At 34.5% G+C, this 112,560-nt stretch overlaps 4 protein-coding genes across 4 annotated transcripts; 2 read left to right on the top strand and 2 right to left on the bottom strand.

Annotated features, from left to right (window-relative positions):
- The first annotated feature begins 45,827 nt into the window (after positions 1-45,827).
- Positions 45,828-76,918, top strand: LOC140742550 (uncharacterized). The gene is made up of 15 exons (XM_073073452.1): positions 45,828-45,841; positions 46,057-46,187; positions 47,587-47,699; positions 50,406-50,549; positions 66,816-66,998; positions 67,113-67,284; positions 67,355-67,590; positions 67,674-68,252; positions 68,339-68,572; positions 68,654-68,858; positions 68,949-69,116; positions 69,309-69,547; positions 69,635-69,754; positions 69,850-69,947; positions 70,974-76,918. The coding sequence occupies exons 1-15, from the start codon at positions 45,828-45,830 to the stop codon at positions 71,137-71,139; spliced, it is 2,802 nt and encodes a 933-aa protein (XP_072929553.1). The 3' UTR covers positions 71,140-76,918.
- Positions 76,919-78,746: 1,828 nt separating this feature from the next.
- On the bottom strand, positions 78,747-94,431 carry Stt3B (catalytic subunit 3B of the oligosaccharyltransferase complex). The gene is made up of 14 exons (XM_073073693.1): positions 94,109-94,431; positions 93,801-94,019; positions 93,277-93,520; positions 92,769-92,967; positions 91,775-91,946; positions 89,899-90,077; positions 88,600-88,787; positions 87,293-87,480; positions 85,647-85,749; positions 84,898-85,140; positions 84,567-84,664; positions 84,018-84,146; positions 83,452-83,536; positions 78,747-81,983 (listed from the first exon to the last, which is right to left on the bottom strand). The coding sequence occupies exons 1-14, from the start codon at positions 94,288-94,290 to the stop codon at positions 81,906-81,908; spliced, it is 2,307 nt and encodes a 768-aa protein (XP_072929794.1). The 5' UTR covers positions 94,291-94,431; the 3' UTR covers positions 78,747-81,905.
- Positions 94,432-94,563: 132 nt separating this feature from the next.
- LOC140742716 (BTB/POZ domain-containing protein KCTD3) lies at positions 94,564-103,162 on the top strand. The gene is made up of 13 exons (XM_073073692.1): positions 94,564-94,764; positions 94,921-95,234; positions 95,954-96,119; positions 96,537-96,613; positions 96,726-96,819; positions 97,111-97,328; positions 98,662-98,874; positions 99,357-99,473; positions 99,668-99,807; positions 100,237-100,411; positions 100,708-100,804; positions 101,378-101,580; positions 101,841-103,162. Exons 1-13 carry the CDS (start codon positions 94,718-94,720, stop codon positions 101,978-101,980), a joined length of 2,001 nt encoding a protein of 666 aa, XP_072929793.1. The 5' UTR covers positions 94,564-94,717; the 3' UTR covers positions 101,981-103,162.
- Positions 103,163-105,495: 2,333 nt separating this feature from the next.
- Positions 105,496-110,926, bottom strand: Sras (Ras converting CAAX endopeptidase Sras). The gene is made up of 6 exons (XM_073073690.1): positions 110,498-110,926; positions 109,890-110,134; positions 109,591-109,758; positions 109,398-109,466; positions 109,247-109,309; positions 105,496-108,752 (listed from the first exon to the last, which is right to left on the bottom strand). Exons 1-6 carry the CDS (start codon positions 110,611-110,613, stop codon positions 108,547-108,549), a joined length of 867 nt encoding a protein of 288 aa, XP_072929791.1. The 5' UTR covers positions 110,614-110,926; the 3' UTR covers positions 105,496-108,546.
- Between the last annotated feature and the right edge of the window lie 1,634 nt (positions 110,927-112,560).

Raw genomic sequence — 112,560 nt, 5'->3', positions numbered from 1 at the left:
TGCATCTACGATTCTTTATCAGTCCGTGCAACTTTTGAAAGGTAGAAACTCAACGTGTAACTATTAATGTGATTAAAATTTCTCAATTCGCTAACTGAGTTTGCAAACTCTCGCGTGATAGAAGCAAATGTTATTCTAAATGTGATTTGTTTCGAACCGCTAATGGATGTTCATGAATAACTTCTTAATTTGTGAAGTTGTGTAATAACTAGTTGGGCTAGTTTAGATTAAAAGTATAACGCTTGCAACGTTTCATGTTGGGAACATTTTTCAGGAAAATAGCGCTATGTTTGCAAAAAAATATTCTTGAAGTTAGTTTGTGTGGAATGAACTTAATATTATTATTACAAGTATTGTTTAGTAACTTATCGAAGTTTCTTTTTTGAACTTTCCCAAATTTTACGTTGAAATGACACTCTTAGTAGTCAAATGAAATATAATAACAAGAGCAGCCAGTAGAATCTCGTAACTAATATAAATAAACACATTGCAGTCAAATAAATCAAGCGAAACAAGACATTGGACGCTCGAATACGCAAATCACACAAAAACAACGAAAAAGTGACCACACGACAACTCCATGAAAGCGGCGCTGTTTTATTTTTCTACCACTTGTTTTCACAAGCGACCCCTCGCGAATGCAAATTTAATTTCACAACGAATAAAAATCCCAAAACACTTCCCTTCGAGAATATTCCGGGCGGCATTATTCCCGGCATTCCCGTTCGATTATTCGCGGAATACAATAACGAATTCGGAATGTAAATCAAAGGGCAGAAGTTGGTTATCGTAATATTATACAATACGACAAGTACGACATTCTAATTCTAAGCATTCGCAGAAATATCCATCAGTTTCAGGAGATATAAGTTTCCATGTCCCGGGCGATGGAGTGGGGCTCATGCTAGGGATGGTGCTGTGAGATCGATTAATCGAAGAATCGATCTCTCGGGCCAAAAAAAAACGATTATGTTAATCGATCCTCAGAAATGGATTCAGTGATCAAGTCGAGCTTTTTAAAGTTGATTGAATATGTTATAGACATTTTTTGCTGGCGGATTACGTATTTCAGTGCTTTTTTGGTCTTGATGACGTTTTTTCGCTATCTTCGCCCTTACTTAGATAAAAAGATCGCATATCGGTTTTTGGAGGCTCGATTCTTTGGGTCTCGATTCTATTGTGAATCGATTTACTTCGATTCAAGAAACGATCTTTTTCGGAAACAATCTCCATCCCTAGCTCACGCGACCGGGTCACGAATATGAATAATTTTCCAATCTCAACGTTTATTCACTCCTTTGTCTGCCGTTTTTGGCCCTGAGACAACTTTATGACGAATCGTAAACGCCATTTTTGTGCACCATTCTCTGCTCCTCGTAACCTACTGATAGAATCTTGTCATAACAAATCCAGGAATGTAACGGAAGATCTAATCTGTCAATTTTTACACAGTTTTTACTTATGTAAGCTGATTCTTCCTGATAGCTCCAGTCTTTTGTTTTCTCTGATAATCTATATAAGATATCATAGTATCTTATTCTCCAAAAAATACGAAATCCTTCTTCTTATATAGTGTCCCGCTAAATTGCTACTCACCAGCAAATAAATAAACTCTTATTAACATAAAATAATTTAAAAAGTAATGAAAATATACCCTTACATGTCTTACTCGTACATAAAAATAATTTGAATATTTCACGAAATATTATAAGGATAGTCGCCTGTATATACTAGGCCTCTTAAAGTGTCATGACTGCTCTACGATACTTAGATTTAGTTTCATCGCAATGAACCAATCTAAAATAGGCATGTTAACATTTTCAAAATCGGATTATCAACACAATTAAAATTTACTATATAATAACATTTGTTGAAGCCGTAAAGTGATATTAAGTGGTCATTTATTACCTAACAATCTAGCCTCTACCCTCTGTTACTCCAGACATAGATCACAGCTTAAGTGTTTGTTTATGGCCAAAACAGCTTGTTACAGTAATCTACAAACAATAACAAACTATGTACTCATTTCTGAAAACACGGAAGGGCGAAGGTTCCTTCGGGACACTTACTAATTTTATTTTTCCTGGCCAGGGATCGAACCTAAGACCCTGCTTGTCATGCACGTAGATCGTAATTTTCAATACTAAAATCAGACTATGCTAGACAAGCTGAAGTAGTGAAGGTGTTATCAGTATCATTAACATAATAACAAAGAGCATTATGTTGACAGTTATTAGAACAAGAACAATTCCAATTAACAATAATTTCAAGAGTAGGTACAGTCAGCTCCAAAAGCATATGCACGATTGTTTTAAATTAAATGTTTAAAAATTAAAAAAAAAACGCAAAGCGCAATAACTATGTCATTATTAGTCAAGACTTTATTAAAATACTGATGAACTGCTTTCGATAAATAAAATATAGTTAATTTAACTACGACATTTCACGATATTCATCTATTTTCTAGTTCTAGTTCTAGTCTTTTTCAGCTACATACGCATGCTACAGTGTATACGAATTAAAAAAACGATATGTTTATTTACTTTTGTCGCCGACTGTACTCCGTTTAATTATATCTGTAATGAATATTACTTTGTCGCTATTGCTCATAACATATCAAACAAGTCTAAACTCTGAACAATATCGATTTCCGATACCCATAGCTGTTATGTCGGGTTTAATAATTGTAATACAAACTTGTTGAAGGTGTTCGACATGTTCCATTCTCCATCATGAAATGTGAAATTACTTAGAGAACAATGGCGTTCGCTATGTACGTTATTGTGAGGGAACCTTAAGTAATTTTAGGGAGTAAAAACCAATTAGTATAATAACAAAGAGCATCATTTTGACAGTTATTATAACAAGAACAATTTCAATTAACAATAATTTCAAGAATAGGTACAGTCAGGTCCAAAAGCATATGAACGATTGTTTTAAAATTAAATGTTAAAAAATAAAAAAATAAAAAACAAAACGGAAATCGCACTACCTATTTCATTTTTAGACGAGACCTTATTAAAATACTGATGATGCGCTTTCGTTAAATATAATATAGCTAATTTAACTATGACATTTCACGATATTCATATATTTTCTAGTTCTAGATCTAATCTTTTTAGCGCATACATACTACATACGCGTTTCACAGTGTATACGAGTTAAAAAACCGATATGTTTATCAACTTTTGTCGCTGACTGTACTCCGTTTAATTATATCTGTAATGAATATTACTTTGTCGCTACTGCTCATAACATATCAAACAAGTCTAAACTCTGAACAATATCGATTTCCGATACCCATAGCTGTTATGTCGGGTTTAATAATTGTAATACAAACTTGTTGAAGGTGTTCGACATGTTCCATTCTCCATCATGAAATGTGAAATTACTTAGAGAACAATGGCGTTCGATATGTACGATATTGTGAGGGAAACTTAAATAATTTTAGGGAGTAAAACCAATTAGTATAAAGATGGTAGAACCCTTTGTGGTTCGACTCCAGCGACACCACAGCCATAACTATTTCTACTTCAAAACAGCAGTTTTTAACGCTGCTGTATTCTGGTTTGAAGGGTGTGGTAAGGGAGACATACTCTCCGAGGCGTTGCAGCTCAGTCCTCAGGAATAGCGGCGCATCTGTGCCGACCTCAAGGAGGAATATGTAATTCGATCTGGGGTTGATTACAGATGTCTATGGGCGGCAGTAGCCACTTACCATCAAGTGGACTGCATGCTCGTCTGCTACTCCTGTATTAAAAAAAAGTAACTGCTTTTCAATATTAAGGTGAGAGTAGACGAAAGTACTAAGTTAGGTTACGATTAAAGTCCTATATAGGGTCACCAGCAAATAAGTTACCGCCCTTAAGGACTAATTTAGGACGACTGGTATAAATTTTTCTCCTTTTCTACACCTTTCAAACCAGTACCCTTACCAGGAGTTTTTACGTTTCGACAAATATGACTGTTTTGGTATTTGTTTACGTATTTGCCCATACAAATTCCAATCAGCGCCCCTAGCGGATTGTGTCAGAACTAGGAAATCGTATTGGCCCATACGTAAACAAATACCAAAACAGTCATACTCACAGATCTATATCTTAATAGGTCTGTGGTCATACTTGTCAAAACTTAAAAACTCATGGTAAGGGTACAGAACACAGTAATACTTAACAGTTAGGTATTATAAGGCAGCAATAGGTGTGGAGGCAGTGAATTATAAAAATCAGAGGTTTAAAGTAATGATCACAAAGGTATTTACTATCCCTTCGTGAAAAATCTGAATGCCGAAAGCCTATGTTCCTTTACATAATATTCTACAGAATAACAACAAAGATGAACAAAGAGTAATTTTTATTATCTGTCCCTTCCTAACTGAATTCTGGAATTAAGGGAAATTTAATTTTATTCCTCGAAGTCTTTCCGTACGGTCGCCTGAACCAATAATTCAGTTTTTCTTTTTCGATACTCGAACAGTAAAAGTTCTAGTTACTAAGTTGTGAAGTTGTTTCCACTGAAATGATTATTGATAAAGACTTATAAAATATTCTAAACGATAAAATGTAAAACTTTGGTATACTTTGTATTTGTTCTTTGCGCCCGAATTATCTACTTCAACAGGCGCTTAAAAACTAAAGTATTTATACCAGGCTGTTACTATGATAATTCAGTTTTAATATAAACAGTCCACCGTACTTTTTTTTATAATATAGGAGTAGCAGACGAGCATATAGTCCACCTGATGGTAAGTGGCTACTGCTGCCCATGGACATCTGTAATCAAGCCCAAATAGGATTAGATATTCCTACCTGAGGTTGGCCACAGATGAGCCGCTACCCCTGAGGACTAAGCTAGAACGCCTCGGAAAAGTCTGTCTCCCTTACCACACCCTTCAAACCGGAACACAGCAGCGCCTAACACTGCTGTTATTAGGTGGAAATAGGTGTGGCGGTGGTGCCGCCGGAGTCGAACCACAAAGGGTTCTACCACCTTCACACGACAAGTAGTCAATGCCAGACATGGATATCTACTTATACTTACTTAACATATCAGGATCTACTTGAAACCGGCTACGCTTTATGATCAAGGATTAAAGTTGTAATTGGTCATTAACATTTTTTTACAAACCAAAAAAATCTAATAAGCTCGAAGATACAATTCACAAGTTACTTAGTTTTCGCTTCAATCGGCCTTTTTTTTGTAAAAACATGATTGATAGACAGGTAAATAATGGACAAATATGTACAAAGAATAATAAATAAGCCTCATCCTGTCGTAATTCATCAGGAACGTTGAAAAGTAGCCATGTCGCTACTCCAATAAATTTCGTTAAGTTCCGTCCTAAAAGAGATAGGACATCATTTTTCGTCGGTTCCATTAGTGGGCATCGGTCAGCTGAGACGGATGTGCGGTTCGCACAAACATAAACATACTAATGGCGTCCGACCAGTGACAAAGAACTTCCCATCCAATCCGGAGCCAAAATCAATGTTATGTTACCTCTACACTCTTGTTAACATGGTCAAAATGCATGGCAAGCACAGGCAAGCGTCCACATCGCTGATTTTTCCGAAGCATTCCAGAATTGCCGTTGAATTATATTCGCGTTATATATTTGTAATGTTTTTGAGCGCATGTGTGTCTCATTCTCTAACTGTCAGGTTTTTTGTTGTTTAATATTTTATAAATTCAAAATAATTAAATTTATTAAATAACGGTGAATGTATGAACGTCTCGTCTTGCAAATTAAAAATCCCTATCTACATTTTCAAATATGCGAACATTTTCCTTTGACCAAGCGTGTGGAGCCAGCATACACTGAGACTCATCCCTTCTTTGGCATCTGCCTCTGAATATCCCTTACATATCGGCACTATCAATTTTACTACACAACGTCCCATTCGTCTTTGAGCACGTACACATCTTCGAATATTCCGATGCATATTAAGTACATACACTGATTAAAGTCAGGATATGATACCTTTGTTTGTGCATTCATGTGTTGTAGCTTTGCGGCTTAAGCCTCTCCTGTAGACAGGCTTTGAGTTCGAGCACCAGCCATAATTACGGTCTAGGTGATAAATTATTATGAACACAATATTCTATACGTGACGTCTACTAGACGTGGTTGTATTCAGTTTGGTTGAAAACGGTTACGTAGTTGATATTATTGTTTTCATGTCGATAAGGAAAATTATTTTCTTATATCGATACCAGAAGCACAACTGTTGCTGATTTCGAATTTTAATTATTATTGTACTTAAACGTTTTAACACATTCAATTGTAGATTCGTTTGTTCACACTTCATCGAGTATTAAAAATCAAATAGCGACATATTGAATATGTTATTGAGCACGATTTTAGTTTCCCTTTAATTATTTGGTTTTATACGTTTGTCGATCCGCTATGTTTAATGGATATTGGATGATATATAAATAATAATTGCCCATGTACGATTGAAACGCGCACATAAAGGTTCTCGTACCACGAACTTTTCGTTATTGTTACAAGTATTATAGTTCAATAGATAGAGGGAAAATATTTGTATAGCTTTTAGTTTCAAGAGTTTTATTTTTAATTTTTAGTATTGATTGTTATAGAGGCCACCATTATACACATTATGCGAAAAATTCAAGCATCCATCTATTACGGTTCAGAAGATAGAGCCCTGTGACAGACAGACAGAGGGACAGACAGAAGCTTAGTAATAGGGTTCCGTTCACACCCTTTGGGTACGGAACCCTAAAAACGTTACGGAACGGTATATCGGATGGCCCTACAGTCTACATGTATAGTACAAACGAAACAAACAGCAAGACACGGACCAGCGGACGTTGCCGAAGGCGTTCAACGCTTTCACATCGTACTCGGAGCTATTAACTGAACGGTCCCACCCTGAGGGGTTGCTCCGACCAAAATAAAATGCTTTGAACACCGGTCATCTATTATGCAAATAGAATTTTGTTTGAAACGTATCTACGAGCGCTCCTTTACATTTGCGAGGCCATCCGAATTTCCAATTTATTAGTGAAATGTTACAGCTTTTCAAAAACGAATTATTTTTTCGTTTACATTGCTTTAGTTTGAATGTAAATTTGTCATTTTATTGACATTTGACTTCTTTAGCTATGGTTCCCACAAATTTTTAACCTCTCTCCTCGCAACAATTTCAACAATTGAATCAATAAAGCAACCATGTGTATATTAAACACGCACAGAGAAGAGTTCCGTAATTGGGGTGAATTTCATTGTTGCTAAATAAACGTCAGGTTTTTTTTTATATAATATAAGAGTGGGGGACGAGCATGCAGTCCACCTGATGGTAAGTGGCTACTGCCGCCCATGGACATCTGTAATCAACCCCAGATAGGATTAGATATTCCTACCTATAGGTCGGCCACAGATGCGCCGCTACCCCTGAGGACTAAGCTGGAACGCCTCGGAAAAGTCTGTCTCCCTTACCACATCAAACAGTCCCAGTACACTTAAAATTAAATCCATATTATGTCAATGTGACTTATGAAATATGAAATGGACCGACAGACAGACGAACTAAACATAATCATAATAGATAATATTTTGCTACGGAACCTAAAAACGTGTAACATCAATGGTAACTCGATACAGTTGTTTCCTCATTTTGTTCGACATGAGTATCGGTTTTCAAAATTAATAGGAACAAAATTATTTACCAATATCGCTGATATCGGAATATTAGTGACCGCATCCACGTACCGCATGATTAACCGTACGTGGTCACGTGCACAGTTGATTACTACTTGTATTTTATTGTTATCTTTGACGTGCCGTGTTTTGAGTATAGATAAATAATAATAAATAAACGCTTTGTAAACTCATAGCCCCACACTAGTGTACTTCCCTGAACCGTGGTTGCTATGGACACACACAAAGACGCAGACACAAACACAAAGACCCAAAACGGATATCTAAATCAATCATTCGATATCTTTCCGGCCGGGGATCGAACCCGGAACCCTTTGCGCGTCAGACTGGTATGGTGACCGCTCCGCCACGCGAGTATTTATGTGAAGTAAAGTAAATATTAGAATTATAAGCATTTACGCTTTGAGAATCACTCGACTATGAATTTAATTATAAGTCTAATTTTATTAAAAGGACAAGAATCGTAACCAATTAATTTTAAAAGTTATATATTCTTGGAACTGCTTATTAAAGGTATGAAATTAATGTAATAGAATTTTAGAAATGAACGTGGATTTCGGTCCGTAAATTGAGGTCTTATCATCGTTGAATTGGTCAAAGTGATTAAAATATTTAAAAATATTTATTTCTGCTGTATAGCCACGTGTTATAATATACTTGTTTAAAATCAAAAGGATTACTATCTCCATTAAAGAAAAAAATTGTGTTTGATTATTATTTGACCAAATATTTGATCAAACACAGCAAAACATTTGTAATGCCACCAAAAGCTTTTAGCTGTCCAAGTATTTTTATAAAGCCTTGCCAGGTCTACCATACTTGATACATCTGACAAATATAGGCAGAGATGAATGAGCGGGCATGTGTTCGCGTAACCGCGAAAATATCTCGTTGACAAATGCGAGCGATTTGTCCGAGGGGGTTTTGTAGATTTGTAACCGACCTGCGTAGTATGATAGCGACCCTAATGTCATTTTTTAGACGTTTGTGGCTATACCCTTAGGTCTTTGCCACTTTAGCCAAATTACTGTAAAAAGACTCGTTTTAAGCATGATTAATATTTGTTGTGGATGGTTTATAAAAGATCGCAAAATATTACAGTGACATAGTACATCATTTTACACAGATGCTGTATATACCTATACGTACTGTGCTATATATACGTAATATTATGACAACCCGCGTGGCAGAGCGGCCACCATACCGGTCTGACGCGCAAAGGGTCCCGGGTTCGATCCCCGACCAGACAGATATCTAAATGATGAAATTAGATTTCTGTTTCTAGGTCTGGGTGTTTGTGTATTTGTCTATGTGTGTGTCCATGGCACCCACGACACAGGGAATCCTAATGTGGGGCTGTGAGTGTGCAAAGTGTGTAGAAAACGTTTATTATAGTATAGTATTACCCAAATTTTTATTCATATATAGAGCATTTGCTCTACGTAGTAAATCCTAAGGATTAAGTTTTTTTACATATTGTACACCGTATAAGTAAAAAACAGTATTCCTATACTTCCCAGATTGCACCACGTCGTCAGGAGGGCTGGGCGTGGCCACGGTGTCCGTGGCGCTGGCAGGCCTGGACCCGCGTCCCGTGTTCGCTGCCAAGAAGGTCCCGCGCCCAAAACCCGCCTCACCAAACCGTCAAGGACCACAGCAGTGTCAAGTAAGTGTTACTTTGTAAGACCTTTTTTTTCGTGGGGGAAACCTTCAAAAGGTACCCGACGACGTGGGAGCGACGCCAGGTTATGTGGGATTTTTACCGCACTAAAACCCCCCCGGTGGCCGTCCTCAACGCTTGGTGAAGATCTCCGGGATCTCCGACGGAACACAACCGGAGTCCTCCAAGCGCGATGCCCCGATCGGGCTCTACCCTGGGGGAGCAGTTTACGCTCCTCCCGCACACCTGGTGTTTACGACGGCATGGGACTACACATGACGCCGTCCTTCCCGGGGTTGCTTGCTGGATGGTTCGAGCTCCCACTCTAGCCGCCCGCAACCCCGGAAGTCCCCTTTTAATCGCCTCCTACGACAGGCAGGGGATACCGTAGCCCTATTCTAGTCCCGGAACTACAGGGACTACTTTGTAAGACCTATCTTTCACTGAAATAGTAAGACATTTTTCACACTGACAAAGTATTACTTTTTCAGTGCAGGAAATAATTCCTACGTTACTACTACCTTTAGTTTATTATTTTCTTACTTTGAGAACACCTACTTGTAGGAAAGACCACGTGTAGCCTCAATTTGACTTAGTCAAAAAATAATCATGTCATATTAGTTCTAAAGTGTTCTATCCTCGCACTAAAATGCCATCAAAATCGATTACGCTGTTAACATACGCAGTCCAAACACATAAAAAGACACACATTTCAAATAGATTTTAAGTACCCTATCATTCAAAGCTTTAAGGATTAGTAAACGCAGAGTTGTCAAAATCAGACACTTAAATTATAGATACAAGAGATGCTCTTAATAAATGTTCAATTAATTATTACATAAGACCCGCCTGCTGCAATATTAACCGAAATATCTGTCCTAATATTACATTAGTTGATAAATTCGTAGCACCTAATAAATCAAGCTAATTAGGCATCAGGTGTTGGCTCACGACGCTCGAGATATGAATAATTTGTATCAAACCAAGTGATGACAAAATTAAACATTATTTATAATATGTGTGTCTGTGTCAGTGGTGGCACAGACTTGAGGTTAATAATGTAATTTTATTGTGTACAAAATATGTTATGGACGTTATTTGAAAGTTACTTTTTAACGGATAATTACGAGTATTCTGATGGACTTGAAAGATGTTATAACGATACCTATAGAATAATAACTTTATTATTAGAGCTTTTTTATCTCTTTTCGTGTATTCAATGTTTTTTTTCGCCATTATCAGTGCGTCTAAATATAAGAAATGAAAGCCAGTCTGTGTGTTCTCCTCTCCTACTTTATTCTATTATTTTTGTGTTTATAATCAACCCTTAATTACAGACACACGAATCAATAATATTTTTTTAAGGTTTTCAAAATAGTATAGAAGCTGTATTTACCCCAAAAAAAAGAGCATTTTCTCTTAGTTTCGAAAATATTCCACAGATATATGCGCATATAAAGTCGTTGGAAAGACCTTGTACTGTAATATACTTTTTTTCCATTCCTGACATTGTTCCACGAGCTAAACAAAAATAGAGCACATCGCACGACTCGTTCCGGTTAGTTTCCGGCCGCGTCGTCGATGGTCCGGATCGACTTCTTTTATTTGCGTTACGTTAAAAGGGACACGTTTATGTCATAGTTAGAATAGGATGAACCCCGAAAACATATTTGGAATAAATGAGATTTATAAAATAAAATATCAACGTTAACCCTACAAATATCTAGAATAATTGCTTTAATTTTCAAAAATTGTCTACAAATGTGTGCGCAGATATAGTCACTTGTATGGTAATATATTTCTTGCACAATTTCTGACACTGTTCCTTAAGCTCATTCTGCCTGATAACAGCAGTGCTAAGCACTCTAGCCGATCTCAGGTAAGAAGATCTAATCCTATTTGCGGTTGATTACAGATGTCCATGGACGGCAGTGGCTACTTACCATCAGGTTGACTGTATGTTCGCCTGCTACGCCTATATTACACAAAAAAAGCTAAACAAAAATAGAGCACATCGCACGACACGTTCCAGTTAGTTTCCGGCCGCGTCGTCGATGGTCCGGAACGACTTCTTATTTTTGCGTTACGTTAAAAGGGGCACGTATATGTCATAGTTAGGATGGACCCCAAAAACGTATTTGCAATAAATATCACGAATGGAAAGACGCTTATCTCATCATATTGTAAGATCATCTTGTTTTTTTGGGTTCCGTACGCAAAGGGTAAAAACGGAACCCTATTACTAAGACTCCGCTGTCTATCCGTCAGTCACAGGACTATCTTCTAAGCCGTAATATATAGACACTTGATTGTTTTAGTTTTAGAGTTTGTAGTGCAATGATGCTACTTCTTAACGATGCATTTGATGATGAGTGGTCAGTCCCAATTATATACGACTGGGACCAACCCCAAAAGGTTTGATGTCCTACCTGAGGTGGGACGCAGATGTTTTCATACCTATTAGATATTATACGACGATTATACTCTTTTAAAGAGTATGACGAAGCCTCGTACCGATATAACTTTCTTTAAACAGAACATGACAACACTTTAGATCGCTGGATAGAGAAAAACTTACACACACATTCACAGGATAATGAATCAAATATTAGGAGGATTATAACAAATATATACAAAAAATCCATTAGATACAATGAAATCATAATAAATACCAACATTTAGAAAGTCTGAACAAAGCTTCATAACGTCCTACTAAAGCCTAATACGATTCAATTTAGCACAAAGATAACCGCAAACACATTATCACTGGATTATAGTGGAACCACTTCTGCCGCATTTTTGCATCCAATTTCGTAACCTAATTTCTCTAATGCGTTTACCCAAGTGGCAAAAAATGCTTAGCTGAATTTCTGAAAATGGGTTTGCTCAGTACTTTTTGCATTCTAATGAAGTAATTGTGAAAAAATAAAGCAAGAGAAATAAGTTTGTACATGTGGTATTGTGAATTGGCTTACATAAATTTACTTTTGAAATTATAGTTTTTGGGTAGTTAAGGAAATAGGATGAGAGTGATATTCTATCATACACATACATTATATGCCGTACACACATACATTATATACACGAATACGACAGGTCCAATGGGCTTAAACCTATTTAGTACTTATTTAAAAACTACCAATTAGCTAACTTTGTAACAATATTTTTACCGTTCACTAAACATTTACAAATGATGAATACATTTTATTTTGGTCATGCCAAAAAAGGTTAAATTAATTACTTAAAATAATAAATAAATAATTGTGAGGATATCATCTTAAGTTTGTACTTTTGATATTGCATTGTTTCTTATAAGAACCAAACCTATACCTTTAATATAACAAACCAACTATGTAACTGTCCTACAAGAAAGGCAACTCAGTTAATTACAATAATCGGTAAAGGAATACGAAACCGAGTCAATTATACATTCCAATAGTATGCCTAGAATAATTTAAGATTTTCGCTATAAATTCCGAGGACATAGAACTCCCTCAGAGAGGTTTAGTTAGGTCGTTACAGAAACTATCTCACTAAATATTTGGCGATGGACGCTTATGTAAACACTCCTAATTGACGCCTACGGAACCTCCGAGGAACTAATCGAGAACTACACTTAACCCGGCCATATTTTAAAGTAGCGTAGTAACAAACGAACGGAGCTAACGCAAAATGACTTTATAACAATGAGGATGTTATTAAACTCTTGCTGTTTATTTTAAAGTTCGTTCGTGGACTTTACGCAGAAATCTTAAATATTTTGGGGTGAAAGAAAGAACATTTCGCACCTGCTATTTTTATATGTAAGTCTCATTTAAATCAGTTAGTTCCTAATAATATTTTCTACTTGAAATACAGTATTTTCTTTAGAGAGGTTTCTATTTTATGATATAGTGCAAATAAGCACATCATATTATAACCAACTAAAATTAAACAAATATTTAAAGTATTTGTAGAGGAAAGTTTTGTGATACATGGGTTTTTAATCAGGACACACCCACAATAGTGTTTTATCTAGATGAAATAAATTTGCCCACATTGTTTAAGGTCAAAACACAATAATACATACTCTAAAATTAAAATTAAAAATAAGTAAATATTTAAATAGAGCAATAGAAAAAAATAATGATGGTATAGACACAAAAAATAAACAAGATACTCCTTTACTTAATCAATTGTTAGACGCGATCATAATTTTTACGATAACGCCTCGGGATAAAATTTACGATACAATAAATAAATGTCTGGTGGTAGCAGGCAACAAAAGATAGTGTATGAGAAAAAATGTTCCCTCGATCGTAAAACACAGAAAGTAAAATTTGGCAGCGTTGCCATTGTTGCTACTTTGCCTGAATACAAAATTTTGCCTGAAAATATGGACATTTCACTTCTAACGCTTAATACTACGTAACGCATAAATGTAGATTTTTTATTGGAAATATTCAAAATTCCTAAACGTCTAGTTAAAATACGTTTTAATAATGTCTAGAAAAATTTTATTTCCTTTAAATTGTTAACTTGGTAATGAGCGGGATTGAAATTTTCAGTCAAAATTCCAAGTACTTTGTTACGAAACTCATATGATACGGACAAAGGGAATTAATAATATTTTGAAATTGTCAAGTAAAATTTGATGCTCTTGAATAGATACACATAATTTTTGATAAGTACATGTAAAAATCTAATGAAAGCGATACCGTTAAAATTATTTATTACAATGCATAATTAGGCTATTCTTAGCCTTATATTATTCTTACTTATTTCTATAATATACGTAAGAAATATTCTTATTTAATGTTAAGTACTATAAGATAACATAAAAAATAATTTCTTTGAGACTAATTCGCAATTTGTCAATGACATGTACTTTAACGCAGCCATAAAATGTAAATGATCACCAGAATCCATCGCTTTGAGCAATTATTTACGAAGACAAACAAATACGGGAACTTTTTCAATCATTCTCAATCAAATAATATCGAAAGGCTTCGAAGATGAGATGAATTCCGAAACTGTGTTTATAGGTCAACCGAATATCAACAAAGGGACGGGGCCACGGGAAAGGGCGTCACAGCCCATAACCCTTCAAACAAAGAGATCGTAGTCTTCTAAATATTTAGCATTGTTTTACTTCAGTTGGGGCCCTAGCAATAGAGTAGGCGGAGGTAAGGGCCTTTACATTGTTATTTGACAATTCAAATTATCTTTGTTATTGCGTTCCTATTTTACCGTTGTTTGATCATACGAAAGAATTTACGAAGATGTTTCATTCAGTTATTAGCCTCAGGGTCTATTTGATGTAGACATTATATTTCGTAAAGATATTACACAAGTTTTGAAAGTGGTAGAACCCTTTGTGGTTCGACTTCGGCAGCACCACCGCCACACCTATTTCTGCCTAATAGCAGCAGTGTTAGGTGCTGCTATGTTCAGTGTTGAAGGGTGTGGTAAGGGAGACATACTTTTCCGAGGCGTTCCAGCTTAGTCCTCAGGAGTAGCGGCGCATCTGTGGCCGACCTCAGGTAGAACATATATCTAACCTTATCTGGGGTTGATTACAGATGTCCTTGGGCGGCAGTAGCCACTTACCATCCGGTGGACTGCATGCTCCTCTGCAACTCCTTTATTATAAAATAAGGTAAGTTACCTATACAAAGAAAACCACAATCTTGAATGTGTGTGTGTGGTAGGTATTAAAACCCGAATATTAATGTTACTTTTTATCGATGCCTTTAGCCAAGACTGTCTTATTCTAAACTAACCTAAAATAATAAATAAACCCAAAGTTTCAATAGCAATAACAAGCGAAATGAACCAAATACTTTAAAATTCGTAATGGATGTTTGGTCTCACATACGATGTTATTCTTGCCGTAGAACATGTGTTAGGTTACACGTTTCACGATACAAAGAAGTGGACTACGAACGCGGAAATACCAAACAAATAAAACCAAAGACTTCACAATACAAAACAACATTAATTGTTATCCAAACAACTGAAACTGTACGAACAAGCCTAAGCCGTTAAGGGGCCATAGTATCCGAGCATCATAATTTAATCATTTATAGAGGAAAGTTGTTTTAATGCTCGCGTCGAATGAGATTTGTACCGATATCGCTAATTGGGCCGTCGGCCTAATGGTCTTGATGGTCCTTGCCAATTAAAGCTTATTGATGTCGCGCTGTAGATCTTCAGCCGACCCTCGTCTTGTTTTAACCCCATCTCGCTTCCGTCCTAATAATTAATCAAGCAATTACGAAGATCCGCAAAACGCCTCAGATATTTTCGTTCAAATTCCGACGAATCCACATTAGCTCAAATTAGGTACAGATGATAATCTCAAGAAATACGAGACTAAAAATCAGGGTAAGAAAATGTCTCTAAAAGGTTTTATAGGTACATATGTCTAGCACATTTTGTATGTAGGTAAGATGCAGTACCTACCAAAAAAGTTTCATAGACTTAAATTCTATATGTTATGTTACTGTTAGGTATAGATAATGTTATTACTTGTCATTCGTCTAGATAGTTTCAATACCCAAATATTTTCATTAATAGCTTGATACACCAATTTACCTTGTGAATCAACTAAAGTGGTAAAATGTAACTTTATATTGCGTTTGATTAGAAATTATAAATTCTGATCATTTCATATTCGTATTCACCTATTTCGTACAATTTTGTAATAAATCTATCCGTAATACTCCCTATCGTTCACCAACTATTAATGAAATCGCGCTCGCATCTACCGATTTTTATCGGCACAAATTATGACGGATTCTTATTTCATTTAAGAGTCCGTGACTCGGGAACCGAAAGCCCAAACGCGCCGCGAATGCCTAATGCCATTTAACTTCTTACAACTTTATTGTTTACGATGTACTTGAAACTGTTGTTTGTTCGCGATGCCGGGTCTCTGAAAACGACGCGAATAATAATTTTTAAGGGTCTCATTCATGTCTCGCTGCAACTTTGAAAGCGTTTAACATAAATTAAATATTGACTTTAATATTGAATTCGTCAAGCGATACTTTTGTCAGTTTGTAATTCCTTCCACATTTACACTTTCTTGTTATTTACAGATTTAACATGACATAAGCAATTAGAATTCGTTACAATAATTGAGATAAATAAACTAAAAATCTTAATAAAGGTTTCATTTCTTATATTTCTTTTTTATAAAGCCTACAAACAATGACACATGCCCGATAACATCTCTGTAGCGATTTATAAGCGTCGACTCTACTTATCCTAAAACTTTAATTCAATTTCCGACATCCTATAAACATTGTCTTATAAGTTGCCTTCATAACAATAACAATTAACCATACTCGATTAACATTGATATATTTCGTAACTTCTCTAATAGTCGCTAAAAGTAATAATATATAATTCCGCATGTAGCATAAACACTCAAGAAATATTGACCGAGATACAGAAATATTCGCACATCATTTCGCGGCCACAGCGGGGATAAAGATATAATGGACAAATCAGCCACTTCTCTTTCTATTTTCCTCAAACACTCGCAGAGGGAATCATTTTAGTTCCATCGTGTCTACGCGGCTACGCGTGTTGAGTACTGAACACCCTCCAATTTTGTACAATAGAAACTCATTGTGACGGACGTAAAAATCCGTTAGCGTAAAACTACGTACACGTTTATTCCTAACATTTATCATGGAAATGTCATAGATAAGTATAGATATCTCACCGCCTTGTAATTGAAGGAAGCCATTAAATGGCTTAAACGGCTGACAATGTGTCAACCATTTAATGGTTGTCATGGTGTAATTTACGCGGAACAATGCCGACATGTGCAGTAAAGTGGTGCAAAAACATGAAATCTAAGAAATATCGTTTCATTCGTAAATGATACAAAAACTACATTTTTTAAATATTTTTCAAACAAGAAAATAGATGACAGTGACAATTTCAATTGTCAAAACTGGTTACATTTTCTTGTTAGGAGTGAGTAATCTTTACTAATCTATGAGAAATGTAACCTAATGTCAATTAATGCTGCTACCTCTAGTATTTTGCGACGCACTCTCAGGGCATCTCATATTGCTTATATTTTGTAAGTGTGTGTATTTTTGCAATAAATAAATAACATTTTAATACTATCATTTAATATAAAATTTATTACACGTAACGATTAACATATGTGAGTGTCCACTTGTTTATTTAATTTCACAGCACAGCTTCCATACGCACTAGTACAACCACAACATAACCACAGAATTGTGGTTACACTATCGCAACTGTTATCTACTAAAGCTGCATTCAGTTACGGACTGCAACTGTTTTATGGGTCAAATTTCGAATACATTGTGACTGTTGACGTTTACCTAAAACTCACAATTTGAAAAGAGAGCTAAGTTGACCCTACCAATAAGTTGATGACAAAATGATTCGAGCGGGGAGGTACAACTGCTACACCTAATTCTGGAGTAACTGAGTTCTTACGTTTAGCGAAAGTGAGTAGACGTCAGGAAATTTATATTTGAGGTGACTATCTTAGTCTTCAGAAATGGTAACGCATCTATGGTTAGCTTTAAGTAAACCCCTGTTCTACATAAAGCTTAAGCATAATATTTATTTACCAGAGAAATCATGGAAAACTATTCTGATTTTTGTATCAGTTTAGGCTTAATTCATTACATTTCATCTAAAATCTGTGTATTACAGATTTGTAAACATTACATACGAGTGTTTCAAGATAAACACAAAAATATACGAAAAACAGAATCGATTACATTAGTACCAGTAAAACCTATTAATTAGATTAGGGCTAAGTTTTTAGTACAGTCAGGAAAGCGTCGAGATTTAAGCGATTTGGCCTCGAGCCGGCCGATGCGAAGCCAACGCTTGGCCACTTGCCACCAGCGATAAGCCTTCCTTCATTTGAAGTTACATTACATGCTGACGAACGATTGGCGTAGCCAAGGCACTCACATCCTCCGCGTAGGGATGGCGATTAACCGACAAATCGATTTTTTGGAGCAAATAATCGAATTTTATAATCGATCTCCAGTATGGATTCGATTCAGTTAATCGATATTTCATCTTAGGAAAACGAAATTCGGTTTTTTCGAAGTTGATTGAATATTAAGAAAGTGTTATACATGTTAATAGTCATTTTTTGCTGATGGATACGTATTTCAATGATTGTTCGTTCCTGACGACCTATTTTGGGGTTTAAGATCTTTATTAATATTTCTCTTAAGATTAAACAATCACTTAGATGATAAACTAATTGTATTTTAGGTAGTTACGCCTCTGACCTGATCGAAGATTTATTTTTCCTGACGACCTGTCTTCGCTATCTACGCCCCTAAATAGATCAAAGATCAATTTTTGGAGAATTGATTCTTTGGAACTCGATTGTTTTGTGAATCAATTTATCACACTTCGATTCGAATCGATTTAAGAATCGATCTTTTTCGGATAGAATCGCCATCCCTATTCCTTCGTTTGAAGTTACATTACATGCTGACGAACGATTGGCGTAGCCAAGGCACTCACGTACGTCCTCCAAGTAAGTAGGGCGTAGTGGCTGATATATGTGCCGGAAGCAAGTCGCCGCAACTTGGGGCTGGAGTACGCTCCACTACGTTCCGATGTAAATTGATGTTGAGTTGGGCATTCTTTATGCTAATACTTTAAGGTATTGCGAGTTTTGTGTTATTTTAACAAACGTATTTTACGTGTACCGTACTAATATACTGAGCAACTATTTCATCATGACTCTTTTTCATTATATATGAGCCTAACGAGAAAGCAGACGTGCTACCTGATGGAAAGTAGTCAACGCCGCCTATGGACATTTGCAACCGAGGAGTCGCCAATGCATCGCCGGCTTTGAATAAAGCTCTTTTTGCACCTTTTTTTTTAAAGGCCCCATATCATAGCGTCCCAATATCTATGGAGGAAGTTCATTCCACATCTTGCATGTTTGTGGCAAGAATGTCCGTGCAAACGTAACCGTGGCGTGGCTGATAAAACTTTTATTTTTATTAATTATAAAGCTGCTTAGTGATAAGTCACCCAGTTGTGTTTGTTATTGTTAAATTCGGCTATAAGTTAGCAATAAACAATATCGTATTTACCTACCTACTTAAAAAGCTTAGTGAGTCCAACTTTTAATAAAACGGGAAAATAGGTAACCTCCATGTCGCTAATTAAAGCTAGGCATATATTAATGTGTACTAAGTATGGGCTTGCCCAAAGCTAGCTCTGAGCTGGCAACGTTTGGCCGGCTGCCATCAGCGATAACCCGGTACACTTTGCAATATTACGTATGTCCCGCTGAAGAAAGTTTCAAGGAATGCAGACTAGATTACTTCTTATTACTCGTATCAGCTGTATTTGTGTATGTTGCATATGTATACAAAACGGCTTAGTGTACCATCTTGTGAACGAATAAGGTTTTGGTGACTATCAGGCAACTCCGGTTGTGTTCCGTTGGAGATCCCGGAGTTCTCCACGAAACGCTGAAGACGGCCACCGGGGGGGTTTTAGTGCGGTAAAAATCCCACATAACACGGCGTCACTCCCATGGCGTCGGGTACTTTTTGTAGGTTTCCCCCTCGTCAACAAAAAAAAAAAGACTATCAGGCAAGATTGTCACAATTTTATCATGTAGGTTGATACATAAATGAATGGTCACTTTTGTTCATAAAATCCTAGTGGATCCTATTTGCTACTGAACACACAATATTGCAGCCTACCTTGGTGAGCGGTCATTGTCACCTAAGGACTTCTGTGATCAACTTTATATATAACAAGTTCCTTCCTACATGAAGTCGATCATAGATATGTTGCCACATCTGAATATTAAAATATTTTCATAGAGATTAGCCGAAACGCAAGACTGCTTCGAACTAGAACTTGGTCTAGCCGTACGACCCCCGTCGAATCAGCCAACTAAGTGGCTATTTCAAATGACTTTTGATAAAATATTAAATAATTGGCACACTGCCAAACCACTCTAAAACACAAATGAAACCTAAATTCAAAATAAACCTTAATATTTCGTAAATAAATATCACATCTTAACAAAACTTGACCCGAGCAAGTCCACTCAACGATTTACATCTCTGCACAGTACGACGATTTCCGATAACTTTATTCTATGGAATCACAGGGCAGATCGCAAGCGAATCGGAATTAAGCGTCCAATAGAGACCGCTCGGCAACTCGCCAAACCGCTCTAGGTAATCCACGAACGCCTAGCACTGTACCGACCGGACCACAAATTTACTGTTATACTTAACGGCTACACGTGTAAGTTCGTTAGGGTCGGACCATAAAGTAAAATAAAATAGAAGAGGCTATACTGATACAAATTACTTTTGTACTTAATAGATATGGGAGACCGTCGTCTCGTAACTACTTTATCCTATGACTTGGGCCAAGCAATTATAGTAAAAGTGGAAAGAGATAACTGTACGGACAATATCACAAATCTTTCATTTATTGTACAGCCATACAGCTGAAGAAAAGAAAGTCGTCACAGATAATAAACTCAAATCAGCTTATGTTAAGAGGGTGATAAATCGACATAGAATATGGAGACATTTTTTAAATTTTAAAACCAAAATCTAAATAAAATACCAAACAAATAGAGATTTAACACGTTAGCTGCGGAACGCGGCTTAAAACACCTCGTCCATGTCTGGTCGTTATAGCGGTAAGAAAAAACTTTAACTTCTCTGTGGTGCGAGAGGCATAACTTCCGTCTGGTTCAGTGTAGGAGAGTGATAACTATATGTTTGTGATGTGCTACTGATTCCTAGTTCTATGGTACACCAACCTAATGTCGGGTTTGTTAGACCTCGTACCGCACTGAACAAATAATAATCCTAACACAGTGCGGAACGAGGTTGGGAACGCCTCGTTTCCCCACGCACCTCGTACCGCACCCCACGCTAGCTTCACGTGGTTAGTGTTGTGCAACGCAGTCGAGGCTGCGTAGCGACGAAGTAGGACCGCTGTCTTTATGTTGAAAATTATCATGTCGAAACGTTGCCGAAAAAAGTTGATCATGGAGGAAGATGAAGAAAAACCGGTTGAAAAATCTGAGCCAGAATCAGAATACAGGAAGATATTTCAAAAACAGGTAAGTCACAAATATACTCTGTCTAGGTGAAAGTCCAGTAGTGAGACTTGGCAGGCTAGGCGTATATCCGTATAGTAAGAAATTACAGTTAAGTAGCTACATTATTGATATAGGAAACGTAGGCAAAATCGTTACCGAGTATTCCGATTACTCTTTACCCTAATTTACTCGCTCCTACTTTTCAGAATCCACTGCAAAGAAAGCACATCATCTCGATAAGGGTCCAAAGAAGAAGAGATGTGTCGGATGCTACGAAAAACTCCGCACATTCTTGACATGTCGTGAGGCAGACAAAAAAACCAAAAAAAAAATCTCACGGAATGCACTGTTTGCAAAAAACCTTATTGTCTGAAATGTTTCAATGAAAAACATCCATAACTTTTCCCCTTTTTGTATTCATTCTGTCCATAACGTTGATAAATAAAAACAATAAAATAAAATCGATATTTATTTTCCCATCACTAAATTATATGGAAACCTGCCATTTTTCAGTGCGGTCCGAGGTGCATTAGACCCACATTTTATTTTACCCATAGAATCTAAAGTAACGAATTTAACCAAGGGCGGCGGCAGTTTTAGGTTAATCAACTCATTGTTAATAATAATCAAGACAAAAGCCGTCGATTTTGTCTAATTTGGCGCCAAAAAAAGGATTTTAGTCTCCTTCGGGCGGTGGGATTTAACACGCCTCGTGCCGCCACAATGTCGGATATAGGACGAGGTTTAAAACAACTCGTAACGCAGTAATGGAAAGTACAGAAAAATCTGTGCCGCAGGGAACGTGTTAACGGAAAATATATCCCCTGTCCAAGCAAAAGATGGATAGCATACAAACGGTATCATTTATAAAATGGATGGGAATCCGTTCCACTGCGCTCAACTTGAAATTAAGTCACCTGGCAACTGATCAGTTTAGGCGGCGCATGTGATTGATGAAGGTAAGAGAATAAACCCTCGAAAAATACAAACAAAGGATGTTGTTAGTAAACTCATAGTGGAGTGTCGTTTTATTGTTAAGCTTCACACGGATCGCTTTTATCCCACGTCGAAACTGTGGCGCACGCACGGAGCTAAACTGGGGCCTACCAGTAATCCCACCTCCCGAAACGCCGATGTTTTCCTAAAAAGGTAAACTTGATCCAATCTACAAGGTGTTGGATTTTCTTGACAAATTCACATTATATTTCTCCGATTGTCCGTGCGACCGTAAAAGAGAAAAAGGTCAGTTTTATGACAGGAGGACGGAAATGTGCTACGGTTAGTTAAACAAGGAGAATGGACGTCTCGTAATACAAATAATGATACTTTTTTGTGTGGCACCCCGCTTAACTGAATATTTCGGATCATGTGGACTTGGGTATTTTTATAAAAATAAATAAGATTCTACGATATCAGTATTTTTAGATAAAACTATTTCTTAACGATAATTATTTTATCATCAATGATCATCATATATGTCAGGCAGATATTTAAGTGATAAATTTATATTATCATAGATACTTGTCCGTGACACACAAATTATTTAAAAGTCTAAACTATAATAGAGTTTAAGAAACCTATAAGAAAGTCACGTAAGTTATATTTTCCTTTAATCATACCAATAGCATCGCACTTAAGACTTACCATACAGAAACAGATTATATTGAAGACAACCGAAAACACTTTATATTGAAGAAAATATCATAAAAAAACACTTCATTTCTATCTCTTCTGTATTGTTATATTTTTTTGTGTACAAAAACTTATTAAATAAATAAATAAAAATGTCTTTGACAGCATTGACAAATGTCCAACAGCCTCAAAGGGAAGTTAACAAAACACGACGTGACATAACTAGGACGCAATGGAAAAGATTTCTTGGTTGTGCTATTTTACGATATATCCTATTAACATTTTACGATATATTCTATTACTATAAAAAGTTACAAACTTTTGACATACCTATATTTTACCTACAATATTCTACTGAATTACCATAGTAGGTATTACCCCTCCATAATTTTATTTTTAATGTTATTTGTTATACTTACATAGAATTTAATTGTTAATTTTTCTAACTAAGTATTTTACTATGTCCATATATTCAATATATTCAATGCATGTTGTGATTACCTGTAATAGTAATAACAGTTACTGACTAAGATAATGGACATACTTGTACTGTATAATATAGTCACTGCTGCATCTTCCTGTCCTGTCAGTCCTGAATAAATAAATATAATTAAATTAAAATAAAAAAATTAAAATACACATTTTTCCGAATTATTACATTCAAATAACAAAAAATACTCTCAAAATAATGCTGTTTGTACTTCATGTCTATAGACAGTACTTATACTTTTACTTTACTATTTGTTTTCGTGTTTAGCTGTTGCCGCGCTAGAAAACAGATTTGGTTTCGATTAATGAACTTGTTTATCTGTCCTGTCGTAATAGGCAAGTCTGCAGATCTGACAGAACAACAAAAACATGGCCGTAACGAAAACATCAATACTGTCCACTAAGGGCTTTTACACGAGTGGAAAAATAAAAGTATTCCCTTCGCCCTTTCGACCAGAATCGATTATTGCGGACTCAGACTTCGTCATTTCTGCTCGATTATAGTTTCGTTTTTTCATGTAGCTAGTGAATAGTAGCTACATCTTGATAAAGTTCTTTTTTTCGCTTTCTAGATTCTTTTTACTTTTCATACAGAATCTTGTAGCCAATGAACTCTTTCATTTCCCAGCTAGGTCAATAGATTTTCCGAATCTTTTTATGCTGTTTTATTTTTTATCCAAGTCCGCCTCGTAACTTTAAGTATTTTCCATAGAAGAGAAGAAAATATTGCCAAAGCGATTATAAATAAACATTATAATATCCCAAACAATTTATTGGAAAGCATACCGTTTATATCGTAACCGGTGGGCCTTCCTTTCCTTCATTTTATGGCAACTGATACGATAGAGGCAATGCCTAAGAATTTCCTTCGTCCCGCAGATATTCCAAGGCTCTGTTATTCATTTCGCGAGATTTATCGATATTGACATTGCTGTTTTCTCATTGTCAAGTGTATTTTGATATATTGCTCTATACTTATTGTTGCACGCAGTGTGGCTTGCCTTTGCAACCACCAAAATACTTTACTGTAATTGTTCAACTGATTTTGGGTTCGATTCTCAATCAGGCAGTCATCGAAATGGTGGATTTAAATTTATTCTCTATTTGTTTTATACACCTGTCCTTATGTATTAATGACACCCGCGAGTAAAACTAGTGCAGTGGAGCTTGTGAGTATGATCTTGTTTTATTTTTATTCTATGATTTATTCAAAGACAGCCATCTTTATAAATCAAAAAGTAAAAAGATACAATAACAGTTATGGAAATAAAAAAATATTATCAAGTACCATAGTACATAAAACCTTTATCTAGTATAAGAAAAACGTTTTGTGTACATTTCAGTAAATCGCTGTATTATGGCCTCACGAAACCGTACACTATGAAGACGGTTCGCGCAAAAAGCTTACGTATTACATCGCATAAAATACGTGACTGTTTTATACGAACGCAAAGCGGCTTAGTCGTGCAATCGTCGAATGAATTACTTTTAATCATTGCCCCCTATTGAGGTTAGCGTCGCTATTGAGGGATCTCATTCATATTCTGAACGCGGGTACGATCGCGTCACCCCGAAGCCGACTGAAGCGTGGCGCAGCAAACGTATGTCATGCACATATTTTACTCTAAAAGCGCCAACGTTATTTTATCTGGGCTGAACGTGCCAGATTGACAAACCTGAGTTTATTACTACAAGCAAGGCAAATTAAAGTTGGAATTCTTTATGGGTTGGTAGTGGTAACTACTATCGTCAGATTTCGGTGTTCGAAAAAACATACAGGAGGAAGGAAAAGGAGGAAGGAATTCAACTGCTTTGTTACTTTACAAACTGAAGAGAAGGACAGTATCCTACCATTTTGAATGTTTATCTGTCAAAAACGAGGACCAGAGTTATTCTTAACAAAAACAAGGGATGAATAACAAAACAAAGACCCAGTTACTCCATGATTGTAGGTAATATTTACAGAATATCAAAATTGAATATCGAATGCAATATTATTCGAAATTGCTATTGTAGCGAGTTTTCTAGGAATAAAACAATTTATCGGTATTTTCCCAACTCTGCAGACAATAAGGCGGATGCGTTCGAACAACAAAAGAATTAGAGACTCCCGAGAGCATTCGGTTTCGTTTTATTACCCAACCCCAACCTCACCCGCGTCTGGGATCATAACCAATAAGCAAATAGACTGCTAATATACATATTTAAATTTTATGTCAAAAAATTATAGCATTTATTAAAAGAAAAAAGTAATAATGAATATGAAAAAAAAACCACTGACTTTCACTTCTCAGTTGAGGTCGCGTTCCGAGCTACCGAATAAGGAAAAATATTGTAATTGACAATTTAAGAGTATACAAAAATAAATACTCATAAAAAAATAATCATTTCATTTAATAATTTATTTCATTAATCACAAATGTATTATATATCACTATATGTGTTGAAAGTGGTTTAATCCTTTGTGGTTCGTCTCTGGAAGCAATACCACCTCACCTACTTGCGCCTTGGAACAGCAGTTTTAAGGGCTGCTTTTCTAGTTTGAAGGGTGTTTGAAACTTATTAGAGGCGTTCTAACTAAGTACTCAGCGATAGCAACGCAGAAGACGTCAGTGGCCATTTACGATCAGGTGCATGTTCATTTGCTAATTCTATGATACTAAAAATATAATAAGTGAGATATTATTTAATATAGCGAATAGTCACATTTTAATTGTGCACTACGCCAAACTAATCAACGTATTGTTTGAACCAATCAAAATGCAATTCTCCCAGCGCTCTAGAGCTTTCACAGTTCATTCCATACTTTCAATTAGAAGTCTATTTAATTAGTTCTCCGTAAAAAAATAAAACCTTTATAATTGCTTGTTGAGTGGAAGGCAAATTGGACAATAAACTGCATGTAGTCATAATAGCTGAAACAAAAATTGTTCAGGTTTCGATACCTTTAATTCGTCGGATCGGACGTCCAATTAGAGGTGCGTCGGGAGCACGGATACGTGAGTAGCAATGAGATGGAGTCGTGGATTAATGACTTGTTCCACTGCAACTGCTAAAATCGTATGAAATTAATGTTGTGATTATGTGAAAAAAAATTGTGAGTACCTTAAAAGAGTCATAGCAATGGAAACAAAGTAATAAAAATGCATATTAGACAGGACGACTATTCAGTTTAGTAATCAATTTCTCATCCGTCAACTGTCAAAATATTTTTGACATTTTTTTTAAGAACATAAGATATTTTATTTTATCGTCACATATAATTATTTATTTAGCCTGTATACGATTTAGACCTATAACGAATCTAGAATAGAAAACGGTTGAAACCTTCGTTCGTTCCGTTACGTGTCCAAAATTTCGGACTGTTCAACTCCTGACCTCATATAGATCATTTACAATCATGACACAAGGTACGAGAGTAACCTAGAGACATGGTTTATTATCAATTAATCGCCAGGGGAGAAACATGTAATCGCTTAGAATTATTAGCTGACGTACTTATTATACGACGATATTATGAGACGAGAATATCTGTCTATCGCAATAACGATTAGAGTAAATTGGTCGTGCACATATCTAATCCAGATAATTACCTATCCGTGTAGTTTTCCTCCCATTCAATGGGGTGTAGATCGGTATCTACGACAAGCGAATAAGTTTATTATATTTTTCATATTTAGTATTATTGCTCTTTATACCCACACCTGAGTGGAGTACACGTGAATATGTATTTGTATGTAGTAAAAGTATCTTGCAAGCATATAAACCACCTGATGGCAATTCTAAGAAAACGAAACGTTTTCAGTTTTGTAATATGCAGTTTTTTTTTTTGTTTTGACTCCGATCCTATAAAATATAGTTTAGGGGATTCCTGATTCCTGAAATTAAAGCAATTTTAATAAAATATTATACTCGGTTATTTAGGCTATATGAGTTCATAATTAATCCACATTTATAATCCACGTACTTGGCTAATGTCTTATTTATTTCTTATCCTTTGCGATGGTCAAGTTACAACTAACAAAACTTCAAGCAGTCAACAACAAGCAGTCGTCCCAATACCCAGCGGACTGGATGTGGCTTACATACATACAAAACACGTCTCGTTGCGACGTCGTGTGATGTTATGTCGTATCATGGACATCTACGACGACCATTTTTTAAATCGTTCGATAATTCTTCCCATAATTAGTAAAGCGATTAAGCCTTCACTTGTATACAAAAAAAACTACATACATACAAAACGACATTATCCATCCTCGTTTTACGCTAATTAAACTACAACTTAAAAGCATTCGATTTTTTATTATTCATCGTCAACCAATTTCTGTATCACAATAATGTATTACACGACTGTACATTTATTCTCTAAGAGCATACGATTCTCGTTTGTAGCAGTCGTCCCAATCCCCAGCGGACTGGATGTGGCCCGCCACAGAGCGTGTACTCAGACGCTGGAAACTTCGCAACCACCTCGGGACCTGTTCTTGGGACTGCATCGGGCGCGCCATAGTTATAACCTGTGCATAATTAAACTTTACACGATTTACTGGATCAAAGGAATTATGTAATTAATATAACACAAATAGGTCTAGCCCGCGAATTCATTCAAGTTTGTTCATTTGTTACTTTGTGAGCTTTTTTTATTTTACTTAAAAACGGCTAAAACATATAGGTACAAGTACATAAATACACTACGGGTCACCATGCGGCGTCGTGTATCGGTGCGATGTCGTATCGTGAAAATCTACGACGAGCATTATAAACAATCGTTGGGTAGCACCTCATTATTATTTGAAGCGGTTTAGGCTTCACGCATTCACTATTAAAATCTACAGACATGAAAAAACATTATCCTCCTTTTACTCTAGTCACGTTACAACTAAAAAACTTTCGATTCCTAACATTCATCATCAACCAATTTCTCTATCACAATAATTTATTACACTACTGTACATTTATTCTCTAAGAGCATACGATTCTCGTTAGTAGCAGTCGTCCCAATCCCCAGCGGACTGGATGTGGCCCGCCACAGAGCGTGTACTCAGACGCTGGAAACTTCGCAACCACCTCGGGACCTGTTCTTAGGACTGCATCGGGCTTGTCATAGTTATAACCTGTGCATAATTAAACTTTACACGATTTACTGGATCAAAGGGATAATTATTATAACTATACTCCAACACGCGAATGCATTGGAATGGGTTTGTTGGTGCGTTCTTTTAATAATTAAAATGAAAATGGATAAAACAAGTTACATACATACTCATAAGAACTTCGTGTAACAATGCGATGTCGTGTCATGAAAATGTACAAAGAACGTACTTTACTATGCTATACTAAGCTATACTATATACTAAGCATGCCACGTCATAGAATCGGTACCATGAAAACCATAAAATACGGTGATATTGGAAATGTACTTACATTACTTAAAAAAAGTCAAAAGCTTACCTGTACTTTCAATGTTAAAATAAAAAAACCCATTACACAATTTCCATTATTCTAACGTTCCTTTCTCTACCTACTTTACTTAATTATTGTTTAATGTAACAATATTACGTGTGTGTGGCGGTGTATGAACATAAATGTATATGTAAGGGTAAGTAATGATTTTCGTTGCGAGCTCGCGTTTCTCCCGGGGGTGAAACAGGAGATTAAAGGGTGAATAGAGTAGATGCGTGCGCGACGCGCGGGCCCCCGGCTTAGACGCGAATCATCGCTCGGATCACCTCTTCACTTTCATATTTTATTCCCAAAGGACTTAAGAAAATATTATTATAATACGTCAACCACTTATATCACGCTATTTAAGAGCCAATATTTACGATCGTACCGATATTCTGAGCATGGTGCATTGGTAAACATGAAAGGTACACTCAGTGGCTATTCCCATGTTCTACAATCACAACCACAAAATAACGGGAAGCAATGTTAACTTTGGTGTTCATGACTACGAAATGGTGTTTTTGCAGATTTCTAAGAGGTCATCTCACGCACGGTGACGCTTGCAGGGGTCAATATCGATATATGGTCAATATCGTCCCCACTGAACGTGAACGGTAAAATGGAGTCCGTAGGAACAGAATAACACCTTTTTTTACAAAACGTCCATCTGCGCACGAGGTGCGTACAACTGCGTCATGTACTATTATAGTACCTGTGAATAGGAACTTACGAGTACGTCGACTAATTTAAGAAATAATACGTAAATTGTAAATAGATTTTTCGAATCATGATAAAATTACTACAAAAATATAGCAGGTACCTATCATTTTTATAGCGGTCGACAACTAAAAGCTTTAAACGATATTGTTTACTTAAGTAGTTTGATGTAAATAACACTTATAGTTTTACCTTCAATCAATTTATCTTACGAGAAAACACCCCAGGGGTGAAGCGGCAAGAGTATGGAAGCCTATTAAAAACCACATGAAATTTTATTTATAGTAACGGGTCGAGCATACATATGAGTACAAATACATAGATATACCTATCTATGAATTTATGTTTATTGATTTTATGTTTAGTGCTTTTACTATTCAAGTAATCAATACTCTGTTATATACATTAATAACAAAGTAGTAGGTATCCAATAAATGTTCTTTAAATAATGCCAGAAAATATTTATTGTGAAATATATTGTGGTCAAAATATTTAAAAAAGAAAATAAGATAAAAACAACTCAAAAATATATCAATGGCAGAATCTTACAATTATATTACTTTATATTTCTGCAGTGGCAGTGTTCTCGTTGTTATTTACGTAGCAAAGTTGTGCAATTATCGAGACACAAACACCACAGTTACAGGAACGACGTGACGAACGACGAAATAACGACACAAAAACAATAAAAGAATAGAAGTATTAGAAGTTGTTTAGCGATAGCGATATATAATAATAATATAGGACTATGAAGCGCACATTATTAAGATTTTTATACAATAACTTTAATTTCGCTTCGCAATGCCACCATCTCGGATTGATTGACGTTTAAAATATATTTCAGAACAAGTTATTACTAATTGATAATAAGTCGTGGATGACACTTCCTCCACGCTCTACTGCTACTACACAGCTAAATATCATGCGATTGCGGACAATTTTCACCAATTAAGATGATAAAATTTATATAAGGAAAAAATATTTATAGTAATAACACAAACTATTTTCTTGATCCAATTTACAACTTTTATTAATCCCGCGTAAAAATACAAGTCTCACGTCAAGCGCGTTCTTTTTCTTTTTTTATGCTAATGCACACAATCGTATAATCCATACAGCCAGTGACTATATAAATGGGCATTTATTATTATAAAAATAGCACATCATGAAAATAATACAAAATAATACTATACATAATTAAATAATTTGAATATATTGCTAACAATAGAAAATATCTTTTATATATCGTAGCACACAAATTGAATAACTCGTCTTTAACATAATCTTCCAATGTTTTCTTTCCTTTTTCGATCGCGGCGGCTTTGCTTCCCCGTGAATTGAATTGAAAATGGGATGAGTGCCTTTTGTTTATAGATTCTGTTTCCTCGGGAGAAAATATTTCATTACCCATCTGCCAAACACAGGATCTTCAAATCCGTCATGTTGACAAATGGCATAAGCATTCGTCGTATCGACAGAAATAGTTTGGTATGAATGTGAAGCAAATATGGCTATACGTCGGGGCCAACTGATCTTTACGTGTTTAGATACAATATATCGTATTTTTTCTCAACGTTTCGGGTATCTTTACCAGACTGCGGAGGGTAATGTTTCTCAAGCACATATCCCATTTTTATCATGTTTTTAACTTATACAGCTTGAAGTATTCTTTTTTTTTATATAATATAGGTGTAGCAGACGAGCATGCAGTCCACCTGATGGTAAGTGGCTACTGCCGCTCATGGACATCTGTAATCAATCCCAGATAGGATTAGATATTCCTACCTGAGGTCGGTCACAGATGCGCCGCTACCCCTGAAGACTAAGTTGGAACGCCTCGGAAAAGTCTGTGTCCCTTACCACACCCTTTAAAACGGAACACAGCAGCGCCTAATACTGCTGTTATTAGATAGAAATAGGTGTGGCGGTGGTGCCACCGGAGTCGAACAACAAAGAGTTCTACCACCTTTAAAAATTTACATATGATGTATTGTTGGATTCCTCTTCGGAATTGAGGGAGTAACATAGGTTATATGTTTAAGCAGTCGAGTTTTTTGTTTTATTATAATTTTATGAACATAAATATGATCTATAATATAGCAAATGTGGTTGTTTTAAAAATGCTTCTTGATTACATTAACGCGAAAAATTGTAAATTATTAGTTTAACTTTATATATTAAATAACTATTCTTTAAAACTAAATAAAATATAAAATCGAAAATTATTTCACACAATTTGTATAAAAGTACTTAGTTACAAAATTTTCCTCCTCCCCTATAAATGAATCTACAAAGAACAGAATTTAGTAAATGAATAGCGAGGTTATTAGGAAACCTATACAGTCGGTATTACGGCACTGCAATAGACACAAATCCGCATTAGAACGACTTAAAGGACAAATACCACTTCAAATAAACACTTGAATGAGCTTTCGGACGACATTACTTGGACAGAGAGAAATATTTCCCAAATAAGATCTTACTAGATGGTTTTAAGCGGGTTCGCTTCTATACAGAACGAATACGTTTTGTTATGCATTTTTTATAATAAACACATAAGGGTTTCAGAAATATTTATGTTGAAAACCCTCAGAAAAAATATTAAAAATAATAATAATTAATTGTTCATAATTATATCATATAACAGTTATGTTATATTTTACGCTGACAAGCCTGTCAGTCAGTCATACAAAAGGACACACAATTGAGAGCTCTTTAAAAAATATAAAAGTGTGAAGTCTTTCAATTCGCGCTTAGCAAAGTGGATCCTTATCACTGTAAAAGAAGGCACTTACATAGAAAACGTGCGACATTAATGGCTTGACAGATACGCTGACAAATACAACAACAAGAAACTATTACACATCAATCTAAGCCTAGTCACAAGTCAGGTCCATCAAGCACTCTTTATTCGCCAATAAAACGATATTCCCCGCATAAACATCGATTTGCCGTCGAGATAAGTTAACGGCTACGCTACTTGGAAGCCGTTACATATTTTTATACGTCTATTACTTTTTGTATTCTTACGTTCGTGGTGTACCAAATCTTTTCGGGTACGCTCTTGTCCCATTGGATAACCATTGTGCTATGAAAGTTATTGTTTCCCTCAAGAGACTTAGTAAGTAGATATTATCTGTAGCAATATTTGTTTGTTACAATTTAATTCCTAAACAGCATTTACTGTCATGTGACTAGAAGATCTGGAGGCACGGCAGTGCCTCCGCCAAGTCGTATTATTTTTTTTGTAATGAAAACGTCTATTCGCTTGTTTTAGGGTGTTAAGTTATGGATATGTGTCAAATACACAAATAGGATTGTATGATTTCCATTGCTTTATTAGCTTAACTCTGGTAGATAAACCAAGTTTTTTTTAATGGAGGGATATGACCCTCTATTAAAAAAAACTTGAGTCCCTATACTGGGGCTACAAATTCGAGCCAAGGATTGCGACCGGTGTAGCATGGGCACAGTACATCTTACTCTTTTAGCTTAGCTTCGAGCTCGCACACTTCAAAGCTACCTCACAGATCTCTGGTAAAAAGACACTGGTAGAAGACATAATAGAGTGATAAACGGTCTAACGTTTCGTATCACAAAATATCGTCGGATTTTAATAATAAATCACTGCGAGACTAATCATGCGTTAACATTTGAATCCACAACAGGTATGTATGTAATCCACAACAGGTAGGCATATATGTAAGAGTTCCATATGTATGTGTAACGATTTGTAAAATGCAGTTGAACAATGAATTTTCAATTTATCAGTGGTTTTGCATTTAAAACTACTAACAATTGATACGGAATTTTTAAAATTTCATTCCCGTTATTTTTAACAAAATTGGTTTCAGATTCTGATTTTCCTTTCCTGGAACCATACTCAAGAATTTCAGTCGGTATCGCTCACGAGTGATCCGGCATGTAAAATTAATGAAATATTAATTGTAATTGGATGGTAATGTTTTTTTTGGATTTCCCGTAGTAATTACCTACTTATTATGAAACAGAAGAATATAATTTTATTGTGAATAAGTTGTGATAACTTATGGTTATAATGACGACGATATTAATATTACATTTTAATGATAATTTTTCAAGGCAATTAATTTTAGATGTCTTGTAAGGTCGTCACTTATTATTACAGTACAGAATCCTAATCTAAAGCGCCTAATATCGATCCGTCTCACGAGCATACAAACTAATCTTCTAGACTAGGCACCTTTGCCGAAACACTAAGCTTACTACCTATTTGTACACAAATCTGTTTGTTTATATAATATATTTTGGAATTGTGAGTTGTTTTTGCACATCTAAACAATAAAACTAACACACGCTTAAAAATGTAGCGATCTACCAAGCAACCTTTAAAAAAGCCATGGTCTCTTTTAAAAGATTTGAAATAGTAAACTGGATTTTTTTTCGAAAATAATACGTCTTCGTATCTTATCAAAGATCAAAGGTAAAATTTATAAATTTTACTAATTTTTCTTGTTAATAAATTATTTCGTACCTTCGCTTTTATAAATACTCCTTTTCGCCGAGTATGTGAAATCCGACCATAATCATTATAAGAAATTTCAGGAATTTGTTATTAGTTGCCGTTTATTTTGACGACTAACGTAAAGTGGTATAAACTTGACTTTTTTCATTTATTGTCACTGAAGCTCGTCAATAACTAATAAACAAAACAAACACTTGTAAAAAAAATAGTAGGGAAAGGAAAGAAAGAAAGTTATCTTTATATATCTACGAAATAAATATGATTAATTTAAATTGATTTATTTAAGGAGAATAGACCTTCATTTTCATTCCTTTGTACTTCCGCATGAAATAAATAGGCAAGCATTTCTGTTGTAGAACATTTTGCTAAATAAAACATTGGTATGGCTTCTTTCTTTAATATTCCTCGGGTGGCGTACATTTCGCTCAAATGCAAATACTCCAAATTAAAACGTGTTCCTCCGAGGAATTGCTTGTACGACAACAAGCAAGCAACGTATCTTTAATTAATACAACCTCAGCCTCCCGAAACAATCCTCCTGAGGGAAGATCCGGTGACAATGGAACTTGAAGGACGTCTTGGATTCGTTGGTTGTAATGTTATGTAATCTACTTTATGTAAAGCAACATGTACAAATAGATAATTCAAATATGAGGATTTGATTAAAAAAACGGCTTTTTAGTTTTTTTTTGTTTTTAAAGTTTTTTATATGCCGGCTGATCTTTGAAAATAAGATAGTTTCAAAAAAAGACGACGACAATTTATAGAAACTATCTGGCGGAATTCATGCATGAAACACATGTGAAGCTAAGCAACATCAAGATCCATTAGCCTTTTGTCAGTACCCCTACCAGGAGTTTTTACGTTTCGACAAATATGACTGCTTTGGTATTTATTTACGTATTTGCCCATACAAATTCCAATCAGCGCCCCTAGCGGATTATGTCAGAACTAGGAAATCGTAGGGGCCAATACGTAAATAAATACCAAAACAGTCACATTTGTCGAAACGTAAAAACTCCTGGTAAGGGTACAGGTGACTGGATAACTTTCATCTTAATGCTACAAAAAGTTAATGACGTCAACGTATTGTGCCATCATAATGCATCAATGTCCCATTTAAAGAACATATTAACTTGCCCTCTAGCCGCCCCACGTTATAGAAAATTAAAAATCCAACACGCACATAGTTTAAAAACAATTCAGAGTCACAATCCTTAAATACGATAACGTATCCCGACCTCCATCGTGACCGTGCACTTCACCAAGGTAAACACAGTTGGATGATTGTGTGTGACTTATTACAATATGTATTCCAGATGCCAAACGAGTAACGTGTAGCTTTTCATATACGTATAACTAAACACCACGTTCCTATAGCAAAACATTTACACAAACGAGTGCAAAAACACCTGCGCGCAACGTAAGCCGACAATTTATAAAGCGCTCGCTTCTCGCTACAAATGTGCTTATCGCCGCTACTAATGTGACGCGGTCATTTGTGACTCCTGTGACCTACTTTGTTGATTGTTGGTACTGTCACGTTTTAGACGAGATGTGAAATACCTTCGTAGCTTCGTGGCTTGACTGCAGTGTCGTCACATATGATGTTACGTTTTCAGCGTCAACCATGCTTAAAGCCAACGTGAAATATAATAATTTTAACTTGATGATATGGTGTCATTTTTAAAAACTAAGTTAGAACGTAAGTTTAAGAAAATCATTGAACCCGATAATAATCGCTAGTATAGCAGCAGTATAGAACAACAGTGATAACACAGCAGTTAAAAGACAAGATAATGTATTGTAACGGCTATGCCATCGCAAACAACACATAATACCTAAAAACGATAATACTAATGACGTCAGTCAATACAGACCCATCTCGAAATTATGCGTCCTTGGCAAGCTTCTTGAAAAAATTGTAACTAATCAATTATCCTATCATATTCGTAGTCATATAACACCCAACCAGCATGGTTTCTTTCGCGGCAGATCTGTTGATACTAACTTAGTTACATTCACAAACTTTTTATTAAAAGCAATGGACAATAAGCTACAAGTAGACGTCATTTATTCCGATTTCTCCAAGGCCTTCGACAAGATTAGTCATTTTGTCCTGTTAAACAAACTTTGGGGTGCCGGCATTCATGGGGATTTATTCCGTTGGATAAAATCATATATAAGTAATAGATCTCAGGCTGTTTCTATTAGGGGTTTTATGTCAGATTTTAAAACTGTGCCCTCTGGCGTGCCACATGGCTCTCATTTGGGACCATTACTCTTTAATCTATATATAAACGACATTCAAACCTTCATCAGTAGTAAATTACTTTTATATGCTGATGATGCTAAAATTTTTAGAGTAATCACGAATGAAGGTGACTGTGCGTCTCTTCAACACGATCTAAATTCTTTAGCTGACTATTGTTCTAAAAATCAATTATTCTTAAATCCTGAAAAGTGTTCTATTATATCTTACTCCCGTAAACACAATAATATTGATTATGCCTACACTTTAAATAATAAAATACTCTCTAGATCAAGTTCAATTCGGGATTTAGGTATTATTTTGGACTCTAAATTAACTTTCAAGAACCACTACGATAATATGATTCAGCGAGCGAATCGTCAACTGGGCTTTCTACTTAGAACATGCAAACCTTTTAAAAGCACACTTACCTATAAAACTTTATATTTTTCGCTGGTACGATCTATATTGGACTTCGGCTCTGTGATCTGGAGTCCTTACCATGCATGTCACATCAATAGAATTGAAAGAATTCAAAAAACATTTTTAAGAATTCTAGAGTACAGAGTCGGGTCCGATAATCTATCGTATGGTGGTTCATTAAAAAAACACGAAATTTTAACCCTGAACCTTCGACGGCAACAGCGAGACTATATGTTTTTGTATAAAATTTTAAATAACTTTATCGATTCCCCTGACCTTTTGGAAATGATCAGCTTAAAAGTACCGTCAAAAAGTATTCGCCGACCTAATAATTTATTTGCTGTTCCTATATCGAGTACTCAATTCACCTCTAACTCATTTTTCAATCGTTGCTTGGCTGCCTACAATGAACATATTGGTCATATTGATCCTTTTTGTCAATCTATCTCTAAATTTAAAGTAAAAGTTAATCAATCCTTATTTGAAAAAATGTATAATACCTTCTAATATGTAACTACTAAAACATAATAAAATGTACCTTGAGACACAATTCAGTATTTAAAAACTTGTAAATTTAAAGTAAAATCTAATCAATCACTTTTTGAAAAATGTAAGGTATTAATGTAAGGTATTAACCTTATAATATGTAACTACTAAAACACACTAAAATGTTCCTTGAGATACAATTCAATATTTTAAAACTAGTAAATTTAAAGTAAAAGTTAATTAATCCTTGTTTGAAAAAATGTATAATACCTTGTAATATGTAACTACTAAAACACACTAAAATGTACCTTGAGATACAATTCAATATCTTAAAAACTTGTCTAATGTATTTTTAATACACAAATTGTTGGCACTCAAAGTCTAGAATAACATATATTAAGTTAGCTTAAGATGCTGTAATGTAATACATGACTGTCTGTGTCCAAAATACAATAAAATAAAAAAATAAAATAAATAAAAATAATGTACCTACTTCTACTATTACATAAAGCGCTACCGTACTACTTGACAACTAAATTACAAGGTCCTCACATTAAACTTATACCGAAACCAACGACATATAGACGAAACCAATACACGACTTGCCATCTTTTGGGGAAATATTCATACGAATTACCTAAAACGTACTAAAACAGCGCCGCGTGAACATAAACCAGGCAATTTATAACGCACTGGAGCCCCGATAATTTGATGGCATTGTTATTTGTTCCGCTGTATACAATACTGATGTATGCAATTTGTACAGGAAAATCGACAAGACTGTACCGACCTCTTGGGTACCTCGTAAAATATTCAAATGTCGGGAATAAATACCGCCTCAAGACAATAGCTTTCGGTTCGAAGATCTATATGCAAACGTGAATATTGATATATTGTATATGTCATCATCTCGTATACGTTAAGGATTATTTATTTAATACAAGTTGCGGAACTAAATTTTCTTTGCAAAACTGTGTTTATTATGCAAAATAAAATGATTTACACGACTATTGCACGCAGCTTTTATCCTATACGTTTTTCCCAGCTGTTATCCTAAAAAGTATTTCCTTTCGATACGTGCAATGGGACGATGGTGAGAGTCGTTAGATTGAAAAGGTAATTTTCCCGTATAAAATGTGCGGGTGATATTGGTCAGATTTTGACAGCGGACGATCCTAATTATAATAATTACTAAAGAATACGAATGAAACTACATATTTTAAAAGTTTAAACAGCGTGATGATAATTATATCACATTTTCAACATCTACTCAACAATGCAAGCAAGCACAACAGTAATAGTTAATAAGTTCCCAAACCGCAAACCCGCAGCATTTAGGTACTTACACAATTCTACTGCAGGTGTTGCCATTATGTGAATTTAATTTTTCCCCACCGCATCACTGCACTGCACCAACTGAAACTGGTGGAATTAAAGTTAACCTGCCAATTTACCCTGTGAATGTTAGTAAAATATTATTAGAAATTTAAATTGTCTTTGTTATTATCAAAGTCTTTGTTATTATCAAAGATAATACAAAGATCACGCATTTCGTAAAAATATTGCTAAACATTTTACACCTATTTTTTTAACTGCTTTATGATTAATTTATTTTGCAGTCAATTATTTTTTTTCCAAATAACTTGTAGAGTAGATAAAGTAGTGTCAGGCTTAATCAAGACTTTCAGTCCTGGTATATTTAATACATAAATCCTGTATTAGAGAATCGAATATATTCTAACTATTGCATAATGGAAATGTACGATCGCTATATCAAACACCCGTTATACTCAGGCTTAAGCAAAAAGCATTTGCCCCACATAAGCACATAGGTTTTTTCATCGTAAGTAACACAACTCCCTCGGGCTACCTAAAATGATAAACAACGCGGCCGCGAGAGAATTACATAAAGACAAAATAAATAAAAGGAAACTTTTAGGTCTGCCGTTAAAATCACATTAGGCACCTCGAGTTTTAAAAGTGACTGCGAAGTATTGAGCACGGAAATGTTCGGATGAGTATGCCTTAGGGAAGACCGTCTGAGTCCTGAAATAAAAACAGGATAAGGAGACGAAGCTCCCTAATTAGATGGGGAATAAACACGGGATAAAGGTCAACACCCGTTACACGGTATTACTGTGTAACTCAAGGATACATATTACATTTTAATTATCGAGGTATCATTTCTGGCTTCGTAATTAAGCTTGAAGACTCATAAATACATTTCGGCATTATTGTACTTATTTTACGTCGCTTTTGGTATTTATCAGAGACCTATATGAGAATTATACAGTGTATTGACGTGGAAAAATAGAAATCAAATGAAATTTAATCTCTTCCGTACGTAAGTAGCGAATGGTACTGTTTATTTATTCTGACTGGACTAAAATGCACTCGGGGAAATGGATATTGGATAAAGACAAAGGGTAATCTTAATTAAGAATATGCCATTACAATTCGAAGTAAATGGAAATCTGACACTTATAGCAAAGATTTCCACTATAGTATCTTTTATGTGTACTTTATAATAATCAAACTACTAGGTGTTTTTATATTCCTTACTCGAAACTTGAAACTTTTTAAGTTTCATATAGTAGTTTATAAGTTTCAAGTTTAGTCTTTAAAATGTTCTCTTTATGACCTATTATTATGCTTTATTCAAAACAAATCTCACACAGAACTTTATTTAAAAGTTGTGTGTGAGATATTCTGAGATTGAGATTTTTGTGTGATGTAACGGATACGTCGCAGTAATTAAAACAATAATTTCTGTGTCGTTTGAAATCCCTCACAAATTTAAAGTCGTGTAGTTATACACAAAAGCAATAGAATAGAGAACAGTAATGCAATGTCTGTTCCTAAAGACGTGAATATTACTTCATATTGACCGCACATGTAAATTGTGTGGAATTGTAGATATACAATACATTTCTATTTGTAGGAATGTGCAAGAGGAAATTCGTATCAAATATTCATAGATTTCTCTGTTTCCAGGTTTGCAACAAGATATTCGGAAATGCCTCAGCGTTGGCCAAGCATAAACTTACTCACAGCGATGAACGAAAATATGTATGCATCACATGTGCTAAGGCGTTCAAGAGGCAAGATCATCTGTAAGTATACTTATAAGTATTGTATGTAAATTTTCAACATCATACATCTAATTAAGTTTGATTGTCAACTCTTTTTGCCTTATAATACCTAAGTTATAACATTAGTGATATCACAGACGCAGCAACCTAAACTTTTAAACTTAACCTACTGAAAATAAAACTAGTAAGATTTTAAATTAATCTTAAAAACTTAAGTTAATCTTATAAACTTAGGTTAATCTTAAAAACTCTGTACGTCAAAGAAGGTGAAATAAAATTTCCTCAGAATGCTGGCCATATTTGATTTTGAAAATGAAGATAGATAAATACTTTTCTTTAGGTTGCTTACCTATCTTATGCTACGTAAAATTGTAAAATAGCGTCCGATAATATCAAAAGAAAACCTTTTAGACCAAAGCAACGATGCATTAATAAATTTAGCCTTTTCGTTATGAGAAGAAACTCGTATCCAACAGTGAAGCTGCAAACGAATGATGATGACGATCAAATTAATATTCATGTGCTACGTGATCATTTAACAACTCCTTTTGACGTGACAACGTCTTATAATTCGATGGAGCCGGCTGCACGCACCAAAAAACATGACTCATGCGGCGTTACCTCGCTCTGAGGCGTTCCATTTAAGGCTTGAAGTGCAAGCGAGAACGCGGAACGAGCGACAAAGAGGCACAATCGGCCTCCGGGTATTTACCTCCTTCTCTATATCCATACAAAATTAGTATCAAACAAATAAAATTAAAATTTTCTTTTGAAAAATGCAACCATTCCATCAGTATTTTCTTATGACGTTGTCACGTTCAACTATCGTCTGTACCCCGACTCTATAGACAACAGATCTTTTTTTTATAATTGTTAATTCCTGTGTATGTATTTCTATATTGATACCCTGAATATTCTGTCACTACTACTCGAATTTTGCAAATAACATTTACATATGCGTATGGTTCAGTTTAATAGGTGCTTACATTCTGCATGAATATTGATAGCATCATCACTCCCATAATGTTTGTATCGTGTTGACCACTGTACATGCTATCTGGACTCTATCATCGAGTCTCTATCGTAGACTGTTTAGTCCGTCTACTGTGAACACACACATACTAGAAGCCGTGTCTCACGTCCGTAAATAAGCTAAGAAGAAAAGTGTTATATAAAGATCTCACATGCTTTTCAACTCAAGGTCACTCAAGGTCATTCAATATATTGTGAATATATTTATCATGACAGATTATATTATTAACGTGTACAAGCTTTTAAAATGTGCCCTGGCCGGATAGCGAACTAAATACACTACGCAGAAGGAGATAATTAATAATACCCATATACATATGAACCATAAAAAACTCTGTATTTAACAAACTTATTTCAGCAACAGTAACACGTAGACACATTTTTACACACTCTACCACTCGATCAATAATACATTTTTAAGCGACATTTGTCTATCAAAGTTGCATACAAAATTTGACAATCATTGCTTACAAAAACTAACAAATTTTGAACTTTAGTAGGCTAAGGTTGGTAAAGATAGTCACTAACGAGCGCATATGTTCCACAAGCTTAAAACTTAGTAACGTAGTGTGTACGCAAGGGTTCTAATCGTTGGTTGCACTCCGCATATTAATGGTGCCATCGCGGGCACACGCTGTATCGTTGATTGAAGTGCCCCAGTTATCTGGTGACCCACGAACACCGGTGATTCGACACGAGTCAACGAGACACGACTCAATGTACGCTATAATCCGATGAACGCAATACGCTACGTCAATTCAGTCAACCTCACGCAGCCGTGTGCTTTGAACGAGTTATGATGTATGTGTGTGTATAGTAGCTTTATTATTCGGAGTATTCCGAAAAATGTGTTAATTATTGTCTCGCAAGTTATACAGTTATTTTTATTTATTAAGATTTGAAGAATCGATCGATAAGAATATATTACACCGTTTGAACGTTGTCAACATAATTACAAGGACATTTTGTTATCTTAGAGTTACTGTTGTACTGAGTTACTATTGTAAATATGGACAAGAAGGTATATGTAGCTGAAGTAATATCTTCATCAGCATCTAGATATGTATAAATGATATGCACAATACATATGAAAAATAATACACTAGAATATATAATATAGAAGAAAAATAATTTGTTTTCGGTAATAATTATTTTGATCGGAAATAGATGACAAGGCGTAACAATAAATTTGGTCATAATTAGACCCGTAGGGTTCCTCATAATAATAAAGTCCCTCATACAAATGAACGAAATTATAGTCCTACACTAATAACAGATGACATACTTGTATATTACAACCCTATTTGTACGGACCTATAGTTTCTCGTAATAGTATGTTTAAAAGCAGACCGGTTCAAAGGGGTCTAATTGACGTTACACACCGCATATCAATGCCGTTTCGGCCGTAAGCACACAGTGTTAACTGTCGTGCTCCAGTTACGAGTGTATGCTTACCACACACTGTTGATGCAGTTCATATGAGCTATAGAAGCATAGAAGTATAGATGCCACGAAAGGTTGGTGTATTTATGGACGGTACTATATGTGCTTTTTCGTTCAGTAAAAATAAATATCTTATTGGGATAAAATGTGGAATATTTAAATCAGTTTTAATAGTAGTTGTTAATGGATCGAAATTATGGTACGTAATAACGTACGTAATATAAGTGACAGATGATGGATCGAAATTTCCTATTTTTGTTTTATAACACTCATGTTAGTTTGCTGTATTCTGGAATGTCGGGCAATACCCGAGGCATTCCAACTCCATCCTCCCAGTCCAATGACACATCTGCGATCAATCTTATCCTTCATTCAATCTTAATAGTCAAAAATGTATAAATTGGTTGTTATTAACAACACGTGTAACTAAACTTCATTATAAATAGTACCTTTTTATTTTTTGTCTGTCCGCCCTATTTTTTTTATTATTTGGTTAATTATTAATATTTTACAATTCGTTAATTTTGTTCAACAATAAATATCCTGAATTTTTCTACAATTGTGATTGTGATTGTGGTTAAATTTCGACCACTAGTCGAAATAGCACACAGAATTGTCCCAGTTCCGCTCACTCAGTATGTACAGCGGCCTGCACGGCGGTGATTCGATTGACACTAGTTAACGAGATATGGATGCATGGACGCTTTGTTCTGCAATAAATGCAGGACGAACACAAACACTAAATGCGGTTATATGGTACACGTTACGTGTTTGTGTTTACATTGTTTCACATGTGACTCTAGAAAAGTCGTCGTTGACTGTTTCCTGTCCCAAACTCAACTCAAAGCTCCTATAGTTTTGGATACAGTCCAGCTAACTGACCTATTGTAGGTAGATTTTTTTTTATAATATAGGAGTAGCAGACGAGCATGCAATCCACCTGATGGTAAGTGGCTACTGCCGCCCATGGACATGTGTAATCAACCCCAGACAGGATTAGATATTCCTACCTGAGGTCGGCCACAGATGCGCCGCTACCCCTGTGGGCTAAGCTGGAACGCCTCTGAAAAGTATGTCTCCCTTACCACACCCTTCAAAACGGAATACAGCAACGCCTAACACTGCTGTTATTAGGCAGAAATAGGTGTGGCGGTGATGCCGCCGGAGTCGAACCACAAAGGGTTCTACTACTTCAAATTGGTGAACTTCTTACAAATTTGAGATTTTTTAACAACTCTCAGGCTCGTAGATCTCCTCAGGAAGTTTTCCTTTACCGTTAAAGTAAAGAATAATTAATTTCTAATACGCACATGACTTCGATAAATCAGAAATTGTTCCTTCCAGATCCTTTTATTCGAACTTCGAACCCCCTGACTGAACGACCAAATTTCAAACCACTACACGATCACTACAGAAACGTATACACAATGGTTTAATCGACGGATGCTCTCCACAATAATAGCACCATTTTACCTAGGCACTTCATACTTGTAACATTGTGTTCTCCAGTTCTCCCAAACGTACTTTAACGTACCTACGTCTATGATCGACTAACACATTAAGATACGAATGCACAAACTATTTGTAATCCTACTATGCATATGTGATTGTTTGCTAAATAGAAACTACAACAAGATCAGATCTATGCAAAACTTGTATGTTTTTTTTTGTTTTTTCATAAATACTATAAAGTGTTTAACCTGTACAACAATATGCTTGAATAGAGACACAGCAGTTTGTCAGCCAAGTTCGTAAAAGAAAAGAGGCACATGAGCCAGTGTGTATATTTACAGTTGTTCAGATAATTAAATGAACATTTTTCCTAACATGCTCATTAAGTACATACATGCAAGTATAATCGTCCAGATTGTTGGACGATATTATTAAAGGAAAAAGTTTAATTCCAAATATTGAATGTGTCTTCTCTTATCTCATACCATCAATCATAGACACAACTATCTACTATTTTTTTGTAATCAAACCCATAGAAAGCAGACCGGTTACCTAATGGAAAGCAGCCATATACTAACGTTGTGGTGATTAGGTTGACATAAGTCAACCTGATGCGACTGTACAGACGTTTCATGACCCAATTAGCGCATCCATGGTGTACCAATACTGAACACGTAATGCTCGCGCAAATAGAATCGGTACAGGTAGGTATACGTGATTTCAGATGACATACAAAACCAGTATCCTTACCATGAGTTTTTACATTTCGACAAATATGACTATTTTGGTATTTGTTTACGTATTGGCCCATAAAATTTCCAAGTTCTGACACAATCCGCTAGGCGCTGATTGGAAATAGTATGGGCAAATACTTAAACAAATACCAAAACAGTCATATTTGTCAAAACGTAAAAACTCATGGTAAGGGTACAGAGCCGTAACGTTAGTGGTTAAGGTGGTAATTACATCTACAGACATACAGTAATAGTAATAATAAAATAATAATAAACGCTGTCTATACTCACAGCCCCACACTAGGATTCCCTGTATCGTGGGTGCTATGGACACACACATAGACAAATACACAAACACCCAGACCCAGAAACAGGAAACTAAATTCATCATTTAGAAATCTGTCTGACCGGGGATCGAACCCAGGACCCTCTGCACGTCAGTTCGGTTTGGTGATCGTTCTGCCATGCGGGTCGTCAGCGTGACAGACAATTAGTATTCTCGTGTACAACATGGTCCACGCCTATCAATTTTTTGTATACATAAATACAATGCCCTACCCTTATTCCTTCTACTATTTATATTTCAAGCAAGCGTGTCCTTTCAAGCAAAATATAACTGTTTTACCTAGTTTACGTTAATCTAACATGTGGTCATTCCTTATATATAAGAGAACAATATGTATGAAGATGGGTGATGGAGATCGCAAAACGGAAATCTAAGTTATCGTAGCTAAATTACAACCAAATAACTTTTTCTATTTCAACAATAATTCTAACCTGTGACTTTGACTTTTAACTTGTGTCGCATACTTTTAAACATTTTAGACTTTTTCTTTACAAACAAATTAACTTTACTACGGGATTAAATGTAAGCATGTGAAATTACTCATAAGTATTTATTTACAGCAACGGTCATATGCTAACGCACCGGAACAAGAAGCCATATGAGTGCAAAGCTGATGGATGCGGCAAGTCCTACTGCGACGCGCGCTCACTACGGCGACACACTGAAAACCATCACCAGCCGGCATCCGAAAGTAAGTATAGCAACAAGACTTGTATCTAAAAATATTGCTAATCTTATACATGCACGATAACAGCCGTTTAAATAAGCCGATAAAGTAAATATTTTTTACTAAGTCTGGTAAATTGAGATGAACAATGTAGAGGTAGAAATATTGCAACAAAGAAAAGTAAGACAATCTTTACTTTTATCACATATATATAAGCATGTTCCATATCCGTCCCATATTCAAATTATATTTCATCAATTGCAAAAACTAATAAAAAGTAGCTTTAAAAATAGTATAAGAATCTTCTATTGATTAAATTCCTTATTTTTTCTTATTAAGACTCTACATTGATTTAATAATAAAAAATATTTTTTGAACAGGACAGACACGTTGGTGCGCTCTTATAAAACATTATTTCAAATACAACATACTAAAATAGAGAAGAATGTTCTAAATAAAATGCTTAATACAATCAATTAAACACGGACTCCTGTTTTAAGAGATTAGGAATTCTCGTGCCGCATTTCTCTTTATCTCGAGCAACGAACGCCAACCACATTGTGACCGAGAATCGACGGAGTATGTAATTAGTATCAGTACAGAGTAGAGATTGAATTTAATTAGATATTTTTTTGCTAGACCAATCCGATTTTTCAAGCTATATACAGTTAACATACTAGGTAACTTTGTATTAAAGTAACTATACATTGCATACCACAGAAAATATCGAGAAGTGAAAAAAAAACTAAAATTCTAAATATTTCGTTAAAAATTGATACAAGTTTAGAAGACAACAGTTTAGTGCTGATGACTTTTAATAAGCAACCTATTTTCTCATATTTAATAATGTAGTAGATTCAATAACTCGGTCATTGTAATCGTTTAGTGGAACATTATGGCATTGTTGCTAAAAATTAAATTCATTTTCAACAACCAGAATTATTTAACATAATCACGAATATGCTCCCAAATATCATTTTAATGTTTTATCATAAGTACCGGTAACCTAATTGGTATACATTTAATACACATATTTTGTTATTCAGTGAAACTTCAAAGGAATATTATATGACATAGTTAATGATTCGCAAATATGACAATAATTTTGGCTTATAGTTTAGTTCAACGTTATACATCAGGTGATGTGAAAATATGACAATTTAATATTTAATTAATTTATACTGGCAAAAAGAATATTTTTTAAATTATACTTAAACTTAAAACACTAGGTATAATTAGTAAAGTTATGTTGAATCCAATATGGCGGACAATAATTTATTTATTTTATAAATTTATGCATATTCATGATATGAGTATCAAATGGAAGGGTTTTCTTATGAGAATACGATAAACAAAATGACGTTAATGAAAATCTTTGTTTTGAAAAACTTATTTAATATAAATTTATTTATTTTGTTTTTAGAAAATAAGGACAATAACAACAGTTCTAACACAAACTCCCGTGAGCAAGAATCGAAAGCTTCGCGCGTCCCATCGCCCATCTCACCAGCTCACACCAACCATCTGCATTCTGACGTAAGTATTTTTTTTATTTGAACCTACAAATTTACGTAGTTATGCACCATATCGCAGACACATTTATGACTCTACTCAAATATTAAGCATTATTTCGATAAAAAAATTCGTATCTTTTCTTTTTTCTTAAATCTTTATTTTCTTTTATATTCGTCACCTTATTCTATATGTAAAAGTCTATCCGTATTACTTATATCTTTAACTTTTTAAGTTAAAAGTTTAACTTATATTTAACTTAAAGCTCTGCGGTTATTTCTTATTTAAGAAAAAGTATTCCTTGGAACTTAACTAAATTACGTCGTCCTTACTTTCAACAATAATAAATTAACACAAAATATAGGGTCGCCAACAGTAAATTTAAAAATGCAGAGCGGACGCAACGCTGTCACAGCCCTGTCTAATTTGTATGCATGCGCGAAATCGCAGAGGATTTTGAACAAATGCAATGCACATTTCCACTTCAGTTAACATATTTTTCTTAAAGTAGATGCATGAATTATGCATCTGGATTTTCACTCTAACACTGTATTCGTGGAAAACAAAAATAGGTAGCGGTGACATGTACACTGTATGGTTTGTAAATGTGATGATAACTTTAGCCATATTTACTGTCAGTGAATCCCTGCTTTTATAAAATGTATACATATCATTATTATTAATGAATCATGCAAACAACTCACGACGGCAAGAAGATAGTTAAATTGTGTCTTTGATTTTTCAAAAAAAACACCAGATCAACTTTTTAATGTGGTAAAAAGTATAAATTTCAATATCAACTTCTGTTATGACATCGCCAAAATAAAAAAAAATGAAATAAATCCCTTTGATGCGTGTCCGAGTATAAAGTAACAAAGTAAAAATGCCTGTTTCGTATATCCAATACTACAATATTCGCTTCGTATAAAATTGTTTTTCCACATACAGGTACCCATACCAGATAAGTTTTTATTTTCCATTGTACGTTATCGTTACAAACTGACGCTGAAGTGCTATAAAAGCGGGTTCATCTAAGCTGAGCACTCGTATGAAGTGCACCGTACTGATTCTCGGCTGAAGAGCCACAACACAGCTAAAAAATTGGTCAAGCACAAGTCAAACTCGCCCACAGAGAGTTCCGTACCACCAACATTTTCATTATTTTTATTTTTAGTGTTTATTAATATTGAAGACATTGAAGTAAATGTAATGTAAATGCAGCCATTGAAATGTTGAATTGTCTACCTATTACTGTTCGATACATAATGCGAAAAACGTCGAACTATATCGCCTTCTTATATGGCGACGCGCACTTATTTTCATATTTTTTTTATTTTTAGTATTTGTTGTTATAGCGGCCGCCGTTATAATTAATTCGTAAAAAAAATCAGGAGATAGAGCCCAATAACAAACGGACAGAATATTCAGGTGCGCGTGCACGTTCTGTCCGTCATTATTTCTAAAAAAAGAGCTCCGTTTACCCTTTAGATACGGAACCCTAAAAATGCACTGTGCTTAGAACTTCACTACATAAAACAAACTTTAACCTACTTACCCTCGTAAATAACAAGCTAATTTTGAACGCCCAACATTGTCCAAGTCGGTCGGTGGAATTCTATTACGTCTCGTAACAACTCCCGGTCTAGGAGGTCCATGTCGCATTTTTAATACAAGTGCTGGCTTACTGCCAACTGGCCGTGTGTAAAATTCAAGAACCCCCACCCCTATTAATTAACCAATTAGCCCAAATCCGCGTTGTGTGCTCTTTTAATTTCGCGCACCCGTTAAAGGTAGCCGAAAAAAAATTAGGAATAATAGCGGTGTGTTTCCCAAACTCGTTTTGTTCGTCGCCGCGTACATTATTCAGTACCCTTACCATGAGTTTTTACGTTTTGACAAATATGACTGTTTTGGTATTTGTTTACGTATTTGCCCATATAAATTCCAATCAGTGCCCCTAGCGGATTGTATCAGAACTATAGTGTCAGTAACGTAATATCAAATGTCTAAATTGACAAAATGGCGCTTTATGTTTTGTCTCTCTTTTTTGCGAACATGTGAGGCAGACAAAAATACTTGAGCACTTATTGTTACGTTTACTCAATGTACTGAAGCAATCGGAACATAATAATGGATTGAGTAAACGTAACGTAAAATTGTGTGATGTTTTGAAAACTCATGGTAAGGGTACAGATGAATCAACGAAATGTTTACGAGCTGAGTTTTAATAAGGAAACGCGATTTGAGTTTATATGTTCCGCTTTTTTGATGTAGTACCCTCGAGTTTCTAGTTCAGTGGGTAAAGTGGCCGCATAATAAGGTTCTTCAGTTGATGCATACACGTGTACGTTAACTACGCGAATTCTCAATGTAAAATATTTTAGGTTGACATTGGCATAAACTTTTGGACATTTTTCGGATAGTTTTTATAACATTATTATTGTATTATTACGATTACTATGAAATAAAAGTATTAAAGAATTGCGTAGTCGTTTGTTCTTCTAGAATGTTCGAATCACAAGTTCAAATACAAGAGAACAGTACCACAGATAACATAAATATTATAGACAACTTATGCTTACATTTATCTTAACAATTATTAATTATAGGTACATTGATGCAATTAATAAAAACGAATGTTATTATTTTGATGTTTTTTTTTTTTATAAATGACAGAGGTACATTTTCGACGAGTGTTACTTGTATATGACGACTGTATGTTTGTTGCAGTCAAGTAATGGTTCAGAGAAGTCAAGCGCGAACTCAAGCAGCACGGCAAGTGGGGACAGCAGTCCGCCCAGCACGCCGCCCGCGCCACCGACACCGCCAGTGCGGCCGAGACCTAAAGCCACCAGACCGAAAGTCGCTATAGTGGTAAGTGCCTAATTTCATTTAAAATAAAGAAAAATAGTCCAACTCATAAAAATATGTAGTATATTTGCACCTGACATCGGATAGAAAATCCCAATTTAATCTTAGAAACGTGAAAAGTGTGAAAAGTAAATTAAAACGGCGCATGTAACTATTTATGGTTAGAACACACTTCATGCTAATAAATAACAACATGGACACTATGGGTATATGACACAAACAATCGAACCATGCAATTCAAACATTATTTTATCGCAAAACCAAACTATAAAACTTTTTTTTTTCAGTCATCTACTAATTTAACTAAAACGGTCACAGATAGGATAAGTTACACGAGACTCGAAGAAGAACTTGTACGTCTATTTGTGCATTATATAGAGGTACTATTGAAATACACGTGGACGTCAACGGAATGCAGCCTCCTTCGCTTATTTGCATTCCGCCCTTTGGAGTTACGCTGGCGTATACACGCATTCAGTCATACTCCACTTGTTGTCTATTTACTTTGACAAATTTTGCTTTTATTGCCTGACTGCGAGGTTGAATGTTTTAGACCATGTAGATGTATTAAGTCCCATTCTTTGGTAGGACCTTCCAAACGGAATGACGGATTTTAACAGATGAAGTGTCGTAGGATTCGTGTAATTGTGGGAGTGACAATAGCTATATTTTTCTGCAGTTTGGATTTATTGTTTTGATAATATTTCTGAAATATTTATTAATTTTTTCAAAGTTTAAAAATTTCAAATATGACTCTATAAAAATACTACAGTAATGAATACGTTAAGAAAATAGATATATAGTTGACTAGATAAAAAAATACCACAGTAGACAAAGATCAATAATGTTATACACATTTCCATCAATCAATTGACTATGACCTACAAGTTCATTAATTTTATTTTAGTGAGCTACTTATCACGCTGAATCAGCACAATCTATGTAAAACAAAACTAAGCTGAAACTTTTACCAATTTATTACGCCAACAAAAACCGTAGATTGATGCTACGAACTCGTAGCCGTATTGTACAAATCATCGAGCGAACCGTAGCTGTGCTACGTAAGCGTGGCTACGAAACTCCCACGTAACGTAGTTTCGTAGACATAAGAGTACTTGCGTGAGACTTAACAGATATCTTGTTTGAGCAACGTCGAATATTGTTGAGAGTTAAAGCTTAAACATCGTATCCAACTGAGTATCAAAACTATTTCCAACTAGTATTGTGAGATTCAATTTCGTATACAAAGTTTGTTTCACCTTTATCTTTCGTAGTTTTGTGGCTTTTTTATTTTTTTATTTTTAAACACACAATAACTTATTTACAAATAAACCGAAATATTTAAATTATTTATTTTATGTATTACGTTTCTATATTTTTTAATTAAAACTTGAAATATATACCATTAAGTATTTAAAAAGAAACATTCTGTCAACATTTTTTTCAATTTAAAGTTGCAGCCACATAATACTATGTAATAACTACAGCATTCATTTTTATATAAGATCGATGTAACAAACAGGCAAGTAGAAATAACAAAAGTTCTACCACCTCTCAAACACATTATATTGATAGTATTCATTCGCTAAGCGCTTAAGAAAACAAAAACTTTTTATATGTAAACAAGTCACGAAAGCGGATACAATACTTCACTCCAATCACGAAAGGCTAATTTAAAATCGCCCTGTTTGCGCTTTTTGTACGTTAGCTGGTTCGAGGCTATATTTCTAGACAAAACGGTGGAGGAAGCCAATAAAAACGGTCGATAGTCGATACAAATCACGTCGCTAGTACCGCCAAGCGATACATTTGCATCTCATTACGAGCTAAGCAAGTTTCTTGCCTTACACTCGCCCTGATACAGTATGAAACAACAGCGTTTAATCATTTTTGTAAAGACTACAAACAACTCATTAGAAAGTAAGAAAGAAGTGACTTTTTGACGTGAGTATCAAATGGTTAACCAATCATTTATAATGCATAAGGTTAACCTGTAATCTACACTAATATTATAAAGAGGAAAACTTTGTTTGTTTGTTTGTAATGAATAGGCTCAAAAACTACTGGACCGATTTAAAAAAAATCACCATTCGAAAGCTACATTATCTACGAGTAACATAGGCTACATTTTATATGAAATAAAGAAGAAGAAGAAGAAGACATTTGATAAATAGATTTTGAGTCGGTACAAAGTTTGCCGGATCAGCTAGTGTTAAATAAAAAGAATAAACGTTTAATGAACTCTGCTACTCGTAAGGACAGTTTGTTATTTAATAATATACTCCCTATTTGTTTCTTACAAATACAACATTAAAGAAAAATAAATCCGGTGTTTAAAACTAAACACAAACTAGATGAAAATAAAACTTAAAAGCTTAAAAGGATGCACATTAATTATACTCCCCATCCCAAGCTAACTAATCCTTTCGCTTTTAAGCGACACAAAAAGGAAGCATTTATAAGTTAAAGTTTTTATAGTAATGTGTGTTTGCTGGCTGCATACAACCTAAATAGGTAAACCATAGATAAATTATACTAGTAGGATAATATATCTATGAGGTAAACCGATTTCTACGCAGTTGTTTTACGTTCAAATCCTAATTGAATCAAAATACTTAATGATTTAATAATTGTTAAATAATGATATCATCCAATTGAATAATAACTGATAATAATAATAATTGTTCACACAAGATTTTCAGAAATTACAATTTTTAACCATTAGTTTAGATTAGTAAAGATTACTCACTCCTAACAAGAAAATGTAACCAGTTTTGAGAATTGAAATAATTGTGTAAAAAAGTTTTCGCCACGTCTCCGTGCTAAAATGTCCCTAAAATATTTGAAATAGTTATTTATTTATTATGTAAATTACGCAGTATTAGTTATTTATTCGTAAATTTTCTCTTAAAATGTTTTTATTTGTCAAGAATTCAAAAAAATAACTTAATAATAAGCCGAAGTATCTTTACTAATCTATGTTTTTAATTAAATATTAATCTTTGATTATTTATTAGGTATATGCAGCTAACTAATGTAATTTTGTGCTAAAATGCAATAAAATATATTGAATAGCACAAGTAAAAGTAATCTAAGTATGTATTTTAATGCTTTATGATATTTTTATAACACATAAGAAAATACTATAACACCAGTGCTAATACTTCACTTATACTCGTAAATTATAATTAACTATGAAACCTATTTTTTACCTAATCTTACACCGCTTTGCGAACAAATATGAAAGTAAAAATCCTAAAACATGCATGCGCATAAATTTTTACTTTTATTCGCTAACTTAAGTAGTTATGTTATTATTTTTTGCGGTTGCTGTTCAAGACGATACTCAAACCAAGTTTGAGACTAGAGAAATAAAACCAACGGCCTAATTACTTGTATAAGTCATTCCACTCTGATATTCATTTTTAATGGTTGCGAATCGCACAAAAATTTTAGGTCAGATTTTACAATCAACTATATTGTAAACATTGTCCTATTTGAATTACTTGCAAAATGCAAATACAAACAATATGCAAATAGTACAAAACTGGACATAACAATAGCACTCCGAATCCGAATCTAGCACCGATCTCATAAGAATCATCAAACATTAATAGTGAGATCCTTACTAAAGGTTTGAATTTACTATTATTACTTACATTAAAGTTGAGCATTCTAAAGCACGCAGAATTATTAATTCGGTCTAACTGCGAGCTACGAAACAATTGGACGGTACCGTGGGAAAGAGGGCCGCAAGGATTCATATGCTAATACCAATACATCGCGGATTGCGTCCAGTGCAAAACGTCCACTGTATTAAATCGGCCATTCATCAGCTTTTGTACCAGCTTAATAATTCAGACGGCATCCGACCCTCGTTCTGTATAACCGCACAACTAGCGCTACGAAATTTTCTAGTCTGATTCCACCGAACGAGAGGTCGATTTATTCAAACGCAGCTTTTTATCGCCTTAAATAAAGGGGTCCCGATTCGCAAAACTCGATCCCGTAATGTGGGAGCGTTCACCTGCTAGTTACCCCATAGATAAGTAGATTGGAATTCGAAGGGATTCCAGTTAATGCGAATTGTAATCAAACTAGAATTATTAAACGGGATTAATACAAGTAGCAAGTTGTGAAGGGGAGATTCTAACTGGTGTTTGATGTGTGGGAATTTTAAAGTTTTGCTAAGACACAATGTGTTGGTTTGTTTTGATGCACACTATTATCCAATTGGTGGAATTTTAGTATAAAATGCTTTATGACGAGGAGAATCATATTTTTCCTTATATATAGAGGCCAACAGTGAGGCAGGAATAATTTCAAGATAAAATATATTAAAGCACCCAGGGTCATTTGATTAACACAGGCTTAACTTATATATTGTTATGTTGGTTAATCGTTTTATCTTTAAGCTAAGCTCGAAAATTAATGCTAACATTATGTAATAACATTTTATAAAAGTAATTTAAAACAACAACATTCTGACAATTAGCTCGGAGCATTTCAAAATATTTATTATATATTTATTTTAAGCGTACTTTTATTAAACATTCACAAACGGGTATTTGTTTTCCCGTTTCCGAATGTAAATATGAGCTCTACAGACAAATTAGCAATGCAATATTAACAATATTACAACCAGACTATCGAGATTGATGTCCAATTTAGAGTGAACTATGATGGGTGTCGATACAAGTGAAATTTATGAAGGGTGTATAGATTGTGACGGATCAGCGTATCCTGGACAGACAGGTAACGACGGGTGGCTTTATTAAAAGCACTCACTTTGATCGGGCTGTGATTTGACGTCACCTGCAGGAAGCAATAAAGGCCGACAAACACGGGCTCATAATTACAAGCGGCCCAAACAGTTTTGCTCACAACATATTGACAGCGGAATGCCTTTGAACACGATAAATCCGCTTTGTGCTACTTCATTATAGTATTGCGATTGCAAAATTTGCGTACGTAATTACGATATAATTATATTTACAGAGCGGACTTGTTTTCAATACGTATTCGGTTTTAATTTGGAATTCGAAAGGGTCACACGTGTTATTAATATCGCATTCGATACTTGCGGGGCTTACGATTTACAATTTTCATGAGAATGCAGAGCTTTATGTTAATTTAATACTCGTAAAATTCTTTATCGACGATATGGTGCATATGATGATAACATGTGTACATCTGACCGCTTCTATCGTGGACACTACAAAACTAAACTACTTCTAATCATTTGTTACCTTTACATTGTATAAACAGCTTTAAAGGTATCAAATTTACTAAGTTTAGAAAACGACAATTGTATATTCTGGTTCTAATATAATTACTTCCTTTTTAGTAATGTAATTATATAATTATGTGATTATAGAGTCATAGATTAACCACAATTATCAGTTTGAAATACAATCTATCAATCGCTGACTGATTGCTAATATAACATGTATAACATATGCATATTGTCGAAGTAACATTAACATAATTATGCCCCGTATTACATGTATGTACATTATCTAATTTAGGCTCCGATTCACCGATCGAGACACATTAGGTGGGTCGTAATTATCGCCACAGTTCAATCGATTTGAGGCTTTACTCCACAATCAGTTGGAGATGTCTTGTATTACTGCTTACTGTTATACCATGATTTTCAGTGTCGGGTCTGATAAGGTGAAATAAGTGGTCGCGAGTCGTCGAAACCTTAGTATAAAATGATATTGCTTTTCTTAAACATTTTTGTTCACCGCAACTTAACAAATATACTAAGATAATGGTAAGAAAATTTTAACTACAGGCATTTGACTACTGCATTGATATAAAATACTAGCTGACCCGGCAAACTTTGTACCGCCTCAAAATCTATTTATCAAATATTTTTCATATAAAATATAGCCTATGTTACTCGTGGATAATGTAGCTTTCGAATGGTGAAAGAATTTTTAAAATCGGTCCAGTAGTTTTTGAGCCTATTCATTACAATCAAACAAAAACAAAGTTTTCCTCTTTATAATATTAGTATAGATGTCTGTTATTGATGTAAATATGTTTTTTTATGTATATACCTACTTATGAAAATGAACAAAAGTACATAACGGATGTCATGCCTTGCAAAAGATTCAAAACCACTGCTATTATACAATACGTGCTTCAATACGTATACTTTCTATTTCACTCCCCAACTTAAGTGTACATGTAACAGAAACCGCAGACAAGTGAAACTAGTTCGCCCTTGTTAAGTGAAACATAAACTGATTCGTTGCGTTACCAGAGTTTGCAGGTGGTTTCGATTGTACTGGATTTAGGGTTTAGGCATTTGGACTGAAATCTGTGATTAGGTCGTGAGAGAAGTACGTTATATTCATGTAGTAACTATTTATTAATCTGAGGTTATATGGAGTTATTTGGTTTTAAAATGGAACACAATAACTTTTCGAAAGTGTTAAAAGACACTAATAAGTCCGTGCTAAAATTTTCATGTCGTTTTTTTGTGACGGTAAATATCTTTTGCATGGGCATTAGTAATTTAGTAGCTATTTAAGAATTATTTAATTTTAAGAATATTTGTGTATAATATACCTATACATAATAGAAATAATAAAGTAATTGGAAGTCTCTTTGCCATTAAATGCTATTAAGTTTGTTACGGCAACTCACGGCTACTACATTCAAATGAGAAAAATTGAAATTGAAATAAATGTTTGGCTACCCTAGAGAACTATATTACCTACCATTGCCTTTTAACCCATTGCCCTACATTATTATTCTTAAAACACAAATAAATATAGCAACGGTACGTTTTCGAATTCTACCCATAGAACAATTCTAGCATTTCATTCTATTCATTTGAAACTACAGCTCACCAGTAGCACTACCATGAGTTTACAAAAGTATTACTCGCTAGCGACTGCGTAAAATAAATGTATGAAAAATTGTACAGCGCCTCTGGTGGTTACTCGTAGAAGTAAAATCCGTAGTGACGTAACTCGATACGTAAAAAACCTATCGAAATCAAATCGCTAGCGAATGTCATTATGATTTATTGCCATACAAATTCGGTCCCATGAGTCATTAATTTGACAGACGTTGTCAAGAAATACCGTAACGATAGTAGTGGCGTTTCTATGCCAACTCATGGTAGTGCTACTGTACAACAAAATTATATTTTCTATTTCCGAGGTAATTGTACAAACATTGCGGCGCACAACAGACAACAAAGATTCGTACTGCGTAAACGCAATTAATGCAGAGTTCATTTGACTGTAAAGACTCAATATAAAATTAAAACCACTTGTGTGTGATTCCAACGCGCTGTGCAAAGTACATTAGTTTGTACTGTGTAATAACCGAGAGATGCGTGCTATGGATGCATGCATAGTTTAATGGATTTAATGGTTTGCGATGTTAATAAATGTTGTGATCTGGAGCTGATTAGATGACTATTGGTGGCTGGAGACGTGCGTGTCATGTTCCTAGAGGCATAAAACCGTCGGTTTTTATCATGATGGCAGTAATTTTTAGATTCTTGGCACTTGGAAAACAAACGATATTTTTTCTATCTATCTATCTAAACCTTTAAACGAGCAATTCTTGTATATATGTCTACGATCTCGGAAACGGCTACAACGATTTTCTTGAAATTATGTAATTCAAATCAAATTAATTATGTATCCACACTCATGTGAATGAGTACGTATGTATTGGGGCAAAATCACTGAATCCAGGCCCCAATAATGAAAATACACCCGTGACAGCAGCAGTAGGACATAAAAATGTGCCCAATCCACTAAACGAGAGTAATTCGAATACTATCTTTATCCGCATCGGTAAATAAAACAGTGTGAATGTGTAAAATCTGCACCGCAATCAAAGCAGGTAATTGACAAGCGGACCGCGCTTCAATAAAACTAAACTCTTTGTCATTCGTGTAAATGATTTCATAATATAACAAGTGTTTTGGAGACAAGCAGCAGGACAAAAGCAGTGATAGCCTAGGGTTTAAGTAACTCGGCCTCTCGATTGAGGGGTCCGAGGTTCAAATCCCAGGCACGCACCTCTGATTTTTCAAAGATATGTGCGTATTAGAAATTAATGATCACTTGCTAAACGGTGAAGGAAAACATCGTGAGGAAACCTGCATACTTGAGATTTTTATAAAAAAAATAAATCTCAAAGGTATGTGAAGTCTACCAGTACGCACTTGGCCAGCGCAGTGGACTATGGCCTAATCCTTCTCATTATGAGAGGAGAACCGTGCCCAGCAGTGGGACAGTAATGGGTTGATGATGATTGGAGACATGTTTATAAACAGTTTTAATTTAAATGCGTCGTAAACACTGACTGCGTCTATTTCTAAGAGACGTCGATTTCGATTTTTTTTCATTAGAAATACTAGCTGACCCGGCAAACGTTGTGTTGCCATATAAATAAAAAAATGTTAATGGTAAACAACCCTTATCAATTACGGGTATGAAAAATAGATAGTAGCCGATTCTCAGACCTACTGAATATGCGTATAAAATTGAGTGAAAATCGGTAAAGCCGTTTCGGAGGAGTACGGTAACTAACATTGGGACACAAGAATTTTATATATAAGATAAAATCCGGTAGATTTATTATTAAGTCTTTCTTATTAATATTATAATAATATGTCGGAAGATATATTTTGATAGACAGTTGTGATACATACTTGAACGATATAAATCTTCGACTCAAATTGTATTTTGATGTAAGTTACATTTAATATGATCATGCAAATAATTTTGAAAAATATAAGTACCATCTTCCAACGGTAGCGGTTTTCACTAAGGGTATTTTATAAGAGTTACTTTACGTTGGTTAAGTTACGTTGGTAAGCAGTAACTTTTATTTAGTTGACCGTCTTACCAGACGCCGTAGCGGCAGGTGTAACGTTCAATAAGAGCAGATTGGGGTGAGGGGTAGGGTTGTCACAATGAAAAAATATAAAGTAGGGCATACTGCAATGAATAGTACAAGTTTATTTTTATGTTTTACTTGATATATTTTTAAAATAATGCACCATATACTTGAACACATTTCTTAGGTTATTCGAAGTACTTTTGTACAGTCGTATTTAGTCATATTAGTATGTATTTTTTTAAAGTTAACTAAATAAATAACAGCATTTTCGTACAGTCCTACTACGCTCGACGAAAATGAGACCATTCAGTAAAGAACTACGCCAATTAGTCAAAAAGGAGAACTAATTCTTTAAACATCATGGCAGCCCTATCACGGTGCAATTTCAGCTGTATGCCCACAAATTGCATTCACCGCCTTGACGCGCAGCGTAACACCTTCAGAATATTGGAATTTATCAGCCGCTACTCCAACTATGAATGAGACTTATTGCGAGTGTCGCTATAAGTCTTCACTAAGCCGGAAATTGCAGCACGTGTGCGGAACTTTAGCTGTTAGCTGTTTAGTGGCTTGGGCAACTAAAGTTCGAGAGTGAGCATAATGCGCTAAATGTAAACTGATTACTATAAACACAACGATACATTTTGAATTACTTATATAAATTAGGATTATTAATAAAATGTACCATCATTATAAAATGTATGAAACATTAAAAATAGTTTCTTTTTTATTTGATGGAAACAGGTAGGATAGAGCGAGGTAATGTAGCCAGCGTTTTAGGAACATACCCCAAGGACTATAATTCGGATCCTGCTGCTGATGCTGGTTGAAAAGATGAGTACTTTTTAATTTCTGTAAAACCGCATAACTTGAATAGGATAACTTGTGCTCTGTCCTGGTAGGCTGTGATTTTTTTTCTATTGATGACAATTTTTTCTGTAAACATTTATTACTTAAATAAAAAAAATACCTATACCCTACGTACCATACCCAAAAGTAACACAATTATGAAAAATGCATTTTTATATCTGAAAAATGCACAAATATTGCGTTGTTGGTAACAAACAATCTTATTTAAAAAAATATATACTTAAAATTAATTAGCTAATAAAGAATTTAGAATTAAAAAATCTATGTCTGACTTTCTTACAAACACCATGGAATATTAATAGAAGAAAACTTCAAAACACATTAGTAATTATAACTCAAAATGATGACATAAATATCGAAACAATAAAATTGAAACAACCTAACAATTGCGGTTTTTATCTCTATTTCAATGGCGTGTAATTTTAGTTTGGCTCTTTGTAGTTAATCTGTGAACGGGCCAGTCGAACTGGAAAATCCACACAAATTGGAAACCATGTTAGAACTAACAATCACCACAAGCTCTTGTTAAAACTTTGGACGTTTGGCCCATTTCCACGAGCGTACCAATATAATGTAGCATGTGTACTTGTAATGTGTGTAATAGTAACACTAACGATCTACAAGTACAAGGGCATTGTCTGAAGCTTATTCTATTTACATAAATAAGAAAACGAGGGTCCTTATGCGACCGCTATGCATGTTAGTATGTATGTATTTATGTATGTATGTATGTACTTATTTATGTACGTAAGTTTGTATGTTTGCGTTTTTTTTATGAAACTAAATGATTTTTACTTAATTGTATCGTGAAAAAATAACTACTTATTAGTTTTAAAAATCCAAGTGCTTGCGACTTAAAGCGATTTATGAAGCCTTAATCCTCACAAACTTACGCGTATTTGAAAACCCAAATTCGAACACAGAATATCCGAAGGATATTATGTCTTGAATTTTATAGGTAACGAAATATGAAAAATACAATCCCGAGTAAGAATATATTCATGAAAGAAACTTTTAAAAAGAAATGACACGTGTCAGATCTCACGTTCCAATATTTACACTCGAAAAACTGGGTTTCACTTTCTTCGCATTCGGTCTTCACCGTCGGCATATCTGTAAATATTCCTTCGATATTTTCCACTTTTTGCCCCCACAACGAGGAAATAACTTAAACTTTTTACGATGTTATCGCCTTACTGAAAATCAAGTGCCTACTTCGGCGACACATTTCGAATGTTCAAATCAAAAAAGTTGAAAAGTTATTACTGGTTTTACGGAATATTTTTGTATCAATAATAATGACATGTAATAAACATGTAACGAGCTTCTATTACGAATTCATATATCATACTCTAGAAGTCAAAAAATATTTTCAAATTGGGGACAGAAACATTAATTAAGAAAATATTATGAAACAAGTGTAGAATTTTAATAACTTTGGGATTGTACAAAAACCTTTACGTTAAACCCCACAAGAGAACTAAACATAATCATAACCGTATATTGAAATTTTAAGACAAATGCTTTATTTTAAATCAAATAATAACACGACTGCCAGAATTTTCACAAACTTTAATACAGGACTATCCAGAGACTTTAATAACACCCTACGTCAAACCCCACTGCCCTTAATCAAGAGAACTATATACTCATAAGCATACGTCATATTCCACGGCGACGTACCACGTTCCATTAATAATGTAGGGTGACAACGACGCAGGTGGCGCTGAGCCGCGCCACGATAAACGTCCTGATGCATAATTGAAGACGTGCTACCATCGCGCTTACGTGACTCCCGCTAAATCTCCTAAGCGTATCTACTTGTACGGCTAAGTGTGATGGATGATTTTCCGTTAGGCCTCCGCCAAAGGTTACATCGTATGATACTAATGCACTCACGTGTTATGAGTGGGTAAGCGTACGGCGGCAAGGTTACGTTCTAGTCGTAGTAATTTCGTTTATTCCATTAAATAAGTTACTTTTCTTGTTTTTGATCTACTGAGCAGGGTATTTTTTTTTGATATTTCTTTCTTTATCATGCCCTACAACCTCGATGGCTTGATAGATTTTCATATATGGAGTTTCTTTGGGATCACCTACATTAAATTTCAATTTCAAACTGAACTTCAACTTCATTCTGGAAGTTTATTTTTAAGCAGTGGAGTTTTTGTATTTATAAAATTGCTAATTATATTACGAATTCGTGGGAAAATGTTCCTCAAAGGTAGGTACAGCCATAAGGTAAGGCAGTAAAAAATAAATAAACAATTTAGTAGCAATAACACTTAAAACCAAATCACATAAGCGGCCAATGCAATAATGTTTAGGTTTTATCGTATGGCTAACGACCTAAAATAGTATCAATCCTGAAAAACATAACAAAATATTACGGCACGTAAAGTAAAATATGTTTAAAACAAGAACGTGCTTTATAATACTTACACATTAAATTAATCCATTAATACACGTCACGACCGAGAGCCATTGTACCCGGGAAAGACTCTTGACCTTTCTAACGTAACCTGTGACCTCTGCGCCACGTGGCCCTCACCCCAGCGAATGTCAAACGTCATGCGACCCCATTTGTTACGTCTAAAATATCTGAGCTCTAATGTAAATCTCGCTTTATTATGCCACACTTCTGTTTACCCTATTTGTAAAACTTGGTCACACGACTTGGTGCTATTTTCTTTTCTATGGAATGGATGTCGCTAAGTGGCATACAGGAATAATGTCATGTAAATAACATCGTAGAACAAAACAATATTTGGTGTTTACAATAAATAAATAGAAATTAATATTATTATGGTCCCAGACGAAAAGCGAAATAAAAATAGAAAAATTAAAGAAATTGAATATTACGGTTTAAATTTAGAACACGAATCTCAATCAAATTTACTATATACGTCTGTATCTACTACATATACCTACCTAATCATAAGTTTAACACAAGTGCGATATTACCTAGATCATAATAGACATTTCTCACTTGTCACAGATTTAAAGTAAAAAAGCACTTTATATTACTTAAATGAAATCCCAAATCAGCAAAATCCACAATCACAATTAGTTTGTAAGATACATTGTTAGTTTCGTTTATTGTTCACTAATTAAGTATATCAAAATTCAACCAAATTCTCACAGTACTCTACACTAATAATAGTTATGCAAATGATGCATCGTACTAATACCAAAACTGTAATTGGTTCTACTATTCACAATTACGCGTACTATATGCAAATTATGTAGTGACCCATGTCTTTCGGCGATGCCGTGTGACTGGTCACTTTATCTTACAATTCGCGAGGTCAGAAACACATTGAGGGGTCATCTCTTCGATATCTTTCCCATCCTTTGTACCATATCATTCGCAGTTTGAATATCGTGAGATAAACACCTTGAAACATTGATGGTGTTATATTAGTTATATGATGATATGTTCGTTTTTGTTTAGTCTTTGTTAACTGTGAATATGGACAACTGGATTACACAACTTTTTCAAACTAACACTTTCGTCAAACCAAAGGTGAGTTTTTACTTTATAAAAATCTCAGTTTGTTAAATCTGTAAATGTTTTTTGCGCATTTTATCTTCAATATCAATTAAAATATTAAGGCTTATTTAAATAAACTTATTAATGTCACTATCAAAGGTTACTTTTTTGTTAATTAACTCATTTCAAAACATGTACTTGGGACTATTTATTACGAAAACTATTGACTTAAATATATTTCAAAAATAGGCAATAATATGCTCAGATCTATTTAATTTGTAACGAAACTGACATCATGACTTTAATAACATTTCTAAATAATTCTATTCGGGTTAAATGAACCATATTTGCAGGAAATAACGTAGAGCAAACGTAACAATCAACTAGAAATAATGTAAGTCATTAATAACATCGCGCTCGGCGGGAAATATATAAAGTGAATTAAAACTGAACGGAGAAACAATGACGGATTTTTCTAGCTCTACTTATTAGAACTTTACTTGTTTGCTAGGAAAAGGGCAAACACAACAAGGGCAACAAATTTGTAGTTATTTTATTTTTAACGTTAGCAAAGTGAAACAAACTTTTTCTATTTTTTGAGAAACTATAAAGCAACCGATTTTTCGCGTTTTTATTGCCGAGATGTAAAACGTACCAACAACAAAACAATTTGTGTAATTTTAAAAATTGCATTTTTCCTCTTTTGTCCGAGTTTAATCATTGAATTTTAGAAGCAGTAGAAAATTAGGTTAACGGCGTTACAGAATGATGTATGGCACAAACGCTGCTCAACGCCCGCGCACATCTGCAGCTCCTGCCGCGTTACCCTAACGAGCTGCCATAATGGCTCCCAGAGGTTGCCGAAGAAAACTCCGAATCAAACAAATTACTGTTGGCCCAGTTTTAAGATGAACGAATTAGTCTTTTTTATCACTTTTTGTATCTCTAGGAACTAACTAGGAATTAGGAACTAAGTTACCATTTGATATTTGCTCACTACTACCCATATTTGGCGGTTCGTTCGTAACCAATCACTGGTAGAATTCTATCACTATTTTAATGTCATTAATCCTTTTATAATCCTGCCCCTTACGGGAGATAGTGTGACGTAGTCTTTTAATCTACTAAATGAAATATATTATGTAATGTTTATACAAGGAAGTGATATATAAGATAAGACAAAGAAGTGCAGTGTCAGAGGACGCCGCCTTCATTATATGATTATTTAGCAGTTTAAGTTAGCCTAAAGTTACTCATTAGTCTTATAGTAGGCTAGATTGTAATTAATATAAAGTACCTTATTACTCATTCGGTACTTTATACCTACGTGCAAAAAAATGTAATGTTTATTTACGACACATTCATGTATTTTTTTCTAATTTCCATAAAACAGATTTATGAATTCCATTTACTACATAAAATGTTTAAACCACTTCGCAAAGTTTTTATTAAATATAAAAGCTTTACCACTTTGCACTTAAATCTCATATATTATGCTGAAGTTACACTTCTGCAAACTCTTGCCAGTTTAGAAGTGAAAGTCTCTAAACTCTACGTATTAGGCAGTAAAGGCAGTTAAGGTTGTTACACCATCGACGAGAAACGAGTATAAGATTTAAAAGGCTAAGTTCTTTACTAAGTTAAAATAATTTCTAGATCAACTTGATTTACCGAATTAAAAAGTACTATATATTTATGTATTTTACATTGATTACCATACTACGTACCATTTCAAAAATTAATAGCCAGAGAAATCAACAGCGTCTTAATAAAGGAACTTGTTCATTTTCACGAATAGCACAAACACATAGGTACAATAAACAAGTAAGTGTCCCAGTGGTGTGGTGGATGTGAACCCAGTCCTTTGTTAATTGCTACGAATGAACAATAAGTGAGATGGCTGGTCGTTGGATGGCTTTAAATATATAAGCATTACCTACGTGATAGCCATATCTGCTACGTTAAACTGAAAGTAGCACTAAAGGTAATGCGTACTACTGTACTTTTGTGAAAAATTATTAGCTGTAATTATATTCTTATTTGCAACTTTTGTAGATTCTTAATAAATTAATATAATTTAACTCGCAAGTACTTCCTACTCACGATAGAACAAGTGTTTTACCCACCTTCTTAAACTGCGCCGGGGGCACCATTCAAATGTTATTGTTTGTTAAGACTATGACAAAAGATGTGGCTCACCAAAGTTTTCGTTAGCAACTCTGTAATTCCTTTATTCATTCCTCACTGTCTTGAATTATAATTGTTTCATGGTTAGGAATAATAAGTATTATATTTTATGAATTTATTGCAAGACCAAAGTTGTAAAGGTTATGACAACAGAGCTTATATTTTCGATTCGATGATGTTACGTATACCGTAATTTTTGTTTCGTTTTCGAGGACATAGTTTCTTAAGGGCCACAGCTAGCCCTAGCTTACGTGATCAAAAAGATTAGATACTAAATAGAAAGAATGGGAAAAACCTAAAAAGTTATATTATTTTTTCTCAGTGTTAAGGGGATTGCGATAGCATTAGTAGGTAACAAAGAAATTCCACAACAACTATATACCTAAATACATATAATTTACCTACATACTTACTGTAAAATAAAAAAGAATATTTAAATTACTATTTCCCCGAATATTTAAATGTTTACGGCACTGCCGGACCACAACGAGGGACGTCCCCAACTAATTAAAATTCTACGTGAATGAATAACTGCAGTGAGCCGTATCTCGCAAAAAACGTACAAAAATACACTTTCAAAGGATATATTTTATGGTACGCTGGTTACTAAACATCCAACTAAAAGTATGTAACAGTTTAGAGAGTGTAGGATTCACCTATAATTACAAGTTCTCTTCTTCGGCAGAGTTTCCGTTAGACCATCAAAATCCATTAATTAACTTGGAATATTAAGGAGTTACAGAAGATCGAAAGTTTATACTTACCTTAAAATTATAAAGTACGTAATACGGTTTTCAAGTCTTTGAACTTTTGTAAAGTTGTCGTAAATTTCACAGCCGCAGCAGGGAAGTCCAAAGTGCGGGAGTAGCGGCAGTGCGAGCGGCCCGACAAGCGCAGCGATCACCGGGACACGTATCAGCGACTTAAAGCCGGTAGAATGCAACCTTTGTCATCGGAAGTTCAAAAATATACCTGCGCTCAATGGCCATATGCGGTTACATGGTGGATATTTCAAAAAGGTAAAGTTTATAAATTTTGTTTCATATTACAATTATTGGTTTGTAAAAATGTCTTAGAAGATAACCAGATCAGACAAATGTGATTGCATGCTTTAATTGACATTTTTTATTCAGGACTCTGATAATAAGAAATTAGATAAGAAAGAATCTACCGGTCCGCCTCTTCAAACAGCGTCAGTATCAGTAAGAGCACTCATTGAAGAAAAAATCATCAGCCGAAGAGGAGCAACTGCATCTTCTACGTCCACTTCTATTCCATCCTCCACACTCACCGTATCTTGTAAAGGTAATAATAATACCAACACTTATTTTAATATACATAATATTACAACATTTGATTTAAATATTTGTTTCAGGTGCAAATATAGATACAGTAACCACTCGATCTGGGTTTGTTGCTCCAGCACCACCACCGTTATCAACAAATAGAACACCAATTACTTCACCAGCATCCCCTGCTTCAACTACAGCACAGTTTGTGTCACCTAAGATCCCACCTATAGCTACCGTTGCCTCGAATGCCCCTACCAACATTGCTACAACTCAAAGAGATTCTACTTTGATAGAATTGCTAAAGAAAGGCAACACAAAGGTAAATTATTAATATATGCTACCTATAATATTATTATTGTTTAAACAAAACAATATGTACCTAATTCATCTTACTTATTACAGGGTGTAAAAAGATCAGCGTCTGACCCAGGCGAATCATCACCGCAACAACAAGAATTTCCTTTTCGATCAGAAGTGTTTGGGGTATCGTTCAATTCTGACGATGGATACTTCTCACCGGCTCTTAATGAAGATACTTTTCAATTTACATCGACTCCAGATCACTTAGAAGAATTAGCTTCTTTGGAAGACTATGCAACTGTCGCTGCATCTATTCGTGAACGCTCACCCGTTACTTTCCCGTCCAGTCGGCGATTAGCTGCAGTTTTAAATTCTCCTTTGCCGGAATCTTTAGCCGATTTTGGGGCTTGTCATGGAGGATCGCCTGTGCCATCTCCGGGCATTGGTTATACGGAAAATTCTCCAGGTCTTTCTTATACAACTGGTGATTCTCCGGGTTTAACTTACACGGCAACGTCACCGGGTGGAAGTTATTCGGCACAACCTGAACCGTCGCCTGGATTAGCTTATCCGACTCCGCCAGCTTCCCACGATGCTCATTCACCAGCCCATACTGTACCGCGAGCTTCATCACCACTTTCAGCTGCCTTTTTTACTGCTACAATGTCTAGTCAAGAAGAGGTAATAAAAACATCAATAATATATTGTTATGAATCAATATAAAATATACAAAATGACGCATAACTAATCACTGATGTCGGTTATAGGTTGAAGAAGCTCTGGAAGAAGTACTGCCTGAAGAATGCCGATCATTAGATGCATATTCATTAGAACCCTCACCGACGCCACGTCGCATCATGCTTAATTCAGAAGATCCCCTTTTATCTAGCAGTCCTCGTGACTTTACAAACCAGAGGCCAATTCGCCGATATAGTCGTGTAGGAGGTCCTTCAATTTCTGCCCCAATACATCAATGGCAGCATGACACATCATCGCTTCAGGTATATAATTAATATTTTGTTAGAATATTTATTGAGTAATATTATTGTAAATAAATTGTACTTCATGAACCGTTTTTACAGGTATGTGTTGAGGGTCGTGATACTGTACCAGCAGTATTTTTAAGTCCAAACAGTGTACCAGCGTCACCACAACGACGCAAACGTCGGGCATCTCCTGCTGGTCCATGCAGGTCACGCATACGCCGCTCACTTCGCCACTACACACCGCAACCGATTTTACCTCCAGATAGAGAAGGATCAGGCTTACTTATTGACCTTATACATGGTTAGTTTCATAACAGTACTATTTTGAAAGCCTTTTTTATAATAAGATAATCGCAAAAAATCTAACAACAACTCATTAACTCTGTTTTAGGTGATATGCCGGTCCAAACAGAAGAACCTCGGTTACCACAAATAAATATTGGTGTTGATTTCCAAGCAGATATACCAGAGTTGTGTAATGATCGAATTGATCTACACAGAGCACCCGAACAGCTTCTCTGGGACCCTGGTATAAACGATGCGTTAGACGATGGTGAAGGTGTGTATAATTGTGTATTAAGACTTTTGTAATAATCCGTTTTATAGACCTACTTTGACCAGATAAAAAACTTTTGAACAATTCGTTATATTGACCAATAACCAAACCAATCAAATAACCATACTAGGCGATGATGTAAGGAGAAACCGCAATTTTGTGTCTATTTTTTAATTCTGTTATGGTATATTTCAGTACGCATGTTTATGGAGCTAGCTATGTGCGCGGCTATGCCAGTGGGAGGCCACACTCGAGAATACGCATTACAAACTTTAGGCGAGTGTGGAGGCGACATTCGGGCTGCCACGCTTCGGCTCATGTCTCGGCCGGCTGCGCAGTCTCAACATGAATCGCGTTGGACACCAGATGAAGTGGAAGCCTTTTTAGCTGGCCTTGGTCATTATGATAAGGACTTTTTCCGAATTTCTCAACACGTAAGTAGACTACTTCCTTTTTGTAACTATCTAGGACATATAAATGAAACACAAACAATAAAAATACTGTTTGTTTATCTTTCGCAGATAAGAACAAAAGACTCCAAGCAGTGTGTGCAGTTTTACTACTTCTGGAAGAAAGTAACGAAAGACTACAAATCTCTTTATTTGCGAAGTTGGAACTCGGATACACAGGTTACCTCACAAGTAAGCACTGCTTTAAACAGTGGGCTTCATTTCGTCTTCAGGCTCGTTGAGGATTAATGTTAGGATGTTAACACACTCGACTTGTCCAAATTCAGGGTTCCGTAAGCCAGATCGTATCGCACAGCACAGCGTCCTGCACGTCGTCGCCGACCTCATACGAAGCCGAGGAGTATCCGTGCAAGATCTGCGGGAAGTAAGTGCCGACTCCGGCCTCGCAACACGCAGCACATCGCTTTTGAATGTCGACTTCGACAGCGGCCACTCAATTGCAAAGCAACGGCAAACGCAATTTATGTGAAACATTTATTTAAATCTTTTGTATATTTTACTCGTGCCATTACATTATACATTTATTTTCACTTAAATTGCGCTTGCATAATTTTTAGAGAATAATTTTAGTATTTATACGCAGCTTAGTTTTAGCTAACTCGATGAGAAAAATAAGTATATGTATGTATTAAGTTATTGTACACTGATTCAGTAAATAACATTGGTTTAGTGTTGCTCTTGTATTGTCATTTGCTGAATCAATGTCGGGTTCGGTGTTATTGATGTTGATTGCATGTCAAGTTAATGTTTTCGTAACTTCATTATATAATAACACTTTATTAAATAGGACATAGAATACATTCAACATAGCAAGTTTCCTGTGGCAATTGGTTAATAAAAGTATATATCCTCATTGTAGCAATTGAATATACAAATGCGATAACATATTTCTTGCATTAATGATGAATTTAATTGCAATTAATTAATCTTCTGCTACAATTTGTTCATAAATACACCTATAACAAAAATATACTAATTATACAGTTTCAAGTTGCCTTTGTGTGTTCAATTAGCTTTAGTTACATAGAGAGGAATCTTACCAATGTCCCAGGGACCACACTATGATAAATAGGATGTGAAACATTGTAAATATGGGTATAATGTATTTTCTTAATAAAATATAAAGAGATATATGTCCATTACATACAAAAATGATTAGTGTATACACATATAATTTATTTTATTGCACATAATTGTAAGTGTAATGTTTAAAAGAGATTTTGTGTATTGATGTTGTATATACATAATTATACGGAGTTCTACAATACTAACGCTTCGTGCTTTGCTTTAGCTCATTCTGCTTAAGTTGTTTCTCTTCTGTCTTATTTTTTGTTGCTTCATTTATTTTTTCTGTTGCATCTTATTTAAAGTGTATCCTGTTATGTTTCAGAGTATTTAACAAAGTAAAAAGTCGTAGCGCACACATGAAGTCGCACCGGCCACTCGACGCCGAGCCGAAACGGCCAAAATTCGAAAAGCCTTATGAAAAGGTCGAGAGATCTGATGACAGATCCTCCGCGATTGCTGAATATCAAAGCAAACCGCCCGCACTGTAACAGACTTCTTGCTCACTCATTCCGCCCGCGCGCTCTTTGTATAACTAATAAAATAATCTCAATGTTAGAGCCGCGCCGCTCGCGACCAGCGGACGCGGTCGCCCGCCCGCGAGCACTCGCGCCACACCACGCTCTCCCTCCCGTTACATCAATCGAGAGTGACTAGCTCGGACTCGAATAAAATGCTGAATCATTTAAGCATTTACTAATGTTACAATTAGATATACGTATACGTAGATTCGTTGAAAAGTGATTTAGAAACAGCGACTTAGATAAGTAGCTAGTGAATATATAGGTTATGGGTAAAATTAATTAAACCCAAAATACAGTCTATCTATCGAGAGCGTCAAAATTGTTGTACTTAATGTAGCTTGAAGAGAGCGCAAAAAGATATTTTGTATAACGAATGATACATTATGTAGATAGTTAGATATGATCTTCGTAAAGTTTTTATATGACAGACTTCTTGATGTGACTTTGCAAGTGTGATGTTGTAAATAAATCAGTAGTTTGTTGGCGCTACGGTCGAGATCGTTGGGCGAGCTCTATTCGTACCTAATAATATCTATTAATCTATGTAACTATTACAACTATGTGTGATAAATTTAACATAACTCGTGTAGTAACTACACTACCTCGTTTCTATCGAATTGTTTGATTTTATTGCGAGCCCAGCTCACTATTACATTTTGCTTGTTTGCTCATTACTTTGTTGTTATTTAGTAGTTTCTTTTTGTTTTTATATTTCTAGTCGTATTAGATAAATTTACAGAGCGCACGTGGAATCGTACGCGTTACTCTATTTAAATTAGATACCTAATAATTTAAGATAACTTAATTCAGCATCCGTACCGAACCTACTAGTCACATATCGATGCACAATTTTAGATAAATATTGACAGAGGAAGCGACGCTTCTGTGAATATTATGAGCTCAAGTGGAAACGTCACAATGATAAATATCTTTGCGCAAACCGAATGACTAATGAACCCACTCCGCCGCGCATTGATGAAATTATTTTGGTCTTTAACGTGTAAAATCTGCGCGGCTTGAAACTCTACCAACTACCAATTCACAGTCGTACAACGATTGCATTAAATTAATTTATTATTTAAACGTTTTACAATGAATCCATCGTGGCCTTAAATTAGCTTAAAATAAAATAATGTACGAACAGTTTAACTCTATACTTATTTTATTACGACTGAATAATAACGTCCTTAACAATTCCGCCTCGAGGTGGTAAGTAAGATCACAATGCTTCTAGTAGACGTTATCATTCTTCTTGATCCCAAATTATTCACAGAAGCAGACAGAGTAATAAATTGATGGAATAATATTTTTTTACACAATTACTATGGAAATGCTCAAATGTTCTATTTTATGTTGGTAATTTTATTATTGTAGTTCCTTGTTGATCGTTCTAATGAATGTCTTACTTTATTTGATACTCGAAATATAACCCTATTTATATTTCGAGCACCGATACGTTATTGTCTATGAAATGTAAACTAATTGTATGTACCTTGGTGTTGTGATATATGTACGATGTATCGTTTAAAAGTAATCTGTCTATAATTTTAATAAAATGTACAAATCTGGCAATAAAAATAGTTGCTCAAGTTTATATTACATGTGTTTAAGACTTGCCTGTATTCAGAATTGTTTGTGCCAAAGGAAAAACTCTTGTGACACTTTCTGTGGTTGTGATGTTTCTCGTTTCTTATACCTGCTCACACGCAGCTATATTATATATATTATACACATATATATGTACTAACATGTATCATGCTGTTCGTGGTCCTAAACGCATAATACATATATTGCATACTTAAAAAAATAAAGTACAATCGTCCACGATACCACACGACAGTTTAGTATAAATATTTATACATTTTGATAACATTATACATATATTGTAGCTGCGTGTGTACGGATCTTTATACGACTCGCTTCTTGTCTTCCGAAGCGCCAATATTTTCTAACGAGTAGCTTTTAATTTTGGGGCAGTATTCCTCGTAAAAGACATGTTAATAATTTAAATACCATTAAATTTGTTTACTTGTAAAAATTATTTAACACTGTTTAGGTTATTAAATGACGTGAAGGAAAAGCGTGTGACGCTCCCAGTATTATCTAGGTTTGTAATCAAAACCATGGAAAATATGAATTCTATCTTATTTAGTCGAATGTTGACTTATATATGAGTAATTATTCTTGATGTATACTTACTGGAGATATACTACACATTCGTTTTCCTTCCATGAGTACCTGAGTGGACTTTGCCAGAGAGACAAAGACATTCAATGAACTTGGTGTCTTCGTATTGCCGTAGCTGTATGTGTATATTTATAAGATTTAATCTATACCTAAATGCTATGTATTTGTACATCACTAACTGTGTGATTATTTGGTTGTGTTCTATCTTAACAACGTAGAAAATTTTTTAACGGTAAACTGTTTATTCTCTACTTATTTCGGATTCGAAATGCCAAACTTTTGCCAATACTATACCTATGTATCTAAGTTGTATTTTTAAGTATGCAGTGTTTAGAAAATTTTATAAAATAATAATAGCGGTGGGTATGTTAGCGAAATATAGAAAATTGTTTTAGGTTAAGATGAGGCTTTAATTAAAACTCCGTTTGTAAATGTTTAGTGTATTACTTGCCGCTTTCAGTCAGCTAAAACTATGTATCATTTATTTTGTACTAGAAAAATTAATAATATGACATCGTATTGGTAATTATTAGCTGAGTGTATTAATATCCCAGTGGACACTATAAACATTACTACGCGATAATATTGCCCATTATAAAATATTTTCAAAGCTATACCCCAAATTCTCAATGATAAATACCCATTTAGTATGTATGCACGAGTCGTTAACTATTAAATAAAGAAACGAAAACAAAATAATAACTATAATATATAGTAATATAACATAAACTATATTTTTAAAACAGAATTGTCTAAAAGTCGCGTATTAACATTTATTGTGACCACATCGCGTAGTTCATCTGCCAACATTGAATTAGAATCATACGTTATTTTCGTAAATAATAAATACCTATCTGAAAACTTATTATATAAATAAGTATCTACTTAGTATTTTTTCAGACAAACTTTATGCTACCAGAAATAGGTCTATGTGTATGACGTAAATTTTCGAAATCCCTCCAAAAAATACTTTTAACAATATTCTTAGCTTTTAAGACTGAATATGTCGAAAGTCCCCCCAGCTACTTCAGCAATCGAACAATATTTAATTTCACTTTATATTTTATCACTTATTTATTCATGTATGTATGTATGTATATAGACAGGTATATCACGAAGTTACCTCATTAAATGTGCCAACACGTCATTCATACTAGTCAGTCTAAAGCGCTTATTATCTATAAAAAATAGCTCTAACAAGCGGAAATAGCGGAACAGAAGCGAAACCCCCGCTCAAGTTCGCGCTAAATGCCTACAATATCGGGTGCCTTAGCCCTCTTTTCATTAAAACAGTACAAAAGTTACTTATTTAATTTAAACCCACACTTAATAGCTAAATGTCGATATTAGGGAAGCCATCTTCGCGACAGTCTTAGATTGCGTTGGAAAGTAATCCGCTCCAATCAAATATAAACTACACGCGGCTAATTATTAAATTATTTACTTACTATAAGATCGAGTAATAAACTAACTCATTTCAATTGAAATATAGAAGTGCCTTACAAGTTTATTTTTATAATATATTTTGTCTCGTTTCATTTATTTATTTATCGAAATCGGAAAATACGAAGCACTGGAAATTTGCATTTATTTATGGTGCACCATCACCACGCTCTGCTAGAACAGAGCCGATGTCGTGTGCAACATTTAGTACAATCGTTATCTATTTTTAAATCTTTATTTTTTTAACTTTGACTACAGAGTTAGTGGGAAAATGTAATCCAACTACAAGATGTATTTAGTGGTCATAACCTTATTGCACAGCAGTAGGGACAAACCATATGTTGTAGGTACCTACTTAATTAAATAAAGTTTATGTGCAAAACCGAAATTACAATGTGTATAACGTAAAATTTTATTTTACTTTGTAGACTTGCTGATTAATACAATATTATATTATTATACAATATAAGTTATAAATTTTTAAATATAAATATTTTAGATTACATTTTACCCACGTGTGTGTTACGACGTCATTTCAGTGTCGTAAGTTCTGATCAATCACACAATCAACTAAATCCTCTGGGGTCAATCATTCATCGTATGATGTTTTTGTTTTCACTACAAAATACAAACTACATGTCAATTCTCTAAAGACAAAAATAAAGATATACTAAAATGGAAATGAATTAAGTAGACCTATTTTATTGTAACTTCTGAACTAAGGAACAAAAACCTATATTAAATTATATTTTATCGAATTGCCTTGCGAGTGAAGCCTTAAAGCTCTCGGAAATTTAAGTGTTCATTTACCTCCCCATGTTGATTTGACCATGTTACCCTAAATACAGTAAAATATCGTTAGCTGTTATGTTATTCTTAAAGACCTACATACGTCTACGTATTCGTTTGGTCAATCCCAACAGTGATGGATTTAGGGAAAAATTAAGTATTCATCAACTATCCCGGCGACTTTTTTTTATTCTCTTAAAAACTTCGCCAACATAATTGTAAATAGTGAATAGCGATATATCTAAGAAATTGTTTCTTCGTGATTCTTGGAGGATAGAAGGATTGGCATACTTGAGATCTTCATTCAATTTATAAAGTTTGCGATGCTATTTAGCGTAAATAGCCTAAATCCACCACTGTCCCATTCATTGTTATATGTGTCAAATGTAGCGTAATTATATGTAAATGTATATACGTATTTCTGTATTTGTGTCTACACATAATGTTACTATAGTATTAATATTTTGTAAGCCTAAGTGAATATTATATTCTTCTAATTTTGTATCGAATAAAGTGTAAAATAATGGCGGACACGAGCTCCCATCTCGCCGCGATGTGCAATGTTATCACAAAAATCCAATACATTTAACAATTTGTTTGCTATAATGTGGACACCTGCCAGTCAACAACAGATGGCGCCACACATATACTGAATCACACTATCGAAGTATTTTAAATGACTAATGACGAGGCGAGCTTTACTTTGCCGAAAAAATATACTTTATCTACGTCCAAGTTGATTATTGATCACATCAACTCATAATACTCGTGTAGGACTAAAAATAATACTTACAAGTGTTATAGGCATAAGCGTGTGATAGCAATGCAACTCGCGTATAATACGTATTAGAATTGTAAATGTAAACAGTAGATTGTAAACTGACACGTGCCAAATGCACGATAATTTGATATTACACTCTGTGTTGTGATTTTGGAAATTCTGTAAAATACAAGTCTTAAATACTATAAAAATTTGTAGACACCTTTTTAGATTAGCACAATTCTTCGCGTAGACACGTTAGGTCATAAAAATTTAATAAGCATTTAGATTAAACATGAATAGGTGTCATTAAAAGATGTAAATTAATTTCGTATTAATTCTAGATTCATTGTTGTAATTCAATGTGATGATTCGTAATAAACAACGACTAAGCTAGAGTCCTGTCCTCTCCCGCGCCGGGCGACTCTTCACTTTCGCATATCTTTGAAACAATAAATAATAAATTAAAACTATTATATATATTGATAAATTTACTAGGGTAACTAATTTTTTAAGACAATGAATACGTGATCTTTTAGATTGTCTTTATTAATAAATATATGGTGAAGGTTTTGTCAATTTGTTTTTATTTTTATTAAAACCCTCTTTCCTAAATTAAACACAGTTACATATCATAGAATAATCTTACCACACATAAGGGAAAAATAATGCTAATTACTTTCAGCCTGTTGATACGTTAATAATATTACGTTATAACTATGTTAATAGTTTGTTAAGCACAGATATAAGGAGACAATTATAAAGCATTATAGATGAGTTAAAGGAACAAAAATAATACAAAAATCTTCGTCTTCAGCTGTTTATTAAGAACATTGTATAGTACAATGTAATCATACTACAATATCGATAAACCTCTGTTACAAATACGAAAAACAAATAGTGATGTGCAACAACAAAAAAACACCTAACATTTATGGTATGTTATGGGGCAACGTCAAAAGTAATGTGGAATTTTAAATCGATAAAAAGTTATTTTAGCTACATAATATTTATTTCGAACACAATTAACTACCTAATATTATAAGACAATGTATAAACTATGAAGTCTACGTTTTACACTGGTCTACCAAAAATGATTTGAGATTAATATGCAAAATAATTATAAATAATACGTATCACCCATATATTAAGACTTATTATTGTTACTGTTTCAAAATAAATGCACCACACATTACAATAAAACACACATGTATTACTGTTGACCAGCATTACGTATCGACACTTTGGTAGTTCCATAGATTAGTAAAGATTACTCACTCCTAACAACAAAAAGTAACCAGTTTTGACAATTGAAATTGTCACTGTCCTCTATTTTCGTGTTTGAAAAATAGTAAGAAAATGTAGATTTTAGAACATTTACGAATGAAACGACATTTCTCCGCAGTTTTTCTTCGATTTCGTGTTTTTGCACCACATAACTGCACATGTCGATATAGTAATAATAGTAATGGCTGACAATATGTCAGCAATGTAATGGCTTCCTTCAATTACAAGGCAGTGAGATATCTATACTTATCTATGGGTAGTTCACAAACACACATTAAGTTCAATAATTATATTAGTCCCAGAATTATTGCATTTCTTGTTTACTTATTACTACAACAAAGTATGGATGCGAGTGATGTACTCACTAAAATTATGATTATGACTCAGAATATAAGTACCGAAGTGTTTAGCGTGTATTTTATAAATTACAAGTTGCCAGATATACAAATAAATGTTTATGTGCCTTATACAAATTTTAAGTTCCTTTAAGCAATGGAACCTCCATTGCTTAAAGGAACTTAAAATTTGTATCAGGAGAATCTGAAAGGGCAATTATTTTGTAAGCCTGTCAAATAGAACAAGAAAACATCAGAGAATTCCGTTTGAAAAAGGCGATTCGAAACATCATTCGAAGGTAAGGTTAAGAAAAGATATTGTACAGATCCAAAGGGATTAGAGAGATGATAAGGTAGATATGATATCAAATCATGTTTTTCAGAAAAAATAATAAAGAAATGGGTTATCGCTAGCTTACCCGTGCAGAAACATTGTGAATAATCATATATGTTTTAAGGAAACTTAGTATAAATTTATACATTATTAGCTGACACGGCAAACGTTGTGTTGCCATATAAATAAAAAAATGTTAAGGGTGAACAACCCTTATTACTTAGGGGTATGAAAAATAGATAATCGGTAAATCGGTGAAGCCGTTTCGGAGGAGTACGGTAACAAACATTGTGACACGAGAATTTTATATGTAAGATTAAGGAAAAACATGCATATTTTCGAGTGTATATTGTTTGTAGATGTGAGCACAATTTTTTTAAAAATACAAGTAAAATAAGTATAATTAAAAAAAAACAGTAAATAAATAATACCGATAATATGGGAAACTTTTACGATTTATTGTTAAAAGAAAACAATTTATTTGTATCTGGCAACATCAAGTACAATGAACATAAAACTGCGTGTTTGCAATTAACAATCATAGACACGCCGTTACGATGACAAATCGATAATCCTAGTTATATTAAAACTATTCAATTAATTTACAAATGGACGTAGCAATTACAAATATGAAACCCTCTTCAAATAAGTTTTATAAACCCACCGTGTGTGTGAATGTAACATGGGCAATCATTCGATTTAAAACACAAAATCACTGGGTATATTTCTTTACGTATTTAAAGTAATAAAGAAAAGTGCAGGTCATATACTTAAGTCGTCTGTATCACCATAATGAACTTGAGATAAAACGTAGAAGATCTCGATTTCTACCTCTGAGGAGTTGAAAAGACTCAATAGGGCGCCTGACTTCCCTTTCAAAACAAACATAACTCAGCACTTCTGTAAGACAATACTAAAGATTATCTATAACAGGTTCAAACATACGCTCCAACGCTACGTATAAAACTTGAATATTAATCAGTATTTATCAATAGACCAAAGTTACTCATGTTACACAACACCGCACGAGCATGCTGTTTAAATCATTAATGTACAAAAAACATATTGTGAAAACTTTTCGCGACTTGTTAATAGATGGCGTCTCAAGTTTTCTGAATCACGCTATCGATGTTTTCTACACGAGTATCGAACTGAGACTATTAAAACGCATGGTGGAATGTCTTTGCCAAAACGTAAATGCAAAATCTCTTGAAATCAACTTACATCACTATCGTCATAAAAGTGCAACATTGTTTTTATTATAAATAAATAATTAAAACTTAAATAAACTAAAAACAAAAATCCAAAAGCATAATTTACGGACAATTTTAAGTATGCACTTTTAAATTTGTTACTCAACTTGCCTTGACTTAACTACATTTCAAAACTACTTTGCGACTACTGGATTTTTTGTTACCATTCATACTTTATTGATAGTGTCACTGTTATAAAAAATATTTTAATTCCCTTTACTAGCTCGATTACCTTTTTTGTACATCAATGATATAAACAAATGTAGACACAATCGTTAACTCTTTAAAAACGCCATTTATCTAATAGACTAAACACATACATAATAGAATGGGTGTCAGTCGTAAATCCAAATAAGAAAATCAGTGGTAATAGTGCAAAGCTGGTATCCAATACAGTGCCATATTATTATATAGAACTATCTTTAAAAATATCTGAAATACTATGTAATTGTTAATAAAATATTGATACATAATATACAAGTCAAATATTTTCCAATCAATCAACCATTTTTGCATTTTTTGTGGAACAAAATTATTTAGATCAACAAGATATATTTATTTTTAATTTCTTGTTTATTTATAGTCTTAGAAATTCATGATTATAGTAAATATTATAAAATGGGCTTCAAAACGATATTCTACCATTATTCGCGGTTCAAGAAAGATATTTTATGTACACAGATAGTTAATTTACAATTTTATAACATTATAAATAATCGACAAATATGTTATGTCAAATTAGAAGTTACAGTTGTAATGCCTCATTTAGATTATGCCAAACACTTCGCCACACAATGACAAATATGTAAACCCTACCCACGAATACAAACGCATATACCTTTGATATCCTATGAAAAACTGTCATTGTCCAGAGAACGGATGCGTATTCATGACAAGTATCGAATATGTCCGAGTAAGTTGTTTACATACTCGTATTCACGTCAATTCGTCTGTACCCGGCGACTATCTAAATGTGGCATAGTAACGATTCACCTTATATTAGAGCCACAACCTGATACCATTACTTCTAGGCCATTACAATTAAACGTATTGTGACAAAACCACAAGGAACTTTAACAGACTTAGATCTGCTTAGAAATAATATTATCTTCCGAACTCCAAACATAAATTACCAGATTTCGTAACGAAAAAAAATGTTTCGCCAATAAAGGAACACATTAAAGGTCTGTATGGTGAATTATATTAAAGTAAAAATGTTAACTTACAATATTAGGATTTTATAACATGAGGGTCAATCCCCTATCAATCATATTTCGCCACTTTTAAATAATGATAGATGTGATTACGTGTGAGATATGACGATGCAGCTGACGTAGATCTTCTTAAGCAAGGACCCTCGCTTAACAATCACTTTCAAACTATTTGAAACATTCACACCTTAATAATGATACCGCAGATACGTAAAGATGTCTTTCATGTTAGGATTTTACAAGACACGGATCACACCTTTATTCGACTATCAATTGATTACTAAAACTAACACTATTACGTATCATTTTATACGTATCCTGCACTCTAATGAACTTAAACCCAAGTGACATCGATAAGTGGGGAAAGACCCTCGGCCATTCATTATGCATCAAAAATAAAATATATAAAGTCCTTCATTATTTTATAATCTAGTGTATTTTCTATGATAGCTTGATAAGTTCGGTCTTATTCGAGGTCCTAATTCATAAATAACAAGTTCTCCATTGCAATCTCTACATAAATAGGAGCATAATCTCAATTATCTTAATTATTTCCGAAATTAGTCACCCTATCGCAAAAAATACACATTAGTTAATATGTTGAAACTGTTATGATTTAATAAGACACTAAACCTTTCACTATTACAGTAGTTTGTGATAAACATTCACCTAGTAACAAATAGACATCTATTCTGCGTTTAAGGGTCATCAGTTAAAAACAAACAAATAATTTAAACGTAATATGCAAACGTGTTAAGTTAGTCTATACCTTAGATTACTTAAGGTTTGGGTAATAAAATACTGTGGTGAAAAAATATGATAATATTTTCAGAAACTTTGTAATTTTAAAGTATTAAATAATAATTGTAATTTTAAAGGATTCATATTTACTCAGCTATGAATTATGACTATTGCATATTTAGTTGCTTAACAACTCACGTCGTTAAAACAACCTCTTACTATGAGCTACGAAAATATGAATTCCTCTGATCTCTTGTGTTAGTACTAGACCTTGCGTATTTATCTATTTCTATCTATCGTCTATTTCTTACTAGGTGATTGTTAGAGTTGTATGAGCAGCATTGCAATATTACCACCGATACGGAACATCCCCGGCGCGGCTGGAAATGGTCGTCACTCCAGGCGCGACATCTTCTTGCCCTTCACAATGGTTGGCTTGTTCTTAAGCAGACCTTTTCTTCGCTTTGAAGTCTGTTAAACACGTGTTGTATTTAGTATTTACACAATAAAGGGCAATTAATATAGGGAGCTTTTTTAAAGGTAATCTTAGACAAATTTATTGGAATATCAGGGACTCGACATTATTCTAAAAACTACACTTGTAACTAGTGAACTAGGTGAAATAATTCATTATTATAATACAGATAATAAATTTCGCTAAAATATATTTTTGCGTAGAGACAATTTCTATCAAACTTTGGCGTAAATAAGGAACTATGGTAGACTAATGGAATAATAAAAAAAACAGACAAAAGCACGATACATTTAGCGTAGTAAAAACATTCATATTTACAAAAAAGTGTGAAAGATTTGAGTTATAGAAAGAAAAAAATATATGTTTTGTAATTTTCATAGTAAAGTTAACGAATAGTTGTCAGCTATATGTGTCGATATAATAAAAACCTAGATTGAATATTTATTTTATAAATGATGATTTATTTGTTACATTACAAGAACTGCACGAGGTTTGCTTTACCATAAAACCTGGAACTAATTTATATCTCAATATGTTGGTTTATATGTCAATCGATTTCAAATCTACAATGTTAGTATTGGACGCTAAGTCATTTTGTATTAACATCTGTTGTTAATAGTCAATCCATCCAAAGATCGTCAACTGACAATTCCTGTTTATTACTACAAGTAATTGTGGAATTCCGATTTTTAGTAGGCAAAAATTGGATGGACTCATAACGTGCGTACATGTTTCTTACAAAAATAGAAAAACGTAAACGTAAAATGCTTTGAGTAGTCTGTTATTAATAAATATTTTCATAAAAATCTGCTATCTACTACACATTAACATATTAAAAAAAATAAAAAAATCAAGAACTGAAAAACAAATGCCATCTATATCAGTATTAATTATGTACTAGAAGAAAACTATAACAGGTGTATTATAAGGGTTCCAACATGTAACACATAAAGCAGAATAGACACTTTACATTCGATAATTTATCAAAATAACACCAACCAAACGGTAACACATGCTCTATTCTAGTAAAAATAGAAATATTACTGTACCAGTGATCCTTCTTCTGAAGAAGGCTGAAATTCGTTAGTATATTTAGATCGATTATGAACTTTACAAGGTAAACTAAAATATTTTCAAATATTGAATTGTTTGTTTTTAATTTTAATTAAAAATGAACTATAGACACATATTCACAGATAAAACATATTATAGATAGATGATAGTAAATTATACATTTTTTAATGACTTTCAAAAATATATCCTGAAATTTTTAAGTAATAAAAATAAAAATTAAATAGTTTTAGAAGTGCAGAAAATAAAAAAAAATAACATAAGGCTACAAAAATATTAATGACATATATTCAAAAGTAGACTGTAATCAATATCAATTTTCAACTATCAATTAAGTTACTTATGGACAAATATTATCTACTACTAAAATCTTAAGAAATGATTGATTAATACCTTTTTCGATAGAGAGTTGGCAGTGGAGATGGTGCGCTTGGCTAGCGGCAGTCTCGGCCGGTTGAATTCATCGGGTTTCTTCACTCTGAAAAAGTACATTTCGTAAGCAATTACTTTATCTTCTACCCCTCTCCTTGCCACACCCATCAAACCAGAACATGGCAGCGTTTAAGACTGTTGTTATTAGGCAGAAATAGGAGTAGCGGTGGTGCCACCGGAGTCGAACCACAGAGGGTTCTACTCCGCCTCCTTTATACTTGATATTCTTGACGCCTTACACTTACTAGGTATGTGGTATTGTATTCTAATCCAGTCTGAAGTTGCTGCGCGCAGGTGTGTGTAGTCAGAGAGCCAATGCGATCGAATACAACTACAAGCATATACTCCGTAGCAACAGTAAGGGCACACTAACGCTGCTATGTGGGCTAACCCGTGGGCGAGAGCGGGCAGAGGACGGATGCCGGGAGAGTCCCGCGCTGTCGTTGTCTTCAATACCTACAATTTGCTGTTACGACGGGACTCGTTTCTATATTCAGAGCGGACTAGAAGTTTGTCGCGGAGTGTACCTGTATATCCGCACGAGCCAGTGCTCGGTGGTGTAGGCCTCCTCGAGGTAGGTGAGCTTGAAGCCGCGGCTGCCGGGCAGCGCGCCACGCGTGCGGTCGTAGCCCGGCGGACTGCCGCCGCTGTCGTACCTGCACACAGACAGAAAATTTACTATTTAACTTTTCTATTTATATTAATATCTAAATAAATGCTACAACTAAAATAATATGATGTAAAACTGCTATTTTGTGAAATTAATGTATGATTGATTGATTGATTATTATAAAATTTAAAATTCGCGTATACTTTTTTTTATTTTAAAAGCTATTATATTTTATTTAATAATGATATTTTTATGTGTAAATAAAAATACTATTTATTACGAAATAAGCATTTTTTTAATTACTGACTACTATTTAATTCAAGATAAGCAAATCTATACACAGAACAAAGTTTTTCCCCTTTTATGGTTTATGGTTTATGGTTTATATTATTTTTAATATTACAAATATTATTACTACAAATATTACAAATGCCTAACCTACGTAATAATGAACGTAATCACTCACCTATAATATGACAATTTATACATAAGAGAGTTGAGCATAGTTTTCGAAGCTTCCGAATCTATTCGATATTCTCCTCTCTCTGTGAAGTAATCAGCTTCCTGTAAAAAAAAAAAAAATTTTTTTTACCCTTGCAACATCCATATTTCTATTGGTAACATTTATATTTATTATTTTACGATAAATAAGCTTTCCAAAATCAATGGCTTTATTTTTAACTTGACTTCATTAAAATGATAAAGATAACATTTAAATATTCATCTTACTATTTAAGTCATATACTACTATCAATAACTATCATTATTTTACTAAAGAGCAAAAGAAAACAACTCACATGTATATCCTTAGGGTGTTCACCCTCAGCGATGCGCACCATCCATATGAACTTATTAATATCGTCGCCCGAGTACCCAATAGCTCCGCCGAATATCACCAGCACGTAGTCAACGTCAAGCATCGTCATGATGTCGTAAGCCGCGGTCTCATTGCTCGCCATGGCCTTCCCCACGAGCGCTATGTGGGAATTGTTCCACGTGTTGTTGTCCACTAGTGTTGTTCTGTTGCCCATGCCTGCGATCTGAGGGATAATTAGGTATAAAAGTTTTTAATGACGACCCGCGTGGCGGAACGGTCTCCATACCGGTCTGACGCGCAAAGGGTCCCCGGTTCGATCCCCGGCCAGACAGATATCTAAATGATGAATTTAGATTTCTGTTTCTGGGTCTGGGTATTTGTGTATTTGTCTATGTGTGTCCATGGCACCCACTACACAGGGAATCCTAGTGGGGCTGTGAGTATAGAAAGCGTTTAACAGAAGATTTATGGAGTGATATGCATACTTATAGTAATGTTATAGTAATGATCTAGTTACCAAATAAAGAGTAATCATTAAGTTTTTTCATACAGATAAGTATGTGAACTCACCACTGTAATACTAATAAAGATGAATACACACTAATTAGCCCAGTTAACCTGATAATAAACTTGAGTAGCACATTAGGTGACTCGGACTGCATACTGACTGGCCCGTAAATGCATCTACTGGAGGTAGTTTCAGTGAGGGTTATACGCTTCGTTGCTTACCTGGTATCCATAATCCCACCATGACATGACCCTCGCGTCTTCAGCGGTGTTCTGAGATAACCAGCCATAAGCTTCTCGGAAGTCGTCCAAAATTTTACGTGACCTACAAAAAAACAATATTAACTTAGTCTTTAAATTCTTCTTTCGCATTTAATGTAATTAAAGAAGGAAATATCATTAAGAAATTATGAATTAAAACTCTCGGTCCATTGACTCGGTCCACAAAATACGAGGGTACGTTTTTAAGTTCGCGGAATGAGGGACAAGGAGCGAAAATAAAATGTCAAAATTATTTTTCTTTTTCTACATATTCTCCTGCAAGACGAATGCATTTTTCAGATCTTTGTATTAACTTATTTAAACCCTCATAAAAAAATGTTTTGTCCTTGTCGGAAAAATACAAGGAAATTGCGTCCTTTACTTCTTCGTCTGTAGAAAATTTCTTTCCACGAAGCTCTTTTTTCATTTTTGGAAAGAGATAATAATCGCTGGGAGCCAGGTCTGGACTATAGGATGGGTGATTTAAAATATCAAAGCCCACCTTATGCAGGGCAGCCAGTGCAATACGGCTCTTGTGTACGGGCGCATTGTCGTGCAACAGCAGGACACCTCTGGATAATTTTCCTCGTCTTTTTTCTTTGATGGCTTCTTTTAACCGCTCCAAGATTGTTGCGTAATATTCTCCGGTTATAGAGACACCTTTATCTTTGTAATCTATTAACAAAATTCCTTCTGCATCCCAAAAGACCGTCGCCATGAGTTTGCCGGCCGATTGTGACACCTTAAACTTTTTAGGAGGTGCTGTACCCTTTTTAGGCCACTGCATGGAGTCTTGTTTAGACTCAGGTTCATAATGGTGAACCCAAGTTTCATCTCCAGTAACAATTCGATTCAGTACAATATCCTTATCTTCTCCACAGAGGTTCAAAAACGCTCGGGAACATTCAACGCGCTGTTGTTTCTGAGGCGGCGTGAGCATTCTCGGCACCCACCGGGCGCTGACCTTAGTCATGCCAAGATGGTCATGCAGAATTTTAAAAATGGTTGTATCCGATACTCCAACCATTTCTGCAAGCTGTTTCTTCTTTAGCCGAGCATCTTCCAGTACTAATTTTTCGACTTCCGCTATCGTTTCCGGAATGGTCACCTCAACAGACCGTCCTGGTCGTGGGTCGTCTTCAAGTGAATCCCTGCCTTGCTTAAAAAGGTTGTTCCACTTGTAAACCATCGTTTTTCCAGGGCAAGAGTCCCCGTAAACCGATGACATCTCTTCCATTATGATTTGCACAGACTTTCCTTGCTTGGTAAGGAACTTTATAACGGCGCGATGCTCGATTTTCTCCATACTTCCAATTTTCTTCCGGATTGAGTTGTTTAATTGTCGATAGTTTTAAAACTAATGATGCAAATGTGATAAAACTTTATATTTATACTATTTATGAGTCACTTAACACGTACCGCCCTTAACGAGCCCGCTATCCCCCCTCCAACCCTGCGATTCCGCGGACTTAAAAACGCACCCTCGTATACTTGTTGTGTAAGAATATATTAAAGATGCACAATAATTTATAAAACGAAGTTGAGATAGCTAATTTTAAACCTAGAGGGATTTTATACAATTTTTTTATAACAAAACATTTCCTTACCCATCATTCCCATAACTAGCCAGCACTATACTGGGGCTGGAGTACGCGTTAGAAGTGGCCCAAGTGCAGTGCACAGAGAACAGCATGAGCAGGATCATGAAGGCGATCAGTGTACCGGAGCGCACGTTCATACCGAGCCCGCTATCCGTTGCCGTCGGGTCGTGTGTACGCTTCTTTAACTTGCCCGCCTGTTTACAATCAATATTAATAATAACTAGTAACCGCGGCTTCACCCGCCTTTACTTCAATCATAATAAAATGTAGGGTATAGCACTCCTGAATAGTGTAGAGTTTCAGTATTTCCGAAGATTAGCCCTTACAGACAACAAAGTTACAAACTTAACTTTATAATATTAGTATAGATTATTTATTTATTTATTTATTTGTGTACACAGAAACATAATAAAATAAAGAGCATTATAAAGAAATATAGTACAGAGGACTACTTATTCCAAACTGAAATTTCTTCCAGCAGCCCCTATGGTCGGAAAATTTATTTGATAGCAAATATAATGTGCACAAAATGGATAAGGAAAGATATATATCATAGACATATAAATATATACAAATACATACACAAAATATATACAATAATATATACACATAATATAAACATACACATATATACTTAATTATGACAGAGATAAATAGTGCTCTTTTACTTTTCTTTTGAACAAAGAGATATTGTTAGAGAGACGATTATTACAAATTGGCTAAGATAACAGCTCTGGAAATTTATCTCTTTTGATTTTCAACTGATTTTCTTATAATTCTTTAATAACGATTGCCGAGCTTTAGTCTGCTATCAATTAATCCTTATTTTTTTATTATTATGGTTATATTTCAACCACTAGTCGATAAAATAATATCGATTACAGGTTAAACATATCATAAAAGTCATTCGATTTATGATAAATCTAGTTTTATTGATGATTTTTTTAAATATGTCTTACGAGCACATGCCCCTAGCAATTTATTAAAAAAAACTCAAAAAAAAAACACAAAAACGTGTATTTTTTTAAAATGTACACAAAATTCGTGGAGATACAAAACCAACAGCCAAGTAACTGTTCATCCAAAATAATAAAACCACAAGAAAACAAATGAACAATTTACCGTAAACTACGAAACTTATCTAGACTTTTTACGACCGACTACTATAAAAAAGGTAAAAATGTCTACTCACTGTAGCTTTTTACAACTTTACTTATCTAATTTTTTTTAAGTTCGATTTGATAATCTGGAATGGCTTTATAACTGAATTTACTATTTTTAGTATATAGTATAGATTACGTGATCATACATACCTTATCAAACAGATTTTTCGAATCGTCACTCTCAGGCGCCTCTACCTGCAGGTCGTCTTCCTTGAGCACCAGATTGAGTAAGATGGAGAATGCGATGCCGGCCAGCATACACACCACCGGTGTTAGAGTCAGCATCAGACGTACCATCACACCCGCGAAGTATACCGCGCTTAGAGCGTATAGGGCAACTAGAAGAAAATGTTTCATTGTTATTAACGACATTATATCTTTTAATTAAATATATTGTTCGTATTATTTATGATAGAAAACTTTACCATTCAGTACTTGTATATAAGTCATTCATATAAACATGAATGACTCTGAAAACCCTAAATGTTTATAGGTTCTTTTCATTTTTTGTAATATTGTTAAGTTAAAAAAATACAACTTTCAATACAAGTTCTTTGATTATACTTTTCTTTATTTTTAGATATAACTTACGACATAAAATACGACAAATACAAAAGCAGTCTTAAAAAATATATCCAACATATCAATCAATATACCAAGATCTTAACAGAAATTTCACGAATGCGAAACCCAAACTCGAATATAACCAAATCAACAAACAAGCACTCGTCCAAACATTTTGCCTTACAAGCATTTGCATTTCCTGCCAAATATTGTTCTGTATAAAGCTGTAGTAAAAGAGGTTGCGGTGTACGTAATAACACGACCACCCTAGGACATTTTTCTGAGGATAACGCCAAATACCTCACGTAAATGTGTAATATTTGTTTTTCCCGCACCCTTCAAATCAAACTCTTACTACTGGTAGAAATGGTGGTATTTTAAAAGGTGGTAGAATAAGTTCGGTTCGACTGCGTGACGCAATTCTTGCGTTTATGAGAAAGGATGTGCATACCGGCATCTTACTTCTCAGAAATGGCAAACATGTGAGACCGGCTTAATGTAGAACGTACGTTCTACATAATCTAGGATACAGATTCAGCTATTCCGCCTCATAATAGCAGGGTTAAGTGCTGCTGTGTTCTGGTTTTTAGGGAGACTTTTCCAAGGAGTTTCAGCTTAGTCCTCATGGGCTAGCGGCGTATCTGTGGCCGACCCCAGGTAGGAACATTTAACGTATCTGGGGTAGATTACAGAAGTCCATGAGCAGCAGTAGTCACTTACCATCAGGTGGACTGCATCCTCGTCTACTCCTATATTATAAAAAAAAGAACTTTATAGGCGGCTGTATGCGGTTCGTGTGCAGCATCATTATCATCAATCATCCAAAAAATAGAATTATGGCGATGGCACCCCTGAAAAACTCTAAACACTAATAAAAACACTCACCAAACACTCTCTCGTCGTTGATGTTCTTGATACAGTACCACAGGCCGACGGGGAAGGTGCACACGAGCACGTGCAGGTCGAAGAAGAACGACGACCACGTGGTGGGCTGGTGCTCCGACACCGACGCGATGATAGGGATGTGAATCTTGGCGTATGCCGTGTCCCATAACGAGTAGAATCTGAAAGAATACAAATATTTTAGATGTGTTTAATGACTTGATTCAATCATCATCAACCCATTACTTTCCCACTGCTGGGCACGGGTCTCCCCTCAGAATGAGAAGGATTAGGGCATAGTCCACCGCGCTGGCCAAGTGCGTATTGGTAGACTTCACATACCTTTGAGATTTTTTTTTATAAATCTCTCAGGTATGCATGTTTCCTCACGATGTTTTCCTTCACCGCTTAGCAAGTGATAATTAATTTGTAATACGCACATAACTTTGAAAAATCAGAGGTGCGTGCCTGGGATTTGAATCTCGGACCCCTCGATCGAGAAGCCGAATTTCTTAACCACTAGGCTATCACTGCTTGACTGGTGATGCATAATTCAATTCTTATGTTTGTATATTACTTAGTTATCTAGCGTTTAGAATTCTTTTTATGTTCTATACTATGTTCGAATATACGCTTTTTTTAATGAAGAAAGGTCAGCCCTAAAGCTAAACAAAACTATTTTACATTAAATTACATAATATTTTCTTTTTTACCAATTATTGAAATTAGGTAGCTTTTTGGCAAAATATTTAGTTCACTAAAACGCATTTTGAACTGGGTTGGAATTTAAATTTATCGGGAAATGTAAACCTACACTTTCTAAAGCATCTAAAATAATCGTCCCATATTTATTTAATAATTATTTACTTGACGAAATTTTGTATTCTAAGAATCAGTTCAAAGTTGTAGAAACACCTACTCCTTACAAAATGCATTGAACATTGCATATTAACATATTCGTCACCCACTTCGAGAGTAGTGTATACATAATTATCATTTCAAAGGACCGAGCCCTGATTATCATAATTTACACATGTTTTCTGTACCGTTTGCATAACATACGGGCGATTACATTACGGCCCCGATATGATATTAACAGATTTCTGATTATGCGTCAACTAGACGCCCAGAGAGGAAAACATAGTATAATTATTCCAACATTGTAATAATTATATAATTTCATTTTCATATCAAAGATACATAAAATATAATACTCGTATATAAATCTATCAGAGGCGAGATAGAGACCTAAGACATATTATGCATCATAGAGACAAATTATCACTTGTTGTTTTGGAAAGTAAATAACACAAAAATCTATATGCCTGAGAATTCTCTATAAAGTTCTCAAATGTGTATAAAATGAAGCACTAAGTGTAAGTACCTATTACTAAACCATATAAAAAAGTGCGCCAGTTGCGATTAAACCGGCGACCTTGCAGCCAACCGGCTTTTAAATTATCTGCTTTCAATCATCCAGCAGTCATTATTTTTAACTACATATAATAATAATAAATAAAATATATACATACTTATAAAAATAAATGTTCCTACATATCATTTAAACTGTATTGCTAATAATTTGGCCCTTCAGTGGTTAAAAATAAAGTTCAAAAATTCTGTTCCATTTATTTATTTTGCATGTAATAGATGTATATTCCATACCCCGATAAATACAGATGAAGCTAATAAAAGCGTCGTAACAAGGAAAGCAAAGAACATGTTTCTGTTTACTCAATTGTTTTTGTAGAATTACAAAAAGAAATTAATATTAAAGGTATTTTATCTATTAATTGGAAATGTGTACACTATTTTCATGTTTTCTAGATATAAACTATATATTATATATATTCCTATTTAATTTATGACTACTACTTACCGTCCACTCCAAGGTGCTATGATCCCCATGTATGTTAGCAATACAACAACCATGAAGACTGTAGCAGCTGCCAGAAATCCTCCCATTATGAGAAGCTGCTTCCACTGACCCTTAGGGTTTAGGCTGTGTAGGTACTTCAGAGCTCCAATGGCCATTATTAATGCAAACACACCTAAAAATGTATTCAATATTATGTATATGTTGCTTTAAGAAGATATATATCAATAAAATGGGCCTGTACACAAATCCTTGCATCCTAAAGACTCATTTCTGGTCAGAAATAAGTATGTAGGTAGAAGTGGAACCTTAGGTATTCTGAGTAGATGAAGATTTTTTATAATCATCTATTAGTTATTTTTGACTCATGAATTTTAGTATGTATTATTAGTCATTGAAATTATAGAAAACATACAAATTCAGCATTATTTCCATAGATTAGTGTACCATGTCTAATGGGACCATAAAAGAGTGGTTTAATGGTTCTGCCATAAAAGCCCAGTCTTATCAGAAAACAAATTGGATGCTATACAAGTGAATGTACATAATCCAGCTGAAATTATTTTGTTAATTATGCAATTCATTGGAAATAATAATTATGAATACTGAAAAAATATAGAAAATATATATGAATACTGATAATAACGAACATATCACAAAAATTGGTAGTTGCTAAATAATATTTAAGTGAATAGGTATTGCTACATATAAAAGATTTAATGTGCCTCCAAGTTTCATTTGCATCTGCAAATCTATAGATATCTATATCTATAAATATCTATAGGGGTTGAGGCCATAGTCTACTGTTAGAACCAAGAGAATTGTTAAGGTTCACACACCTTTGAAAGATTTTTTCTCTGCTAATTATTTTGCTAAATAGGTTCTTAACTGTACCTATGTATATTTGCCTTACAGTAAATTACAGCTGAATAAATAGATTTTCAATTACTTTGCCCAAATATTAAATTACATTTAAATATTAACTTGAAGCACATACCCGATGCTGCCATATGTTCACTGGTGCGGATTGGTTGGAAACCAACAAATGGTATCTGCATGGAGAGCAGCAAACCTACTATATAAAACACCGAGTAGCTCACAAAGAGTCTTTGGGAAAATCTTCCCATTATAAGTAGCACAAATACATGCAACGGTATCAAGTTTATGATGAAAACGTAACCACCCCATGCTGATACCTAAAACATACAATAATAATTTAAAATACTCGTAAATATAGATTCCTATAATTATATTCCAACATCTTTTAATATGTTGAATCAGAAATTATATATGAAAGTGCAAAACAATCCACTTGCACAAACAGTACTGCTTGTTGAAATTATTCAACAATCTTTTATCATATTGACTTATGCATTACATTATATGATAATAATGTGTTATCAACAACACATATCCCTGAAAATTTAACAAGGAAAACTATGGAAAAAAAAAATATTCTCTTGTATTGTAATTGAAATAAATATTACAAAAACAAAAATACAAACCATGTAGAAATAAGATAAGGCAGTGCAAATGGACCAAAAAACGGAACCACTCTTGACACTCTTCAACCAAAGGTAGTATGTGAATTGGAGAGCAAAGATGGCAATGCCCTCGTTGTCATAACTTCCTGCCACAGACCTGCTGCTGTAGCCGGGCACCATGGCAATGAAGCAGGCTGCAAACAAGCCTGCTCCTCGAGACCATAGCTCTGATGTCAATAGGTATGTAGCTATTGCTGTTAACCCACTAAAAACATATTGTAGTTTTTATATTATTTTATGATTATTACATGTTTAAATTGGTAGTGTAATAATAATTGCTTTGATTGCAATTTTATTTAAAACTATTATCTATATCTGTAAATATAGATGATCTTTGACAGTGCATAACAAAGTAGTTGTCATATATACATAAGTGTTAAAAATATCATTTGCACAGATAGTTTATCATTAAATTTATAATAACAAGCAAATTGTGTGGGTGTCAATGTGCACATTATTTTAAAACTGTATTATGAATAACATACCTGAATACAGGAGCGAGGAAAACACATATATCTCTTATGTGTATGGGTATATTTAGAGCATGTAAAATCCAATGTATTGTACCAGAAGTAAGCATCAGACCAGGGTATACTGTACCCCCCACGATACGCCCTAGAGGGTACCATGCGCGCTCATCGAACCAATTTAGAAAGTTGTAGAATCCATGCTGCACCATGTAAGCTGTGGCTCTGTAGTTGAACCTAGAACACGACACGTTTTTTATGGTTGTGCATGAACACGTAGTCATAACAACCCGAACTCTTAAGGAATTCGGTCGCTCTCAACTTACCATGGGTCAAACTCATGAATGATACTCTCAAAACGTATCACAGCGAAAAGCCGGGATGCGAAACCGGCCAACCAAGCTAGCGACAACACCGTAACCGTGATCAGAGTACTGAAGCCGGCCGTGTTCTTGAACAGGACCCTAGTATAGCCAGTGGCCGGTTTAGCCGCAGCTGCCGCCGGCATTTCTCTGGATGATAAAGTTATTTACTACCCTAATATAACACAAATATAACTTTCTCATACATCAATTCCAACAATACGATTTTATTGAAATTGATTGACTTTTGGCTGACTGACACGTCTCTCTTTAGTTGGAAGTTGCCAGGAAAATAAAAAATAAAAATAGGATGCGTTCCAATTTTGTAAGATTGTAACTTAGCTAATAATCGGTAAATCAGAATCACGTACCTATATGGTACAACACTATGATATTTCGACAGCTGTGTTTGACTTTGACGGTGTTTGACATTTGTTTGATTACGAAGCTTGTCTCAAAACTCTCAAAAGTCTCAAATAACGCAATGAATTACATTCGAAAGTGTTTATAAATTCAATATCCATATTGAACAGTATTATAAGTTAACAGATCTGATAATAAAATACAGCGTAAATGTCTAACTATCAAGAAATTGTAAATTTGAACGTGGGTGGTACAAGGTAATTTAAGAACGATTGTTTATATTTTATGTACAACTTATGTCACATACAATTTTGTTAATAATCCATTTTCTCTTAATCTAACAGTTGTTTTAGAGAGTACACATGGTATAACATAATTATTTACTGTTTTATCAAAGTGATTTATTCTCTCAGGTTCGCGACTTCCTGGCAGACCCTGACATGGGTTCCTGACACATTCTTCACCGCTTTGCTCAGCGGTCGTATTCCGACCGTAAGGGACGAAACCGGAGCTATATTTATTGATAGAGACCCTCAACTCTTCGGTCTTATTTTAAATTTCTTGCGAACTCGGGATATAGACCTGAACGATGTGAATATACGAGCCCTGAGGCATGAATGCGACTACTTCGGCATCACGCCGCTGAGCAGAAGACTCGCATTGTGTGATGAAATGAACCACTCATCCTGTGGGGATGTATTATTCTATGGATATCTACCACCACCATGTAAGTTACTCATACTAAATCTTTTGTTACAAATACTTTGTAATATCTATTTTTATACCAATATTTACTTTCTGTTGTATGTTTTTATCTGACACGCTAATGATATCAATCTAGGCTGATACTCATATCTGAGTCAATTATTTAATTGTAAACAATGTATAACAACAATTACCTTATCTTGTTTATTTTTAAACTGTTATCTTAGTTCAATTTAGTGTGCTAAATTATTATTAAATTGAAAAGGTAGGTATGACAATAGCAGCCTGTATTGAAACCTTACTGGGTTAATCCCAGTGCTTTATAAGCCTAGCTCGAAAGAACAATATTGCCTTCCATAAAGTCCTACAATACATTGATTGGTTGGCCATGCATGTTACCAAGATAAAATGATAAAGTTAATGCATAATTTATTTAATTTATTATCACAACATGATCACACCTTGAAGATAATCCAAATATAACTTTTGTGTACATAATTCAGGTATTGAATAAAGCATAAGTACCTAGTTTTACTAGTTTTCATTTCTGGAATAGTGAACATATGCATAGGGATAACTAGGAATGTTTGTACATATATAACGAGAAACAAGACACTAACAGACCAACAATTTTGATATCTGTTTGTTCAGGAGGCATACATTAAAACCCTGTGCATGATGATCTGCTTTTTAGTAATGCCATGATATTTTATTTTTATAATGATTTATGTATACTTTCAGTAAACACATCCCTAGCAAATGGCAGCAATGGTCGCAATGGGAACAGTTGTTCACGTAAAAACTCAACAGCATCCTCCACGGATGTGGCAGCTAACCGCACACACTCTAGGAACTCTTCACTTGACTTACGAACCGTGGGCAGGATACCATCGCAAGATCAGCTAAGGTTAGTGTTGACCTTTTTTGCTTACCCTTTGCTTATATAAATCAGATATGTAAGAGTCCCAATCTTCATACCGATATAGTCCAACTGATATTTATCTCTAACTACTGGCCATGGACATATGTAATTAATTACAAAAAAATGCTTAACCTTGTATGACTCACTGCTGTGCGGAGTCATAATACGTATTGTCCGACAGAAGATACAAGGAATTAAACAATATGTAATCAAAGTTACTTACACCTGGGACAAAGTTTAAAAACTACTACCCAGTAACAACCAGGAAGTAAAGGTTAACTTGCCAAACTTTCAACCTCCTGTCTATATCTACTTCTACTGTACGAAACTGCCTGTATATTTAGAGGAATATATTAATTTATAGTAGCTCTAAAATATAAATATGTGTGTTTTTTTTCGTAGCCGATGTGGCAGGGGTCATTCAAGAGCAGCTTCACTTGGTAATGCAGATAACCACAAAGGAATCCGTCCACCAGAAAGTATGTATAAATATATTTCCTTATTGATGCTATTTGCATTTATTTTCATTACAAACAAAATATGATTATTAGATATTGCATGCAATATTTTCTTAAAATTTTCATTTTTCAGTGAACACATGGTCAGAAAATATGAAAGTGCAAATAATAAAGGCCCATCACAATTGGATTGCTGTTGCTTATATGCACTTTGTCACAGGATACAGGTATGATTACAAATTACACAGTCATCTTAATTTAGATTATAATAATATTTTAAAGTTTTCTAATATTATTTTTAATATTTAGTATTGTTGACCCATACCAATTAATAATAGTTAGTTTTTGTGGTTATGCGTGACCATTATTACTGTTTTATTTTGTATAATTATATTTTTATAATAAATACAAGTGCCTTGGGTCTGTTATTTGAAAGTACTAGTAAATGATCACATTCTTAGATATTTTAGAAATCTTATAGCATTGCAACTAATAGTCTTTTCGTATATATTTTTTAGATTAACAGACTCTTGCGGTTGGTACGTCGTGTTCCAATCACCAGTGCAAGACTCTGTAATAGAACGCATAGCTCTCAACGCAAAGACTGGAGGTAGTGCTACATCGAGCGGGAACAACTCTGCCGGTACCGATGTCATGCTGGGCATCGCCAGTGGTCCACTTGTACGACTTTGGGCGTTTTCAACGCACACCGAACCAGTTAGGAGGACTTTGATAGGTATGTATATATAGTACATTTTTTTTTTGGTTACGAGGGGGAATTTTTCAAAAGGTACCCTATGCCGTGAGGGCGACACGGGGTTACAAGAGATTCTTACCATCCTTGGCGCTGCGTTGAGGACTCCGGGGTCTCCAAAAAACGCAACCAGAGTCCTCTAAGCTCGTTGCACCGTCGGGGTCCACTCAAATGAGCATGAGCTCACCACACCGTATGGTGTATACGACGGTATGCGACTACACATATCTCCGTCCTTCACGGGGTCGTCTGATGCCCTTTTTCAGTCGCCTCTTAGGACATGCGGGGGATACCGTAGCCCTATTCTGGTCACGGAACTACAAGGATAATTAATATGTCATTATGTCTATGATATTGTGTAAATGAGAGTAAAATAATGTTGCATAATGTTTATTCCTTTTCGTGTCTGGCGTTATATCGCATGTACGAGTATTTCACTGATTCATTGTCGTAAAAGTTACGTATAGCGTTACGTGTCTTTTACCATGTTAATGCCGGGAAAATAGTGAAAACTACAAAAGACTCCTATTACTTGTTATAGGTACTTACATTTAACAATACATGTATTATTTCTAAGTACTGGCATCGGTTAGTACCATGAGTTAGTGTCTACTATTTAATACACACTAGTTTCACACGCCAATTGTTTATCCAAGGATAAACCCTAAACCTCTACCATTTATAATTATCTAAATCAGCAATGAATGAGCCTTTGTGTTTGTGTAATTGCCTTTTTGTGTCTGTGGAACCCACCATTCAATCCTATTGTGGAGATATCAATTCAGCATTCTTAATACAATCTCTAGAATAAGTCGAAACTTAATGAAAAACAGGTAAACTTATTTCTATTTTGCCGGCCCCTCAAATGGTCTTAGATAGGCTTAAGTACATATTTTTAGATGTGAAAAAATGAAGGGGCCGGCTGTAGTCGCTTATATCCGTTTTTAATAACAAATCCATGTTTTGCGTAGTAAGGGTGGAAGTTATGCAGTCTTCATCTTCAAACATTACCAAATTTCGATCGGCAATTTGATAGGCAAAAATTTGATAAAATGTATATTAAAAACACGTGTTAGTCCTTTGGCATAGGGAGATAACCCGCCGTGCTAGGTGATCATGCCCGGGGAGCGACCGTGCTCCGACAGTCTCAGTTCGGAGCTTGTATATATGCAAGATGTTTCTTCTTCGAAACTTCGATAACGTGATTCAGAATACTCGTGGCGCCATCTTTTGACGAGTAACGTGAAGTCGCCACAGTCCCATCCTAGATCCGCCATTGATCTACAATACACAAAAGTTTGTGTTATTACCACAGGTACATTCAACCTGGGCGTGCGCGTGGAGCACCTGCTGTTCGTGGGCCCGCAGCTGGTGGCGCTGAGCGGCGCGGGGCGCGGCAGCAAGGCGGGCGTGTGGCACACCAGCACGCAGCACTGGCAGACGCAGGACGTGGCGCACCTCTCCACGCACGACACCGCCGGCTCCTTCCTGCTGCTGGGCACCGCTGCGGGCGCTATCAACTATATAGGTAAGAACAGAGGCGTGGCGTGGACGTGGCGTCGTAGAAATTACAGAAGTTATAGAAACAACTTTCAGACTCAATTTGCACCCTCGGACATCGCTCTTTGGATAGAAGCAAAATATCTGGAGGACGAAGAGGTTCTACCCTACACACAGGCACCATCGCCGCACTTATTTCAGCCTGGTAACAGTCACCCTGTTATATAATACTGCTCTATTCTAGTTTGAAGGGTGTGTTAAGGGAGACAAAGGGAGACTTAACCGTGGCATTCTGACTTAGCCCTCTGGTATAACTGCGCATATTGTCTAACCTCAGGTAGAACTCTAATCTTTTCCAAATGAAGGATGGCCAATTCATAACACCTTGGTTTGGCTATTTATTACTCATGAGTGTTAATATATTACAGTATATTTTCGGTTATAGGTCAAATATGTACATAAATGATTGAGGATGCCAATACATTCATTCATTTTACATTCTGATTACAGACATGCAAAAGTTTCCATTGCGGATGAAGGATAATGATCTCCTCGTCACACAGCTATACAAGGACCCAAATCAAGAGCCAATCACAGCCATATCAGTCTATCTCACACCTAAAACTAGTAAGTACCCAAATATGCGCATTTATAGATTTTTACATAATATAAACCTTTATTCAATAGTAAATATAAGATAACGAATAAAATTAATAATTATTTGATTAGATCGCTATTTCTCGTTCACTCTCCGTTTATGTATTTAAGTTTTTGGTTTAATGCACCTAAAAAGTTCGAATTATAATTGTATTATTTTTCAGACTTATGTGGAAATTGGATAGAGATTGCATATGGCACACGATATGGATCTGTCCGTGTGATAGTGCAGCATCCAGAAACGGTTGGCCATGGACCACAGTTATTCCAGACTTTCACAGTTCATCAGAGTCCTGTTACTAAGGTATTATTGCTATTTTATTAATATTACAAGTGACACATTAATTTCTATTTTTATTTAGTGTCCGAACTAATAGATAAAGTAATTTATAATAATTTTATGTAAGTATTTCTACCGTGAGAGAATTATTGCGTTTGAGAATGTTTAAAATGCTGGCTGATTTATATATATAAGGCAAACATTTACGCCTCAGGAGTGGGATCGCACATTTTTGGGTGGAATTTCTGTTCAAAATAGCATTGGTTACTAATGCGTATGAAAAGTCGTTAATGTGCTAAAAATGCACAAAAATAAACAAAAGGTAGAAACGCATCTGTGGCCAAACCTCACATAGGAATCTAATCTTATGGGGGATTGGTTAAAGATGTCAGTACCTATGCGGTATGAAGTAGACTGCAGGTATGCTATTATTAAATTAATATTTTTCACCAGGTGTCCCTGTCAGAGAACTACCTGATATCAGTGTGCAGCGAGTACAACCACGTGCGGTCGTGGCGGGTGACTCGCTTCCGCGGCATGATCTCCACGCAGCCGGGCACTACGCCCAAGGCCGCCTTCAAAGTACTCGCCTTGGAAGCACCTACCGCACAGCCTCATAATGATTGTGGTAATTATTATTTAATTATATTGTAATTATTTTGGATGAAAAATTTGTAATCATAATATCATAATGAGCAATCGTCTACAAAAGCCATAAATTTTCGTACTTTGATGCGATGCCCAAATAACGATTATGTTGGTATTAGATATTTAGTTTTGATTGTAATATCTTATTTCTTTTTTATTTTAAACGTAAACCCCAAAAGATTTATTTAATTTAAAACCCAAAAGGAAATTAAAGAAAGTTTGATATATTCGGTAAAGTAGTAGTAGTATGTACTAAGTATATTTTCTTATTATTAGGTCCATATGGCGAACAGGATGAAGAACAGATATTTATACAAAAAGTAGTACCTGATACTGATACTCTATACGTTCGACTGGCATCTAATGGGAAAAGGTAATTTATTTGATATTTTTTGGTTTTGATTTTGAACAAAGAGTGCAAGGGGTATGGTTGAACACCGCGCGTCCGTATGCACGACTGTATGGCCTGCACATGAGTGCGTAAATGTCAATGCAATGTTTAGATACTCGCCGAGTATAGACGAATAGACGTAAATAGGAGCATGTAATGATGATGATACATATGTATGTAAGTGTATTCGATTTTTACTACGGTGGTAGTCTGTTAGTAGTTAGACGGACTGAGGTAAATACGTGCATGTAATAATGAGGATAAATGTCTATGAAAAAATATTCGGTTTTGGCCTCGGTGTTCGCCTATTCTCACGAGGTGTAGGCTCTTCGCCGCGAAACACATTCGTCAGTATTTGTGGTCGGTGTTTATATTTGCATCATTATGCGCGGTGGTGAATTAAATATTATAGTCCGCGTCAAATTGCTAGTCCGCTCTGAAGTTGTTGCGAGCAGGTGTAGTTATACAATTTGCTACGACGACGCGACTCGTTTTTATATTCAAAGCGGACTATCAGTTTTACGCGGACTATACCTATGTTCTTCTGTGTGTCAGGGTGTGCACGATCCGCTCGGTGGACGGGTCGGGCGTGTCGTGCTTCGTGGTGGCGGAGTGCGAGGGCGCGCTGCGGCCGCGGCGGCTGCTGGTGTGCGGCCACCGCTCCGGCGCCGCGCAGCTGTGGGACCTCACCGCGCACGTCGACCGCGCCGCGCGAGCACCGCCCAGTGCGGGGGCCCCCGCTAACGCTAATGGGAACGGTAATATTAGTCATTTTTGTCAAATTTAAGCTGGTTTTATACAGTATTTAGGCCGGTTACGTAATATTTATGTCTGCGGCCACCATACGGGCGCAACGTAGCTGCGAGACCTCACTACTGAATAGATAAATAAATATTTTAAATACAAACTTACTAACTTGTCTTCGAGTCTGAGCATATCAAGTCATACAATAAAATTATGCAAATTATCACTGAAAACAAAAAAAAACATCGTTGTAATCTTCGAACTGTTTCTCCAGGTGAAGGCGACGAGTCCCCAGTCCCGGACGGCGGCCCCACTCCTGATGAACTTGTGCGGCTTCTCTCCGCTTGTGACCTGGACGCCACGCCCGCACCCGTCGTACCGCAGTCCCCAAATCGACCGCTACAGGCACCATGAAGAATGGCCCTTTGCGACGCTGTGCGGAGCCTCTACTCATTTCTACGCAACGTATGACATTAAGTAGTTCTAAACTGACTTTAATGGGCCAGTTGATGACCACTTTTATCTTGTAGCTCTCGTTAGGTGCTTACAAGTGCCGTAAGATTATTCCTGGAAATACTCTACTCATTTTTTAAAATTAAATTCAGTTATACGCACTGCAATAGAATAGCAGGGTATCCTTCAAGCTTCTAAAGTAAAGGACATACCCTTACTCAGCATTGGAACAAAAAGGTTTTTGGAGCTCCTTAAAATTAAAACATAATTAATCTGAGTTATATTGACAAGAATTGCCAAAAATATAAACGTTTAATTATGTAAACGTTTTAAAAATGAAAATGTGTCAATGAAACTAGTAAGCTTCTATGCACTATTGCTGTTCATAAGAGGTAAAATGGAACGCTTCTTTTTTCTTTCCATAAAGAAACTTTTGAAACTGGGTTCCATTAACACAAATTGAATCGAACGATAAAAACTTTTAAACACCTATCGATCCTTACGCCGTAAGATATTGAAATATATGGCATCTAAACTTTTTGCCAGCCTATACTTAGAAGTGACCTTATGTACAATTCAATACATATTATGTCAAATATTATCAAAGAATAATTTTAACAATTATTCTTTAAATTTTATCCTTTAAACTTTATCCTAATAATTGATTTGACTGACGGATAAATTACTTCCAAATACTCATCAAGATAATACGACACCTTAAATTAATATAAATATAAGCGAACGTTAATATTATTTTACAGTCTAAAAATTATATGTATGTATACACGATCGATAACAAATATATCAATTGCATTCCATTATAATTTCATGTAATTAAATTGACCAATGAGTGCACGAGTGCAATGGACGTCTAAGAATGAATTTTGAAGTATTGCTATGAACTAAAAATGAATTTTGCAATATTGCTATGAACCATTTATTCAAAAAATTATGTTGTTCCATACGTTATGTTACTCTTTTGTCTCGGAAAGACTGAATGGGAAATTCATTTAGGAATGCTTGTAATTATCACTCATTTATTATATTTGTTCGATATCCGCCTAGGAATGAATTTTGTCGTTTGAGATTTTATACTCGTATTTGTCGTTAAATTTAATGTATTTTAATATAGCGATGTATTTACATGTGTTTCATTTTATATAGAAATCAATTAGTAAATCTATTCAGTCTGTTTAAAGCACTCGTTTTAAATGTTTTATAAATTTTAATCGTTTTAGATTTTGTCCTTGTGAATATTGTTTAATATGAAATTTTGAATATAATGCATAAGTTATTTGAAGTAGTTATTTTAATTGGTGTTTTTATAACGACTTGTATTATGCAATCTGCCTACTATATTAAACGGAGTGGTGTTCATAAATAAAAACAGCTAATGAACTTAAGCCAACTGATATTAATAGTTCACTGTCGCTCATGGACATCAATATCCAACCCTATGTTGGATTGAAACCTCAGTATACTCCTATAACATACATGGCCAAGGGAAAAGTTTTATGGGTTCAACCAAAAGCAAATCGACAGTGATTATTATACCCATAGTTAAGAGTAGACATTAAAATAACTTATAATAACTTTTCTCTGAAATCGTTTCCAGTGATATCCTCGTTGGAAAGGCTAAGTCACTTTCCAGTGACGATATGTCAGTATATGATCAGCAAAGAAAAGGTTGTCAAGATTTTTAACCCCTCTCGAGATAAATCCAGGCTGTAACCATGATTTGTTGTTTCACCTAAGTATCTTAATATCAATCCCACAGATTCTTCAAACCAGAACAGAATAACTTTACTCCTCTTGTTATAAGGCAGTAATCGATGTAAGGTAAGGCCTCGGCAGTCCAAATACGATACGTTCTAACAACTTTAAAGTAAACCTAGGAGGCCGTGTAATGTGATGTAATGCCTTTATGCCAGTTTATTGGTAAATTTATGTATTTTGAACTTCTAGATGTTTCATTATTTTGCGATAAATTTAATTCGAAGAGATTCGCTTATTAGAAGTGCACTCTCTAGTAATAGATTATTTTAATACTCCTAGCATAAGTGTTTTATGAATCCACTCGGTTAGAAAATTGAAATCTATATTAATGTAGTCGTTCATTTACAAACTTTCTTATAGTTTAATTTTTTTCGCCCTGTAATGAGCCAGTGTTTCTCAATCCCACTATTTCATTGTAATAACAAAACTTCTATATAAAAACGTTCACAAGGACCTAGAAAAAATTAGAGAACGTTTCTTTGTATATACAAGACTGATTTCATTTACAAGCTCAATCATTATCAAGAGTCTAAGATATTCTCATAGCTGTTATTTTGTAATATTAATATTATACTCGTAAGGGACTTGTAGTTTTACGACTGAAATCATTTTAGGTATTATATGCATGGATTAGTAAAGATACTTCGCCGCCTTGAAATTGAATGAAGCCACAAACGGCTTATTAGTAAGTTCTTTTTTTTAATCTTGACAAATAAAAACATTTTTAGAGAAAAATTACGAATAAATAACAAATACTGCGTAATTTACATAATCAATAAATGATTATTTCAATTTTTTAGGGACATTTTAGCACGGAGACGTGGCAAAACTTTTTTACGCAACTATTTCAATTCTCAAAACTGGTTACATTTTCTTGTTAGGAGTGAGTAATCTTTACTAATCTATGATTGTATGTAGATAAATTAAGATGTTAAATATGTAATTATTTTTGTTATCGTACTTGATGTTAAATATATTTAAAATGTAAATATAATATTAATATTAATGGGTGTACATGGTATATTCGTTGTTCAAGACGGTTCATTTACGCTAGCTTCAAGTTTGTAGATAATCAATACATTTATATGAAGAACGCAGCTTTTAATTTACTTATGAAATCACATTACCAAACATTTGCAGTGTATTTGAACTATACTAATGTAATAAAATCATATTTATGTATATAAAGGCCTCGTCGATTGCCGAAAGTTGATACCTGCTTTAAATATTTTTGTACGCGTTGAACGGTCATGATTTCCAAAAACTATGGAGTTTTTGACCTTGAAAAAAGAAACCCTAAAATACTCTGATATTAAAACTTAAAAAAAAAATGTTAATCGGTTATTATTTCAATTAAAAAAAAAGTCAGCTTTAAGGATTCGAGGAGGCCTTTCAAATATTAATACTCTAGTTAGACATAATTCTTGTCACTTGGATATTTTGTTATTATGCACTTCATAGTACTACATTAGTAAATATTGTAATAAATTTAGCTAAATATAAATTTTTTGTGCTTAAAATTAAAATTATATATTATATAAATAAATAATTTTGCATACAGCTTTGTTTATTTTCAACATCCTTAACTGTTTAACACACATTTTTGATCCTTTGAATGTGTTTTGATCCTTTTAAAGTTTACTACACTGTTCTGTAGAGATAACAGACTTACCTTACAGGTAAATAAAACAAATAACATAATTATTTTCAGATTAATTATATTTAAGCTAGGCCTAGAAACAGACGAACCGATTTTATCGCATGGCTTTCACACAAAATACACTTTACGGCAAGTTAACTATTTTATTTTGTTAATTTCTGAAAATATATGCGTAAAAACCAAACGGGGAGACTTGTAAAAATTACGTAAATATAAACGTATATATGTATTTAAGGCTTTATTTATTTAAATAAACCTTACAGCTATTTCAGTGACATATTGTTAGGAATCACGTTTGACACAAAATCTTAGAATATAAAATAATACGGAACCCGTGTCGTACAAATAACTTGCACAGTATACAATATTGTGTGCCATACACTTTATGATATGGGAGTAGAAAACGAGAATGCAGTCCTGATGGTAAGTGGCTACTGCCGCCCATGGACATCTGTAATAAACTCCAGATAGGATTAGATATTCCTAATTGAGGTCGGCCACAGATGCGCCTCTACCCCTGAGGGCTAAGCTGAAACGCCTCGGAAAAGGTGTGGCGGTGGCGCTGCCTCATTTAAACTACAAATCGTTCTACCACCTTCAACCAGTTGTATTATTCGTAAATTTAATACGCAATAATGATTTATATAGGTCTTTTAATGTAATAATTAGTTATCGTAAAACTATAAACATAATAAAAAAAAATGTGCATTCATTAAAAATGCAACAAACAAAAACAATTTAGTCGGTTATAAACTAGGTGTCATATTTACGAATTTTCGAGGTCCTTTCAGACTGATTATATTATATTTTTTGTCATGGCGGCGTCAAGTGCCGATTGGGATCGGAGCCCCACTTGGGGTAGATTTATTGCCGTCCCGGGCAATTAAATTGCAAAGCTTCATATTTTATATGCTCCTTACAACAAATCAGATCATGGCATGTTTCAACCATAGTATCTATTAGGCAATAATAGGTACAAATGTGATCTTGGGTTTGTTGGTTGAGTAACGTTATGCTGAAAATAAGAATGTAAGAGTACATATACGTGATATTATGATGAGTGTGCAGTTTCTTAAATAAAGAGATGTATGAAAATAATTCAAACATTATTTATTGTTCATAGCTTCAAAACACCATATGCAAGCCTGCAAGATCTTACAAAGTATTATAATACATAATTTGACTAGTGAGACAATCAGTTTAAAATTATTTATACATCCTGACCCTGTCGTTAAATTATGTCTATTTTATTATTCGCAAACATACAAAAATACTTATGGCACAAAAATAACATAATTATACATAATGTAAATTGGCCATGAACACAACCCTACAGCTATTTTTAAGACAATAATTTTAACATCGGTTATTGAATAACTACACTTGCCATATATCATAATTAAAAAAAAAAAATTCGTCATGTCACTGTAAAAAGAGTATAAAAGCGTGCGCCAAAACTAATAGACTCAGCAAAAATTGTGCTCATCTTGCCTTAACAGTATAATTTACCTAATCTTAATAATACCATCTTACATATTTCAATGTAAGACTCATACGATTACGCATACTTGTACAATTGACATAAATTTCTTTGCACTTATCAAAATATCTAAATACTACCACCACATTCCACTTGACAATCAAAAGTAATGCATTGACACTGTTTTGGAGCTGCAGTCGTTGTGATCTTCAAGTGGAATCCCCCATATACCACTCACACAAGGCAATTGAATTATTATAAGATATACCTAATTTATTTCATTAAAACTAGATTTAACATTGTCGCATTTGACCTAACGCTAGTTTGGTGGCTCAGGCAAATTTGAGAAGCCCTGAGTCAACTGAGAAAGCGTGCTAAAGCGTGCGTAACATTTTTTTTACATGATTTATTCAAATTTTCTTTAAACTTTGCATTTTCCTATTACATTAACAAAGTAACAGTGATTAAAATAAACATTATCTTAATTAGAAATTTATGAACGAATTTTTAAGCATTATTTGTCTGAACAATTCCATGGTATTTAATTCCCGATATCAATTTTTATGCTGATGTGGTTTAATATTTATTGCGTAAGACTGCAAAGTTTCATAGAATATAATGTGTGGACATTATGTGCATTAAATACCATAAATTAAAAGAATTAAGATTTTTATCTGCTATATTTTTTTCATAATGGAAAATATCACCTAATACTTAAATATTTTATTATATTGATGAGGGTAGTTGGTTACAAACTGGTGGTTTACAAATACAGATATTTTTTACTTGATTATATCATACTTGTCCATAATTTCCAAGACATGGTTCATGATAAATATGTCAATAAAAAAAGAAACAAATTCACTGGCAATATGCGATATAACGCCAACTCACCTCAGTTTATATTTAAATGTAATGCCGTAAAATATACATCGTATAAGGATTTTGTCTTGCCAACGCTGGCGATTATACGTCGCTGAACATATTTAAGAATACAAAGAATATTACAAACATATATTTGGCCTATAAATTATTTAATGTTAATTAATAACAATAATTTGATTAACAAAGTTAAATCCTCATCATTGAATGTCATGCAAATGTACATATAACAATACTGTATGTATAGTAAATATAACATATTTAACAAAGTGTGTAAAATACTTATTATGTAAATAATCATGGGTAAATATGGACACTAGTAGTATTGCAGTACATATTTAAAATATAAAAAAACAGGTTTGTAGGAATCTAATGAATCTTTGTGAATTCAGAATCATAATTATTATAACTGAGTGGCTAAAGTAAACTAACGAACATAAGTTAATTTTTTGAGTATACAAACAAAATCTTAAATAAGATTAGGTAATGTTTATAACATAAGCATGTCCGTCCATTTAAATTAGCTAGTGTACACTGACTATTATTATTATCAGTTCATTTTATAAGATTACTGCCAACATACAAACAATGTAACTTTTTACAATTTAAGTATGATTACCAAGATGACCATCAACAATGGACTTGTTAATAAATCAATACCTCCGTTACTCCTATAATTATATTTTCCTAAATAAAATTTAAAGTTGTAATATTTTAAGTACAATAAATTCAAGTCTCTAACGCATATAATTTGTTATCGTAAAATTCTGGATCCGTTGCGAGAGGAAGTAAAGAGCACCAGAGGGCGAAGCCTAGTATTAAGTTCCATAAGATTATAGCTCTCTCCATGGGCGGAAATTGGAATATCTCACCGAAGTTCGGAAAACCCATGTGATTGCAGAATATATGCGCTACCAGCGGAGCCAAAAAATGCCCTGAAACAGTGAAAAAAGTAGCTTTTATGAAGTAATTTTAAATGAAATGTGTAAGAAACTTGCATAGGCTTACACTGTCTTTTTTCTGTCAAATAACTGTGTTTTTTGAACCATAATATAAATATGAAACTATGGCAAATATCCTTACAAAAAAAGTAAAAAAATAAGGAGTATTTGCAAGTAAAGGTTAAAGCCTCATCATTGATTGTTATAAACAAATGTCCCTTTATTATTATTACATAACATTATTTTTTATTGTTCTATAGTAAGAATCAGAATAAATGCAATGGCTTCAGGCAGAACCATTGATCCATATGAAGTGGTTTACTGATGCCCATGCGGCAGCAACCACTTAGCACCAGCTGCACTTCATCCTTGTTTGCTACTTCAATCTTTTACAAAAAACATATAGCAAAAAACCGGTTACTCCACATGTAAGATTATTTATAAATATCATATATCATAGGAAAAATCCTTTGTAATGATTGACTTACCAGTTGTTATAAAAAGATAGGCCGAATAAGCACCAAAGAGACTTGTATACAGGAACTGGAATACTGTAAATAACATTTTTTTTATGTGAAATCTACTAATATATAGTTGAACACTGTAATGAAGTCTAATTATTTTACATGTTTTACTCACATGAAATAAATAAGGCTGATTTAAACTGAACTCCTGCTTTTACTTGCTCAAATAAATGATGAAAATGAGCTGAAAAATAATTAAACATTAATTCATTTATTTATACATACATTACATACATATATATATAAGTATATATACATAATTTAAAGCTAAACAAAATATATTTTGATGAATCTACTATATTATTTACCTATGCCAAAAAGCAGAGGTCCCACAAACACAGCTGTCATGAGATCAAAACACTGCATCAGCATTGGAACCATGCAGGAACGGAACACCCACTCCTCACTGAGTGGCGCCATCAAATGGTTACGGACCCACACCAAATCATGAAAGATTGTCCACCAGTATGCAGGTTCTAAAATGATAACAAAACATCTACAATATTGATTTTTTATGACAGTATAGTATATATTAAAAATTAATAAAAGTGCAATAAATGATAGATTTCAGACTGTAATTACTAAAGAAAAGTTGTAAATAACATACCTAAGTATATACTCAAAACACCAGCAAAATATTGCATTGTCAAAGGTCCTAGGAAGAGTATGGCTGTAAGAATTAATGGGAATGTGGCAGCCTTCAAAGACCCAGCCATACGAAGTCCCATGTGTTCCAGGACATCAGCCCTGGCCAATGTGTCTTCAGTGAGGAATAACTGTGCAAAGAATGGAGCAAGGAGCATCATGCAGAAGACACTGAAGAATCTTCTCTTTATTGTAGTTGGATGATCTCTGAAATTGAGAAATGTGGATTAAAATAGCAAGTCATTACTACAATATGTAGGAGTGTTTTTAATGTTCTGATTAGCAAATATGCTACTCTCTTCCTGTCCCCTACCCTGTCTCACTTTACATACCTCTAGAACACAAGATAAAATCAAAAACATAGTCCAATGAATGCTTGAATTGAATTAAGGAAATTAACTAAAATATATAAAGTATTACTTTGAGGCAGCAGTATATTCACAACCCACATTATAGCGTGTTAGTATATGCTCCAGGTCTCTCCAGTTGATAGCAAATACCCATGCCTCACAGTGGCACTTAAAAACGGTTGCAGCAAAATTTGAATTTAATAAAAAAGAATGTCATTACCTGCCTAATGACGATTTCCATACGTATAAACTGCCGACGTAACAAAAGGTTAAAAATATACATCCTATTATGGATAAAATACAAGCATTATCATCCCTAAATTCTTTAAGACCCATGGTGTTTCAACATTGATTAGCAGTATTGGATTAGCAGTATTAGCAGTACATGAAAATACAATTAAATCACGCCTCCTACACACAAATCACAAGTAAAACGCTAAAAGACTGAAAGTAAACTGAAGAAAAGAAAATTATTTTCTATTAAAATATGTATGATTTCACAGTACGTAAGTGGAGTTTAAAAATATGGTTATAGGGTGGTAACCATTACAATTAAGTATGAATATGAAGTCAAGTTCTAAGTTAACAAAATAAGGAAATATCCGAAGAAAATATGACTTCATGAAACGAATAAATTTTAATAAATTTATGACATTGACAAGTGACAAAATAAGTCAAATTGACAACGTCATATATGTCAGTATATCAGTAGTTCTGGCTTTGGATTCCATTAATTTGGTCTACACAGACCTTTAAAAATTATATTTTTTAATCGCAGTAGGATATTCCTTAAACCGTAACAACCACAATGAAACAATAATAACTTTAATTAACAAAAGTGAACCTGTACAAAACTTTACAGAATGCACACTCATCATAATGCATACTCATTATAATATTGCAATTTGTGTACATTATATAAAATCGTATAATAATGACGAATCGATTCTTCAGGCTGTAGAATTGTAAGAATGTTCCGCATCAAATTCAGTAAGACCATCATGTTATAGGGACACAGCTATAAATAAGAAATAATATGAGCTCTTCAAAAGCGCGATTACGACATAAATTAATATACTCTTTGATTACGAGTATTATGATCACTCGACTGACCAGTAATCTTTACGTTGCTCTAGCTGAATTATTATATACCAGTGAGATATATTTATCAAACGTCTTACATTAGCCTTCGTGCGAAGTAGTATCACTAGAACTCATTGCACAAACTTGAAATCTTTCTAAATATTTATAGCAGTAATAGGTGTGTCCGTGAAACTAGCACAACATTTGCCAGCAGAGCACTAAAAAATGAGAGTTCTATTCGCATGCACATGAGTTCTATAGTTCCTGATAGTTTTCAGGAATAGTTCTGGCGATTTCACGGAGATAAAGCAGAATGAAATAATGCTCTGCTAACTTCACACAGCAGAGCATTTTCTACAAAATTGAAAAAAAAGCTACTGATTAGTGTAATTAGCTAATACTTGGAGTTCCTAATAGTTTTCAGTGATAGTTCTCGCGAAATAAACTTAAAAAATAATTTATTGATAAAATAAATTGACAAAAATTTAACAAAAAAAAATCTGCAAAAAGGTTATTTAAGAGTGGAAACTCGTCGATTTTGCAAAGCCTAGTAATAAAATGATACATTTGTACAATAACTGACCCAGGAACTCACACTAAAGTGCCAGCACAGCATACTAGAATAGTAGAAATCGGAAAGATTTTCGACAAAACTTTTTTTAATATTATTTTCACGTACCCAGGGGGAAGGAAATCAGCGGTTTTACATAGGCTAGTAATATGGCTATAATTTAAAAATATAACCAATCCCAGAACTCACAATAAAGTGCCAGCAGAGCATACTAGAATAACAAAAATCGGATGGAGTTTCGACAAATATTTTTTTTTAATCATGTCCACGTAACCAGATGGCGGGAACTCATCGGTTTTATATAAACTAGTAACAAAGCTACAATTTAAAAATATAACCAATCCCAGAACTCACACTAAAGTGCCAGCAGAGCATACTAGAATAACAAAAATCGGATGGATTTTCGACAAATATTTTTTTCAATCATGTCCACGTAACCAGATGGAGGGAACTCATCGGTTTTATGTAGACTAGTAACAAAGCTACAATTTAAAAATATAACCAATCCCAGAACTCACACTAAAGTGCCAGCAGAGCATGCTAGAATAGCAAAAATCAGATGGATTTTCGACAAATATTTTATTTAAATTATTTACACGTAACCAGATGACGGGAACTCATCGGTTTTA

Source organism: Epargyreus clarus, unplaced genomic scaffold (genome assembly GCF_041222505.1).
Source record: "Epargyreus clarus isolate Ecla_fem2 unplaced genomic scaffold, WU_Ecla_fem_2.2 ptg000006l, whole genome shotgun sequence".
Classification (NCBI taxonomy): domain Eukaryota; kingdom Metazoa; phylum Arthropoda; class Insecta; order Lepidoptera; family Hesperiidae; genus Epargyreus; species Epargyreus clarus.
The sequence above is the reverse complement of the archived record's forward strand: the minus strand, read 5'-3'. Positions and strand labels throughout refer to the sequence as shown.

Excerpts from the sequence above, each read along its gene's own strand:
- LOC140742550 (XM_073073452.1), top strand. Across the intron at positions 68,253-68,338 it reads CAATGTCTAGTCAAGAAGAG|GTTGAAGAAGCTCTGGAAGA; the intron begins GTAATAAAAACA and ends TGTCGGTTATAG. Across the intron at positions 69,117-69,308 it reads TGCGTTAGACGATGGTGAAG|TACGCATGTTTATGGAGCTA; the intron begins GTGTGTATAATT and ends GGTATATTTCAG.
- Stt3B (XM_073073693.1), bottom strand. The coding sequence starts at position 94,290 with ATGCCGGCGGCAGCTGCGGCTAAACCGGCCACTGGCTATACTAGGGTC. Across the intron at positions 85,750-87,292 it reads GCTAGTTATGGGAATGATGG|GTCACGTAAAATTTTGGACG; the intron begins GTAAGGAAATGT and ends GTTTTTTTGTAG. Across the intron at positions 81,984-83,451 it reads CCAACTCTCTATCGAAAAAG|ACTTCAAAGCGAAGAAAAGG; the intron begins GTATTAATCAAT and ends CGTGTTTAACAG.
- LOC140742716 (XM_073073692.1), top strand. The coding sequence starts at position 94,718 with ATGTCTAACTATCAAGAAATTGTAAATTTGAACGTGGGTGGTACAAG. Across the intron at positions 99,474-99,667 it reads CTATCTCACACCTAAAACTA|ACTTATGTGGAAATTGGATA; the intron begins GTAAGTACCCAA and ends ATTATTTTTCAG. Across the intron at positions 101,581-101,840 it reads CGCTAACGCTAATGGGAACG|GTGAAGGCGACGAGTCCCCA; the intron begins GTAATATTAGTC and ends CTGTTTCTCCAG.
- Sras (XM_073073690.1), bottom strand. The coding sequence starts at position 110,613 with ATGGGTCTTAAAGAATTTAGGGATGATAATGCTTGTATTTTATCCATA. Across the intron at positions 110,135-110,497 it reads TGGAAATCGTCATTAGGCAG|AGATCATCCAACTACAATAA; the intron begins GTAATGACATTC and ends TCTCAATTTCAG. Across the intron at positions 109,759-109,889 it reads TGTTTTGAGTATATACTTAG|AACCTGCATACTGGTGGACA; the intron begins GTATGTTATTTA and ends TTATCATTTTAG.